This window comes from Cryptomeria japonica, chromosome 1, assembly GCF_030272615.1.
Source record: "Cryptomeria japonica chromosome 1, Sugi_1.0, whole genome shotgun sequence".
In the NCBI taxonomy this organism is placed as follows: Eukaryota; Viridiplantae; Streptophyta; class Pinopsida; order Cupressales; family Cupressaceae; genus Cryptomeria; species Cryptomeria japonica.
This window is the reverse complement of record NC_081405.1, coordinates 584,332,254-584,476,432: the sequence shown is the minus strand read 5'-3', so window position 1 is coordinate 584,476,432 and position 144,179 is coordinate 584,332,254. Positions and strand designations below refer to the sequence as shown.

General features: G+C 38.1%; 1 protein-coding gene across 6 annotated transcripts; it reads left to right on the top strand.

Annotated features, from left to right (window-relative positions):
* The first annotated feature begins 35,049 nt into the window (after window positions 1-35,049).
* Window positions 35,050-133,533, top strand: LOC131027992 (cytochrome c oxidase assembly protein COX15). Of its 6 annotated transcripts, none has more exons than XM_057958131.2 (12): window positions 35,455-35,500; window positions 35,717-35,776; window positions 35,992-36,115; window positions 36,252-36,344; window positions 36,531-36,577; window positions 36,681-36,779; window positions 55,731-56,044; window positions 61,518-61,743; window positions 61,892-62,137; window positions 62,248-62,358; window positions 77,180-77,311; window positions 132,663-133,533. In XM_057958131.2, the coding sequence occupies exons 6-12, from the start codon at window positions 36,684-36,686 to the stop codon at window positions 132,852-132,854; spliced, it is 1,317 nt and encodes a 438-aa protein (XP_057814114.1). In that variant the 5' UTR covers window positions 35,455-35,500; window positions 35,717-35,776; window positions 35,992-36,115; window positions 36,252-36,344; window positions 36,531-36,577; window positions 36,681-36,683; the 3' UTR covers window positions 132,855-133,533. The 6 variants fall into 6 exon arrangements, with proteins under 6 accessions (XP_057814096.2, XP_057814099.2, XP_057814088.2 ...); XM_057958122.2 differs by having other exon boundaries at window positions 36,252-36,382; XM_057958113.2 differs by lacking the exons at window positions 35,992-36,115; window positions 36,252-36,344; window positions 36,531-36,577; window positions 36,681-36,779 and having other exon boundaries at window positions 35,050-35,500; window positions 77,227-77,311.
* The last annotated feature ends 10,646 nt before the right edge of the window (window positions 133,534-144,179 follow it).

Genomic DNA, 144,179 nt, shown 5'->3' with positions numbered 1-144,179 from the left:
AGCTACAAGAAAGGCAACAAAGATGATAAAGGCATTATCGGAGAAATTCAAAGAAGATTCTTCCTCCACACCTGTCAAAGGTACTATAGTCATTACCGAAGAGGAATCTGAAGCCCAAGAGGTAGCTATAACACTGAGCACCGAATTGCCTAAGAGAAAAGTGTTGAAAAGAAAGAAACGGGATACATCAAAGGCCTCACTGACTCCTCTAGCAAAGCGACCTAACACTAGAGCATCTGCAGCTTCACCAAGTAAGAAAACAAAGTGTTATTGTTCCCAATGTAACAAAAACTTACAAGAAATCTACTCGGAGACTCATTTTGGCAAAAGAGTCTAGTGACACTGAATCTGAGGATGCAAGCAAATTTCAGATTGTCAAGAGCAAGAAGGTAAATGTACATAGTGTTGAAAATTTTTGTACTAATCTGAAGGAATATGGTGGATTTGGAGGATTCAAATATGTTAAGTATGAATCCAGAAATGATGATGAAAAGAGACAAATAGAAGAAGTTGTCATCTGCACACTTCTAAAATTTCAACTGGTCCCATTAGAAGTCTCTAATTCTCTTCCAAAAGAATTATATGCACATATTGATAACAGGTGGAAATATGCTCTGGACTCGGAGAAACGGATCAGAGAAAGAAGTTTGGTACATCTCTTTCCTGACATGTCGATAGCTAAAATAAAAGAACATCTGACAACCTACCACACAAAGTTCCTTGTCAAATAAAAAGCCTTGAAATTGATGAATGGGTTGTATATTGAAGTGGAAAATGAGACAAAAGAAAAGTGGAGGGAAATCTTTAGAAACAAGGATGCCGGTGAGCAACCTGAAGTTTAAATAGTTGATGTCACCGAGCAAGATCCTGATGTCACCGAGCAAGACCCTACTGACACCATTCAAATAGATGAAGATATCATGGATACAGAGGCACCTGAACAGGAAATGATAGAAGGCAATGCATATGCAAAACTTGTATCCAGTGAATCAGTCTTGGAACAAGTTCAGCCTTATCCACCGGTTAATCAACCCATCTCTACCAAAGCCCCTCAGGATACGGATAAAGGCACCGAAGGTCAAAAGTCTACAACAGGAGAAGGTACTACTCAAGAATAGACTTCTCAAGCACCTTCTAGCACTGAAAATGTTGCAACTGAGACATCGAGTACCGAGACACCAAAGGACACTATAGAGGCTAAAGAAACCGACCAAAGTGTTGCCTCTACCGAGCAACCTACCGAGGGTCATCAAGCCTCACAAGCCATTGTCTTAGTTCAATCGGTGAAAGGTAAAGAAAAGAAGATGAAAAAGCATAGTTTCAAAGTAGATTTGTCAAAACCAATAGCGTTGACCAATGTTGATATATCCAAATTAAAGGGGCAAGCACTCATTGATTTCGGTGAACTATGCAAAGCAAAGGCCGAACAAGAAAAGCAAATGGCTATTCAAAAGAAAAATAAAGTACTTCAGAAGGTGAAAGCACTCTTAACAGATATGCTACCTAAAGCTACAATAACCAAAGATGCAACCATCCACATTCAACTGGATGAACTCCTAACCAAGATAGAGACATCTCGAGTAGATGCATCCGAATATTTGAGCAAGCTAAAAGACAAGGAGCTCACTAAAAAAATGATAGAAGAGGTACAGAAAGCTATAGCTATTGGCAAAGTTAAACTTGTCAAATTTATTGCTGAGTTGTCCCCTCAACTCAAGCACATTCTATATTTATTTCAAAAACTCTGTACATTTTCTTTATTCATTAAAGACATCAAAAATAAAACAGAAGCAATTGAGAAAGAGATCACCAATCTCTCAAATACTTTGACCACAGAGCCCAATTTAGTTCAGAATTTCTATACAAAGTTACAACAGCTCATGGCTCAACAATTGGACCTAAGAAATGATGAACACAAGATCAGGATGGACATAATGACACTGCAGACATTATTCCTTCCTCATCTTTCATCCATCCAAGAACAGATCAATCGAGCCACATACTTATCTACTACACAAGAGGGAAGCACTTTAGATGGCTTAATATCATTATTGGCTAATATTGAAGCGCATAATTCTTTAATGGATAGTGTAAAGGATGCCCTCTCTGTCACTCTCACCAAAGCAAGGACAAAGTACAAATCCATTTTTGACCAGTTGCCACCACCGAATGGTAACTAAATTTTGATGTTTGTCAAAAAGGGGGAGTGATATAGTATTCAAAGCATCAAAGTATAGTATCAAACAAAAGGAGTGTAGTATATAGGGGGAGTATATCGAACAGAGTAAGCAAAGTATCCAAGAGCAGTGAACCGAGTAGTGAACAAAACAGTAAGCAAAGAACAAGAGCAGATCACCGAGCATGCAAATCAGAGTTTTGTATCATATATTGATAAGGGGAGTATATCTGGATTTACTATTTCATTGACTATCGTATATACTGTCAGTATAGTCAAATTTTGCAAAGTATATAGATTATTGAGTTATAACTTTGAAAGTAGTTTTTGTCAAACATCTCAACTAATGTCAAAAGGGGAGATTGTTACTACTTATCAAGTTGCCATTAGTTTTCTGTTCAAAGTTATTCTATATACTCTAGTCGGTTATTTCTACCAAAATATTCAGTCGATATGCACAGTCCAGTCGGTTATAGAAGAAAGTAGTCACAGAGCCCAGTATGCACCGAGATGTCTACCGAGTATCATTCCATGTCTACCGAACAACAAAGATGACACACTGAGTTGATATACACCGAGTGAAACGTGTTACCAGATGCATTGAACCTGGACATACATATGAAAACGTGTTACAAGATCAAGGAACATAGAACCGTTATCACAATGCAAATTGCACTTAAAGATTGTGTATGATTCGAGGTCATCTAACCAATGAAATATTTTGCATGGTTATTCATTCGATAAAACATGTTTGTAAGAACGAAGCAATGAATGGATCACCGACATAAGAGATCTATTTATACAACATGGATTAAGATCACACACATACATGTAGCATGACAGAAAGGAAGATATAGAAATATATGAAGCAAGACATGTGAAAGCACTAAGTGTTATGACTGTTACAGAGACACGAAGGTCACCGAGAAGGATTTCAGAGAACAATCAAAGAACAGAGTAAACAGAAGGGTTTACCGAGTTACTATATGGGTTACCGAGGTATGCTATAAGCAAGGTAATCTTATTCTGAGCACATAGAATTTGCTATAACATTCTAGATGTAAAGTTGCAGATATTTGTAATGATTTTATTGTAATATTTTGAAGTTGTAAGAGAAACCTTTAACAGGGTAAAAGACTCTAATCAAGTCTATAAATTGTAAAGCCTCTAACCAGGTGCAGCATTTAGATTAAGTGTTGTAAAATACTTTAGCAAGGTAGATCTAACAGATCTTGATACTCCTAACAAGGTAAGCTATCAGAAATAGCTAAACATGTAGCTCTAACCGAGTAACCTTTATTATTGTAGTAGTGAAGTTGTGGGTGCCATCCCCACTGTAGTTTTTCTCTCTAACCAAGAGTTTTTGTGTAACCAAAATATATGTGTTATGGAGTGAATCATGTATGATTGTTATCTATTTGTTTCAGCATTATATTATGTTACTGCATTGTTCAATTTATGCTTAACAGTAAAGTTATTGTTGAAGAAAAGTTTTAAAGTATTGATTCACCCCTCCCCTCTCAGTACATTAACTTTCCAAGAGGGGGGGGGGGGGTGAATCAATGTTCTATCAGAGGGGAGAAATTTAACCTTATTAATACAACAACTCAGTAATTGATAAACATATAAGCATATAATAATAAGCAACAATGCAACCACAAAGATGAATACCATAACACCACAAATTTATACATGGAAAACCTCAAAGAGGAAAAACCACAATGGGATTGGAGACCCACAATATCTATCCACTGATCAGATGAATAAATATTACAATAAGGGGCCTATACATGCAGGAAGGCCAACAACCTATAACACACTGCTCATCACAAAAGGAGTCTCACTGACTATAGAAAACATCAAACAACAATCCGAAATGAAGATTGAACTGCAAGTATAGCATCTCCCATGCCTGAGTATAGTTCCGGTTAAGCTCAATACTGGAGGCCTTAAACCTCTTCCACAAACCCAATTCAATCACCTATGATCGATCAAATCCTCTGCTCAATGAATATTACATTATTCACTTGCATACCATAATCTATAATGAGATCATACACATATATATATATATACAATCTTGGGACCTAAACAATTAGGTCGGCCACCTAAAAGATAATACAATAAATTCTTAACTTAAACATGTAATCTAATGATCAACCAAGTCGGGCTAAGATTGAAACAACATAATCCAATCAATGAATCCAACCAGTAATGCATCAACCCATACATTACATAAATCGGTCCATAACCTAGCAGAATATCCACTGGACCTATAATAGTTCGCCATAAGCCAAATGAAACACCATGAACAACTAGAACACTAACATGATAACCATCAGCATCTGGATAACCTTCTAGAAGCTGCACCAACACCACTTACGCATAATATCAAAATATCTTCAACAAAGCTCTGTCAGTAAAACCCTTACCAGTAACCAAAAAGCTTACTAGAACAAGTGATAGTTTCTAAATCATCTAATCCCAAACCAACTGAATGTGATACGCATCAGGAACACATGAATAACCAATCCAAACCAATTCCACAGACCAAAGCATACCGGATCAACATGATCTTACCAACCAGAAACCAATCATCCTATCAGGACCAATCGGATACCAGTAAACAACTAGAGTAGTCGGTGTTGCCATCAATGACAAACATCAATGCAACACATAATCAATTCCTCAAAATTGCCAAAAAATAATGATTGAATAATCTTCCATTGTTGATATTGTCATGAAGCTTGAGTAGAATGTTAGTGGTAGTTTTGACCTTGTGGTTGATATTTACATTGTGGCCACATTCCTTGTGAAGATGTTTACCTAAGGAGGCATAATTTGACCAAGTAGGTGGAGATTGATTATACCACAAACGATTGTTTGTATTTAAATGAATTTGAAAAAGGAGCATTATAAGATAATATATCCTAAGGAGTACCTTTCCTTTAATTTCATGGTTTGTATTGGGCCAAGTAGAATACTTGGCCATATTCATTTTCCAATGCCTTGAATTTTGGTCATTCATATTTATCTGCAATGCTTGCCACAAACTTGCACTTGTAGTATCTTTTCTTCTACTGACAATAGGGACAATATTCTATAACATGACTTTGCATCTTCTTGCTTATTTTTGGCATGTAATGTATCAAGTTAAGTTGCCTTATGATTAATAATATCGTGCTTCATATCCTTCAACCATTTATTGAGCTCCATCCTTGAAACTCCTACAATTTGCTTTAGTAGTCATTGCTCTCAAGATACAAGTCTTTTTTGTTATATCTCTTGGATATTTTTTGCGAAGTTGGCAAACATCTTTGATGAGTTGAAATAATAGCTCTTTTTGTGTCCATGTCTATTATGTTTTTCATGATTTAAGTTGTGTATTCAGACAATGTGAAGGTCATAAGGTATATTAGAGTTTTGATTGTGTGCATATTGAATATTAACCGAATTTGTTGAACCTTGTATTGTTTTGGCTACAAATACATTCTTGCATCTATGCGAATAACTATGATAATTTCATGTATGGATGCATAAATGCTATGGTTGATAGAAAATGGATATGTATGTGCTTGTATGCTCTAACCCTTGATGCAGGAATAAATGAGTAGCTGCAGAAGTGGTTAAGCTATACCAGCTGGAGGATCGCGCCATGCAAGTCGTTAGAGATATTTCAAGGCGATTGAGATCATTAAATGCAATAAGGGAGATGGTGTTCAAGTGGAGTGGCTGAAGAATAGTGAGGTAGTTCCAGATTTATTTATGACTGTATTCAGCAGGTGACAATCTAGTGAAAACCGTCATGCTATATTCTTGGTTGTGTAATGATGAAAGTCCCACGATCTTTGTGGTTGACTTCTTCCTTGTTGTAATAAAAGTTTCTGCCTATTCTCATGGGCATGGTCTAGGTAGTTAAGATTTTGTTATAATCTTCTTATAAATAGAGTTTTGAACCTCTTCACAGGGATTAGATAGAGTTTTCAGAGATAAGTAGTATTCTCCCTATTTTATGTATCGTAACAACTTTTGGAGATAATGAATAAAGTTATGTTATTCTGAGCATATAAAAGCATTTTGAAATCTTGGTATGCTCATCCAAGGGGGCCCACTTGGTGAGTAATCATGTGTAACTATTGAATTAAGTTTTTATTTGTTGTATTAGTTATTCTAGCAATTGACTTTTCCTACAGCCACTAGAACCAGATCTTGTGACTGTTCCTGTAGCCAAAGCAGACAATGTAGTTCTTGTTTGCTAGCTTTGAATGTAGATAATAGCTATTCATTTAAATCATCTTTCAGTGTTAAGATTTCCTATAGCCATTTAGTTGTTGCATCTTTGTATGTTTGTTTCAGTAACTTCATTTGCTGCAGTATGATAGAATGGATTTCACTGGAACTTAGTGCACAAACAATGCTGGCCCATTTCAAGTAATACATCCTTGGGTTGACAAGTAAATGAACCTCAGCCATAGGAATGATAGCTATTCAAAATGGATGTCCAATCCTTGAGTTAAGGTTTCAAGTATAGTTATTATCCTAATTGGCAAGGCAGACATTTTTGGCGTCGTTGTTGGGGATGGTGCCAAACTAAGAACCTGTCATAGTCATGAGTTTTCGGTTAGACTTCTGTTTTGATAGTTAAGATAATTTGTTTAGTATTTTTCTAAATCTGCATGCATAGAAGAAGAAGAGATGTTTGTGGTAGATTTCTTCCTAATCACATTGATCATAGAGGACTCAATCCACATGAAGAACCAAATGTAAATCCTTTTGCTGCACTTTATCAAGCCCTAGTTTATTCGGAATATCCTGCATTTGAACTACCAGAATACGACCTTCATTTTCTTTTTGGACCACCTGAAGAGGAGATCATTACCCTTTAGTTGTTCACCAAGGGCCAATGGTGGGATGAGGAGGTGGAGCTAATCCACCAGGGGGTAGAGGTAATCCCCCACCTCCAGGTGGCGGCAATCCACCTGTTAACCCAACATTTGAATTTCCCATTTCTAATCTGCATGATAATGCTAACCTCAAGAACATTCCAACTTCTTCTTTGCCTAAATTTTATGGGCTAGTTATAGAAGACCTAGACACTTTCTTGTTTGAATTTGATGTCCTATGTTGGAGCTATGATTACACTACAGATTCCCATCGACTTAAAATATTCCCTGCTACTTTGAAAGAGTCCACCCTGAGATGGTTTATGAGTTTAGGGAATAGCTTAATCAATACATGGGATGAGATGAAATGATTGTTTCTTAAGAAATATAAATATTATTGTAGGGGAACTAACTGCCATGGAGATGATATCTTCAGAATGACACAAAAGGAGGATGAGAGTCTAGAAGACTACCTTGAGACATTTATGTTTTGTGTTAAGAAGTCTAAACACGGTACTCTAAATGAAGAATCTCTCAAGCTGATATTTCTGAGAGGAGTCAATGAAGAATGCACGGATGCCCTAGACCTTATGGGAGGTGGAGATATAACTCAATCATCATGGAATGACATTGGCCAAATTTGTCAAAAGTATTACAGGGCCACCAATAAGAAGAATAGGCGTTGAACCTGGAATATCTTCATCAACATCAAGTAGTGGAGTTTCTCGAATGGAATTAAGCCATCTTCTAAAGGATTTTAAGGAGGATATCATAAATAATATGGGCACTCAGTTGGACACACTTCAAGCCAAGAAGAAGCATGAAGAAGCTGAAGTAATGCTTGCAGAGTTTTGTCCACACTATAGGCAAAAGAAGAAGGACTGCATATGTAAGTTAGTTGCTAATCTTGACAATCACCATGTTCTTGAGTTTAAGCCAGTACATGGAGATGATGAGAAACTCTTCTATGTTGCTCAAAGAAGTCCATGGGCCCCGAGACAAGGTATGCCTCCCAATCCACTATCTTTTGTTGGTTATAATGGATTCTTCTTATGCACAAAATAATTAGTGGCAACCTCCATATGTTCAAAATTTTGGAAATTTTCCACCTCAATCCTGGTATAATCCCCAAGGTTCATGGTTAAATTATTCCAATCCTTCATCACAATGGAAACCTCCATAGGGAAATTGGTCTCAACCTCAAGGGTCATGGCAGCCTCCACAAGGAAATTAGCAATCAAATTCTCAATGGAGAGGGGGTCAGCAGTGGTCAAATCAAGCTTTTGCTTGTTTATAGTCACCTCAATCACCACAATAGCCTACTATAATGCCACCCCATACTCCTAATGCCACTACACCTAAAGCTACTCAGTTGTCATCTCAGCCCATACCAAATCCAAATAGTAAGCCCCAACCACAACAACGAGTCTATTTTGTTGATCCTAACCAGTACCCTGCATATTCCCTGAACATAAGTGATATTCATCATAGGTCAAGGACAATGTTGCCTAGTCTATCTTCTCCAATAATTATTGAAGTACCATTAGAGAAAATTATATTAGATAACCCTCTAGATCAGCCAGCTCAGTCTACCCAAGCCCAACAGTCTAGAACTTCACCTCCAGTGAATAGAATACCTCCATTTCCCCAGAGGTTACAAGCTAAGGAGACTGAGCAAAGTGAGGACATAAATTTTGATCTCATCGATCAGCTAAACCACATATGTATAAGATTCCATTGTTTCAGGCTATCAAGGATGTCCCCATCTATAGCAAATTCATTAAGGAAGCATGTTTGAAGAAACCTGGTCGTAAAAAGAAGGACCCACAAATAGTCCATGTGATGGGACAACTAGTTTATATTATGTTGGGTAAGGTTACAATACCTAAGTACTCTGATCCAAGTAGCCCTAGTGTAGGAATAGTCATTAATGGTACTCAGATTAAGAATGATTTAATAGATCTAGGAGCCACCATTAATGTCATGACTAAGGACATCATGCAACAACTTAACATAACTAGTCTTCGACCTACTCCCACAGTCCTGTAGCTTGTTGATAGCTCCACTGTCTAACCCGATGGTATAATAGAAGATGTTGTAGTTACTTTGGATTCTTGGGATTATCCAACAAATTTCATGATATTATCTCCTAAGGCCACATTGGGAGGATATCCAGTCATTCTAGGACGACATTGGCTTGCTACAACTGATGCGTATATTGGATGCCAGTCAGGGGACATGACTATTTTTGATGGGAATTCTACTAAAACTCTTGCTTTGTATTCACCTGTGCAACCTCAAATTGATCAAGAGCACGTTGTTTGGCCTGATGTGGGAGAAGAATTAGAAGAAGAGATCAAATCTGTTTGTCATCTCATGATGATTAATAGACAACCATTCATACAATTTCAAGATGAATATTGTGTGCTTTCTAATATTATGGAAAAGCAATATGGCTTGGAGCAGCAATCACAAGAGCTAACGTCATGTGTCACATCATCAAAACTTCATGTAGCCACAAACATATTGCATACTTTGTTACCGCGAGAAGTCCACACTTCTTATCTCACTGAAGCAGCTCAGATCGAACCTAACCACCAACGTAGAAGTTGCCCCATGCAAGTATTTAAACATTAATAATCAACTTCCAAAGGCATATAAGCTAGCCTTGGTTGATCTACTTCAGTGTCATAAGAAGGCTTTTGCATGGGACTATAGGGACATGAGGGGTTTAGATCCTAAAGTGTGTACCCATAGGATATATATCAAGGAAGAATGTAGACCAATTAGATAGTCACAAAGTAGGATTAATCCAACCTTAAGAGAAATAGTTAAGGAGGAATTGCAAAAATTATCGAATGCTAGATTTATCTACCCTATATCAGATTGTCAGTGGGTGTCACGTCTAGTTATAGCTCCTAAGAAGGGAGGTAAATGGTGTGTTTGTGTGGATTACAGGGAACTTAACTCAACAACCAAGAAGGATCATTTTCCATTACCCTTTGTAGATTAAGTGTTACATTCCTTGGCAAGGAAGCAATACTTTTTGTTCTTGGATGGATTCAGTGGTTACAATCAAATTATAATAGCTCCAAAAGATTAGGAAAAGACCACATTTACGTGCCCTTAAGGGACATATGCTTACTCTGTTCTTCCTTTTGGGTTATGCAATGCTCTAACTACTTTCCAAAGAGTTGTCATTAACATATTTTTAGACATCTCAAATGACTGCATGGAAATATACATGGATGATTTTACTACTTATGGTTCAGAATTTGATGAACCATTGGAGAACTTGAAGAAAGTACTGCAGAGATGTGAAGATTACAGTATGTCCCTGAATAGTGAAAAATGTTTCGTGATGATGCAGGAAGGAATAGTCTTGGGACATCATATTTCTAAAGTTGGCATCCAAGTTGATCCAACAAAGATAGAGGTTATTCTTAACCTTCCAGTCCCAACCAAGCAAACGGATGTAATAAGTTTTCTTGGACGTGTTGGATATTATAGAAGATTTATTAAAGACCAGTAAAATAGTAGGGCCTTTGTATTATCTCTTGTCTAAAGATGTTGAATTTGATTGGACCCCAGCATGCGATGAAGCTTTCCTAAATCTTAAAGAAACATTGACCCAAGCACCAGTCCTTAAGGACCCAAATTGGTCATTGCCCTTCCATATTTACATAGATACATCTGACTATGCTATAGGTGCAATTCTGGGACAGAAAGAAGGTTATTTAGAAAGTGCAATATATTTTATCAGCAAAAACTTGCAAGGACCTGAGCTTAATTATACTGTCACAAAAAAGGAGATGTTGGCAGTCATATATGCACTTAACAAGTTCATGCATTATATTACAGAATATCAAATTTGTGTTCATACAGATCATACAGCAGTAAGATATCTTATGAATAAGTCTTCAATTACAGGAAGATTGGCTCGATGGTTGTTATTGATGCAGGAATTTGATATTATAGTTGTTGACAAGCCAGGGAAAGCTAATGTAGTTGCAAATTACCTTTCTAGGCTCCAACTACAAGACACTCTTGCAACAATAGATGACACTGTGTTTTGCTTTTAGTTATTTTGCTTCCTTGCTTCTCCTTTTAATAGATTATTCAGCTTGCAGAAGATCGTTAGGCTCCTGTGATGTTGTGTTTCTCAACTCTCACATGGTATCAGAGCTTCAGATCTGCAACTATTTGTTCTTGTTTTGAGAATTTTTGCATTGGAAGCAGATCTGAGATTTCAGAAAGTTTTTCTTTTGTACTTAGGGATAGGCCTTTTTTCTTTTTCTTTTTTCCTTTTTTTTTTCTTTTTTTTTTCCTAAGCACTTTGGGCCTAAACGGACCTCACCATTGTGCTCAAAAGGCCCAAAAACCCCTATAGTCATATAAAAATTGACCATTTTTGGCTCCTGAGCTTCTAGGAGTTTTTTTTCTCCAGTACCAGGGCGTACGACCCCGGCACGTAGTTCGAGAAAAAAATTTCAAAAAAATATTTTTTTGCCTTTTTACGACATGAAGGTCGATTTTTTGATTTTTTGAAAAAAAAATTAAAAAACATCAAAAATAAAAAAAAAATATTGCAAAAAGGCAAAACGAAAAAAGTTTTTTGGAAAAATTAAAAAAAAAACTTTGTTTTGGGGGGTTCCCCACGGTACCCAGGGTACCGAGGGTCCCCCTGCCAACCTGCAGGCCCTTGCCGCTACTGTCAGAGTGGGACCCACAAGCGTTCTCCGGCCCCCGCCTTCCCGACGGCCCTTCTTCTCGGCCCTCGCCTGCAACCCCTTCCAGCGCTGCCAGCGCCGCAACACCCCGCGGCCTCGCCCCCGCAACGCCTTCCCGACCCCTGCCGCCGCAACGCCCCACCCGCCGGCCCCCGCAACCCTGGCTGCCGTAGTGCCTCGCTGGTCGACCGCCGCCAACCCGTCTATCAGCCACCGCCGCAATGCCCTCCTGCCCTCGCCGCCGGAGCATCGCCCACTGGCCACCTCCACCAGGCTCCTGCCACTGGACCTCCTCCCTCTTGTCTTTTTAAGAGGGGGTTCATTTTTTGGCCATAACTTGGGCATACAGAGTCATTTTTTTGAAAATGAATAAGCATCGAAAATCTAGTTCCAAGCCGAACCTTGTGATATTAGAATTTTTTTCCAATTTTGTTGTTTGACTATGTTTTTCTCCAATCAAAGTGGGGTCTTCTTTTTGCACTCTGGGAGCCATAGAATGAGCATCCGAACTCAGTTTTTTGAAAACTTTATATTGTTGGAAAGCTTGTCCTATGTAATTTCCAGCTATATGAGTTTTCTTTCCAGCTTCTACTCGAGGAATATTTTCTTCAGTTTTTTTCTTTCTCAGCACTCTGTGGATAACTTGTTTGTTTCAAGTCCTGGGATCTCTTCTTTGAGTAGGATGTATCTATTTTTGTTCTCCTTTTTATTTCAGTCTTCTTATCATTGTAGCTTCTTTTATGAAATGCACTGAGATAAAGTGCCATCATGCATTGTATACTTGGGATCTTGCACATCTTGTGCCTTATTGTACATGCACTACTTATAAAGTGTCATGAGGGGGTTGATGTTTGCCTTGTTTGCCATCCACCTTTGTTAAGTGAGTGTTCATTCCACGACACTATGTACTTTCTCTGTGCCTTTGATGTTCCTAGTTCTTTGTCGTGCAGTTCTTGTTGGTCGTTCTTTTCAGTGTACCTGTCATTATCCCTCTTCAACATTATGGGGAGGTTTGTCTTGTTGGTTCTAATGCTTCCTTGGTTTGATTGATCAACTCTTCAGGCTTTGGTTTCTCATGCCATCTGTATCTTTGAGTTCAGTTGTTTGTCTTTATTTGCCTTCTGATTCAAGTAGTGTCATTTGAGGGCACTCATACAGATTATAGTCTTCTCTACCTGGTCATGTTCTATTTTAGTGGAGTTTCTTCAGATCAGCAATTATTCTTCGACAGTGTTTGCAGGTTCTTCATGCTTCAGTGATTCTTCTGATCTTCTCTTTTTCCTATCTTTTTGGAACATTCTTGTTTGGAGGCTTCTTTAGTCCTTCTTCTTGCTTTTCCATCTTTGTTTGGAGTAGAGTTTTTTCCCACGTGGTTTTCTCTATTTCTCCAGTTCATAGAGATTTGGTTGTATTTGGGTACCCGATCAGGCCTTGTTGTTAGGACCGATCTTTCTTGCTTTCAGTAGTTGTTCTAGGTTTTAGCTTCTCCCTAAGTCTAGCTTAAGGGGGGGTGTTAGAGTATTCAAGTATTTAATTGATTAATTAAACAATATTTGTTTAATTATTTAAGTTCCCTTTATCTCTTTTACACTTAAGCTAACTTTAGGTGCATAATAATTAATTCTTTTATTAATTATTATGTGCAAGCCCAGGTTTTCCTTTTTAGGGTTTCTTGACCTATTAGAGGTTGGATTCTTTTCATTGTATTGTAAGGATTATCACATTACACATTTTGTGAATATTGAGCTCTCATCTTTTTGAGCATATTTTCTGTGTATTTATTTTATATGCTATTTGCTTCCTTGCTTCTCCTTGTAATAGGTTATTCAACTTGCAGAGATCATTTGGGCTCCTATGGTGTTGTGTTTCTCAACTCTCACAAGTCCTGCAACAATAGATGACTCTTTTCTTGATGAACACTTATTCTTAATAAATGTCCAGACCCCCTGGTATACTGATATAGCAAATTATTTAGATGCTAATAAGTTTCCTTCTCACTTTTCTCCCAAGGAAAGAAGGTTGTTAGTTGATAAAAATTTCAATTTATCTTGGATTTTTGATTGCCTATTCTACACAGGACCTAATCAAATCCTAACAAGGTGTGTCCGAGAGGATGAAACTTATGATATTCTTCATGCATTTCATGATGAGCCATGTGGAGGATATTTTGCTGCTAAGAGAACAATAATCAAAAAATTTAATGTAGGGTATTGTTGGACAACCTTACATAAAGATGCAACTAAATACACTAGAAAATATGATAGATGTCAAAGAATGGGGAGGCCTACCAGATCTGATGAAATGCCATTGTATCCCCAACTATTGGTTACACCATTTGACAAATGGGGATTGGATTTTGTAGGGCCAATCGACCCCCCTTCCAATGGGAAATCCTACATTCTTGTATGCACTGATTATGTCACAAAATGGGTAGAAGCAAAATCAATGAAGCATGCTAGAGATAATAAGGTAGCTAAGTTTCTCTATGAAGAAATATTTACAAGATATGGAGATCCTAGAGAAATTTTTACAGATCAAGGAGCACAATTTACTCCCACATTAATCACCGCCTTGGTTAATGAATATAATATCAGGCATAGGAAGTCCACTCCATACCATCCTCAAGCAAATGGTTAAGTAGAGGTGACTAATAGAGAACTAGAGGCTATTCTCACAAAGACAGTAGCTCTCCATAGGAAATACTGGTCAAGCAGATTGCCAGAAGTCATTTGGGCATACAGAACTACATGGAAAATAACTACTAGTTTTACACCTTTTGAAATGGTGTATGGAAAGATAGCCATGATGCCCATTGAGTTTGAACACAAAACTCTTAGGATAGCTCTGCGGGTGAATATGAATCTATCTGAAGCACAAAGAGCTCAAATCATGCAACTCAATGCCCTCAATGAAATAAGGAAACTGTCTCTTCAACACACAGAGGTTGTTCAGAACCAATGTATTCGATGGCATGATAAGTACATTAAAGAAAGGAAATTCAAATATAGAGATCGGGCACTTTTATATGATTCAAGGTATAAAGATACAATGGGGAAGTTGCAGACTCGTTGGTTGAGTCCATATGAAATTGTTGAAGTTTTTCAAAATGGAGAAGTTTAGTTAGCAACTATAGACTCTGTTAAATATAAACATCTGGTGAATGGTCACAGATTGCATCTTTATCACAAACTTACCACAAAAGAAGACTTCCTACAATAGTTTGACATCCAGTGACAAGCCACAGTTCCTACAACTTCTGCAGGGGGACTTGTCATCCCAAAGTCCTAAGTCACTCTTTGCATGCAACCATAATAAATATTTCCACATTCTATGGGAATACCATTCTTCATTAATAAATTTTCTCACTTTACATCATCCCATCTCATCTCTTTTTCTGCCACATCACCCACTTCACTTCACCCCACCTAATGTTATGATTTAATGACCGTTTTGTTGCAGCATTAATTCGCACGATTGTAGGTACATATGTTATCTATTTTTCTTTAATCATGCATTTATTTATCCATTATAACGATTATCATGTGTGATTCGCATAATCAGTTTTCATTAAACTTGGTTCTTTTCCACATGTGTGGACAAATGTGTGACCTTCGGTTGGGGGGTGTGTTTTATGATTAAATCTTAAGGTTTTCCGTACTTATGTGTCCTGTCCATGACATTTTAGAGTGTGTCCATGTCACTTAAGGTTCATGTTAAGTGTTTTTAATTTTTTTTTAAAACTATTTTAGAATGAAATCAAGATTGATGTGACAACCTGTAGCAAGTGTGAGTATACTTCTCTTGCCGCAATTTTTTTTGCAAGGTATTGTGAGATAACGAGATAAATGATACCCCGCAATAAAGTTTTTAAAGGATACGGTTCATGATTTTTAAGTTTCACAAAGAATTTCAGCACTCTACATTTGTTATAGCTATTTAATAGGAACTTTATTTTGCCCAAGTAGCCATGGGAGGTGTGCCTATCTACCATGAGCCTACAACGCATGATGCCTTCCTACAGGATAACCAGTGTGAACCCTACTTTCAAAATTATGGGTGGATTGATTATATCCTAAAATTCATGGATTTTAATGAAGAAATTGCACAAGAATTCATGCAAACATTCAACAATGGTGAAGGTATAGTTAAGGGTTTATGAGTTGTAGCTACATAAGAAAGGATATAAGAGGTTACAGGGTTGCCAAGGGATGGGGAATTATTTCTTGAATCCAAGGATGCAAGGAGTGCACAGATGAAATTCACTCATCCAAATGATAGACCTCTTATTGTGGATAAGCAAAGGTCAAAGAGGATGTCTCTTCCAAGAGAATGGTCGCAAGTAGCATATCATATGATGAATTATTTGACATGTGACAACAAATATTCCAATCTGCACTCTGTTCATTTCAAGTTATTGAGCCATTTATGACATGGGCACAGAATGAATGTACCAAATGTCTTATATCACCTTCTTTCTATCAATGCTAAAGAGACACAGAAGGTTAGTTCATGGTCTTTGAGTCATCATGGGTTAATTAAATTGTTAGTGGAATGCTCTCTGAGGGTTGTTTCTTAGATGACATGGGGAGAATTTGAAGATATTAGAAGATTTGGGGAAGGCAATGCCCCTATTGCAGAGGAAGCTCTAGCTCAAGGAGAAACTATTGAGGGAGCCTCATCCTCTGGGGCTTTCATGGCTATTGAACCTCTTGTTGCTGAAGATGTTCCACCTAACATAGAAGAAACCATGAATGAGCCAAGTGACGAGCCTTCTTCCACTCCAATTCAGACTAGGGTCACACTTCGTAAAAAGAAGCGCAAAGCGAGAGAAGCTATATAGGAAGAAATTATTGAGCGACCACAAGAGGCGCAGGCTTCTCCTGCACCAAGAAGAGAAAAACAAAGAGAGATGGTTCTCCTATAGAAAAACCTCCTACAGCCACACAAGAACTATCACTGAGGAGAAGTCATAGGGTTTGACAAAGGTTGCCAGCGCAGAAAAGTGCAAAGGAGGTTGTTTCTATTGAGCCACCTAAGCAAGAACATGATGGTCCCTAAGAAACTCTACGAAAGAGGAGTCGGGGTTTTGAAGGATTGACAAACCTAATAGAATTACAGAACAATTAATAGAGTCAAGCGATAAGTAATTGAAACCCCAGGGCTCCACTAAGGGTTTATGCTTTGTATTTGAAAGAACAAAACCTGTGTTTTAAATTAACCCACATTGTTAGGGAGACCCACATGAATTTTATCATGCTTACCAAAGTTCTCCTATAGTCATTAATAATTTACTGTGTGAATTGTATTTGCACAATTATGTTGTCTCCTTTGATACCGAATGGAACCCCCTATTATATATTGGAGATATTCATTTAAAAGCATTAATGTCATGGATACAAAATGAAATCAGCATGGGAGAACAGTCTAGGACACACAGGGACACTAAGCTTGATTGTCCACTACCACTTAGGGCCAAAGCTAAGAATCCATGGCTCTTGTATTATGATTAGCAAAAATTATTGTATAAACCTGATGTTAAGAGTCGAATTGTGCCACTCAAGGAGGAGGTGTTCCAAGAGTATGAGAAGCTAATTGAGACTGAGGGCCATCTTGTAGCTGGACATTTGGCTCAGCGATGGACTAACCTTCCTAAAAAAATTAAACAGGGTGAGCCCAATTACTTGTCGAATTATCATGCAACAATACAGAGAGGGCCCAAGTATATCCATTTGGACAGAACAAAGGAAAATAATTGGTTACCCTTGATATTTCAGCCATGCATTCTCATGTGGCCACTCATAGGATGTAGGGTTTTTGATAAGCCTTATGAAGCATCAGTAGAAGAAGTTGGGTGGACTAGATTAGAAAAGATGAAAGGGTTCTATTGGAACTTAGCTACAAAAGGCACAGGACAAGGTACCATTGGTGATTTTAGAGTTAGTGCCCGTGTAAGGAATTTTCCTCCTGTTGGAGGACTAGCAAGAAGTTAGGTTGGGGGGCAAAATGATGAGTTGAAATAATAGCTCTTTTTGTGTCTATGTTTGTTATGCTTTTCATGATTTAAGTTGTGTAATAAGACAATGTGAAGGCCATTGAGAGCATAACAAACATTGATGCAAGAATAAATAAGTAGCATAACAAACATTGATGTATGATGAGTTGAAATAATAGCTCTAACCCTTGATGCAAGAATAAATAAGTAGCTACAGAAGCGGTCAAGCTATACCAGTTGGAGGATTGCGCCATGCAAGATGTTAGAGATATTTCAAGGCGATTGAGAGCATTAAAGACAATAAGGGAGATGGTGTTTGAGTGGAGCGGCTGAAGAATAGTGAGGTAGTTCCAGATTTATTTATGACTGTCTTCAGTAGGCGACAATCTAGTGAAAACCATCATGCTATATTCTTGGTCGTGTAATGATGAAAGTCCCATGATCTTTGTGGTTGACTTCTTCCTTGTTGTAATAAAAGTTTCCGCCTATTCTCATGGGCGTGGTCTAGATAGTTAAGAGTTTGTTATAATATTCTTATAAATAAAGTTTTGAACCTCTTTGCAGGGGTTAGATAGAGTTTTCGGAGCTAAGTAATATTCTCCCTGTTTTATGTATCGTAACAGCTTTTGGAGATAATGAATAAAGTTATGTTATTTTGAGCATATAGAAGCATTTTGAAATCTTGGTATGCTCATCCAAGGGGGCACACTTGTTGAGTAATCATGTGTAACTATTGAATTAAGTTTTATTTTGTTGTAGTAGTTGTTCTAGCAATTGATTGTTCCTACAGCCACTGGAACCAGATCCTATGACTGTTCCTATAGCCAAAGCAAATAGTGTAGTTCCTATTTGTTAGCTTTGAACGTATATAATAGTTATTCATTTAAATCATCTTTCAATGTTAAGATTTCCTGTAGCCATTTAGTTGTTGCATCTTTGTATGTTTGTTTCACTAACTTCATTTGTTGCAGTAGGATAGAATGACTTTCACTGGAACTTAGTGCACAAACAATGTTGGCCCATTTCAAGCAATACGTCCTTGGGTTGACAACTAAATGAACCTCAACCATAGGAATGATAGCTATTCAGAATGGATTTCCAATCCCTTAGTTAAGGCTTCAAGTCTAGTTATTATCTGTAATGCTGAAAAAGGTGAATGAATGAGAGATCTAGAGAAAAGCTTTTCTTCCCTTCGAGGAGAGATTAAAGTTTCACTTCGGATTTCCCTTCAAACACTTTTCATGCATTACATTAGAAGAGGGGGGAAAATGCACTAGATTCAATCTCCAGAGAAGGAGATTGAATTCTGAGTGATATAAGAATGGTAAGTTAATCTCATCTTCTAGAATGAGATTTGAATTGATTGAATTGTTTACTTATAACCAAGTGAAAAAGTGACAAAGATCTGATTATAACTCAAGATAGAAGCATTAGATGAAGCTGTGCACCTGGATCTAGCAGTAAAATGTCAATTCGAAGTCGCCCTGCGAATTTGAGAAAAAGTTGCTTAGACCGTGGTGGGAATGTACACGGTCCTCCGAAAAGTCCTTGAAACGAAAAGGGTTTTTCCGCCTCTACAAATGGATTCTAAATCCGAAAGTACAACCGTGCACCTGCAACCTACACACTAAAAAGAGAGGAAAAAGGGTTGGGATTGGGGGTTTGCCTTCAGGTCAAACCCCAGTTTTGAAATTAACCAAATGATGAAAGAAGGTACTTGCAAGTAAATGTAAATGAAAGACTGAAATGTAAGTCACCTCAAGGGAGGTTGTAGATATAATGTAGGTAGATTTTCTTGGAATTGAATGTTGGAATGAATCTCCTCTTCAATGGTTGAATCCTTAACTTGAATGCAACACCTAGCCTTGAAAGGAGACATGAGAATGCTCAATGCTGGAAAGGAATGCTTGAATGCGCTTGAATGCCTGATCTCATGTAAACTTCCCACTCATCCCACTTTTTGCAAATGAGAGGACAAATGTGACTTATATACTCGTCAATTAGGGTTAATTGATTGATTTTTCATCGCAGGCCGACACTGGGGGAGTTTTCTCGCTCAATGTGCAACCTCCAAAGCACAATTTGAAGGGTCCTGCCCCAAAATAGGGCAGAGGATAGGGGCGCCACACCCCTATCCTGCCCTTTTTTCTAGGACAGGATGCAATTCGAGCAGTGTAGAGGGCAAGAGAGATGCGATTTTCTTGTCGAGCAAGTCTTCGGTCTTCGACCAGGCCTAGGGATTCGAATCATGTGCGTGAGGACCCTAATGTGGTCAACAATTGCAAGGGTCACAATTTTATGACACTACATTATCCTAATTGGCAGGGCAGACAATCTTCTCAGAGAACCCAAGAAATGTCTCTAGATCTAATGAGATCCAAGGCATCTAGACACTCTTCATTAACTCTCCTTAGGAAGATTAGCTTCAAAAAGTCCCCTGTCAATTGATTTTTCTTGGATTTATGTAAATAGAACATAGTCCTCTAGAGGTTTATCTTATTTTTGGCTCATACTAAAGTTGTCATCTCCACTCATGTCCCCTTCTCTGCAATAGTCCTTATAATTCTTCAGAAACTTCTCCTTTGTAGTATGCCAACTGTAGATAACATCCTTTGAACCACCATAATGTTGAATCTTGTAAGGTAGCAAGAAATAACTTCAATCTAAGTGTATTTGGGGTATAGTAATAACTTCTACAAAGGACATCAAACTCAAATGAGAATGTGTTAGGGTCCTTAATCACAAGCCCATGAAAATTTGGAAGGGTTGAGGGAGGTATGTCTTCATTGCAACATTCCTCTCTTGGTTAATAATGGGAAATTGAAATGTAGTAGTTTCATTATCCTGGTATACATTTCTTAAGTCTCCCAATGTAGAGATTGAGAGGGAGAAATAGTGAATTTACAAGAGAGAGAGAGAGAGAGAGAGAGAGAGAGAGAGAGAGAGAGAGAGAGAGAGAGAGAGAGAGAGAGAGAGAGAGAGAGAGAGAGAGAGAGAGAGAGAGAGAGAGAGAGAGAGAATCTTTGTTAACATCAAAATAAATAGGACTAGATTACATCAATTTCAAACTAAATCTAATAAAACTCAATCAATTTAATCTATATTTTTGTCAGTTGCTCATTTTTATTTTCAATTAATCAAATCTTAGTTTATATAAATCTAACATTTAATTAATAAACTAATCGTGAAAGGTGTCTTTTCTTGCCTAATTTAGCAATTATGTAAAATCCTATTTTATTCATGTGTATGATTAAGTTCTATTAGAATATTGATCATGCAAGGTGAGATACATGTAAATCTCAAATGTTGTAATTGTAGACACCTAAAAGTTGCACAACAAATTAAGTGATTTTTATTCATTTAATTATGTTTAATTCTTAATTTAATTAATAGCCCTATTCTTCTAAATTGCCCATTAATATTTCCCTTCTAACCATTTTTAATTAAATTCACATTTAATTAAAATTCCCCTTCTATCCATTTTTAATTAAATTCACATTTAATTAAATCCCCCTAGCCCATTTAATTAAATTTACATTTAATTAAAACCACCCAATACAAAATAAAAAAATCACATTTAAATAAATCAATATTTATTTAAATCCTACAAATGCAAGTTGAAACCAAAATTAAAATAAATTAATTTTATTTTAATTAAATTATTTTTCCCCCACCCACTTGCAAAATCCTACATCTCCCACTTGCCTCCTAAACCTCTTCTAGAGCCTTCTAGATTCTTCTAATCCTATCTTAATTAATCTAATCCATCTCTTAAACATTTGCACATTCCTTCAGAGAAGTCACTTCTCAAAAATGTCTCAAAGTCTTTGAAATGCATTAAAGGTTTTATGTCCTCAACAAGTTAACCTTTAAAGTCTTCCAGCCTATTAATGGTTAACTCAACCCTTCCCACATGGTTTGAGACTTTCTCTCTAACTTAACCCTCATCTAGCCCAAAGGTCTCATCAAGCAGTTATTGCTTTGACCCTAGTTATCCTATTAACCCTTGCACAAGAGTTTACCCCTTGGATAAAAGCTTTATCCAATGGATAACCCTAACCTAACCTTAACCCTTACCTCCTAAGGTAACCTCCATGTCTTCTCAGGCATTTAATGCCTCTTACATCTCCTCTCAAGCAACCTCTTATTGAAAATTGTCACCATTTCATTGGTGAAATTGTAAACATGAATTGATAACTTTCAATACTGACCCTTGTTGAGATTATTCAATCTCAACCCTCCATTGCCTTATTTTCTCTATAAATAGAGCTCTCATTCTTCATTTTCATATATCCAAGTCTTTGTGCATCAAACTTATAGTCTCGTTTCATCAAGCATTATTAACCTCTCTTTAATAATAGTAATAAGATCATTTAATTTAGCAATATCATGATAGCTTCATTTTATATGCTAGTATTAATATCATCTTAAACATCATTTTCATGCTAGTTAGCTTCATATCAATATCTTGCATCTTACCATCATCTAGTTTCATATCCAAATTATCACTAAGATCTTAGTTGTATTTACATTTTGATCTTAGAATCATCATTTAAATCTCGTTCTCTAGGTTGTCATCTTGAGGATCAAGTGCTCTTCCAAGTGAGGGCCACCTTGAATCTTATAGATCTTAAGAGATAGAGGAGCATGGAATGATTTTAAGGAGTTTAGATTTATTCAAATTGTTTTGTTTTTGATTTATAACTCTAATGCAATGTTTCATGTGTGTGTTTGAAGTGTTCTTCCATATTGTAGGCTGATACCACATTTTTAGGCATACAGTAACACGTGTAGCATTTTGTATTGCCAATTTGGATATCAAATGTTACACTAATTATTTTATTATATTTTGGCACGGTTCATCTTAATCAAGTAGAACAATGAAGGAGAGTGGTTTATATCTAAGAAATAGTTGACTTGCTTAATTTAAAACTAATTAAAATAACGATGAGAGATGAAGGGGGAGCTTAGGTAATCCAACAAACTTGTCTTCACATGTAGGTGGCCACCACTATATAGGTTTCCATTTGCCTTGGAATTCTTCGAAGATTCTCAATTAGATGTATTCTCAAATTAAATAGTGATCCCTTGGTGGACATATGAACCATTTTCAAGAGAATTAAAAGACTCATGGCCAAGTCTATAATTTGATGATCCATGGGTTGTTTTTAAATTTTTTGATTATATCAAATATAATTTTTTTTAATCAATAATATGTTAGATTTGATGACAGTCCCACATACACTGGGGGGGGGTTGAATCAATGTCTAACCGGTTTGTTGAATATTTAAACTTATTTATAACTTTGCAACCCAAAACAATGTACCGGTAAAAAAGAATAAATGCAGTAAACAGAAATAATAGAGACAACATAGAAGCACACCATAACACAATATATTTTAACAAGGAAACCCTGTGTGGGAAAAATCTCTGTGGGATTTGTGACCCACAATATTTACTCACTGGCCAATGAATAAATACTACTTACAATAAAGGGGCCTACACATGCAGGGAGGCCAACAACCTAGAGCTCACTACTCAATGAAGAGTCTCACTGACTACAAAATGGATAATTAAATCCAATACAATGTACTGCTCAAAACAACATCTCTAATGCCAGTTTCAGTACCGGTTTAAGCACAGATATATACCATAACCAAAAACCTTCGCTGCTACTAAACAACTATCTTCTACCATACATTCCTATCTTTCATTTTCTTTTTCTATCTCTCAAAATGATCTATAAGATCTCATACATATATGAGTCTTTACAATATACCATGTCGGCTTACAAAAGATAATTATATTACAATAAACAAAAGTTCATCCCATGTCGGTTGGAGTGCCGGTATGCTTTGTTGTCGATGTAATCTGAATGCCGATGTAAGCGCCTGTCGGTGTTAGTGTCTGCTGGTGTATGATATATGTGATGACAGACATGTAGAAACCTATTGCCGATTGGTTGCCATCAATGACAACATCAACTATTCTCATTAGAGTGTAGAATGCCAACAATCTCCCCCTTTGGCATTAATGGCAACACTCATGAGGAAAATCCAAAACTATTATCCCAAAACTGAAATCCAAAAAGGTGTGCTCCCCCTGAGCAAGTGATCTCCTATGTACATGCATTTTTCTCTCCACTAATCCCCCTTTGACATCAATGACAAATGATGTCATAAATAATCAAAAGAGTACAAAAAATGCTACCTCAAGTTTTGTAACCGGTTGGTTACTATCTGAAAAATGTCCGCCAAAACTAGATTCAAACTTTGCATAAACTTGTTGATGTTAGTTAGAGTTGCCTCAGTTTGCTGGATCATACCAGTGAGATAGTGCATTTGCTGCTTCGATGATCGCTCTCCTTGTACTGTTGCCTTAGATAATTAAACTCTCCGAGTAATAAGATTGTCCAATTTTGAACCAAGTTTACTTTTGAGTTCCCAGGCATTGGACCTTATCCTTGCCTTCTCTTTCTCAAGTTTCTCCAACTTCTCCTCAAAAACTGCCATTTCCTGCTAAGAAACTGATATAAGTCTAGATGAACCTATTATATTATCCACAATGTCATCAATTTCCTTTTGAGTCTTTTTAATCTCCTCATCAATGTCCTTTGTCAAACAGTGAGGTTTACATGCTTATCTATATATTTCCTTATACTCCAAAATTGTAGAATTAAGTACTAGTAAAAGTGTGTTCAAGTGATCGATACATTTCTTTATGGTGTTCTCAAAGAATGTATTTTTATCTTTGTCAACTCTCTCCTTAATGATATCCTCATTCACCTTATCTATGGTTATTACATTATCAGCAATGAATTTGGACAATGTGTCCAATTTACCTAAAGAATCATTAATGTGATCTATCTTACAATTAGGGGCAATTATCTTCAAAATAGGTAAGGTGTTATCAATTGCCTTAATGCTAAGGCATTGAAATCAGTTATCCTTTTAATAGAATCCAATAGAACCTTTGTGATGTTAGTGGATCTAAATTCACTTGTAGATGTGCTCAGTTTTGCTGTAGGTTTCTTCTCAACAGATGTTTGACCAATTACTTTCACTACATCCTCTTTATTTCCATCAGATGCATCCAATTTACTTATATTTTATTCTGGTGGATTTGTCTATGTATGTACCTCTACCTTTAATGGTTTCTTAGTTTGATTAAGCTCCTCTGCAACTGTCGGTTTCCCAGACTCAACATGAACCTCTGCCTCAGATTGTTTCCCTGTCTATACCACTATCGGTTTCTCAGATTTTGGTGTCCCTGTGCTAGTTGTCTTGTCCTCTATTGGTTTCCCAGTCTCCAGTTGCTCTGCTTGAACTGGTATCTCAGTTTCCTGAGAGTCAACAATTTGTGCCCGATTCTCTGAGATCTTGCTATCTTTGGGATCATTTGCCTTTACTTCCGCAGTCTCTTTGTCCACCACAATGTTTATATTTTGTGTATCCACATTCATGGTAAAGAGTATTTCTGACTCCGGGTTAGTATCATCAAGATTTATACCTTCAGTATCCATATCTGGTGGATTAGCTGTATGAACCGGTGATGTTGACGTTAAAGGAGGGGTGTCCTGAGCCGGTGGAGGGATGTTATTTGTTACTTTTATAGAAGGTACACCACCTATTTTACCTTTTCCCTTGTCTTTTTGATATACCTTGAATGTCTTCTCCACTTTCGGTCAGTTTCTTTCCTCTTGCTTTTCCTTCTCAACAAAAAAATATGTCCCATTTATCTGCAGTCTCATCTGCAATTTCCTTAACCCTTCCAACCATCAGGCTTACTTGTCGGTGTCCACTAACAAATATTGACCGGTTAGCTTCAGATATAAGCTCATCTATTTCTTCTCTAGAATTTACCAGGATGTACAACCAAGAGTGCTTCAACTTTCAACTTCTTGTCCCATTCCATCACAGATAGCCTTTTAGCTTCTAATCTCAAGTATAAATCGTTGGGTAAATCATCAATCACTTTTATCAAAACTTTCTTGTATATATCCAAATATAGGATAATGCTTTCTTCAATGATTTGTTTGTTAGAATCCTTAAAAGAATTATACCATTTGTTTACATTTACAAGATTACCTTCCTGTGTAATCTCATTCAGTAGATCATCCAGTGTAGGGGTAACCGGTGTTTGTTTCCTCTTTGGTGTAAGCTTCTTCTGCGGTTCCCTAACTGCCTGTTGCTTTTTTCCTTAGTGTCCTTGTTTTCTTAGGTGAAGGAGATGGTACCGGTGGAGTTTTCCTTTTCCTTTCCACTCTCTTGAACTCAGCAGCCTTGCCACTGTCAGTATCAGAAGACGTTACAACCGGTGAAACATGTGCTTCTGGTTGCAGTCCTTTAAGCTCACTAGCTGATATACCACTGATGTTCATGACATTTTCCTTTTCACTGGCCTTCTTAGAGGAATCTCTAATAAATTTGTCTCTTTTCTTCCTTTCTTTCTGCATAGATACATTACTTGCAATGGTTTCTGCATTACCAAATATTCCTTCGGATGGCTCCCTAAGTGCATCAAGTAGAGATTTTGCATATGTTTCCACAACAGGTAGGTCTACCTCACAACCCATATCAGTAACCCAAACAGTTCTAGGGCTTACTACTTCCATCCAAGTCTCATCTCGCTTAATGACAAAACAGATTTGCTTGTCATACTTATCAACTATGCTCTGCGGTAATCTCTTTCTTGCTCTCATCTTAGTTTAAAATATTTTGAAGTAATCTGCAATGTTCTTATCATAGTCAGTGCCCATACCGGTGAAAGCTTCCTGTATTTGTTTTCCTACCGGGATGTCATAACCAAAATCCTTGTGACCTATGTCAGGTATCTCTTTGGTAAAGTATAGCATCAAGCTTACTAGAAGGTTCCCAAAACGGAAAGTACCTTTCTTATCTCCCTTAATCTTCTTCAAATTGTCAATTAGTTCATCCTTAAGCCATTCACAAACATCTACCTTAGTATCATTGTTCACCATCTCATATGCACCGTGAATACAAAGGCTAGAAACTAAATTTAGTCTATTGGCATGTGTTGCTTTATATCCAAGTACCATACTAATATATCTCACATTTGTATCCTTGACATCATTGACTCTAAGTGACCTGTTATCAGATGTGGCTCTAGTTAACTCCATAACTCACTTGTTAGGTATTTTCTTGGTTTTATCAGGCCTACTACCGGTTGAAGGTAAATTAGTGGCTGCCTTAATTGCTTCCTTGGTTATCATGCAAACAAATTCTAACCATATGAACTCTCCATGGACTCTTCTTAATACAAGTCTTACAACTTCCTTTGGAAATTCGGGAATGTTCTGAATTTCTACAAAACCTAAGTCTTCCACAATCTTATATTCAGGTTTAATTGCACCTTGCTCATTGGTAATAACCTCATTAAATATTTTCTTCAAATCCCCAATCCCTAGGTTTTTCTATGTTGCAATGTATGTAGATTCTAGGGTCTTCAGCAAATGCTACACCCTTCAAAATTTTTGAAAAAGCTCCAATAGAATCATCCTGCTTTGCAATCTCGGGGATAATCTTAAGCACACGTCTAGGGCGTTTGATGTTTTCAACAATGATAGGTTTTGCAATAAACTCAGGAATAGAAGATGAGGTTGCCATTTTTGAAAAAATACCTCTTAACTGAAGTTCTCTGAATGCCTTAAAATCTCTTCGCAGCTTTGCCTTAGGATGCCCTTGCTCAGTTTCGCGCTCTCTAAAAGTTTGAATGCTTGGTGAGTCGAAATGAGGGATTTTTGGTGCTTTATAGCCAAAAAGGTTCTTTAGAATCACATTAAATGCTCACTGGTTAAGTGAAAACTTAACACATCTGTCGGTAAAGAAGAAATGTATCTTCTCACCATCAACTGAGGGTAGAATGCATGATTTTCAACTTGCTGCAATACCCCCTAAGGATTATTCCTCAATTGGATGAAGAATCTCCTACCGATGGAGGGTTACTCTGTTCTACCAGTGCAGAGATAGATTCATCAACTTTTTTTATCACTCTTCTTAATCCATTGTTTTGAAAATTCTTTCTTTACTTCATCTACCTTTTCTTTGCCCTTCAAACTAGATCCTTTCTTATTTGCTGGTATAGTCTTGCTTCTGCAAAATTTTGCAATATGTCCAATCTTGTTACATGCATAACAAGTTGCATTATTCCTTTGAATAGCCTTTCCATATCCTTGACCGATTTGTGATCTGCATTGATTAGATAAATGCCCAAATCTACCACAAACATAGGATTTCACATTCATTCTGCAATTTTCTGAATTATGACTGACTTTGTTGCATTTGGAATATTGACCGGTGGGTGAGTTTGTATTCTGATTATTTCTAAATCTACACTGATTTGATCTATGACCATATTTGTTGCAATTGAAACATTTCTCATTAAATTTATAAGCATTTGGTTGTCTTACCAGTTTGTTTTGATCTTGATTATTTGCAGTACCAAAACTTTCTCCATGTTCAAATCGAAGTCCATTTGTATCTCCATCAGGTTTTTGTCTTTTCAACATGTCATCAAGCCTTTCTGAACTTTTCTTGAATTTGTCTTTGTGTTCATTTGCAGTAACCAACTCATTTTCCATAATTTCAACTTGTCTTGTAAGCTCCTCCTTATCATGTTGCATGTGAATCAAATATATCTTTAGCATATCATTTTCATGACCAAGTCTCAGATTTTCATTTCCTGCATCATTAAGTCTCCTAGTCAAGTCTTCTTCATTCTCCTTCCTATCTTCAATATCCTTACATAACCTCATAGGCATATCTTGCATTTCATTCTTCATATTAGTGTTCTCTTGTCTTAACTTATTTGCAATGTCTCTAAGAGTTTCCTTTTCATCATCATCATTTTGCATCTTCTCATGAAGTTCCTTTCTCTTATTTTGTGCTATAACCAGATTTTCTTGAAGTCCTTTAATGAATTCCTTAGCAGTCCTCAGATCATCTTCAAGTTTGATATTCTTCAACTTTTCTACATCCAAATCTCCAAGAGCTCCTTCCAATTGTTTTCTTAAGTTCTCCATCTGTACCGGTTTTAGAATATTCCTCAAGCTGTTAGTCTTTTGCAAATAGAGGACTGGGCTCTGATACCAATTGTTAGATTCGATGACAGTCCCACAGACACAGAGAGAGGGGGGTGAATCAGTGTTTGACCGTTTTGTTGAATATTTAAACTTATTTATAACTTTGCAACCCAAAATAGTGTACCGGTAAATAAGAATAAATGCAGTAAATAGAAATAACAGAGACAACATAGAAACACACCATAACACAAGATATTTTAACGAGGAAACCTGGTGTGGGAAAAACCTCAGTGGGCTTTGTGACCCACAATATTTACTCACTGGCCAATGAATAAATACTACTTACAATAAAGGGGCCTGCACATGCAGGGAGGCTAACAGCCTAGAGCACACTGCTCAATGAAGAGTCTCATTGATTGCAAAATGGATAATTAAATCCAATACAATGTACTGATCAAAACATCATCTCTAATGCCAAGTTCAGTATTGGTTTAAGCACAGATAGATACCATAACCAAAAACCTTCGCTGCTACTAAACAACTATCTTCTACCATACATTCCTATCTTTCATTTTCTTTTTCTAAATCTCAAAATGATCTATAAGATCTCATACATATATGAGTCTTTACAATATACCATGTCGACTTACAAAAGATAATTATATTACAATAAACAAAAGTTCATCCCATGCCGACTAGAGTGCCAGTATGCTTTGTTGCCAATGTAATCTAAATGTCGGTGTAAGCGCCTGCCGGTGCCGGTGTCTGCTGGTGTATGATATATGTGATGTTGGGCATGTAGAAACCTATTGCCGGTTGGTTGCCAGTTGGTTGCCATCAATGACAACATCAACTATTCTCATTAGAGTGTAGAATGCCAACATAATACACAATAGATGTTATTAAATGGGTACACATATAGCTTGTCATGACCATAACATAGATAGTGCATCTGCATACAATTCAGATGCCAAACTACTACCTACTATATTTTGATGCCATTATCAGAAACACAATCTACTCTATTATTGAAGATAGCAAACAACTCACCTCACATAACAAAGTGCAAAATATGCTATGCTAACAAAGACCTTAATCTTTAGGCCAACCCCATTGGTTGTGTTGTAGACAAATTATTCCTCTTCTTGGAGGATCTCAAAGTCATTTGATGTTGTATGTTGTGTTTCCTACTCTTCACTTCTATCCACCCTAGACCATTTGGATTGTCACACTCACCCACTTCATTTAACTCTTCCTCTATCACCTTAGAAGCCTCTACCTACACAGGACAACCTTCTTGCACTCAACTCTTCAGGACATAAGCCCTCTTCACAATTAGGAAATCTCGCATAATGGGCTGTCCTAAAAGTATGTCCGATGAAGGAAAAGGTTGTGCACAAGGAGGAGAGGAGTCCATATTGTCTTTTAGAGAATGTTGAGAGTGATCAGATTCCTTGAGGGTGTTATGAGGAATAACATAGTGTTGATCTTCAACTCCAATTCACCATGTACCCTAGGTCCCCAACACATCCCAAAATCGTACTACTTTTGACATTGTGAAGAAGAATGTTTTGTCAAATTTTTTTTCTAGCATCTGAATGCTATCTTTTCATAATCAATGGGTTGCTTCCAACTTCTATTTCCCACCTTTAGTAATATATCAGTAGGACGGTCATTGGATAAATCCATTTCAATGTATATTCAAGCATACATATAAATTTGGTAGTTGATTGTCTCTTTAAAAATACAACGATACCTTCCTAGGCCATTCTCAATTGCCCTCAAACAATAATGTTCCCAAAATCGTATGGGAAGATACAACAACCTCACCCATAGAAAAGAAATGGTGAAAAAATGTGTGTGGGTCAAAATTAGGGAACCAGGGTTTCATGTACAAGAAATCTCCTTGAAAGTTCTAAGGACCACTTTCCATCACCAATCCTTATCTTCCCGAGCATCAAAGTCTAGGATGAAGAACTCCTTGGCATAGGGATACATATTGATCTCCCCTTCCATATATGTTTTCCATTTCTTTGTGACCCATGCATGCAAATCACATAACTTCGGCCATGTCTTAGTAAATTGACAAATCAAGACATGATCCACTAGAAACTCCCCCCAATCCATGGCCAAAACATCCAAGAAAAATTTGGGAGTAGTTGAGGAATGATAGATAGGAAGTTGTGAGTTCTACTTGGCGGTAGCCCTAGAGTTAGGGTTTGCATTTGAAAAGCCCCCAAAACCCACACTTGGTGGATTGCTCCTAGTCCTTAGAGCCTCTTTGAAATTCTTTATCAGGTGTTGACTAGGGTTTGACACAAAATAATGTGGGTGAAGAAAATCTCTGTGGGCTATCTAAGTTTTTCCCTTCCCAGAATTTGCAACATGCATAAATTGATCCCTCAAAGTTGCTTTGCGGCTATGCCCCAAATTGCTAGGCATTTCTCCTATGGTGAGAAAAGAGTAAGTTAGGGAGAAGCGTAAGGCAGAGGCAAAGATCTCCATTGCATAAATTTTTGATATTAGTATTTTTAAAATTTACATATTGCAATATTACACCTTAAACAAGAAAATATCACAAGTTACAATTAGAGATTATATTGTACATTTTTTAAATTTACTAAATTCTATAATTTTGATTTGTCATATTTACATGTATAGTTTTGTGTGCAAGTTTTCTAATTTATAATGTATATAATTTTATTGCATTTATGAGAGAAACATGTACTAATTTACAATATTTTAAAGATAAGATTATAATGCTTTTTTCCTTTTTAGAATATTTAAAGTTTACAATATTTTAAAGATAAGATTATAATATTTTATTTTATTTTTTAGAATATTTTAAAGATTAGATCTTTGAATATTTTTATTTAAATATAAGATTATAATTAGTTGATAGTCTCTTTATGGTGGGATTTTCCCCCCAAATTTAAGAGTTTTCATGCTGGCAAACTCTGCTCAGGCCACCAGGTATTAGCAAATTTATTAAACAGGCTCATTCTCTAGCCATGCCCATGGAATTCATTAATTGCTGAAATATGGGTGCATTTATTTCATTGGCTCCCACCCCCTATAAAATCCAACACCTCTAATATGAGAGACCTTCTACACTATTCTAGGAACTTTGAAACATAACAGTTACTTGGGTAGGGTTTCATAACATTTTTCCTCCAAACCTTAGCCATTTTGCCTCAATGACATCATTGATAACATAACTCAATTTGTCCAAAATATTGAGGTAAGTAACCTACCATGGTTTGAGTGTTTTTTTTTTTCACATTTCATCGCTTAAAATGTAACTTTGATTTGTTATTTGGAATGAAGGACAACAAATTTTTTGATGGCAGACGAACACAAAAAGGGCATGCTCATCTTGGGTCAAAAGTAAAGGACTTCAAGCAATCTCAGAAACACAAAAATCTGAGTGTAAAGGGCCTATCCTTGTCTACCTTTACCAATGCCAAGTCCAAGATGACCTACAATCCAGTTGAATTGAGCACATGCTCTAACTTCTACATTCCTTCTTTTTTATTCTTAAAAAAAAAATCACGAGTTTTAATTTTCTACACTCAAGAGAAAGATTCGCTAGATTAATTCCACAATTTTCTTCAGAAAATTGAAATATTGTTTATTGATCACTTAATGTGAGTTTTAAGGCAATGCAATTGGAGTGACAACTTTATTAAAAACCTATCATGCTTTGAGTAGTTTTTTTATGTGGCGAGTCTGTACACGGTTGGATCATTTTTTTTTGTTCCATTCGAAAACATTTTTGTTTTTATCCATTTAATAAATGGCATTAGTTCTGTGGTTTTATCTATGGCTATATTTTTAGATCTACATTTCATTTATTATAAATAGATTGAAGCAACATTTGTAGGGAAATTGGTCTTGGGACTATGAACTAGAAATTGATCTTACACACAATTTAGGCTATTCGTCACATAAAAACCAATGACCTTGAATTATTTCCATAGAACAAAGCTTTTTCATATTCATTTGATGATCCTCTTGCAACAGAGCAAAATGTTTAATAATATCTTCCTATCTCTACAATTTCCTTTCCCCACACTTATGTTAAAGTTGTGCAACTTTCAAGTCCCTCAATGTTGGCAACTCCTTGTAATATGAAGGAAAATCGTCTGTATCATCTCATTTATAGATAATTGAAAACCTTATTGCTAGAAAGTCTTTAATTTATTTCAATCACCATAAAGTCCTCTCCATATGCAATTTTGAGTGACACAGAAATTCAAGAACTTAAACAAAAGTGGTTGTAAAATCAAAAGACTCCATTGCTTTTGTAAAAATAAAAACAAAATACTTTTAACAAGAATAGGTGGGATTTTTTGCTTCTAGGGTTTTTCATTCCCCTTGTCCAAATCTAGGTAAAAGACAATCTTATCTACCCTAAATTGATGACAACACACGTCCCACCATTTTATGGCAATATTAATTACTTTGGTAGGTGAATGTGTGATAAATGTATGGAAGTGGATGTTGGCATGGTACCAAAAATATTATGGAAGTACATCGTGTGGCCTTTTTTTTATTTAGATCAAGTAATTTCCACCGTTAATGATATTAGCATTATTGTTTATTATGGAAATACATTGGTTTTTAATATTCATTTTGGTTAAGATTACCTAAGTGTTCATTGAATTTCACTGAATTTTTTTAATTAATTAAATGTTTACTTTTTTTTTAATCGATCTTTTAAGAATTTAAGACAATTGTAAATTAAATTGGTTTTATTATTTGATAGGCTATATTGGTAGTAGCTTTTATCTTAGATTTGGAGTTTTTCTTGAAATTAAAAAATGAAGTGGTTCATTATCATTAAATAATTTATGAAATTTTATGCTTCCTATTTTGTTCTTGAGTCTCTTGATTGCATGTTCATTTCTTTCCTCAACACAATGCATATTACATTTGACAATCATAAGCAAAAGTCATCCACAAACTTTGTCCTACATTTTCATGTAAACCACATAAAATGTTAAAAAGTGACTCAAGCACAAACACTCAATTTGATATGGCACACAAATATTGAAAAATCAAAATAATATTTGAATAATGTTGATTAGATGAATCATCACATTAACATGTACATCTTTTAATATATATTGATTAGTTCCTTCTTTCATACTCCCTAAGCTAAGCCCTAAACTTTTGGTGGTCTTGGATTGGATGGTTTCTTTACTATTTGCAACACTAACAAAATAATTGAACAATTTGTGGAATCTATTTGGTATGAGATTGTGGTTTTGAATTTGATCGTATGAATTTTTGAATTTTTTATATTAGATTTTATAATTTATTATTATAAATTAAAAAAAAAGATTTAAGTGATAGAAAATAGAATGTGGAAGAAGATAAATAATAGATCATGAAATTTGAACTAAAATATTGATGAATTTTCTAAGTGCTAATAACTAAATCTATTTATTTCAAGAAACTATATGATTTATAGACATTTAAGAAAAGAACTTGGAAATTTCACTAGTTTGAAAAATTTGTAAGATTATAACTTGATCTTTCCATAGTGCTCTATTTCTCTGCTTGAATTTCATAGATTTTTTTATTTTATTTTTATATAGATAAAATAATCGAGGTGAAAAAATTGTCACACATTTGTTAATCTTTCAAATTAATGATTTTCATGTGTCGTAAAATAATTTTGTATTATAAATTCAGTTACAAAATATATCATTAACGCACGACTCAATCCAATCAACCTTTTAGTTAATTATCTTCTCGCATTGTAAAAAATAATTTATGTTGTAAAATTTATCATAACATACTTGTTTAAATTAAGTTTCATTTGTTCATATTCGGTTTTTCTCACATCCCATCATAATTAGTCTTAAGAAAAGCAATTTACATTTTCATGCAATTTTTTCCCTTCCTTGAATATATTACCAAAGTATTTTAACCACTGCACCTCATTGAGATACAAGTGCTAGTAATTTTAATAGTTTTTAATATCAATTTAAACTTTTTTTTTTGATATAATTCATGATTTATAAATTAAGAAAATCTGCTGATTAAATTTACATAGAAAATACCTTTGACATGATAAATAATAATAATAATTAAAAAAAAAATAATCATAAAACTACTAACTCCACACACCACACAATCTGATTTAAAAATAAAATAAAATAATTACTAACAAATTAAACTCAACAACCAAATAAACTCAACAGCCGCACGAAATTATGAAATACCTCCTAATTCATGGTGGCCAAAATTTCACCACGGACTTCCGAGACGTGGTCGTGTAGGCTTTTGAATACTCTCGAAATGTAGCTCCCCTCAGGAGCTTCCTTGGCATAAAAGTTTCTTGAATTAGCAGAAGGTATTTTATTCGGAACTCTGCGTGTCTGGTTGCAGGGTAAAAACAAATTGGAGACGCTGCCCTTTTTCACTTAAACCCCGCCTAACACCAAAAAAATAAAATAAAAAATCCTTGGTTAACGTAGGCTTGAATTCTCAACAACAATGTGGCAGCGGAGATTAGTGCATCTGTTACTTGACAGAACTAAAACCCAAAACCTCTGTAGTCACGGTACGAATCGTAATGTGTTGGATCAATACAGATCACTCGTTAGACAGTATGGCACCAAACGCAGCAATGAATCCGTTGCACACTACAGAATTTCTCGTTCGAAGGTGAGTCATTGTCATTGTTTCGTTCTTTGTTTAGATTGCACGCACAGGAGATTTGAAATATTAACATGAATTCATCTGCCTATCTGACTCAGTTTATCATTTAGTTTTTATAGAACGAAATATGATCTATTATCAGACAATTTTGAACTGGATGTTGTTAATGTATTACTGCTCTGTTTGAGTTTCATATGTTCTTTTCCTTTTGTTGTTGAGCAGGGTACTTCTGAAAGGCTTCAATCCACGTACTATCGGTTCTGCCACAATATATACAGGAAGGTATTTGCCAATAAACTGTAAAACTCATATTTTTTGTCAGAAACCTCTGAAGCTCATACTCTTTGTCTTTTTAAAATGTTATATTCAAACTTAGACTGGTAATGAATTGCCTTTTGCGGCAGTGCAGGTTAAATTTGTTGGCATAATCGACCTAATGTTTGTGTTTGTCATTTATGTATCTGTATTATACTCATATATATGCGCAATCCCTGCAGGACCCATTTTTTGGGGGCTATACTCTTCAGATATGTAAACCTCGGTAAAAGGGGACTCCCCAACCTTGCTAAATTGTTCATTTGAATCGGGTGCCACCTCATTGCAAGTGGGATCTGAACCTGGGTAAGGTTCTTACGTGTGTTCCCATTACCATTCTTCCTTGGGGTAAAACTGAGAGCAAACATTTAGGTAGAACCTGTAGAGAACATGGTTGCACACTTGGTTGCTTCATATAGTCATCGCTATTCTCTACTTGCAGGTGCTCTCATGGTGATACACATGATTGGAAGTAGTGCCATGCATTTCTAGAAGTGCAGTCTCTACATCCAGCTGTTTCCATAGCTTCCACAAGGTACCTAAGAGAGCCCGTCAGAATGGAACCTTGGCTTGGTATAAAATTATATTTTACCTAGTGCCTGCCTTAAGTTGCGTTCCAATTTGTTTTAGAAAATAGTAAAGAACTATATTAGATTTTGAGCATTATTGATAGGAGATACAATTCTAAAGGCTTTGGGCTTGAAATTTTCCCCCCTTTCAGATTTCCAGACATAAATAGCAGCTTTAACACATTAAAACCATCAGAACGTAAGTTTCCTTGTAAGATGATTACCGAATTTTCTTCTCATGGCAATTGACAATGAGGTGCTTATAACCTGCTACCATTTTTTGTTGCCTCAATCCTTAACAGAATATGTATGGGACTCACCCAACGGACGGCAGCAAATTCAGTAATAGTATGCAAGAATATCACCAACAAGGTGATTTTAGATTTACCGCTGTGCTTGAGGTGGGAAGCTCTCTCATATTATGGAGTTTCTGTTATTTGTGTATTTTTTTTTTTTCAATAAAAGTGGATTATTCCATGAAACTTTTTTATGGAGTTTCTGTTATTTGTGTATTTTTAATTACAACGCACAAAGGGATTATTTGTCTATTTTTAATTACAAGCACAAAGGGGTGGAAAAGAGAGATTACCTAAGTGAACTAAATGTGTAGAGAATCTACCTGAATAACTTTTAGGTAAAAGGAACATATTGCACATCCAAAAGCCTCTCAAATGGTAATGGAAACGTGTGTATGATTGGCAGAATGGAACACTAAAGCCTCATAGAAACACAAAGTTCTCATAGATCAAATTCAGCAACGTCTGGGCGATACAAGATTCACCTTTCAAATCCTAGCATCACAAAATATTGAAGAGAGAGTTAGCATGACATGCAACAAAAATGATTTCCAAAGCTTGAGTAAAGTCCTTTTGACAAGCTGAAAATCAGATTCTGTTTAAAAGAAATTATCGCACCCATTCATGTGTAACATTGGATTCCAGCATGCTAGAAACTGCTTTTCATTGACATTGATTCAAATATTTAATATTGCAAACAAATTTGCATCGTCCTAAGAGCAAAACGAATATATTTTTTTTTGACAGAAACTTCAAAAACCAAGCAGCTCTTGAAGAGCCCCCTCAACTTCCAAAATCTGCTTCTTATCTCTAAAAATCTATTAACATCTTATTACATCTTTCTTCTACTCATTACTCCGAGAGGCATAACTACAGTGGCAGCAAGGAGTGAGATGTGAGCGTGTTGACAAAAACTATTTAAGAACTGACATACAAAAATAATAAAAACGAAAACTAAAATCATCCAACTACTTTTATGTAAATATAGTAGCTATAAAAATAACTCTTATTTTGATATAGACATTCCATAAAAGTAAAATATAAATATAAATATCAATTCAATGACATAACTGGTGATTTAATTTTTTAAGATAAATATTAAAAATGATATTCAAAAATAAAATAATTTATGAAGTATAATTTTTTATATCCATCAAATTACACAATAATAATTTCTAAGTATTTTTTTTTTATAATTGTTAAAATAACTCTTCTTGTAAAAAAAAGTAAATAAAAAAAGAATAATATAAATAAATAAAAATGCAATAAGAACTGGTGCCTCCATAATGATATCTCTCGGCATATATTACATAGATTTTCCAAAGATAGGTATGCTAGTTTATTACAATGCAAGATGAAATTGTCTGCGTGATAACATTCCTCCTTTTCTACCAATCACAATATAAGATACATTTTGCATTTTCTTGGTCCAGATATGTCTTTTCACACTTAAATGATTTATTCAATTCTAAAAATGAATTAAGTAAATTATACTATGTTGCTGAATGGAAATTGGGTATGAGTATTAGGTATTTGGGTATGATATGCTGTTATGACAAATGTTTTTTGGGCTGGGTATGTCCATACCAAAAAACATATAAAAATCATAAATATATATGTATCTTCAGCCTAAAAATAGGAATTAATTTCAGGACACAACATATGATGGATAGGCTAAACAAAATACCATAAGCATTACAAGTACTATACACAAATTTGATACCGATTAGTCAAACTTAAATGTCATGATAAATATTCGTTATTCAATTTTAAAATAATAGAATCAGTAATCAATGTCACATGGGTTTTCATAAAGAACAATAATATTGTTGATTTTTTTAATTACAATTATTAGAGGATCTATGCAAGGGGCTTGTGCCCAACACAACACTACAAACACTACCACAACAGAACAAAATAAGGGGTTTGTGCCCAACAACAAACATTACAAACGCTACCACAACAGAACAAAATAACCATCCATACCTAAGAGATAAGCACAATACATTTTGCCTCTCTTACTCCATAACTGAGTCATGATATGTCCTCGCTGAATTTTAACTATCATCTTTCTTGGTTTAACTTCTTTCCAGCCATAGGATGCCTCATCTGCTTCATAATCTGTATAAGAAAAATCCGATAACGGTTGATTTATAGCTACTAGCATCAATTCCTAAATGGGAGCCTATCCCCCATTCTTTCTCATTCAAAAGCAAAGGGGACCAACGTGACTAAAGGCTGAAGCATAGGAGGTTACTCAATGAAAGAGAATTATTTCTTTGGCTTTTCCTTATAATCTATACATTAATTAAAAATTTCTGCTTCTCTTTTTGATATGAAAGTTTGTTGACCTTCTTTTGTTGAGGATGTGAAAAGCTCACAATGTTAAAGTGTTGGTATTTTGGTATGGTTTTGTCATTGATGTCAACACCTACTAAAACACTAGCACTTTGGAGATCTAGAAGCATTCACCGGCAAGCAAGTAACTATTGCACAGTTACTGGTATATGGTTCACCGGCAGGATATAATGATCACCAGCACTCGGAATTATGTGGAAGACACTTGGTAATGTCGAAGACATCTTGTCCTGGAGTTTTGTTCATTGGTATATTCATATTTGCATATTTGCTTTTACCGGCAAATAGGTCCAGGGTTACCTAGGGTTACACCGACAGGTTTATCTTTTCCAGATCAGCATGGCACGCTAAGGAAATGATTAATTATTGTTGTAAATGCATTAAGCCGACATCTTCAATCGGTTATTGCATTGGACATTATATTGTTTGTAAAATGTTTTTATTGAAATATCTTGTAGAGCCAACCTACTAAAATTGGTCTTAGGTTATGGTATAAATGTAAGATTTTAATTGTAAGATCGAATGTGGAATGCAAAAAAGAATTGTGTGAAGGTATATGCGAGATTAAGCAGAGCTATACACGAAGACATCATTTTTAGGTGAAGTTAGGTTTTTGTGAAAGCATATCAGCATTACACCGATACTGAATCCAGCATATGAAGATGCTATTTTGTGCAGTACATTCTTATTGGATTTAACCATCCAACCGTAGTCAGTGTGACTCCCATTTTGTGACTGAGCAATGAGCTCTAGGCTGTTGGCCTTTCTGCATGTGTAGACCCCATTTATGTACACTTACTATCTGCAGTAGTATCATTTGATTGTGGGTAAGGTTTCCCACCGTGGTTTTTCCCTTTACAGGGTTTCCACGTACAAATATTGGTGTCATATGTTGTGGATGACTTTGTGTTTATGTTTCATGCATTAATCTTTACCGGTATAGCTAATAATTGTTAACACTGTATACCGACATACTTAACTGGTTTACTGGTATTAAGCATTAAGGTGGTTAAGTTATCTTTTGGTTTAAAACTAGTTGACAACTGATTCACCCCCCCCTCTCAGTTGTCTCCGGGACCTAACACAAAGAATTTAGGAGGTGACGGTGACCGTGGGGAAACTTTGTGAAGATTAGCTATGGTTGAGTCTCCATGGAACTGTTGATATTGGTTGTGTATATATATACATATATATCCCAAACCCAGGATTGGATGTATTTCATGAGTTATATCTATATTGTTGTCTAAACTCATTGCGGATTTCAAAAAAATAGAATGAAGATTATATCTCTAACTATGTTTTGCCCTTATTTCATTCTGGATTTATTAATTTAGGGCAAAGTATAAGGTGATCCCAAAAGGGAACATTACACCTATGTACCTTTTTGGAGCATCATTTACTTTTCTCAACATCTATTGCCAATAAGGTGATTGACCAATATTGGTGGACAAACCATTTGAGTGGAGGCATCTTACATGGTTCAATCGATGATCTCATCAATACCATTTTGAAATACCCTTTATAATGGCCCCTACCTTTAATTAACACTAGTGGGCTTGTCGTCATTCATGGCCAAAAACAGGCAGCTCTCTACTACAACATCAGGGACAATGGTATGAGATGGGGAAGCAAGGGGACTCTATGATCACCTTCCTCTTTTCAATGAGATGGGGAAGCAAGGGGACTCTATGATCCCCTTCCTCTTTTCAAAGGACACCTTGTTCTGTGGAGAACTACTACATCTCCTTCCTCTTGCTCTTTGACTTATTCAGCCATTTTATGAATTGGCACAAGCATAATATTCCTCCATAGGCAAGCTTTGATTCTCATGCCACAAATGGTACACAAACAAGCTTTCACTGGATTGTATGAGCCTGTATACCTTTGACAACATTAGTTGTATATTGAAACATATGTCCCATCAAATTGAATTGCATCCTATTTGTACATGCCTCTGCAAAGCTGAACTTGGGGCAATTTTGAAATGGGGCTGGCTAATGAAGTTAGAACTAGCTGCCATTGTGATCCCTAAGGCAACAAACTCTAAAAACAAACATTGGACAACACATTCTAGAATCCAAGCAAATGAAAACTAAAAATTGAAACTTGATAACCAAAAAATATATATCTTAAAAGGCTAAATTATCTAATGATAATTTTTTTAAATTGGAAGTCGTTTAATAAATTAACTATAATAGTTTGTAGGCTATGTACATGCATCATTTATTTTGAAAAATCATTTGATTTATTTCAAAATTTGTCGAAGTGTAGAGACCGAATGACTAAGACCCAACTGTTTTTAGACGATGACAACCCAGTTTTACCTAGAATCCCAAATTCAACAGATAGTAGTCTCTTACTCCTTTAGTTCGTAAGCAAGCAAGAATCTAGAAGTTGGACTTCTAAATCCACTAAAGATATTGATACTACTACAAGCTAAGTTAAATTTGAATCGACCAAGGATTGTTACACAAGATTCATTCAACTTATGCAAAAAAAGCTACCCAAAAGCCAAGTCTGTGCCAATAGTGAAAAGTAGAGCATACATACTACAAAAAGGGCTGCAAAATGAAAGGTAATCCTTAGTGCTTTTAGGGCAGGTCCCCATGCAGCTGCTTAGGTTATTTAGGCTAGCAGCAACTGTTCAACTTTTTAAGGAATTATTTGTGGAGCTGGTGACCTCATGAATGTTTAATTTTTTTCCTCGTTTTTAAATAGTCATCTTAAATTTTTATGAATAGTATTAATAACAATTTGTACAGTTAAAATTTAGGAAAAAAAGTTAGAGGCAAATGTTAAAAAAGATGGAAGAATTTTGTGGAGCCACGTGGTATTTTGGCAATTTGTAGTTGTTGCCTATTTCCAGCCCCTCCTCTTTATTCATAGCTTATTTTCAATTCCTGAACAATAGCTGCTCCATTAAAATAGGGAAAGATTCCAAATAATACTTTTCCCATGATTAAAAATTTGCATGGGAACACTTCAATTGCTTGAATTTTAAGCAACCACATGGGGACATGGGATTATTGTGGCTTTTCTCACTTTGGTGACCATGAATCTTATTATGGCATTGTTTGTTTGTCAAACAAACCATAGTGCTTATTCTCCCATATCACTTGTCAAACAAAATGCAATTGAAAATAACTATTGCTTTTGGGGTTCAAGGCATGATTTGGATGATCAAAAGTCAAGCAAAATGCATTGGAATTGTTGTCCATTGCTGGAATCGCCTCATTGTAGTTGGAATCCCTTAGGCCCTTAGGTATGCTCAAGAATGATTCCAAACAAATCTGTGCACAAAAGTTGTTCCTTGGATGAGTGCATATGTGAATTAAACCCAATTGTGATTTTGAAACAAATTGTACTTGTGTTAGCTGAACCTAACTCGACACTACTATGCATGAATCATTAGGCACATGCACTGTTCAAGTTGATTGAATATGTGGTAGACTATTGTTGTTTGTGAGGCAACAATATGTGTAATGACGGGGAATGAAATGGACCAATCTCTTCATGAGGAAGGAGTGCTCTTTGGACGATGAGATATTTGGTTTAGGGATGGTGATGGAATATAGGTATTTTTTGTTGTTTGTGAGGCATTGAGTTCTTGGAGTTTGTTGAGCAATTTGAGGAGAGCATCTAGGTGGTAGTCTCTGTTGGCATTATGTGAACCGGTATGTGGACATAATGATATTGTATGTTGTCATTGATGTCAATATGCTGAAGAAGTGAGAACCGGCATATATGAGAGAACTGGTAGAACACTGTGAACCAGCACTAGTGCCAAAGTGAAGCGGTGTGCTTGTTCAAGGTGAACCGGCATATGGTTATGGGAACCGGCACATGGAAGCGTTGTATGACTACCGGTTGGTAGTCTCAACTTCAGGGTTTCCGGTTTAAGTGCTTCAAGCCTGCGTGGCTCAACCGGTGACATTGTGTGATGAGTTAGCATTGTAATGAAGAACAGATCATGTTGCCACGTCAGCCTTGTGCGCGTGGAGGATCTTACATGAAGGAGATTGTTCCTATCTACCTCGAGAATGTGCGAAGTCTGTAAAACGGTGATAACGTGTGATGGGTTATCAGCCGCCATGAAATCGGTGAAAATGGACGATGGAGAATATCTTGAGATTGGATCAAGACTGTTGCAATTAATGGAGTGTTCTCAACGGTCAGGATTGAACCGTTTGAATTCCTTAACCTAACAGGTTTAGGGTTTAGGGTTTATGCAACCGACCTATCTATTTTCCTATAAGGTCGATGTTGTGTCTCTTTCTGAGGTTGTTGGCAAAAGTTGTGTGTGTGTATCCAAGAGAAGGGATACGTGATTCTTGCCAGACCAAAAGAAGAGAAGTGATACCTGCAGAGTGTAAGTGCAGAAGGTGAAGAGGAGCTTAAGCGGATCTGCATTGGCATTGAGTGCTGTTACCAGATCATTGTAATACCTGTTGATCTCTAACCACCTCAACAGTTGGAAAATCCCTTAACAGGGTAGCCTTAACCGACTTGCTGTAAATCCTTTAACAGGGTAATTCAAAGCTATTGAGTTCAAAATCCTTTAGCTATTGAGTTCTTGAAATCCTCTAACGAGGTAACTTTTAACAGGGTTTAACCCTTAACCGGGTGTTGTAGCAATCCCTTAACCAGGTGATCTCTAACAGGATCGGTTCCTAGCAGAACCTTTTGTAATGTCTCTAACCGGACAAGGCTCCTAACAGAGCGAACTTCTAAAGAGTTCAAAAACAGCTTGTGGGTATTCATTCCCACCGTGGTTTTTCCCAGTTGGGTTTCCACGTGAAAAATATGCGTGTCATGTGTGATGCTTTTATCTTGTGATGCTTTGCTATTGTCTGTCAAGCATATAATGGTTCTGTGTTTTATGCTTGTCAATAAAACATGTTGAACTAGCTGTTATTATGATCTGATGGTAGATTACCTGTTTATGCATAAGGGAGAAAAGGTAAGGTAGTCTTGTGTTGAGTGAAAAGCTAAGTGAGTAACCGGTTAATGTTTGTCTCAGTCAGTCTTAGCTTTACCGGTTGCACTCTGTTTCAAACCGGTGTCACTGTTTGCCAGTCATTTGAAGTGTCTGCTGTCAGACCGGTTTAGGACTATATTTTTGTCTGTACTGATTCACCTCCCCCTCTCAGTACCGGGTTAGTACTATCAGTTCATCATTGAGTTATCAGTCTCTAGCTCAAAGGTCTTGTTTAAATGGGCTATCTCAATTTTCTTGTAGTAAGGTGCTTTCATGTTAGATTTGTTCTAGAGCTTGAGCTTGTTATTCTTGGACGATTATGAGAGTCAAAGAATGGTTGAGATCCATTCATGGGACATGTGTTGCCACAGTTTGGATAAGTCCCACTTGTAGTGCTACACCTAGTGGCTACATATCACAGGTCAATTCAAGAGTACACAAAGATACAATAGGGGGTCAACTTGGTGGTATCCTACTGCTCTAGGTGTTTTTATTGTGAGGATGACATGGAGAGGAGGACAATCATCACCATAGGAATCACTTCAAAGAGGACAACCACCTCACTAGGCACATTTGTTGGCGATTATGAGTGGTCGATATGAGGTGATTTAGCTGAGGAAAATGAGGATTATACCTCCGGTGACAAGGCAAAGAAGAGCATTGCACGATAGGGGGAGGAAGAGCATAGAGGAGAGAAGGATAGCTCACCAAGACAATCCTATACAATAGGATTCCCCTTGATAGATAGAGGTCTTCACCTAGTGGACTAAGGAGTAGATGAGAGTGGGTGATCCATCTTGATAGTTAGGGATCCTCATGAGTGCTTTTACGTTAGTGATGATTTCCATTTGCTTATGATACTTAGCATGCTTATTGATTATGCTCTTGATGTGGTAGTTACATTGTGATTTTCTCTATGCTTTAGTGATGTAGGGATAGTGGAGGAGTGACGTGATATGATTCTCACTTCATTGATGGACACTTCTTACAATGTTATAGGGAGGAGATATGAACATCTTCGTAGATGCTTATTTTCCTATGTTTGTAGGCCATCAGATGGAGTGTTTGCTCCTACTCACCATGCTAGCAAGGAGATCCTAGCCATATAGAGGGAGAACATTAATCTTTGCATAGAGGTGAGAGTTTTGAAAGAGACGATAGGATTAAGAGTCAGTCCTCATTGCACACACTCCCAATCATGAGCTTGGACACTTGACTACCCTCAAACACATGAGCATAGAGAGAGGAATCCGGCTTGGTTAGAGACAACAAAGAGTGGGAAGAGGCAAAGGAGTAGGATCCACAAGCAATGAAGGTCACAAGGATGACTTGGGTGTTCAGTCACTTGCTTTGTTTTGTTCCAATAGATTTTGACTTGCCCCTATGCATGAGGAGATTTTGTATTGAGATGTGTAGATGCTTATTCATTTTTCTGATTCTTGATGTCTCCTTTGATGGAGCTCTTGTACTTAGGAATTGATTACTATGCATGTCTAGGTTCTTTTTGTTTTATATTGGCTTATATTTTGTCACGGCCAACCTTATATGCATTGCTTTCTCCTTGTGCATGTGGATGATTTGGAGTTTGGCTTGCAGATGTATAAACATATATGTAATTTCTCTTTTTCTATCTTCTAGTTTTATGATGTATGCACGATGGATATACATCAATTTACAACATGTGGATGATGGATGAGTATGTTTATTGATTTTAGAGATATATAGATTCACTTTGCAATGATTTATTTGTTAGCTAGTATAGATATGCTATAGACACTATGATTGCTCTGTATTGATTCTTGACTTAGTGGATTGCAGGTTAACTAATATATGTAGCTTTCTCACTAGATTTCTAAGATGTAGGATTCTAAGGGAACTAAGTGGGAATAGGGAAAATAAAAATTACAAAGGGCTAAAAATTGATCCCAATCTAAAATAACTATTAAAGTAACGCTAGACCTCATTAGGGAGCTATTCTTATAAATACTTCCTAGAGGGGTGGTGATGTTAGTACAGGTATTTGTTGTTTTTTGTGAGGCATTAACTTCCAGGTAGAGTTCATTGAGGTTTTGTTGAACAAATTTGAGGAAAGAATCTATATGGGTAGCCTTTGGCTCGAAGACTTCACTTGAACAGGCTATTTCGGTTATTTGAATTAAGGCATTTTTATGTTGAATTTGTTCTAGAGTTTGAGCTTGTTCTTCTTTAGTCACTATGAGAGCTAGTGAGTTAGCTCTCAACTCCCTCGAAGTAATTTCCACCCAATTCTCACTAACTCTTGGACACATAGATGTGATATGCCAAGCATGATCAAGGAGGAGTAAATATGACAAGGAGTTCCTTTGAAGCCTTGGCCTATCTATTTTCAGTTAACTTTAATTTGTAGATGAATGTCAAGTTGTGTGCATTTTTGTTGGTGTTTGATTGTTGAATGTGTGAATGTCTAAAACTAGGTTTGGAGCTCACTTTGCTCAAATGGAAAGGTTTTCATGTTTTCTTTGTTGTTTTTGTGAAGTCTTGATGTTTGTGGTGACTTTTTGAAATTAATCTGGATGCTGAAATGAATGTTGAATAATAATGTAGATGGACTTATCTTTTTGTTTTTTTCAAATATGTTTGCTAAAATAAATGGAATCTAATAATAAACACCACTGAAATGAGCTATGTTTTTGGGCATTTGCTTGTTTTTATGTGTTTGCCTGCATGTAAAAGAAAAAAACTATCCTATGTTAAGAAGAAAAATCTGAATGCTAAAATCAGCAAAACAAACTTCTTTTCCCTTCTTGTATTTAGTGTAATTTGAACATTAAACACATGAGAAACAAATGAAATCAATTAACAAAGAAAGTGCTTATTCTACTTGTTGCTTGCCGCTTGACTTTGTTTGATTGTTTGCTCGTTAACTTCATTTGTTCCTTTGACAAAACATCAGTCAGTTTACTGTTCTTATTTGATTGTTTGAGCTGATTTGGAAAGAATAACATTGCTGTTCTATAAGTAATTCTTACAATAAGTAAGACTAATTTAATCTAACAAATTAAAACTACTCTATCCTAGATTTGAATTTATTTGCAGAGTGCAGCAAAATGAGAGCAATGGAATTACTACACTAAACTAACAACACTTAATCTAATCTATAATAACAAACTAATTGAAATTCCACACCTAGGACAAAAGGCGATCCAAGATGTAGAACAAATTATCAATGGAAAATTTGTCCTCAGAGACCCTGCTGTTTGGTATCCTCTTCCTTCTCCACTTTGAACTCTCCCTCTGATGAAAGGAAAATAGAAAATTGAAGGCAAGGATTGAGGAAAAATAAAACAAATGGATGTTGCTGTTTTGGACCCATATTGGAGTTTTGAAGTTGATAATGATGGTGATCTTGTGGAGCCTAGAGGCTGAGTGTAATTTGCAAGAGCATGGGAATTTTGGTGCAATTTTTCAATGAACTCAGACTTATTGCTGCCTCTTGTTAATTCTTGTAGCGTCGGTCGTACAATTTCATAATTACGATGCATGATAAATTGATTACATGTTAACATATATAATAATAGATAAACTATTAGTATATACGTTAACAATAAATGATAAATAAAATCAAATTCGAATTATGATATTTGCCACCGATCACACCATTTCATGTTAACGAAGGCTGTGATTAAGCGATTCATGGCAAATCGCATTCCTTACGATCAGTCAAGCAAGCGATGATCTTAGTGTTTGTTAAAGTGCTGTGCTATCATGAGTGGTACGTAGGGAAGAGATGTGTCTTCCCACATGGGAAGACATATCTCTTCCCTACGTACCCTCTCATTCACATATATATAACATTCATATGATGAGGAGGAAAACAATACAGCAATCGATAAGTGTTGTGCATCCTTCCATTAACACTACAACAGTTTAAATTTAATTTCAGATTATATCTTCATCTCTTCTATCCTCTTGATCACAAAATTTGAATAAACTTAACATGGTATCAGAGCCAGGTCCAGGCTAGGAGCCCCAAGCACACGAGAGGTGTGGCTTAAGGGGGGGTGTTGGTGTTGAAAACAAGCCACACCCAGATCGACGATGGACTGGTCCAAGGGGGGCCAATAGCTCAGTGGTGTTTGCCCTCTCGGGTGAATAACTTTGTCCCCGATGGCACCCCGATCATACAACCTCCCCGTACGGTCAACAACAACACTGACACCTCCAATCGTACAACCACTTGCCCGTGCCGTCAACACCCCTCCATCGTACGACTGTGTTTGTTTGTGCGGTGACTTTATGTCCGTGGCGCCTTTATTCCTTGCGGCGGCGGCGGTATCCACCGCACGGTGGTCCACCGTCGGTTGTCCCACCGTCGGTGTTGCCACCGCACGGTGGTTCCACCGTACGGTGATTCCACCGTGGTTTTCTTTTCTTTTTTAAAATTTTTTTTTTACAGTACGGTCAACTATCGTACGGACCCGTACGATTGTACGTTTTTTTAAAGTGTCCAGATTCGGCTCGGGTTTCGTGCCTCTGGGATCGCCCTTTCTCGGTTTGCCTCAGCTGAGAGTCTCCCGCTTTGGTCCTGTGCGTCTCGAGTCGCCTGCTCGGCCTCTCAAGTCCCCTTCCATCCTATCGGGTTCCCCTCCGGACTCTTTGGTGTCCTTCCGGCCTCTCAGGTCCCCTGCGCGCTTCTTGTGGTAGGGTTTCAATTTGAACCCGTTGGTGGCAAGTCTATTTTCAATGGCCATCCGAAGACCTGGAACCACAAATTCTACAAGGACCACGGTCTCCTTCCTGTACATAAGAAGAAGAAGAATAATAAAGATTTTGAAGGCTGCGGCCTTCCACACAAGGTTCCAATTGTTGCCGACACAAATGATCTTGGGATTATCTACGTCACCGAGGTTTGGGGCGTCTCCCTTCCAATATTCTCTGTATTCTGGCAGGTACACCTCCTCGGTTACTTGCTCTGGTTCATCTACTTCGAGCCTGTAGCTCTGGAACATTTCATAATCCTCCATCTGCTAGTGGAAGAGCCTGTTCAATGACCTTGTCTTATCCTCGGAGCACTCTCCTAGTTTGAGAATCCCTTCGTCGTTGGGCTCCCTGCAGCCCCATCCTTCGTCCCTCAAGTCGCCTTTTCCTTCACCCTCCGATTCCGAAGACGATGCCAGTTCCTCGTCGACAACCTGGGTACTCAGATCAATGGTGTACTTCCGCCCCCCTTTCTCTATAGAAAGGGTGTTCTTTTTCCAGTCGTGGTTCACCTTTGCTGTAACTAGCCACCCTCTGCCTAAGATGGTGTGGTACCCCTTCTTCTTGAGTGGAATTACCACAAAATCTAGTATGAAGGGTTGCGTGCTGATGGTGACCGGCTGGGCCATTAGGGTGCCGAGTGGCTTGATGCCGTGCTGGTCTGCACCTACCAAGTTGAACGTGGGTGGCCATAGTGTTGGCTTCCCCAGCTTCTTCCACGTATCCTCTGGCAGTACATTCACCCCCGAACCTCCGTCCACGATGGTGTCTTTGAGGATAGCCCTGAGAATTCCCATCTCTACTACAACAGGATGCCGACCACTATTTAAGGCCAACAACATTGGGTCAGCCGAGGGGCTAACCAGAACTTCCGCTCGTGTGGCACGCAAAGGTGCCTGCACAGTGGTTTGTATGGAACTAAAAATGGCAGTTCTTAACTATGGCATTGTTTCTAGAAGGTCCTTTACCCTTATAGGTACTTCCATCTACAGTACTTGCCCAATGATGTTATTTTCAGCTTCCGTACGGGATGATGTACTCACCACCTCGTTGTTCCGCCGTTCGGCCGTCATCTCACGTTCAATATTGGCCTTTGCCTCCCGTAATCTCTCCTTCTCCATACGGGGGTCAGGATAAGTGGCCTTTTTCGTCTGAGCGCGGGTGATCGCCAGTACTTCTTTCTCACCAGTCTTCTCCGCCGTCTCAATGTTGAGGAGATTAACCCTTGCCTTTGGGCAATTTGCGTCCTCATGGTCACCTGGCCCACACCATCAACAGAGGTGCTGAGGGGTGGCTTCCTTTGTGCAATCACGGGCGAAGTGCCCCCACTGATTACAGGCCCTACATTGGATCATTGGCCGACCCTTGGCGTCATACTGGATACGGCTTCTGTTATTGTTATTGTTGTTATTCCTTCCGCCGCCGCGTCTGTTGTCCCGGTAACCTCCAGATGATGTCGTTGTGTTGGTTTGCTGGGCCGTACCCACTGGTGCGGATGTTGTGGCTTGCTCAGTGAACAACACTTGGCTCATTTGCGTACTTCAGGTTTTCATGTTGTATGGGCATTCCTTGATGGAGTGTCCCATCACTTGGCAAATCTCACAAAAGGCCTTCTTCGAGCAGGTGCCTTTTGTGTGGCCTTCTTCCTTACAATCAGTGCACCGCACGTCTTCGTTTTTGCTTGTGCTTCCTTTCATGTTCTTAAATTCCTTCAACATATGGTGCATATCCTTTTGAAGAGCTCGCACCTTCTTACTTGATGATTCGTCGTTGCTACTTTCTCTCGAGGACTCCTCTTCTCCAGAGGACTTGTCCTTTTTCTTCCGCGATGTTTTGTCTTCACTTTCCAAATCCATCGCGCGGTTGTATGCGTCATCGTATGAAGTGGGTGGTACAATTTTCATCTTCCTCCGTAGGGATGACCACAACCCCTCCACGAACCGTCTCTTCTTTAGTCCGTCAGCCGGCTGGTTCTCCATCTTCCCTAGTAACTCCTTTAACCGTCGGCTGTATGTTCGCACTGTTTCGTGCTTTCCCTGCTTTGTGCTTAATACCTCCGCCACAATCTCATTATCATCTCGAAGGAGTCGAAACTCCTTCTCAAAAGCTTTCTGTAGGTCGTCCCATGTTCCCACCTTTGTTTTATCCACATCAGAGTACTAATCAATGGCTACTCCTCTCAGGGTGGCAGGGAACTGCACCACCCAATCCGCTTTGTCAACTACCCCGTTGGCTGACCATATTGTCTCACATGTACGACAGTGCCGTACGGGGTCATCGTTGCCATCTCCATTGAATTTAGGCAACTTCTGTTGGCCCGCCATCGAGGGGGGTCGTCTTCCTGGAGGTGGCTGTGGCTGCGTCTGTGCGCCGCTCCCTCCGGCGCCAGTGGTGTGTCCTGCGTGGGTGACTGGAGGTACGGTGCTTTGCCTGCTGTGTGTGGCACCTGCAACCGTACGGTTGTCCTCCCCTCCGTTGTCGCCCACACCCACTCTTGGCTCCCTCTCGTGATCCTCACTTCATGGCGTAAAGGATAAGTTTCTAAACTGATCCCGAGTCTCTTCGACTAGATTCCGTCATAACCTTGTTTCCTCTAGAAACTCTTCGTGGCTCCACACCCTACAGTGTTCTGGCGACGCGTAGAAATTTCCCTCGGCTTCTACACCCTCCGTGACACCTCCTTGGTTCCCTTCGGGCCACCCTTCGGCAAGTTGTCCTTCGGTAAGTTGCCTCAGCCTCCGTCTACGTTCTACTTGCTGTTCTAGAATCAAGGCCCTCTGCGCGGCCTCCCACTCGTCCGTTTCTGCTTTCTTATTTCGATCTTTATTTAATATATTGGGCATAAATCACTTCCGTACATAGCAAGCACACACCATGTACACAAAAAAAAAAACTTTTATTATTTTTCCTTTCGGCCACAATTTATCTCAACATTGTGCCGGGATTATTACAGGGTTCAATTTCCCCTTCGCCTCTTGCCATCACGCTTTGCGTCCCACGACGATTGTTCTGTTTGCGCGTCTTGGGCCTCTGGGTTAATCTCACCAATGGGTAGGCCCATCGTGTCCATGCGCCATCCGCGTCTTCCGTTCCCGAGTACGTCTAGGCAACAGCGCCAAATGTTTGCCCTCTCGGGTGAATAACTTAAAGCACACAGATAAAACACGTAATGCAGAATAATAATACCATAGATATTAGATGCAATATAAGAGATGTTATTCCATTCATAATTGTTTTCCCAAGTTACATTCGGAAGTATATAAAGATACCGAGGGGGTGCGAGCGCCAACCGTCGCACCGCAACTGCCACCCCTCGGTTGCCAACTAACCAATACAATTACAACTTAATTAACTAGTTTTATTTCCGTGTACAATATTGCCGCCAACAAGTGGTAGAGCACTCCAGCAGCGTATGGAAGGTCCTAGGTTCGAGTCCTAGCTGGTCCATGTTTCAACATGGTATCAGAGCTAAGTTAAGGAAGATCAAATTAAATTCTGTAACGATCATATAGACTTTCACCCGGCTCTTAGTAGATCACATTCCTATAATCCTAATGGCAACCGGAGTTAGGTTTGAAGATCGACTAGATGGAGCATCCAATTTTGTATCTTGGAAATTCAGGATCATGCTTGTTTTGAAAGAAAATAAAATTGACTCCCATGTCAAAAGTGAAATTCTTGAACCCTCTGATGATACAGAGAAAATTCAGTGGAGCAAGGACAGTGAGAAGGCTCTTAAGATAATTGTGGATTCAGTAAGAGATCACATTGTGCCAGTTATTTCTAAATATGAGACGGCTTTTCAGATGTACAAAGCCCTAGCTGACATTTATGAAATCAACAACACTAGCAGGGCTCTCACCTTGAAGAATCAACTACACCATATAAAGATGAATAAAGGAGAGACAGTTACATCCTATTTCTTGAGGATCACTGAGCTTAGGGATCAACTATCCACTATTGGACATCTAGTAGACAACAAAGAACTTGCTATGATGGCCCTAAATGGACTTCCTACCTCATGGGAATCGTTCATTCAAGGAATCAGTGCTCGTTCTAAATCTCCTAAGTTTGATAGATTGAAAACCGATTGCATTCAAGAGGAATCTCGGCTTGTCACAACAGTTCTGATCTGATCTAGTTGATGGTGATCCCACTAGATGCTTTTGATTCCTTTCCTTTAAATCTCTCATGTGAGGGAGGGGTCACACCTCTTCATCATGTATGCCCTTTGGCAAGAGACACGCCCTTTCACCATTAGCACCCTTTGAAAGAGTGCAACTCTTCATTATTTCTGCCCTTTGAAAGGGACATAACCTTTCACAATCAGATCTGCACTTCTAATTTCCAAATTATCCTCCCTTCAAATGAGTTCTCTTCTCCCTTTTATACCACATATTTGGGGGAGTCACAACTTATCATTTCATGCTTTTTGACCATTCATTAACTTAATTAAACTTAATTATATTTAGTTATATTCTTTTATATTTTAATTTTAATTTTATTTTTATTCCTTTGTATTTTTAATTTAATTATTATTATTTATAATTACATTCTATTATCAGAGTGGGGACATTACATCAATATGTATACACTATACAGCTCAGATATGCGTTGAATACTGTACCCACATGTGCCCAAAACATACTTTATAATTATTAAATTAACTTGTAATTATTTATGTAGCAATTATGTGTCTATGTGACTGTTATTGTAATGAAAATCTTTTCTAATGTGTTAAATACGTGTATGTGGTTTTCCTGAATATCGTATACAGCTGTATCCATATTAGGGGTCTTCAAAAGTGGCCTATCATATCCGATACTGTATCTGTATTTGCATCTGTATCTGTGTCCATGCAACTTTGAGATACAAGTAACATGTAGGTTCACATACCCAATGAGATTTGAATCTTATGACCTTTCTGTCAATGTATCAATTTAGCTTTGAATAAGGTTATTGCTTACAGTAGGCTGGAAATCAGTTTCTAGGATTCCAAAATAATTTCCAACTTGGGAAACATTTGGAAACTCCTGGATAGGGGCTATACAGTTGTGGAAAATTTTCACGAAGATCTGAAAACATTTGCAAGAGCTTGTAACTGTTCTCCAGTAATTTTCAACACCAGAACTCAGTTTTCTGAAAGTTTCCAATACTGTTTCCAAGAACTTCCCAAAATTTCCATCATATGGGATACTTGATAGATTTTGTGGGAAGCAAGAACCGAACCAGGATCTGATGTCAGTCATAGATCACATGCACCTCCAAGCAATAGTTGATTGAAGATCAAAATAACTGAATGAAAAGAAATCTGAAATGAGAGAAAAATAGAGACAAAGAAAGTGAATTTTGAGAAGACTTCCAATACTCTCACCATTAAACTAGTGAAGGTGAGAGTATAGTGCTTATTATATAGTAAAATAATAATATATACATCCAAGAGGTGTATTAACTTCCACTCCCCATAAAAAGTGGGAGGTTTTACCTACTTGGTAAATGCCAATACATGTGGTATAAACTCCTTGCATGAAAAAAAAAAGAGTTATAAAGGTGGCACATAAAGCCAAAAGAGGGCGAGAAATCCAACTACCCCATAACCCACTTAGGAAATGACAAAATAGTGGTGATGAGAGGTGGCAAAAGCAGCCAAAAGAGGGTGTGTAATTCAACTACTCATGAGTAAGTGGGAGTTACACATGCAGCTGAAATATTTTGCCCCGTGTCCTCATATTAACCACTGCTAATAACCTAAGCAAGCTTAAATAAAATGTGTAGGAAAAATAAATACCCCCTAACATAATGAAAAATAAAAAACCTACACTAACAATACTGTTTCTTGTCAATTTCCTACTTCATTTCATTCCCTTAAGGAGTCTATGAAGAATGTTCGCCCATTTCTTGATCTATTGATCCTTGCTTCTAATACTTATTTCTTGAAGATTGTAAATACCTGTTTCTGGTTCCTCAGGTCATGGACAACACAATTAGTTAGGTCATGTATCCTGCAATATCACCAGAACTTGACCTAGTCTAGGCCATTACAAGAGTTTTCAAAGTTAGTGTCATATTCATTATTGAGATGGCTGGGAAAGAAGAGATCAAATGAACCATTCTATCAGATCAGTGGCAACTGATTTCTCTTCTGGAATACAGGGGTTCAATTGAACTATTAATGACGTTTAACATTCCTTTCTTCTACCAGTTAAAATGTATAAAGAAACATAACAAGCATGCTTTAATTATCTGTTAATTCATTTGTTTCTTCTAGATGTTGTCTATAAATGAGGGGCCATGAAAGAGATTTTTATTGAAGGTGATATAAAAGAAAATTATAATGAATAGATATGAGATAATCTGGTGAATATAATTTCTGACGAATGACTGGTCAGTGTCTAAGGTTGGAATATTTCAGAAAATACTACAATATATTTTGTTTCCATATCACACACAAAATTTGCTAGTATGTTTAAAATTGTCATCGAAAAGTCTGTTTGATTTGATTTGGATTGTATTTACTATTTACCAAAGGCTTGGGAGTCCTGGACGGCACCACAAATATGTTATACTTCATAAGAATTGCTAAGAACTCTGCTAGTATCTTCAAAGAGGTCATGAAAAACTTTATTAGTTGACTGGATTGATTGTTTCTTAACTCAGCTTTGGAAATAAAAACTTCATGGGAAAGAAATGACGGTAATTGACACATAAATATCATGCAATTGCTTTCATCATCTTCATTTCCAAAAGATAGTAAACTAACCCCTCTGGCACAAGTAGAGACATTCAATTAGGTTTGTGCTCTCTTTATCTCTTTTCATGATTGTATGGTTATCTTTTCTAGTACAATAAATTATATAATGAGAGAGTGCATGATATTCCTTTAAAAAACAATTTTTTGTGCGTTCTATGTAACTAGAGACATTTCAATGTTTCATTAATTATGCTTAAGATTAATCAGTTTAAGTGCTATACCTGTTTTTCAGTCCTATAATTGGTCATCATCACGACATATGTCAACCACCACAGCTTTGTCATCAGCAAAGAAGTTTGAGGCTGCAAGAGTAGGGGCATCCTATCTGGTCACTGATGGAGATGGAGCCCCGTTGAAGGTAGCAGCATGGCTGTTTGGTTGTGCTGCATGGGTATTCAGCATGGTAATACTTGGTGGGATGACTCGCCTTACAAGGTCTGGTCTTTCAATGACTGAGTGGAAATTCACAGGTAGTCTACCCCCTATGACAGAAGATGAATGGCAGCTTGAATTTGAAAAATACAAGCAGTCACCAGAATACAAACGGTTAGTGTTACTTTGTTTTGGGCCTTGGCCACCTTAATTAATCTTCATAATTTATTAAGCTGTTTTTCATATTCATTGTTTTTTGGAGTATTTACCTTGAAATACCAGTTAAATTTGCATTACTTGCATTGGTCTGATGTATAAGGTTTTGTCATGCAATATTTTTATCATGTCAGAGAAAGTTTTGACATTTTGCTACTGATCCTTCTTGTTGCTCCTTTCTATGGACATTGAGGGAACCAACACAAGTGGAAGGATTTCAATAGGGGCATCTTTGGTTGGCATCAAAATGTGCTTTATAATGGCTTTCAGTGTGTCTGGTTTTCCTTGCACAATACTGGCATCCCTGTCAGAGGAAAATTGTAAATTTTAGCAAAATAAATCAAGTAATAATCTTGATCATATTGTGTTCACAATTCCTCCTGAAGTCAGAAACTATTAAATATGCTCTGCTAAACACAGCACTGGCAACTTAGAATTTATTGGAACAATCCAGTCAAGATGCAAGAATGATCATGTGAATAAATTGAAAGATCACAAAAGAGCTCTGATGTACTTATAAATTATAAGAGATTCAATATACAGACAAGTGCCCATTCTATGGAAAATAGATTAGAAGCAACAATCCAGAGTGAAGATTAGCAGTGCTAATGGATTGAAATCTACAAAGAGAAAAAGGAAATGACTGCAGAAAAGAGAGAGGTGCAAGATAATATGCCAGTCTCTCCACTAAAAGCATCTTGTCATCCTGGCTTCAGTTCTACGCAAGGATATGGTTAAAAATAGTAAATGCATGCTGAAGGAAGGGCAATGGAGGAAGATGTTCGAGTACATAGCTTTGGAGGAGAATTTAATTGGATCTCTGAACATGTGATTGTTGAGGAATGAGCTGAAGATTTATAGGCCACTGCTTGTTTAGGGGAACTCACCAGAGCCATACCGAGAGCAAGTGTTAATAGAACAAGTTAATTGTCACTTACGGACTTGAGCCTGGCCAATATATCCATGACCAAAATGAAGCTTGGGCGAAGTTAAGTAAAGGTACAGACCGACTGATTTGAAAAGTGAGATTGAGATACACACAAGTCATGTTGTTTGTGAGTCATGTACATTGTCATGAGATATGAGATAGCTGGTTTGTTGATAATGGGTATTGGATAAGTACTGGAGCCCTGGTTTTTTATTTTGGTCAAGTGACTCAGTATTGTATTGGTAAACCAAGTCTCTTATTTTCAGTTCTCACATAGAAATGGCCAGTCATAATGGATGGTCCTCTGGTCACTATTTAGATGGATGGTCCTTTGGCATCATAATATTTAATTCAACAGGGAAGGATCTTCTTGCCAGGCTAAGGGCACACTAGCTTTTAAATGGCATCACAGTATTCAACGGGCTCACCAATGCAACCCATAGGTACAAAGTTTTTATTGGGACTTCCAAGCCAAACCAAATATTGAGTAGTCCATACTTCAACTGGATTAAACACTCTGTTATTCAAATTCTTTTGTTTAGAAATAGAGACAAGATGTTTTAATTTCTTGCTTAGAAATAGATACAAGTTTTAGTCCCTTTTTAAATATTTGATGTGCAACTTGACATACCTATTAGTTGATAGTTGAATTACTACTCTAGTTAGGGCTCAACTACCATCGAGCCTCTTTATTGAGGCTTATCCTATGTAATTAGTCAACATAAACAAGGAACCCAATTTATTCCTTCATTGAACTAGTTTGTTAAGGCTTACTTACAAGGCAAGATAGAAACTTACATTTTCAACACAAAATAGTATTTGCTTGTAAGATGCCGACTAGGAATCTTACCCAAACTGACGATTTTGGTTTGATTCCAAATCTTTGGCCAGTGAATGTGTGTTTTGGTTTTTGGTGAATTTTGATTTTTTTTTGAGTGTTTTAAGTTTTTGCTTGTGTAGTGGATAATGCAAAATGATAGAGAAATGCAAAGAACAAACTAATAACTGATTGGAACCAAAACTCATAATTCTGATTTAATTTGCAGCTAATAATGAATCCAAAGAATGAACAAATTTCAGTATTCAGAGCCAAACTGGCATACTAGGTGTCCAACACTAGCATGGTAGGAGTGAATTTATTGCTTGAGCTGATGAATTGACCAATACAAGTGCTTCCTATTGCCACCAATGGCATCAATGAGTTTTATTTGCCTTATTAATAATTACCAAAAACAAATTTTGAAAGTATGGTGCAAATCCTCTAAGGTCACCAGGCAAGGTTCCCCAAATTTTGACAATTTCCCCAATGAAATGCTCGTATAGCAGCCTTATGCATTAATCCCTCTGAATAACTTGATGATCTGCTATTGTTTATTACTAACAAGTAACAATGAATTTTGTAACAAGTCCAATCGCTAAAACCTTTCAATTTATTCGTAAGATGCCACAGGTTCCCTTCCTAGGGTACGACATGCTGAACCAAAGGTACGGCTGCAATAATGAGTGGCGTGGCTGCTGTAAGTGGCCTCCAATTGGCCCAGAATTTCTGTCCACACACTCTCCTTGCTGTGTTTGCTGATAAACTTCACAATTTGGTCCTTGGATGACCTGAATTAACCTTTCTCTTGGAGCCACTTTGCTGGAATGAGTCAAAACTGATTGGGGCTACGTCCAATCTGTTCAGATATAGGAATTTTCGTTCCCAAATCCCTGTGAATACCTGCAGATCTGAAAGTACAGACTTGCTCCAATATTGAGTTTGTGAAAAATGAAAAAGCGTCCCCAAATTAGAAGCCAAAACTCATTTTAATCTTCCCAAGTCTTAATGCCACTTTGAGGTTAGGGATTCTTCTTTCAAAAGAATATTCTCCTCCCATATGCTACGGAATATTCTCTTTTGCTTGGGCATACCTCATGAGGTTATAATAATTATTAAAGTGGGGTCATTTTATTTTAAGTTGCAATTGCCTAGTTAGGCATGCAAGTTGGGGGTCACTTTATGATTTTAAGTTACACTTTATAAACATCTTTTATAAAGTCACTTTTATTGTAATATTGTCCCTTAAGGTGAAAGTAACTTTATAATATAATGACATAAAGTAACTTAAAGTGTAACCCCAAAGCCAAAATTGGCTAAGTTTGAAGCCTTTTGCGACCAAAATCATCTCCTGTCCACTAAATTCACCTGCGGAGATGGCTAACAGATGAATCTCTGACTCTTGAGTGATCAGCTAGGAAAGTGGGGACATTACATTACTAATATGGTTGACCCATTGAAATTTGACAAGGTGGTCAAATTCTGAGAACAAAAGTGCCCTCCCCGGTTTGTACTGGAAATGTGCAGTGCAAATTGGAGACTATGATTGCAACCTAGAATCATCTCCACCTCAATCATGACAATTTTGGCAGCACACCATTGAAGCATCACTTTATCCCTAAAAAACCATCACTTTATCACTTTGGAGAGCTTCTCAATAAAAGAGAAGGCATATTTGTTTAGAAGGGCAGAGGAAGATAGAGAAAAAGAACTTTTGGTTGTTCAACTTTTAAGTAATTACATTTCTCCTTTTTGTCTCAGCTTGCTTTTACTTACAGATTGAGGAGGGTGTGGAGATCTTCTTAGGATGCAGCAGAAAAGGCCCCACTTATCTACATAATGAGGAAAAATCCATAGCTTGTTATGGTAGTGGTAGATTATATGTTTCATTTCAATTTCTTTAATTTTATGTTTTATTGATAGTCTAGATCCTGATCACTCTGGTGGAAGGGTGTATACAACACAGCAGATTGTTGCAAAATATCATGATATCTTGTGATATGTTAGATCTTGGACCAGAGACTGATATTTTCATTTTTTTCCAATATTTCAGCAGACATTTTCTGATTTTTTCTGAGCTTTTCTGATTTTATCCAAGATTTTTCGAGTTTTTCCAAAATTTCACCTTGTAAGGAAGCAAACTGCAATATTTTTCTCATTTAGAATGCAAATTGCTCTTAATTTTTTACGCAACAAAACAAACAGGAATTTTGGGTTTTCTGGGCATGGTTTTGAATCTTTTGATGTACATTGATAATTTTTGATATTTAGGATGGCAAGGTATTTGATTAAGAACTGCTGAATCTAATTAGGCTGAGCAGAATGTTGTAGCTTCAACATCAGGAACTATAATGTATTCCTTTATGAGATTGTTTCACATGCTTTGTAAACTTTGCATCTTGTGTTGTGGTGATATTAAGGGCACTTCTGTTTATTAATTGCTTTCTTAGAATTCATGATTGGGAGGACACAGGCCATTACTTTGACTACCTTAAACTTCTGAGTGCAAATTCTGATGTACTCTGTGGAAGTAAGATTTTGTGTGCTGTCAACACCCCTGCATATCCTTGGGAAGGTGTTACGATGATGGTAGTATAGGATGTTCTGAGCACTATATAAACCATATCTCTGTTGTAAGCAATGGTTTAGGATATAGAGATGGGGGTGTGTTTGGACTTTATGAGAAACATGATGGTTTTCTATTTCTCCTATCTACTGATTTACAACATTGAACCGTAGCATGAGGATTAACATCAACAGATCCCTTTGTACTGGCTTTACACCAGATTGGGAGGATGAAGACCCTTGTTTGTACTATTTAGCAGTGAATAGTGGTATGGCTCAGTGCATGGCTGAACTATGTGATCATAAGGAATTCAGTTTATATTGCATATGATCACATCCAGCTTGAGTAAGACAACATAATATATTTACCTTGTTCATAAAAACACTTGATAGTCTAGCACTACTTCATTATGTATAACCCATTGCAAAAACATCAGGAACTGCAGCCCCATAGCTGATCATACTTAATAGTAGCTAGCCTCATTGGCACCACCCACTTTGTGTTACTTTGTAACTTCACTTTTGTGATTTGTAGTGCGTGACCTGAACTGTTAAATTAAAAAATTTGAATATCCTTTTTTAATGAATGTCTAGAATTCAGATCGAAAGTCACTCACTCATTGATATTCAGAAAGTGTGTTTGCCTATCAATTGATAGAAAGCAGGATTAACCATTGCAACAATGGGAATTTACAACCTTGCAACTGTTGTGGATATTTCAACAATTAAGGAGAACACCAAATAAAATATAGAGCCTTGAGAAGATTCTTTGTTATAAAATATAAAATTTTGATTCTGTACTTGATTTTTTTTGTTTTGAGTTTGACCGAGTATTATGGAATAAACTTTCTTTTTTTTAATTACAAATTAATTGCAGCATTGTGTTAACATTTATGAATGATTATGCATTGTTGGTTTAAGACTACCCTTTTCATTTTTAATGCTGAAGTCTTTATGGTGTGTTCTGATTTGGCATACAATGCTACACAGATCTTTATAAATGCTACATCTATGATCTATTGCTTATATGTTTGCGACTGCTTGGAGTTTATTCATTGGATTGGTCTCTATGATAGGAGCTGTTTTGGCATTTAATTATTGAATTGTAATAATTTCTGCAGTGTAAACAAGGGAATCGGCCTTGAAGATTTCAAGTTTATATACTGGATGGAATATGCACATCGCATGTGGGGAAGGGGGCTAGGCATTGTCTTTGCTGGTCCATTTTCATACTTTGTTTGGAAAGGATACATAACTAGACAGCTTGGATTGAGACTTTCAGCTATTTTTGCTATGGGTGCTGGTCAGGGATTGATAGGCTGGTGGATGGTAAAGAGTGGCCTCCAGGTAGAGTGCAGTCTATAACCTCTGTGACTTTGGCTTTTGTTTATACAATAAATGGAGACATCAGTATCTGTCTATGCTTATTTTCCAGGCCACAGAATGTTGGCCTTAAGCCCTCTAAACTGATTTTCTGCCAAAGTTTCTTTTTTAGGAACCAGAAGCAGAGTATGCAGAACCTAGAGTGAGTCCTTATCGTTTGGCAACTCATCTCACTTCTGCATTTGTAATTTACTGTGGTCTTCTTTGGATGGCTCTTTCTGTTGCCATGCCAGAACCCCCAACATATTCTGTAGCTTGGGTTAAAGGAGCAGCAAAGGTCAGGAGGCTAGCCCTCCCAGTGAGTGCTGTTGTTGCCATAACAGCTATTTCAGGGGCATTTGTTGCAGGAAACGATGCAGTGAGAAACCTGAACTTTGAGAAATCTTGGTTTTTTAGTAGAATAAAAGTTTGTTATTTAGATCTTTTTGTACCTTATTTTGTCTTATGCTCTATCTTACCATGATACAGGGACGCGCATTCAACACATTTCCCAAAATGGGTGATAAATGGATCCCAGATGGCCTTTTTGAGTTGAAACCATTTATGCGAAATTTCTTTGAGAACACAGCAACTGTGCAGGTAATGTATTGAAGATTGAAAGTGATGCATACTGTAGTTCGTAAACTCAGTATACTTTCTTCTAAAGCTATAATGCATCACTAGTGTATTAACAGGTGCATGGGAATCGGTCAAGAAATTATAATACATCTACTGAATATATTTTTTCTTTCTAGGAATTTTACTTCCTTTCTTTTTAACATTAATAATTACTACTAATCTTAGTCTGTTTTTTTATTTTTTCTTTGGACATATTTTTTCGGATGTATTATGGGACTCCAACCCTCAGGTAAACAAAAAGCAAGAGAACTACAAAGCAAACCAGAAGGCCTGTGTGAACAGCTCTAGAATGAGCAGAGCAGGTTATAAAATAAAGGAAAGCTATCAAACAAATATTGAAACAGCTATATAATCCAAAACCAGAAAAAGAGCCTTAAGCTATCAAAAACTAGCTACCCAACATGAGAATTGCAACCAACAGAGCTATAATAGGGTTTTGTGAACCCCTGACAGGCATCACCTATTGAATAACGTTCTTATGCCCAATTTTACATTACCAAGCCAGAGACTGCCACCAGTTTTGCCTTCACAAACTCTAGGTTAGCTGAATTCTCCAATTTTTCAAACTGAATTCCTTTAATTAATTCCGCCCTTTTAGCTGAATGAATTAGTTTATCCCCCTCTAGAGATGGTATAGTGTATCCATTAGATGCCTCCAACAAGCCATGGTTAAGGGAAACCAGCATATGCTTCATAAGCAGCCTCAAATCTTGATAGAAATCCTCCAAGTTCTTCACTTCCAACATGACATCTTGCAGCTTCATGTGCCAACCCTGAAGGTCTTGAATCTTTGAGTTCTTTGGTGGGTGCCCAGCTTCCGTAGGATCTGGCATTGCAACCAAATCTCCATCTAGAAGTACCATAAAAGAAGACAATGTATCACACATTTCTACCACATGCACTGTATCTGCTAATGGGGAGCTAACTCATTTGCTAACCATGGTAGCAAACCCTCGACCAATCAAAACACCCATACGAATCTCGAAGCAGAAGCAACCAAACTAAAGTAGACAAAACCTAGAAGCAATAACGATCACAATGTGAACATACACATTCTCATTCTAGCAGATAAGAAAACTCTCATGGGTGAGGCAAGAATGCAGGGACAAATATTTGTTTAATCTATCATCTCCTGTGCATGAAGCCCCATTGCAGAGAAAACACCATCTAAAATCTTAGCACTACCAAAAAGTGATCAACTGCCATAAATTGGTAAATAACTAGAAGCAAAAGCACGACTATCAACTCAGCAAATAGAGAAGGATCTAGTATGAGCCACTAAAACTTATGAATATTTCTATTAGACATGACATCCATGTACTAATCATGGTGGATGATCAACGTCAATAATGTTGAGTAGATTATCTCAATCATGAATATTAGAACCAAAGAAACGGGACTCGGACTCGGCTCGGACTCGGCAAGGCCGATTCGGACTTGGACTCGGGACTCAGCGTCAGACTCAGCTGGACTCGGGAAAGTGAAAAACTCAAGAAATTTAGAGATTTTTAAAGATTTAAAACTTGTTTCAGACACCCTTTATTGAATACACCTTAAAGACACAATAACATCATGAAAATCGGCTCATTTGATTACATACACAAGTATACATCAAGCATAAACGCAAATTGTAGCTGAAGAAAATAACAAACATAGATATATAAATATTGTCAAATGTATACAATATTACAAAACTCATGGAATAAAAAATACATGTCATTATATGATCATCATCAAATGTTTCATACAAATACCAAAGGTAAATACAACTACAAGCCTATGGCTCAGAGTGTTGTTTTGTAACTAGTTTGGAAAATATTTATAGTGGATTCGAATTGCCAAAGGCAACATTCGAATCCATTAGGATTAAATAGGGTTGGGCCCTATCTCAATCTAACATGTAAAACAAATAGGGCTGGGCCCTATTCCAATGTTGTCCGAATCCCAAAAGGGGGCTGGGCCCTGCTTCATTAAGGAGGCGTGTAAATAGGGCTGGGCCCTATCTCTATGTGCACAAACTCGAATAGGGCTGGGCCCTTTATCTCCTACACACCAAGCAACATGAAACATGTTCATCATATTATAGGGCCGACCCTATATCACTTCATGTAACGTGTGGCCCTAAATAGGTGCGCTCCCCTTGCAATATAACTTAATCATTATTAGTACGCCAAAATAGGGCAAGACATAAGGTAACGTGTAAGCCCTATAATTGTAATTAAGTCTTGGCACAAAACTTAAGGTGAAGCCGACTTGAATTGGTCTCCACGCCAAATATAAATAGAGATTAATGTGTATGCATTCATCACTCAGTTTTTCATCATCAATGTGAAGTTAGCTCTGCAAGATCTGCCCACTCATTCTGGAGGTTAGCAAATCCTCATTGAAGGCAAGCGAAAAACTTCTGATCAAGGAATCAGCGAATTATTTCTGCCATCAGCATTTGCCATACATTAGGTCTGCAATCTTCAGTGAAGAACTACGAAGAGCTGGAAGCTGTATGCTGATGATATTCTTATATAAGAAAGAGATAAGTTTGCTATCTTTTGCTGTTACATTGTGCCCTAGCTGGGTTACGACTGTAACTCTAATTCTGCCCTAGGTTAACAGTTATATCAGATAAGTAATCTGATCTTTATTGCCATTGTATTCTACAATTAATAAAAGGATCTAGATCTGATTTGTTGCTGGGTTTTTCCTCCAAGAGGGAGGTTTTCCCAGGGTAGTCTTGTGTTGTGTGATCCTCTATTTGTATGCTTTACTGTGCAACTTTAGTTTTCTGTTTATTGTGGATAATTTGATCATGAAAACTAACATGGTATCAGAGCCTAGGTTTGCATGTGTAGTGATCAGATTTACAGCCTGGACTTCTGTGTGACAGCAAGGGTTTTTAGATGATTACATGCATAGTCAAGGTCCTTCATCTACATCAATGGATTCCTCATCCTCTTAGTATCTTAGAATCTTCAAAGGTGATGAATCTCAACTTATTTCAAGGGAGATAGGTAAGTGAAGTTGTAGGTGATTTGAAGCTACCTTAAAACTTACCTTATTTTGATACTTGCTGTCATCCTTATATATTTCTGCTATCATATACTTGCTATCACTTATATATTCAATGTATTCATGGCTGAATAGTGATAGTGTATATATATGGATATGTATTAACTATTAGGATCTGAGTATAGGTAAATGTCTTCTATCTATATGTTTGAATCTGTGTGTTGAGGGTTTGTAAGGGTTGGTGTTTTGTTTTACTATATCATGTCTCTAAGGTAACCTAATGTCTACTCTTGAAGATAATGTTTTTAGGTTATGTCTCTCTTAAGAAAGCATTCCTGCATGACCTGAGAAGCCATACCTCAATCAGATCTTGTCATCAAACTAATTATGAAAGTCTACCTTTCATCTTTTTTTTTTTAAGATGCTATGGGTCCACTTCGTAAGTAAGAATGAATCATCAGGTCTGTGAATTCCTTATTTAGATAGGGTTTTAGAGGGAATCTTGATATCTTTTAATATCTCATTTCATTCTTGGGTTCTAATCATTATGGTTTAATAGAGGAATTGATAATATATATCTAATGTATATAACTTGTCTATTGCAAAATGTTTATTTATGATGATACTAACCATGATACACTGGGTGTATCATCCACCCTTTGCGGAGTGCAAGGTGGGACCACCCTCTGCGGAGTGCAAGGTGGCGGTGCTCGCTCACCCTCTGCGGAGTGCAAGGTGAGTCCACCCTTTGCAGAGTGCAAGGTGGCAGTTCTTTCCACCCTCTGTGGAGTGCAAGGTGGCGGTTATTTCCCACCCTCTGCGGAGTGCAAGGTGGCAGTTCTTTCCACCCTCTGCGGAGTGCAAGGTGGCGGTTATGTCTCACCCTCTGCGGAGTGCAAGGTGAGTTTACCCTCTGCGGTGTGCAAGGTGACAGGTTGTTCTTCTCTGTGAAGAAGCTTATGTATCCTCTGCGGTTGTGCATGATTTATGTTATATGGTTATATATATCTTTGAGTATTAATTATTGCAGGTGTGCATATGGAAAGGTCTTTGTCATCCTTTGCGGATGTGCATGATGAAAGATCATGGTGTTACATGAAGGTCCCCAGGAAAGTGTAAAGTTATTAAGCGTTGGCTCCATCCTTTGCAAGCATTGCAAGAGAAGATCATGTAAAGGTTCATTGTAATCGCATATTGATTGTACTATTAGGGCTGGGCCCTAATCTTAAACATTGTAATTATTCATGTCATGGCAATGTCCATGAAAATCAGATTATGTAATTATTTTCCTCCCTAGTTAAGAGGGAGTGTTGTTTTGTAACTAGTTTGGAAAATATTTATAGTGGATTCGAATTGCCAAAGGCAACATTCGAATCCATTAGGATTAAATAGGGTTGGGCCCTATCTCAATCTAACATGTAAAACAAATAGGGCTGGGCCCTATTCCAATGTTGTCCAAATCCCAAAAGGGGGCTGGGCCCTGCTTCATTAAGGAGGCGTGTAAATAGGGCTGGGCCCTATCTCTATGTGCACAAACTCGAATAGGGCTGGGCCCTTTATCTCCTACACACCAAGCAACATGAAACATGTTCATCATATTATAGGGCCGACCCTATATCACTTCATGTAACGTGTGGCCCTAAATAGGTGCGCTCCCCTTGCAATATAACTTAATCATTATTAGTACGCCAAAATAGGACAAGACATAAGGTAACATGTAAGCCCTATAATTGTAATTAAGTCTTGGCACAAAACTTAAGGTGAAGCCGACTTGAATTGGTCTCCACGCCAAATATAAATAGAGATTAATGTGTATGCATTCATCACTCAGTTTTTCATCATCAATATGAAGTTAGCTCTGCAAGATCTGCCCACTCATTCTGGAGGTTAGCGAATCCTCATTGAAGGCAAGCGAACCACTTTTGATCAAGGAATCAGCGAATTACTTCTGCCATCAGCATTTGCCATACATTAGGTCTGCAATCTTCAGTGAAGAACTACGAAGAGCTGGAAGCTGTATGCTGATGATATTCTTATATAAGAAAGAGATAAGTCTGCTATCTTCTGCTGTTACATTGTGCCCTAGCTGGGTTACGACTGTAACTCTAATTCTGCCCTAGGTTAACAGTTATATCAGATAAGTAATCTGATCTTTATTGCCATTGTATTCTACAATTAATAAAAGGATCTAGATCTGATTTGTTGCTGGGTTTTTCCTCCAAGAGGGAGGTTTTCCCAGGGTAGTCTTGTGTTGTGTGATCCTCTATTTGTATGCTTTACTGTGCAACTTTAGTTTTCTGTTTATTGTGGATAATCTGATCATGAAAACTAACACAGAGGAGCCTGCACGGCAGCACGCTCAGCCCCGACCCCTTGCGAAGGCGTCTAAGGTAGGTCTTGGATGATTGGACAGCCATGGCCGCTCCCCATGACACCATGCCATGCTCACCAACATCAGGAACATCCGTGTCACTATCTGCCTCTTAATCTCCAGTCTGTGCTTGTGCTCTCCGCTCCTCCTCTGCCATGGCTACAGTCTCAGCCTCTATATCTACCTGGTCAGTGTCAGACTCGGAGGTTAAATTTTCCCTACTTCTATCGACGCAGTTTCCCCCCATAATTTTCGACGGGGGTTTGGGGGCATTGCCCCTTGCGGGGTCAAGGGGCAGCGCCCCTTGCGTGCTCCCTGTCGCGATACAGGGCGGGGTTGAGGGGTAGCGCCCCGCGAGGCCAAAAAAAACTTATTATTTAATAAAGGCGTCGGGTGTTATTTTTCTATTGGCTGACATGTTGGAACCCTAATTTTTCTCATTCTCAGGCGGAGGTTGTAGTGAACAAAGACGAGACCATTCATTTTAAAAAAACTTTTTAAAATGTTTTTTTTTTGTCATTTTACTTAAGCTAGGTAGTAGCCGAGTTTGGGGCTCAAGACTCGCCGAGTTTGAGCCAAACTCGCCAACTCGGCGAGTCTGGCGATTTTACTCTCCAGACTCGAACGAGTCCGAGTCCGAGCCCCTAGGACTCACCGAGCATGACTTGTACTCGGACTCGCCGAGTCCGGGCGAGTTTGGGCGAGTCCCGTTTCTCTAATTAGAACATATTAATTTGGAGAAATCAGAAAATTCAATTCCTTGATTTGCTAATAAATCAGTTGTCTTATTTTGCTCTTTGAAAAAATGGGAGATACAAGAAAAAACACTTGCTCCAACTTAACAATTTGTCCAGAATAGACATGAGTTACCAATTTGGGAAGTTGACTTATTTAAGTGCATTAATGATGATGAAGGAATCACTTTCCATGACAAGATCTCGACAACCTTTTGAGTACACCAAAATAAAGCTAGAAAGAACCACTTCTCACTTCATTGTTTGTTTTTCAATCTAATGAGAACAGACGTCCTTTAATGAATGAGCTTGATGAGTATCGAAGGATGTATCTTGCCCCTGCATAGTCCAAATTTCTGCAAGATGCACCATCAAAGTTCAATTTCCAATCTTGAGAGGTGGACACTAGTTTTCTTATCTTGCTAGATTCTTAAGAGCTATTAACCCATTGTCGAGACTAATCTTAGTTTGTTAGTTTGTAGAAATAGTTTTCAATTGGTCTAGCTGGATTTGCATTTAAGGCATGGTATAAGAATCATAGTAGGTACATTTTACTAATCATTCATTTTATTAGGCTGCATTGCATTTAAAGGAACATGTTGGCCAAACAGATGCTTTTAACTTTTTACTTATATTGTGGTGCATGTATTGTTAAAATTTGGATCAGATTTGATGTGCGAATAGTTTTAGATTTATTTCTATTACTTGATTCACAACTAAGCTATATGACTATGAACTCTATGTGCAGGTTGCTGCATGTATGAAGAGAACACAACTTAATTCATAAAGTATTTTCTGGACTGCAAATGAAGGAGATCAATGTCTTATTGGCTTGCACTTTCGATTTCAGTACTTACCTTTTAGAATCGAACTCTATCATGATATATATATCATGGTATAGGCATGTCAATGAATAGACATGCCTCTACGTACGTGGAGACATGTCGATGAATAGACATGCCTCCACGTACGTGGAGACATGTCTCTTCATTGAGATGCCTCTCTGCATACCGATTCATATAACCGTTAGCAAGATAACGATTCACATAATCGTTTGTTATTTATTAACAGCAGGTAACGATTCTCATAATCGTTGGTTATTATTATTATCAGCAGGTAACGATTCACATAATCGTTTTGATATGAAGATCGACCATAGTCGATTCAAACAGCGATTAATAATATTGAACTGTTTAATGTGGATGATCGATTTATATTGATCATTCCATTTGATCAATATAATTGATACTTATGATCATTTAGTAATTCGGTGCTTATATTCAATTTGGTATAAACAATGTGATTAATATAATCGATATTACTTATTGATTCAACATGAATTTAATCTCAATGGTTTATCAACATCATGATTAATGATTTAATATTTCAATCATAAATTACGTATATATAAATATTCTTATATATAATAATAATAAGAACACTTATTATTATTACATATATTAATATGTATATATACGTATTAACAAATCATTAATCATGCTGATGATATAATCAACATTACTTATACATATGATTTGATGAGATTACTCTGACCGAAGCTATAAATCATCAACACGACATAGGTCACTTAAGAATTTTTGGCTGTCCTGTTTACATTCACATCCCTAAGGAGAAAAGATCTAAATTAGAACCCTTTGGGAAAAAGGGAATCTTTGTTGGGTATAGTGAAACTTCTAAAGCCTATAGGGTCTATATTCCAAGTCAAAAACAAATTGAACTAAGCAGGGATGTAATATTTGAAGAGGATGTTGCATTCAACAGATCTTAGGATGTTAATGAAACAGATGATGAATCCCCTCAATACAGTGAAAAAGATCACTCATCCGGGATTCAGAGTGAGACTCACGAATCAATTGAAGGAAACAATCACATTGAACCTATGGACTATATGGATGAACCTAGAGACACTAATGTGACTAAGAAAAGACCACAATGGGCCAGGAAGATGATTGAGGAGGCTGAAAATTATGCAGCTCCAAAAGGAACTTTCAGGGAAAGTAAAAGACCTAATAGATTCTCCAGCTATATTGCACTAATGAGTGAAATCATAAATTCTGAACCTTCTACTGTTGAGGAAGCCTTCCAACATCAAGCTTGGAAAGAAGCCATGGCAGAAGAGTATAAGTCTATTCTCAAGAATGATGTCTGGGACATTGTGCCTAGGCCTAAGGACAAATCAGTAGTGTCTTCTAAGTGGCTTTTCAAAATCAAACACATTGCAGATGGAAGTATTGAAAAATACAAAGCAAGGTTTGTCGCCAGAGGTTTCTCGTAGAAAGAGGGAATTGATTATGAAGAGACATTTGCTCCTGTTGCCCGATACACTTCTGTTAGAGCTGTGATTGCTATTGTTGCATCAAAGGGATGGAAAATTCATCAAATGGATGTAAAAACTGCATTCCTAAACGGTGTAATAGAGGAGGAAGTCTATCTGGAACAACTTGAAGGATTTATAGTGCATGGACAACATTCTCATGTTTGCAAATTGAAGAAAGCCTTATATGGGCTCAAACAAGCTCCTCGGGCCTGGTATGAAAGGATAGATCACAATCTATTAGGACTTGGCTTCTCAAAGAATGATGCAGATCCGAACCTTTACTTCAAGATAATAAATGGAGATATGTTAATTTTTATCCTTTATGTTGATGACTTGTAAGCCTATGTCCACTCCCATGGAGACAAACTTACACAAGTTAAGAGAGGCAACTACAAGTTTTGAATCAGCAGATTCCACCCTCTACCGGAAGATGATTGGATCATTGATGTATTTGGTCAATACTAGACCAAATATTTGTTATGCTGTGAATGCACTCAGTCAGTTCATGTGTGAACCGAAGCAGTTACATACAGCTGCAGCAAAACACATCTTGAGATATCTTCGTGGAACAATTGGATATGGCTTAAAGTATAAAGATGTAGATCTAAACTTATATGGATATACAGACTCAGATTGGGCTGGAAGTGTGGTGGATCGTAAAAGCACATCAGGGTGTTGCTTCAGTTTAGGATCAGCTATGATATCCTGATTTAGCAAAAAGCAATCTTCAATTGCTCAGAGCTCCACAAAAGCAGAGTACATTGCGGCATCTATGGGAACACGAGAAGCAGTATGGTTGAGAAAACTCCTTGTAGGATTGTTTGAACAATCCTTAGATCCTACCATCATTCACTGTGACAACCAGAGTTGTATAAAGCTTTTAGTAAATCCAGTATTTCATGACAGATCCAAACATATTGAAATACCTTATCACTATGTTAGAGACATGGTGGAGAGAAAGGTAATTCAGTTGAGGTATATTAGTATTGAAGATCAAACAACAGACATTCTCACCAAGCCTCTCGCCAAAACAAAGGTAGAACACTTCAGAGGTAAGCTTGGTATGATTGAAATGTAAATTATGAGTTTGAGTCTCAGCATTATTATTGTACTAATATATACTAAAGATGTTTACTATAAACTCCTTTTTGTCATTACATGACTTTATGGGCACCTGTGTGCATCATTAAGAAGTGACGACTTTTGAATGATAATCACTTGTACTTCTAGTAGTTATTGGAAGGTGACGACCTTACAATAACTCTACAGTCTATCATGATAGATGTCATATGGTTGATATCTGTGAACATGTTATGATAGTTCATATCTCCTAAAACAATTTCAACTGTATATCATAAGGTTAGATTGTTAAGATATGTCATGGTGGATATTAAGTGCTTAATATCTGTGGGTATGCCATGATTTTCTATATCCCTATGGTAGGCATCATATGGTTGATGCTAGTGCACATAATATAATGGATATGGTGAGCTTTTGGTGAGTATCATAAGTGTTGATATTTGTAGACCATTGCTCCTGATATCATATAATGATATCTACAACACTATGTGTAGTTGTACTATGAGTACCTTGTGATCCTCTTCCCTAGCTAAGAGGGAGTGTTGATGATTTATAGCTTCGGTCGGAGTAATCTCATCAAATCATATGTATAAGTAATTAGGCAAGTAGGGCAGATTAAGAGCAGGTGAAGAACAGGTAGAGCAGAAACATATGGGAAGAGAATTAGGATCAGAGCAGACGCAAAAGACACATTAAATTATTGCAGAGAAGCAATTATTCCTAAACCTGCATACAACGATCCATATACAGGTTAACTGGGCAGCGATCAATGATAATCAAACAATTGGAATAAACGAAGATCAAGCATTCATTTTGAAGAGCATCCCTAGAATTGATATATGCACCAATCATTCAATCAGACAGGTTATTAAGAACAACAACACCAGCAAAGGATTAGACCTGTAATAGATCAGATCCAAACTCTTCAAGTCAAAACAACTAATAGCATAATAACTGTTGTTGTGGATTTAATCTAGGCTCATCGGGTTTAAAGGAGATATTTTACTTGTTAAAGTGATGACCCTAACCCTAATTGTGATGTTAGGGCAAATTCTAGGGTAATTTCAATAAGGGGCTTACATTACAAAAAAACTAAATTTAAATAAGAATATTATATTTCAAAATTTGAAATCTGTAATGGTTTTTTCAGCATATGCATGGTATATGGCATTCTAAACTTAATAATGTTTAGTCTGCATGTGTGTGTGTTTTGTATAGACTGTACCCACATACTTGTATCCATACCTGATTCGACAACTTTGAGTTTTTGTGTTCAAAAACTCCATCTCAGCTGGAGCCTCAAGCCATACTTTGCATTTTTATCTTTTTCTTTTACCAAGTAGTTATATGATCATTATGTGATTGGGTCTTTGCAAATGGTGCTAATAGGCTAATAGCTATGGTTATTGTATCGGTTTCTTTGTATACATGGCCTTTGCACTGCCGTGGTCAACTGTTAATTTGAACTCTTGAAGATATTTCACATTGCTCTGTAATTGGGACATAATTAGATGACTAAAATGCTGTAAATATAGAATGTTTTACTTGAGCCAGGTGTTGATGAATGAGTTCAGTTCCGTTTGGGTTTTTTGCTCTTACCTACCCTCTTAAATCTAGTATGTTCCTAACCATGGCAGAGTAGATTATCTTTTTTGTTAACTATCTTTATAATTGGGTCTAAACTATGATTTTGTCAATCGCTTTTCAGTTGTGAATACAATAATTAGGATTTTGTAAGCAGGTTTAATTGGGATAGAAAATGGCCAAAAAGTGGTTTTTTTCTTCTTCTGAAAATCAGAGTTTGTTGTACTTGGGGTAAAGATTTGAAGCACTTATAGATAGAATATTAATGTGGTGTAAAATATGAAATGTTAAATTTTCTTTTAGTTGCCGAATATGTACTTTATTTCAATACTCAGATGGTAAAAGCTGGTTAAATACATGATGTACAAAACTGACTTTTAAAAACAAATGTTTTGGAGGCCAAAATGCGTTTATGGCCCACCTAAAGAATAGAAAATGAAAGAATTTTTCAGAATCCTTTGTTGGAAAGATGCATAGATATTGAAGTTTGTTTTGGATATTTTTTTTATATTTTCTTATCAAATATAGTTATTTATTAATTATTTAGTAGGATTAATGTATAAATCTGAAACCCCTTGTGTACAACTTACATAATTTGACCCAAAATCATTGTAACAAGTTTTTTTTTTGTTTAGTGTGTAGAGAATGACGACTAGATTGGTCATATATAATTTTTTTTTTCAAAACTAAAAGTAATTAAAAAAAAAAGAAACATATGTTATTTTCAAGTTTTTGAGACTTTGTGTTTAGAAATTAATAAATAAATAGAAAATAAATTTAATATTAAAAAAAATTACTTATTTGAAAATTAGACATTTTCATCTATAATAGGTTTTAATGTCATAAAAAATTATTGAAAATAAAGTCATAGCGATATTATGGAAATAAGTTTTAGTAATAGGTACCACCCATAGAAGCAATAGTCTGCAAAAAATCACAATTATACCCGATTAATCCTGAACCCTGGAGCTAGCCGATTTATTCCTCGAAAAAATCTCGATTCATGAAAAAATCGTTGACCAAATCTTCAATGATTTTTTGCATTTAAATCACATTAAAATCATGTTAAAAACAGCAAAAAATGGTCAAAAAAGTGAAAAAAATCATTGTAAAAACTAGCAAAATCCTAGAAAAACTCGTGAAATTACTGACTTCACTAATCTTTGATCTCAGACTTAGACGACTATTTGGTGTATTTGGTGACTGCCCTTTCAAAAAGTTAAATGAAAATTTGCCTATGTAATCAGCAATATGAATATAAACAACCAAAATTGATTTTGTACAATTCATGGGTTGAACTCTATTTTATTTACTCTCTATATCTCTATGCTATGGAAATGCCCTTAAGTTTATAAAAAAAGTAGTGTGTCGATTTTTCTACAATTTTTTAAAATTCAATTTTTTACCCATTTTTTCAAAAAATCTTATACTAGTGGTTTGTTGATTTTTTCCCCAAACAATTTTTGTTGCTATGATATAAAGCATAGTTTAAAAACTTGGACTCGGCAAGCCCAAATTTTTTAAAAAACTCCGGGCTCGCAAAAACTTGGGGAAAAACTCGGCAACTTTATTGAACATTTGAAAATACATTTAAAAAAAAATAATTATTCAAAAATACACATGTATACTATATTGGTTAACTTTATTTCAATACAGACTTGTTATTGTGCTTTGGGCCTCTAGCTATAGCCAATTGACTTTGATAACATGCTGATTTATGAAAGTGCTATAGCGCATGGTTAAAGTCAATTGACTTTGACTCCCTGCTGGAGTGTTTTTTCACATTAACAATGAATCTGGTTTATAAAAATAGCTATTCTCTTTTGTTCAGCATTTATTTTACTTTTATTTATTTATCAAGCAATTGTAAAAAGTTTAAACAATTCCTAGCTATATTATTAATTTCCTTAGATATCTAAATGTTGCATTATTAGGAATCAGGATTATCTTAAATTTTAATATTTCTATAACATATATATTTAATTTAATGTACGTGTTTTTTTAATTATTATATTATTTAATATATATTTAATTTTAATAGAAATTGATTATAACTTGAAGACTTTGTGCATCTGGTTTTTGTTCCCATTTTCGTGCCCTATTTGCATTGGTGGTGTCACAATAACCTTTCATGTCGCGGCTTGCAAAAGAGAAAATATGAAATAAGAATAAGGTTTTTGCAACTAAAAACTTTATTAATTTTTAGCACCGATTTTTTTCGTGAGTCTACAATTTTCGGTGGGTTTTTAGGGTTTTCCTTGCTGTGCATTTTTTTAAAAAGTCGGTGCCGAGTTTATCCGCGAGTGACTCGCGGTCACGAGTCTTTAAAAAAATCGCAAAGTTTTTCATCTTGTGGAATATGATTTGATAATCTTTCTAAAAAAATGAATTAACCCTACAAAACTCCTTGCCTCAATCACAATGAAATTCTTGGATCATTTCAAAATTGCTTCCACTTTTACTATTTGTCTGTTAACTTTTGATCTCAGTTATTTCATAGACTAGCTAATATTTGATCTCAGACTTGGACAACTATTTGGTGTATTTGGCGACTTCCCTGCTAAAAAGTTAAACTGAATATTTGCCTATGTAATCAGCAATATGAATATAAACAACAAAAAAATATTTTCTACAATTCATGGGTTAAACTCTATTTTATTTGCTCTTTATATCTCTATGCTATGGAAATGTCCTTAAGTGTTTGTAAAAAATAGTTTTTCTCTTTTTCTACTATTTTTTATGTTTTTTAAAATCCGATTTTTTGCCAATTTTTTCCCCAAACAATATTTGCTACTATGGCTACCACCAGTCCAAGGGGTTGAGCTTAATTGGTTAAATTATTGAGTTCTCATTGTGGAGACTCAAGTTCAATTCCCAAAAGGACATCTAATATGGAATTCTAAGTTGTGACTCTTGGTCTTCCAGAGTTGGCTTCTAATGTGGAAGTGGCTTAAAAATAAGTGGATTTCTAAGTTGTGACTCATGGTCTTCCATAAGCAATTTCTAGTGTGGTTGCTCAAAAGGAGCTGATTTTAGTCTCACTGTTGTGCTTGCAAGAGCTGTTCTTGTTCTCATTTTGATGCTTGCATGAGCAGAATATTTGTAAACGATTAGCTATATTAAAAAATAGGCACCATCATGACATTTTACTTGCAAGTTCAAGGCTTAGGGTTGGATTTCCAAGCTTTAAAAAAATGCGAAGTTGGGGGGGAATTTTTTAATTTAAATGCGATATATATTCAATCTAAACATATATCTGCTATGTTTATTCAATTTTTATGAAATGAATATCCATTTCACCAGTGTCTTTTCACATTGTGTTTTCCCTGCTTTTTTCACTTACTCCTAAAGCTGGTAAAAGTTGTAAAATAATGTTTCATTAACCTTATTTTCATTGTATTTTCTTTGAACCTTATACATCATTTTCACTTTGACCATTCAATCTCCTTAAACAATCTTAACCACTTCGTAAGGTCCAGTTATAATGCTCTGTGGTTTGACCAGTTTATGCTATTTTTTGGTTGCACGTTATCTCCAGTCAGGAAGTATTGTCTTCTCACATTTAAAGTTGATATTATTGGATTAGTACAATTGTTCTATGTTTTCTGTTTATTTCAGTTAGAAATCTAAATATATTTTAATATTGATAGTTTTAATATGTTCTTTGAGCAGCTTGATCATCGTCTTCTGGCTATGACAACATTTATTGCTATTGGCAGCATGTGGTTTGCCACAAGACGTGTCCAGATGCATCCTGCAGTAAAGCATTTGGTAAACTCTACTCTTGGAATGGCATTCTTACAGGTATGTACTGATGGTGTGAAGAATAAAATTGCATGTATCTTCAGCAGCATATTAATCTATATCTACCTTTTGAAAAAAGAAATTGAATCGAAGAATAAGGCATCATCCTGTTACCCTTTTTCTGTATTGCCTGGTCTTAAAGCTACTTTAAGGTTTCCTTTCTCCTCAATCTTACCAGACAAAACAATTAATTGAAATGTCTGCAAGAATTGGTTCATTGTAAATGGTACAATGGTTATTGCTGTAAAATAGTAAATCATAAGATTATCTGTATCTTGAATCACTCTGTTTTTCATGAAGCAAGGGTATGAAAGTAGTAACCTCTTTGGGCTTGACTTAACTTTTCATTATAGATGTACATGTAAGATGCCTTAAGCTCTCAATTCATGTATTATATCTTGAACTTGTTTTGTAGTCTCTTTCACCTCTTTAGCTACTTTCATTTGAAGACATTTGTTATTAATATTTATTATTATTTTTTATCATTCCAGCTTTCTACGTTGCAAACATTGCTACATTATGATTTGGCATCAAATGTACCAATAAATTTTTGAAAAGAAAATCAAATAATTCAGGACTGGCAGTGACAGAAAGCAGTGCGGGGTGCAAGTTTCAGGTGTTTTGAGCATGTCTCGGGTCTCCAATCAGGCTTAGGGATTCATCTGCCAATGCAAAGACCCAAATGCGGTCGAAAATTGCAAGGTCACAATTTTATGATGCTACAATCCTTTGCTTGTGAAGTGTCTTGGCCCTCTTCCTATGACTGGTTTCTCATGTTGAGTCCTTTTACTTCCTATGTGAAGATGCCAATTTTTTGCACACTTGATGAGTTACTAGGCGATTGCACCTCTTCTAATCTTTGTTTCTTCTACTGTGGCTCTTCTCTTTGGACTTCCTGCCTTTTACTTGGCTGTGAATTCCAAGCGATGCTTTTCTTTTTACCACGTTCTACCCTTCCCTGTGGAATTGTCTCTTCTTTGATGGATGATGACCCCTTAGTGGCTTCCTCCTGTGATTTCAAGTCTCCCATTAGATTTTGAGTCAGATGGGTGTTCTTTGCTTTCAACATGCTGATGTGACACTCAACCCAGAGTCTTGTAAATTTTGTAACTAGCCAGTTTAGGATATCTAGATCAACAACTTCTGGTTCTAACCAATTATGTGCTTGGATTGGCTTATCCTTCTCCTTCTCATAATCAAGGTGAACATTGTTCACATCCTCCTCTACTTGATCTGGCACTTGGATGATTTCGCATATCCTTATCAATCTGAGAGGCAATCTGGAAAACATTTTTTTCCCGACCTTGTGATCATCCTTGGCGTTAGCCCAATAATCTTCCAGCTGTATCTTATGCCTGTGCCTTATGCCAACCATCTTTCTTATTTTGTCATACAAATCAAAATTTGATCTTGTAGTGCGGGCTATGAGGTGGTAGAATTGCAATTCCTCTGTTGACTTCTCTGCTACTGCTAATAATGGGCACAATTCATCATAATCTCCCATGATGATCGAGAACTCAAGTCCATCTTTCTTTATCTTTTTTTGAATCTTGTCATAGGCAGTTAGTTGTCTTATTACCTCAAGTAGTACCATCTTATCTATTGGGTATCTTGGGAGCCTATAGGGATAGAAGAGAATCCCTGGACTTGGATGTAGGTGAATCTTGGGAACTGGATGAACCAAGCTTCGTATTTCTTTACCAATTTCCTCACTTCCTGCAATAGCCTCATATGAACACCTCCTTGTAAGGACCTGACAATGTGCATGGTGAAGGCGTCATTTACTTTATTGAAATAAGTAGTGCTGTAAAGGTGCAACTAAGGATAGAACTCGTGCACTTTCAACTGTCCTGGATCACATCCCATGGGTCCTTTGTTTGACAATCCACTGAATTTGGCCATTCTTGCCAGCATATAGACAATGTATGAGCTCATGTAGAAGGATTGGGAATGCATCTGATTCTTCAATTGTTCGTCTAGGCTGTTGCTAATTATCCTTGCCCAATCCACCATCTTTATTGCATCCTTCACTTCCTCAATGAAGTAAAACATCCATGGCTCGAAGATGAATGCTTGTGGACATCCCATGATCCGACTCGTCATCAGCACGAGATCACTATACTCTTGCTTGAAGTCCATGCTGGTGAGTTGCTTGGGCATTTTGGAATGGTGAGGCTTTGGCGTTTCCATGCATTTTTGTTGATGATACCAGTGCATCCATCTATTTCGGAGTCATAGAGCATGGTCGCCCTTTCCTTTGTCTTGAACACCATGGATTGAAACGTGGGTATTCCAAAGGCCTCAACAATTGCCTCAGCTCTGAGATTAGTCAAGAGTTTGCCATATGGAGCCACAATTGCTCTTCTCTTGGAGTTGTAGTACTTTGCACATTCGATGATCAACTCTAGGCACTAGATGGAAGGAGGGAAACCGGTTGCCACCACAATTCCACTTTTGACTATCTTCTTGGCTACAACTGACGAAGGATGTCCATCGTGACCAAATATTCTTTTCCTGAATTCTTCCAACTTGAACATTCCTAAGTTGGTGTTATTGACTTCCCTCCACTTTGAAATGATTTTTGACACAAGGTGGAATCCTTTTGTTCATTTTTTATCTGTGTTTGCCTGGAAGTGCTCGCCACCTTGCTTGACTCTTCCATTTAATTTCCTGCAAAATAAAATAACTAACATTAAATTCAAGCTAAGGAATTTTTAAAATCCACCAAGGGAAGAATTCCACGTTGCATATTCTAGATTTTGAATAAATAAAAACCTCTGAATATTAGAACTCTTAGATGAAGAAAAACCATGTCTTGGTCTTGCTTGAATTCTCCAAAATGTGTTGTGAAGAATGAAATTTCCTGTCTTGTTTAAATAGGAAATTCGTCCATCAAGTTGCCAAGTTGGCACTGAGATAAATTTAGCAACTACATTAGTTCTTTCCCAAACACATTTCATGTTTCCATTATGAGGGGGAGATGACTTGTCATTTCGATGGACCCCACTCGTCATACTTGGCTTTAAAAATAGGAACTTCCATCACGTCTTGAGTTACACCCCATTAATGAAGAATATTCCATTTTTAATGTTCAAATTTGTCTTCCACATGTTTCTTTCTATCCTAGGCACATTCTGGATAGGGAGGAAGGTTCTTTCAATGTTTGGGTGCCAATTATATTTTAGTAGAAGAATCTCCTTGCTAGGGCGCATATGAAATGACCTAAAGGATTTTTCAATGTCTTAGTAAAATTTCAAATTTCCATGACCTGAGGAATGCTTGGGCGCATATCAAGCCTTGAGGAGGATTTTCTTTACACTAAGCCATTTCTGCCATTTCCAAGACTTGGGTGTGTTGATGTGTTTTTTACGCACATGCGAACACAGAATAAAATACCCAAAAGTATCTTATCCTCTCTTGAACAAAGTTACTCAAATGCTAAAGATTGGCTTAAGGATCACTTGAGACAACTCCAAGGTTCATAAATGTCAGGTCTTGACGTGTGGATAAGCTCTGTTGGTTGATGTGATTGCTGGTATCACAAGGGGATTTACGTTGAATTGTTGAATGCTTGAATTGCTGGAACTCGATCATTTGATGTTGCAATCTTGTGATGCTTTTCTATCCTAAACTAACATGAATTGAAAAAGGGGGCAAAAGATAAAGGGTTGAGAGAGTCCATTCTAAGACCTAGAATGCAAGAAGATGGATGAATGATTAGATGGGAATCCTACTGAGCGAGGTCTCACCATTAACTCGAACAATTTGACACAAGCTTAGTGCAATCTTCTAAGGACATTTCAAAGATGTTCAAATCATTACCATCAAACATTGCTCACCATTCAAGTTAATGCATAAACAATGGGTGCATAACAATTTGAAGTTAAACTCATATCATTCTAGTCGACCACACAAGGCACACTTACAATCAGCAAGAGGCTAGTGGTATTGACTAAACAGATTCCACGCAAACACATTCAACAATTTCTTTCACTCAATCTAATCAACATGAAAAATAAATTTAGAAGTAAAGACCATGCAAGTTGTTGAATTAACAAACCAAATTCACCATAACTTCAATGAAATCAATTGCTCTTTACAACAAGGTTTGGCAAGAATCTTTGCCTTCTCCTAATCTAACGTCTACTCTAATTGCTATTCACTATTCTATTCACTAACTATTCACCTATTTCTCAATTAACCTTTACAAATGAGAGATTTGAGCCTTTTATAGTGCTCTCCATACAATTCAATGGCTCAGATCAATTTGAGATCAATGGTCGAGATTTTACAATGAAAACCCTAATTAGGGTTTGTTACAACAAACTCAATTCGGGCCAATGAAATAATCACAACACTTTGGCATGACCAATAGATAATAAGGGTAGGTGCCTCAAAGTTTGTGCCATCATGGGCGAGTCAGGTACATTGCATCTAGACATGCTGATGTGGAACTTCTCTGATTGGTGAGTGGTGACTGGGATGATGACTAGAATTCCACCTTTAACTTGCACTTGTAGGCTTGATAGATCATCGTGAAGGAATATTTCTTGATACTCAACATTATCTAGCTTCAACAATGATGATGATGATCTTCTAACTTTGATTAACTCTTCTGAAACTGTTTTCTTGAGGGCTTCAATCACGGAGATGCAAGGTATAGATCTTGTCTTCCTCTTAGTTTTGAAGTACTGATGTTGCCTTGGAACGAATTCTTGATGGCACAACTGCTTCTCTGCTTTGGAATTCCTTCTCTGTGACTCCTTTCATGTTGCTGATTCTTTCAATGCATTAAACCTTGAATAGCCGGATCATGTCCTTGTATAAGTGAATGCTTCTTGTGTAATTACCTTCTTGTGCTTGTCTATGAAGTTGCCTTGAGGATATCTTCCTTGTATCTTAATCTTGATGTTGAAATTTGATCCTGGAGCGACTTGTTTCAATCCTCCTCCAATGTGATTCCCCTTGATTTCTTTCTTCATCTCCTGCAAAACAAACAAATGAGCATCAAACACACATGATATATCTTCTATATAACCTCCTAGTTGGATATAATTATGTGATTTCATGTGGTTTGCAGGTTTAATAAGAGCATTTAGAGAGAATTTGCCTTCATGAAGGAGCACTTGAAGTTGAGGTCGCTCTAAGGAAGGGACACTTGAAGTTCACTCTCACCTTATGTATATGAAGTTCGCTCTCACCTTGCTGCTCATGAAGTGATCTTTGAACTTGCTTTTAACCATTCTTTGATGAAAATATGTTAGCTTTGGGAGTGGAACACATGAAGTTTCCTAAAAATCTCATCCACACGAAGTGCGCTCTAGTTGACATGTTCATGAAATTTGCTTTAAACCAAGGCACATGAAGTTCTCTCCACATCCTTTGTACATGAAGTTCACTCTCATGCTTTGATTTGTGAAGTTCGCTCTTGCATCTTAAATCTTGAAGTTCGCTCATCTCCTTCAAAACATGAAGTTCGCTCCCCTAGCTCAATTCCTGAAGTTAGCTCCTCTACCTCAATTCCTAAAGTTCACTCCCGGGGGCTTGGAAATGAAGTGGATTGAAATTGAATATTAAGTGTTTGCTCACTCACCTTGTTTCACTCTCTCCATTCAAACTTACAAGATAAGGCTCTTGGAACAACTTTGATCTTAGTCAAGGGTATTCGAAGTGAATTTCGCTCCTCATAAGAAGCACTTGAAGCTTTTGCCTTTAACCTCGAGCATTTAGAGTGTTACTAACTAGCAGTTCTTTAAACTCTTTGGTTTAGCTCATGACCGATTCACATGAAATTTGGACTTTATGAACTTACTCATGTGATTTGGATGTTATGAAGGCTAACAAACTCACTCGTTTCATGCCTCACACAAGGCTATCCACCTAAATCTCGGCTTCCTGACCTTCTATACCCTTCTAATGCAAAGGCTAATAGCTAAGGACTCAAACACTATCCTAGAAAGTAGGGAAAAGTGGGGGTCCCCATTTGCAATGGGGTGATGTGTGAATACTTCACAACAGGGTGCATTTGGGGTCCAAAGGAGGAAATTTCCAACACTTAGCCGTTCTCATGGTTTCCAAGTCGTCATGCATGCCTGGGCGCATCCTAGGCTTGGAGGAGGAATTTTTGAGAGAAGGACAATTCCTCCTCTCCATGGGATTTGCGCCTGTTGTAACCTATTTCACACATTGCCCCATTGCAAATGGGGACCCCCAGTAGTTTGCTTTTTAGGGTTTTGTCTTAGCTCTGCAATTTCATAAGCCTTTATTTTTTGAGAGTTTGAGTTAGAGTTTTTCAAGAATCATCTGAGCCAAATAGAGAAGTCATGCTCAAAATTGTGTCTAGACGTCACATAAGTGCTTAGAAGACCTAGAGGACGAAAATCACGATTGCTTAGGGTCAATTCTGACACCTTCCTATTTTTGTGGAATCCTGCTTTTTTGCTTTTTTGATTTTTGGAACTTTGGGACCAATCTGGGATGCAGCTTTTTTGGCTTGCTTTTTGCTTTTTTCTGTTTTTTTTGAAAGCAGACCTAGGATTGGGTCCCTCGAGCCATGGGATCAACATTCCTGTCTTCAAAATAAAAAATTTATGTCTCCAAGTGTAAAAAGAAGGGTAAAATCTCCAGGAAAGGGTTTTGTTCCAGATGTTCCATATAAGTAGGCATGGTTGAGCATCGAAGTCTATTAAGTGTCAGTATCAAGGATGAGTTCGAATAAAGATGGCAAAGGTAGGAGATGGCATGAGGATGGAATATTGTCCAGCCAACCTTCAAGTCCGCCCAAGGCAAAGATGGCCAGCCAAACATGAAGTCCACCATGCCAAAGGCAGGGATGGCAATGGATGTATGAAGTCTGCTCACAAGCAAAAGAGAAAAGCATGGCAACGTAGCTGCAAGGTCTGCCCTCAAGGCAATATCCAATCAAGCTTGAAGTCTGCCCTACCAAGGTAGCAAAATGGCTGTCCAAGGGTGAAGTCTGTCAAGGAAGGAGGCAAGGGGACATGGCAAGCCAATGACCAAGTCTGCCATGGAATGGCACACAAAAGATAACGTCCGCCATGCCTAAGGCTAGGTAAAGTCCGCCTAAGGGGAAGTTGGATGTGTCTAAGAGAAGGTAAAGTCCACCCAAGGAAGGATGTCCAAACTTTCTCCAAGTCCGCCTTGCACATGTCCAAACAATGTCAAAGTCCACCAAAGGGGAGATGTCCAAGGTGTTATGAAGTCCGACCTAGGCATGGATAGCAAGGTTGAATGTCCAAACACTCTCAAAGTCCGCCTAGGCACTTGAAAAAAACCGTCCAGCATGAAGTCAAGTCCGCCATGACTAGAGGAAAGATGGCAAAGAACACTCCAAGTCCGCCCTACACATGGCAAGACAAGCTCAAACTCCGCCCAACACTTAGAAGGAAAATGGCATGGAAGTTAGAAAGTCCGCCCAACTAAAAAGTCTGCCCAACCTTGGAACCATGTCCAAAGGCCCATGAAGTCCGCTGTGACTAGAGAAAGATGGCCAAACACTCTTGAAGCCCGCCCTAGCACTTAGAGAAGCGTCCAAACAAAGACAAAGTCCACCTAGGGGGAATGTAAAGGTGGTTAGTCCAAGGTGAAGTCCGCCAAAGTTAAAAAACAATGTTCAAATGAAGTTCGCCATACCATCAATGGCAAATAGCTTGGAAAATAAGAAGTTCGCCTAGAACAAATTGGCATGAAGATGATCAAGTTTGCCAAGGAAAAAGAAGAAATGGCTAATGAAAACAGACAAACATGGCATGAAGCACATGGAATCCACCATGGATGAAGGTTCAATCAAATTTGAAGTTGGAAAAATAAAACTCAACATTTAGAATATTTTTGTATTTTTCCAACACTTAGAAGAAATTTTCAAAAATGTCCAACACTTCCAATTTTCGAAAATCCAACACTTAGAAAAAATTTCGAATTTGAGAGAAGAATCTAGAAGGTTCTATGCCAACTCTCTCAAAGGGAAGATTAAGTTTCCATTTTGGAAGAAATAAAACAAGTCCAAGTTCGATGAACCTAATGAAAACAATAAAACAAAAAAAACAAAAAAACATGAAGTTTCTAAAAATTGAACTCCTCCAACTCTATATCAATTCGACTTGTCCTTTTAAATTCATTCTCAAGTTGAAGATTGAAGTTTGAAGGTTTTTCTCTCTCTCGGTTTTGAAAGATAGATTTTTGAAGGAGGATTTTGAAGATAAAGTGAATTTTCGAGGTGAATTTTTGAAGATAAAGTGAAATTTCTGAGTTGAAGGACATAATTTCCAGGAGAATAAAGTGCTTTTTCTGAGTTAAAGACAGAATTTTCAGAATTGAAGGCAGATTTTCAGTCAAAAATATAGTTTCGAAGGTTCAAAATCTGAGCTTGACTGATTTCTTTCATCCTTCTTCTGTCTTATTCTCTTATTCTTGCGAAATTTACTAAGTATTTAGCCAAATTCATCAATTTTCAGTTTGCTTTTTCACAAGAAATTTAGCTTTTTGACAGACTGAAAGTGAAATTTTCGAGCAAAAGGTCCAAAAATCAGAGTTAGAATCTTCACTTTTCTCGAAAATAATGTTAAATTTTCATGTGTATTGCAGGTTAATGACATCTAGAGGAGGACCTTCAAGAAAGGTTTAGATGAAGTTTGCTAGTAAAGGGTTGCAGCCGGAGTCAAAGATCAATTCCAAATGGAAAAATATCATAGACACCAACCTCGGGCATGTGGACTTCAAAGATTTCAAGAGGAGAATGTATGGGCAAGATGGATTTTTGCCAACACCTATTGCTCGCCAGATGATGAGAAATGGCATCGTAAGCAGCTGGATTTCCCCTAGCCATGGAATGTGCTGAGCTTATGGTTGAATGTGGCATACACTACAGTGTCCAAGAGAGAGAAATCGTTGCACCAAATGTAAGAGTATTGGCTCACCTTGGAGAATTAGCCATTTAGGAAGCATTTGGAATACAAAATTACAACCGGACTTCCTATAAAACTAAAGAAGAAACCAGGAGACTCTATGAAGACTAGCTTGAGCTCTGTGTGACACATGTCAATAAGTCATGGCTAGAGAAGCCAAGGCCCAACCTCAAGAAAGTGCCAAAGAAATTGCTTCACACGGACTTCGAGGAGGAATATGGTGATATCATTTAACTGCTTAATAGAGTAATGGGCAGCTCGCAAGGTGCGCCATTTGAAACATGGATGTATTATTTTATTGACGAGATCACCTCTAGAGTCAAAATGCTCAATTGGTCCAGAATAATCAGTGATAACCGAATGAGCAATTGAAAAATTTGGAAAGGACGAAGTCCTTTTACATGAGCTCTTACATTGTCTATCTATTGGCAAGAAACTACAGATGCACTGGATTGATTTGTAAAGGCATAGTAGGCAATGGTGAAAATGAATTTAAGTCCTATGATTGCTATCCACAACTGTAGCTTATCGAGAAAGCCCACTTCAAGTAGGTAAATGATGCATTCTTGATGTATATCACCAGAACATTGCAAGGAGGCACCCATCAGAGGCTTACTTCAGAAGCCAAGAGCTTGATAAGCAAGTATGGATCCTGGTTTATCCAGTTTCCAAGATTCACATACATAAGAGTCCAGGGATTTACCGGATGTCCTTATCGACTTCCAATCTATCCCACTAATAGAATGATCTTACGAGAAGTTCCGAGGCAATTGGAAATATATCAAGGCTTCCAAAGAACCAAGCAAAAAGCAGCCATTTCCTTTCCATTTTTCATCGGAAATATGCTGGAGTCTTATCCAACAACACAGGCAGCTGAAGGTGCCAAGTTGGAGATGCAGTGGTATCCATGCACACTTTACCGATCCAGGGCTGATTTTGATTCACACAATCATATTGGATCGGTGAATGGAGAAAAATACAGACATAGGGTTGAATTGGAAGATTTTTGGGCGAATGTTGCAAACGAGTATGACATTAGGAAAAGACTATGGTCTAGACTGCTAGTAAGCTTGATCAGAATAATCGAGCTTTTCCATGTGCCTAATTAGTTAGAGGATGATGGAGAATATGTTCAGACGCGCTTTGATGAGGATTGGCCTCTTCCTCCTGTATGATGGTCAGAACCAGAGCTCGCAAATCTAGCCACCTTGATGCGGCTAGTTGTTAAGTATTCACAATGGTGGGTTGATCAACAAGTCCAAGTGCTAAGGCGAAGAAATTTGACTCTTATAAGTTATAACTTGATGGGCAAAATCGAGGTCATATTCTTTGAATGCAGAAGCATCCCAAAATGCCGAGCCAATTGAAAGTATCAACTCTTGGAAAAGGAAAGAAGCAGTTGAAAGCTCTTCGACGACAAAAGGAAAGAAGGTTGAGCAACTTGTTTAAAAGAAGCAAAGATCAGAGCCATCCCATTTTGCAGCATCCAGGAATGTGAACGATACATTGACTATTGAGGATGAGCCATTAGTAGAATTGAAGATTCCGTCTCCGATCCATGAGGGAAATGTGATGTCAATCCAGCAGGAGGAAGAAGAACCACCATCTCCTACAGATATGGAAATATTGAAATCAGATTATGAAATGGATATTCTGGGCAATGAATTTCAGGAGGGAATGATTTCCGCTCTTCGAGGAGGTCAGGATGTTCCATGTGAAGAGAGTAATTAGGAAGAGGAAGGCATTGAACAACCTATGATTCCTGATTGGTTGAAGGAAAGGTTGAAGATAAAGGTACCTATGGAAGTAGTTCAGGAAGATGACACGACCGATTTCTTGGCTAGGTTAGAAAAGGTTGCTACAAAGAAGCAAGCCAAAAAGTTTTCCACAATCCAAAGAGATGAAACAGGTTGCCGAACAGTCCAGATTGTTGTACCTAAAGTGGACAAGTCAAAAGAAGATATTACTCATTAGGAGTATGAAATTACCACTTTCGACTTGGGACTTGTTGATGCGTTGCTCAAGCACATGCGAACACAGAATAAAATACCAAGGTATCTTATCCTCTCTTGAACAAAATTTCTTGGATGCTGAAGATTTAGCTTAAGGATCACCCAAAAAGACTCCAAGGTTCATATATGTAGGATCACTACGTGTGGATAAGCTTAGTTGGTCATTGTGATTGCTGTTTCATCAAGGGGCATTTATGGTTTGAGAAGATTTCATGAAGTGACTGGCAGATGGCATGCAATGGGATTTTCTTCCTAAAACTACTAAATGATTACCCAAAAGAAACGGCAAAAGATGAGGGTTTAGAGAAATTCTAGGCTATTCTAAAAATGAATGAACGAAGAAATTGACACAAGTGAAACTCAACTAGTTATAGCTTTGCTATACACAAACAACTTCACTAGAAGTAGTGCAATCTTCTAAGGATGTTTGAAGATTTTCAAATCACTACACCATCAATTGAATGCATATCAATGACTAACCAATAATCGAACTTGAACACTTTCAAAGGTTCTAGTTGACCACACAAGGCTCGCTTACAATCAGCAAGAAAGCTAGTGGTATGGATAACGAGCTTTACAATATATCAAATGCAACATTCCATCATCTAATGTAAACACTAAAACTAACATAAAAGATTGACATGAGATGACGAAAGAACCATGCAATAAGCTTCAAGGATTGAGCAAAACACCATAACTTCAATGTTTCATTGATCCAAAAGCCAAACAACAACAATTCTTTGAGTTTTTCTCTTGCCAATATTCTAGCACTATTACTCTCTCTTCTACTCTATTGCTATTACTATTATTATCACTGCTTATTCTATTATCAACCATTACAAATGAAATGAGTGGAGCTTATATAGGACTCCCAAATACAATGAAGGGCCGAGATCGAAGAAGATTAAGGGCCGAGATCTTGCCACGTAAACCCTAATTAGGGTTTAATACAAATGAAAACCCTATCAAGATAATCATCACCATGAATGAACCAATAAGAAGACAACATGTGCTGTCACGAAAATCGAGGAAGCATCCTCCAATAGGAAATGAAATGCCAAGTGGACTCATAACAAACTTTCTTCTAGAATTTTGTTTCCTTTCTCCTTCTCCTTTCTGGCATATGCAATGAATCTGGACATCATGCTTTCAACTTCAGAAATTGGAATCTCAGGTAGATTCTTCATACGTTCTTCCAAGTGGATTACTTCATCAAAAGCTGCAAAAAGTGTGACCTCCCATCCATGCTCAAGCTCTTTTGTCTTATCAATAAGAAACATAGTGGTATGCATAAGATCTAACTATTTCTCTGTGATCGGTCCACCTTCTCCCTAAAAGATAACTTTTATCTTGCCCTATAGTTCATGAATGTCCACATCTGTTTCGATTTTTGCCCTTTTGTCAAGAACGATGCATATCACCTCAATTATCTTGTCATGAATAGGATGAACGGTGTCTTCGACTTGACTACATTTGTTACTCACATATTCAAAAAGGAGTTTCTTCATTTGAAGCAAGGCCGACCACTGTAACAGATTAGGAGTTGATTCTTTTCTGATTACCCCTTCTTGTGTCAGCATCTATCTAGGTGCTTTCCTTATTGCTTGCAATACTGGAATGGTGACGTCCTTAGTATGAGTGAAGGCATCAATTGCCACCATGAGGTTATGAACTATTTCAAAGACTTGAATGGCTCTACCAAGTATTTTCATCATGTTTCTTACAAATTCATTAGCCATTGTGAAGGATTTGCTGATCCATGTTGTTGATGTGTTTTTTATGACAGCGTCGAACACAGAATAAAGTTACCAATGGTCACTTCACTCTCTCTTGATCAAAGTTTAACCGTATGCTAAGATTGCATAAAGTTCAAACGGCTAACTCCAAGGTTCCTTCGTGCAACGGACGTGACTCAGTTGGCTGATGTGATTGCTGGTAATCCAAGGGGCCTTACATTTCGATCGTTCTTTCACTTCTTTGTTGTGGCTGGAACTCCGTCATCAGATGTGGCAATTCTGCGATGCTTCTGCTTCAAATGGACTGAACTGGAATGGACTGAAATTAAAGGGGAAAGGGTTAGAGGATATAAATCTACTCCTAAGGGTAGTGATATCAATGGATAGTACTCTGGTGGACAAATTCCAAATAAACCAAGCTCTGCTTCACCAAGTTTAACTACAACTCCACAAGAACTGGTGCAATCTTCTGGGGATGCTAGAGGATTTTCAAATCAAGAAAGTACATTTGAATACCCAAAACCGACGCAATCCAAACAACTATCCAGAATCGAACTTAGCACAAATTTAGGGGGCTCAAACTAACTTTACACTGCAACTTACAATCAGCAAGATGCAAAAAGTATGAACCATGGAAATTCATCAAACACCATTACATTTTCCATTGAAATCAAAGCACTATACTACTTCTATATTAAGTGAGGAAGGTGAACCCATGCAAGCTTTGAAAAATAACTTAAGTGGACACCATCAAAGAACAATGTTTCACTGTTATTATCTAAAAACTTATCGCAACAATTTCATACAAGTCTCCCTCCTGTTTACAAATGAGGGGGATCACCCCTTTATATAGGCCTCAGGCCATGATTACATGCAAAACCCTAATTAGGGTTTTCCCTAAAAGATTCCCCACTCAAGACACAACAAGGTGGGATTCAACATTAATGCCCACTAAGCCCATATACAACAAATTCAAACAATCCGAAAATGGCATCCATTCGTGCATTAAATGCGCCCCATTACATCAAATTTGCCCAAAATACCATGAATATTCCCCATGTAGACATAAATACCCATCATTCTCCATGTGACGATTACATGCGACAGGAATCTGTCATAAAACCATTAATATGGCGGTTGCATGCGAAAGATGCTCCATTAATTCTTCATGCATTGACCTCGCTGCCACTTGGCGAGAAACCTTTGGAGAGAGAAAACTTCAGGAGAGAAAAATTTGGTCCATGAAGAAATTTCTTGAAGTTTTGACCTTTTCACACCTTGGAGGAGATTTTCAACACTTTTCAACCACCTATTTTTTAGGAACTTTCCTAAAATTTAGGGCCCGGGTCTAGGAGAGAGAGAATCCTCTCACGATTCCAAATCTGTAAAAATATCCGGATGCTGATAAGGTTTGGTGTCTAAAGATGGAAATTTCAAAAAATTTCCCGAGGGGATTTCTATTTTCCATTCCTCATCGACCCTTGGATTTTCATGCCTTAGACAAATTTTTCAGTTTTCCAACTTAGGCGTGAAATTCACTCTTCATGGTGGAATTCATCATTTCATCCTTGCCTAGCCATTTCAATACCTTTCCTTGACCAAGGAGTTGATTCTTCCCTGCCATGGAATTTCAAACTTTCTCAATTTTTCATGCTTTATGTGTTTTGGCGCCCTCCTTCACTGCTAGTTGCTATTCTTCATTGAGGGAGGAATTCATGATTTTTAACATTTTCCTTCATCCCCTCCATTTGGCGCCCTACTATTCCCTAGGGCGGAATTTTGGCTTGAGGAAGGAATTTATGATTTTTTGGCTTCTCCATGACTACTCTTCCCCAACGCCCTTCTACCTTGCCTAGGTGCATTTTCACCTTGGTCATGGAATTCATGATTTTTCCATCTCTCCTTGGATAGTTTATTTTAGCGCCCTCTCTTGGTCTAGGGCGGATTTTTGCCCGAGGGAAGGAATTCACACTTTTTTCCGCTCTCCTTGTTGACCATGTTTTGGCGCCCTTTGACTTTCTAGGGCGGATTTTTGCATAGGTGGAGGAATTCATAGTTTTTTTCATCCTACCCTGATTACTCCACTTTGGCACCTTCATCCTTGCCTGGGTGGATTTCCATGCTTGTGGAGGAATTTGATGTTTTCTACCAATTCAGGACATATATATGAAATATAACATTTAATTATAAGTGGCATTTCAATATGTCTTTTTCCTTTCTTATACTTTAAGTTATATTTCATATATATTGGCAGGATGTTTGAGAGTGGTTTCAGATCTCTAGGAATTAATATTGCAAATTCTAGGTTTTAGATCTTTTAAATTTTTTTGACTTAGTCAAATTTCAAGCCATTTCCGGATCAGGATGACATTTGTGGATTGATGTGAATTTCCAGACTTGGATGATTTTGCATGCTTTCCACTTTGGAATATGAGTTCCATACTTAACCATTTTTTTGATCCAACTTGTTTGCCTTCTGATTCTTCCAGATTTAGAAATGATCTTCAGGAACGTTTAGTCTTCAGCGTCTTCAGGAATGAACCCGCCAAATTAGATTTTCCCAAATAGTAAGTGTTTCAAAATGTTAGGGTTTGGACAAAACAGGTTAGGAAAGCACTTACTAAAAAAAGAAACTTACTAAAAATAGAAATTACAAAAAATAGTATGTTTGATTTTTGGCAAAATGAAGACATTCCGAGACTCGACGAAATCCCTAAAAAATAGGAACTTTCTAAAAATAGAAAGTTTCTCTATTTTGGCTCAAATTTTACTGGGAGGTTCCTTGAAGGATCTTGATTCCAGTTATATGTTCAGCTTTTCCAAAACCCTAACAAAAACCCCAAAAATCTAGGACTAAAGACAGAAACCCTAAAATTGACAGAATGAGCCCTAGACTTAACCAAATTCGCTCAAACAAAAAGTAGACTTGATCAATTTGACCCCCGAAAACTCACAAAGTAGAGAGCTTGACGAGACTGCCGCGAAAAGACCCAAAAAACAAAGCCAAAAGAGTGGAAGGGCCTAAAAAGTAGGGGGTCCCCATTTGCAATGGGGCGATGTGTGAAAACGTCACAACACATGCCTCTAGAAGTTGTGTTGAGTTCTTCATTTTCTCCATGTGATCAACTGATTCTGCGGGAAGCAAGGGAGGTGGTGTGGCTGCCGGACTTTGATGTGTCAATGGTTTCTGAAACTGTTGAACATAATTCCTCCATGCATTCACCTCCTTTTCTAACCTTTTGTTCTTCTCTATTTCGGCCTTTAGCTTCTCATTGACTGCCTTGACTGAGTCAGTTGGTTCCTCCATGGCTTGCTCAGAAGTGAGTGGACCTAAGTCAGATGTCTCCAAATCATATTCTTCTGCCATAATCTCATCTTCATATTTATCTATTGCTGGAGTGGCGATCTGTATCTTTCTGGAGCCTACATCATCTCTTATTATTTTAGACATCTTTGGAGCTTTCCTTCTCTCAATGACTTCTTGAGGTCCATTTAGAAGACTTTCTAAATCAAATGCTTCTTCTTCTTCTTCTTTTTCTATTACTTCTTTGGTAAGCCTCTCTTTGAGCCATTCGGGAATAGAAGGTCTTCCTTCTCTTACTTGCACTTCTTCGAGCAATAGTTCATTCCTAGGAGGGGAAGTTGCTTCATTATTGTCTCCTTGTTCTTCATCTTCACAAATCTGGATATGAAGGGCTGGATTTGATGATTCTTGTGGCATCTTTCCTTGATCCTGCGTATCATTCTTGTCATTTTGTATTGTTGGTTCCATTGATTCATCTACTTCGTGGACCATGCCTTCATCTACCTTTTGATCTTTGCCTTGATTTTCCTTCTCATGTCTAGAAGAGGCACTAGGAGGCTGATCAGAATTTGTCTTTTGCTTCTTCTTGGAAGTGTTGTGACATTTTCACACATCGCCCCATTGCAAATGGGGACCCCCTTCTTTTTAGGCCCTCCCGGTCTTTTGGCTTGCGTTTTTGTGGTCTTTTCGCAGCAGTTTCGTCAATCTCTCTGCTTTGCAAGTGTTTGGGGGTCATATTGATTAAATCTGCATTTTGTTTGAGCGAATTCGATTAAGTCTAGGACTCGTTTTGTGAATTTTAGGGTTTTTGCCTTCTGTCCTAGATTTTAGAGGTTCCTGTTAGGGTTTCGGGAAAACTAAGCATATGACTGGAATCAGGGCCCTAAAAGGGACCTCCTAGTGAAATTTGAGCCCAAACGGAGCAACTTTCTATTTTTAGTAAGTTTGTTTTTTTAGTAAGTGCTTTTCTGACCTATTTTGCCCAAACCTTGACATTTTGAAACACTTACTATTTGGGAGAATCTATTTTTGGCAGGATCTTCATAGGAAAACACTGAAAGCTGAATATCTCCGAAGACGTTGAAGACTAAACGTTCCTGAAAACCATTTCTAAATCCGGAAAAGTCAGAAGGCAGACAAGTTGGATAAAAAATGGTTAAGTTTGGAACTCCTATTCCATAAGAGGAAAGCATGCAAAATCATCCAAGTCCAAAAATTCACATCAATCCACCAATGTCATCCTGATCCGAAAATGGCCTGAAATTTGACTAAGTCTGGAAATTTGGAAGATCTTCCAAAATCCAGAATTTGCATTATGATTCCTATGGACCTGAAACCACTCTCAAACATCCTGACAATATATATGAAATATAACTTAAAGTATAAGAAAGGAAAAAGACATATTGAAGATGCCACTTATATTTAAATGTTATATTTCATATATATATCCTGACGAAGAGCCTGAAATGGTGGAAAAATCCACCTCTCCATGGACATGGCCAAAATGCGCCCAAGTCAGGGCTGGTGCGCTAAAACCAAGAATGAATTCACAAGTGGAAAAATCCACCTCTCCATGGACATGGCCAAAATGTGCCCAAGTCAAGGCTGGGGTGCTAAAACCAAGAATGAATTCACAAGTGGAAAAATCCACCTCTCCATGGACATGGCCAAAATGCGCCCAAGTCAGGGCTGGGGCGCTAAAACCAAGAATGAATTCACAAGTGGAAAAATCCACCTCTCCATGGACATGGCCAAAATGCGCCCAAGTCAGGGTTGGGGCGCTAAAACCAAGAATGAATTCACAAGTGGAAAAATCCACCTCTCCATGGACATGTTGAAAATGCGCCCAGATTTGGGTTGGAGCGTTGAAACCAGGAAGGCATTCACAAGTGGAAAAATCCATGAATCCATGGACATGATGAAAATTCCACCCAAGCTAAAAAATTGAAATTTTGCATAAGGCATGGAATCCAAGGAGTCAAGGAGGAATAAAAAAAAAAAATTCCCCTCTGGCAAATTTTTGAATTTGCTATTTTTAGACACCGAATCTCGACAGAGTGTGGAAAATTTTATAGATTCGGAATCGTGGTAGAATTCTCCATCCAATGAACTGACTCCTAAATTTTAGGAGGATCCCTAAAAATAGGGATGTTGAAAAGGAGACATGGACAATTCACAAAGTAACGGAAATTCCTTCCTTCAGGACATAATTCCAGGAAAGGTGAAAAATTGACTAAGTGTTGGAAATTCTTTCCTTCATGACAGGGTTCCTAAAAAAGGTGAAAATTTGGCTAAGTGTTGGAAATTCCTTCCTTCGGGACAAAATTCCAAGCAAGGAAGAAATACACCCAAGGATGAATTGAACATAAAATTTCTAAGGCAAGGAAGGAATCAGGGATGAACTGAATAAGAAATTTCCCCTCTAGGGAAAAATTTGAAACATCCATTCTCGGGTATCAAATTACAGATTTGGATTCGTAGGAGAATTTTCTCTCTCCTGGACCGTGGAACCCTAATTTGGAAATTTTCCTAAAAAATAGGTGTAGATGGAGGAAATGGATTGAACACAAGATTCAATCTTCCAGCATCCAACAATGAAGTTTTTCTTGCAAAACACACACATGCATGTTACATAATCCACTCCATTGCACTCCTTAAACCAAGATCTTATATAGATAATATTGCTCTCAGAAGCACACACAAGAAGCTATGGTTTTTTGGAGATTCAAGATGATTGATGCAAAGGAAGCTAAAGAAAATGAAGTGTCAAGATGTTGAAGAATACAAACTGACATAAGTTCGACGCATAAAGACGAGATGCCCAAATAAGAGAGGGGGCTTTGTTTAAATAGATTTTCTCCAGGCGAGTTCATGTTGTGGGATGAATATGGGATAATGCAAAATGAGTGGTATAGAGAAGATGAGTGGTAAATGGGAAATGGTAAGTGGGAAATGGTAAGTGGTAGGAGGGGATATTTAAGGGTTTTATTAAATAAATAGATAAATGTATATAAGGTGAATGCATGAAGGCGTATAAATGAATATGATAAATGTTTTATTTAATAAATTGAATGGATAAATGGTAAGATATTAATAATAATAATATAATAAAAGATGGGAATTATGAATAATGAATTATTGAGAAATAATAGTGTAATAATGACTCACCCGATGTTCAGAGAAATTTGAAATTAAATGCAGACAAATTAATGGAAATTTGTATGTGTCTACAATAGGAAATATGCAGAATTGATAAAAAACCTTCTTCAAGCAAGGAAAGTTGAGGAGACTTCAAGAAAATTCTTCCTGAATCGAATTTTCCCTCTCCAACAATTCCAGATGTGCAGGAGCAGATATATGACGGCAGAGTCCATTTGCATTGCGAGGATCTGTTGAACGCATGGCAGTATGGTGGCACATTCATTGCCGAAATATTTGACCAAATGGCAACCTGGTCATTGCATGTTGAATTTATGGCAGAGTCCTTTTGCATGCAGCCGCTGCATGTGGAAATGATGGAGCATTTATGACATAATGGGGTGATTTTTGCATGGATGAATATTCAATGCATGTTGGGCGAATTTGAAGGAGGTGGTGCATTTAATGTGCAGTGGATGCTATTTTGGGTACTTTTGAATTAATTGTATATGGGCATGATGGGTTATTAATTGGAGATTCCCACCTTGTTGCATCATGTGTGGAGAATCTTTTAGGGAAAACCCTAATTAGGGTTTGCATGTAATCATGGCCCGAGGCCTATATAAAGGGGTGACCCCCCTCATTTGTAAAAGAGGGAGCTTTGTATGAAATTGTTGCGATAAGTTTTTGAGAAAATAATAGTGAAACATTGTTCTCTGATGGTGTCCGCTTGAGTTATTTTTTCAAAACTTGCATGGTTTCACCTTCCTCACTTAGATTAGAAGTAGTAAAGTGCTTTGATTTCAATGGAGAATGTAATGGTGTCTGATGAACTTCCATGGTTCATGCTTTTTGTATCTTGCTGATTGTAAGTTGCAGTGTAAAGTTAGCCTGAGCCACTAAACTTGTGCTATGTTCAGTTGTGGACAGTTGTTTGGATTGCGCCGTTTTGGGTATTCAAATGCACTTTCTCGATTTGAAAATCCTTCAGTATCCTCAGAAGATTGCACCGGTTCTTGCAGAGTTGTAGTTGAACTTGGCGAAGTAGAGCTTGGTTTATTTGAAATTTGTCCACCAGAGCACTATTCATTGTTATCACTGCCCTTAGGAGTAGATTTAGATCCTTTTGAACCCTTTCCCTTTTCTTTCAGTTCATTTTAGTCCGTTTGAAGTAGTAGCATCGCAGAATTGCCATATCCGATGATGGAGTTCCAGCCACAACAAAGAAGTGAAAGAATGATGCAAACGTAAGGCCCCCTTGGATTACGAGCAAACACATCAGCCAACTTAGTCACGTCCACACATTGAAGGAACCTTGGAGTCGATTGTTTGAACTTCTTGCAATCTTAGCATACAATCGTACTTTGATCAAGAGAGAGTGAAGTGGCCGTTTGGCAACTTTATTCTGTGTTAGACACTGTCATAAAAAACACGTCAATAGGAAGTCTCCTTCTTTCCTTGTTCATTCTTTCTCTTTGATCCTTTGGAGTGGGAAGTGTGCTCACTAACACTCGCCCTTTCCTCTTCTTCTGTCCTTGTTTCCAAATTGAATGTCATTGTCACATCTTGCTCTTTCAATTTCTGATGTTGAATATCTACCCATCTTCTTGTGCAAGTTAAAACTTGATTCATTAATTCTCTCAAATCTGTAACTTCCTTTTCATTCCAATCAATCTATACTTCTTTATCTTCCTTCTCATAGGTAGATTGAATATACCGGCCACTATCATGTGCTTGATCGGCCACTCTATAGATTTTGCATTTCCTGATGAGATCAAGAGGCAGCCGGGAGTGCATCTTCTTCTTTATCTGGAAGTCATTTTGTGCATTCATCCAAAAATCTTCTACTTGGAACACATGCCTATGCTTCCTTCCAGCCATTTCTTTCACATTGCCATAGGGATCAAAGTTATCTCTAGAAGCAAATGGTGTAAACAAATAGAGAGATAACTCTGGCTTGACACTTTCAGCAATTTGAAGGGAAGGACAAACTTTGATTGAATTCCCAAGTGAAATGGAATTAGAGATGACAGCTCCATGTTTGTATCTCAAGGATTTGGTACATGCTAACAATTGTCTTGCCACTTCGAGAAGTACCATCCTGTCTATGGGATAATGTGGCAACATATAAGGAGGAGAAGGACATCCTTAGATCCTTATATATGTGAATTTGGAAAACTGAATAAACCATGCACCATATTGTTTGACTAGTTCTTGTGCCTCTGAAGACAATCTTTGATGGATCCCACCTTGTAGAGTCCTGGTGATGTGCATCGTGAAATTATCATTGACCAATCTATAGTGTTGTTTAGGTGGGTGGTGCAATATTTCATAAGAATCACAAACCCCAATCTCTCCGGGCCCTCTTCCAACTCTGCCTCTATGTGGTAGCCCAGCATATTCATAGCTCCTTGCTAGAGAATAAATGATATATGAGCTCATGTGGAATGACTTGGTAGGAATCAATCTTCTCAATTGTACATCTAGGCAATTACTAATGATTCTTGCCCAATTAATCATTCCTTTCCCTTGAATAATTATTTGAATGAAAAATAACATCCACTTGTCAAAACCAATGGCTTGAGGAGCACATACAATTCGGCCAAGCAAGGTGATTAAATCCCTAAACTTTTCTTGAAAGTCAATTCGATGTGGCCCATTAGGTATCTTGTTCAGGCGAGGTCTACTCTTTTGCAACCAATCTCTATTGATGATTGATAGGCATGCATCAGGATCATCTTCATAAATTGATTTGGCTCCTTCTAGGCTTCTATAGATCATGTCTCTCTGTTCTGGTAGATGGAAGGCTTCACTTATGGCTCTTTCTGATAGGTAGGCAAGAACAGTTCCATCCTCGGCTACAATCGTCCTTGAGTGTAAATCATAGTGCTTGGCGCATTCGATCATCAACTCATGACATCTAACTGCAGGAGGGAAGCCGGCTGCCTTGATGATGCCGCTCTCTATTATCCTCTTGGCTATAGGTGATGGTTTGCCAATGTATGATGCCTCACGAAACTTCTTCACATTGAAATTGCCAAGGTTTGTATCTCCAATGTTGCTCCACCGGGATGTGATCTTGGTCTCCAAGGCATCACTCTTCTGGTCTTCTTTGATGAGGGCCTACTTTGAGGACGATCCACTTGTCTTAGGCGCTGCCATTGTTTACCTATGAGAGATGCTTAAATTAGGGTCTTGGTGAATTATCAATACATTGAAACCTATGAACTGAACCTTGCATCTAAAATATAAAATCAATTACTACATGCATTAAGAGGATCTAATTGATTTTAACAAAATCATTACCAGTCCTAAATCAGACCTGCTCTTGACTGTATATCAGTCTAAATGATGAACTTACCTCTGATTTGAGAACTTTAACCTCAGAATATGATTAATGGTGTGACTGCTAATACTTAAAAATTCGCTGTCTCCTTAGTCTCTTGCTGCTCAAATGATGAATTTTGCCTTCCAATCTGCTAGACTTCGACTTTGTTGTTGTTGCTTCTTTGGTAAATTCGCCTTGCTAATGATTGAATTCGCCGACTGTTGGAGAAGTTCGCTCAAGCTGTTTACAAAATTCGCTGATGGAAAAGATGATGTTTTGATTTGATGTTAGAATGATCTTATGAACTCCTTTATATATGCGGTCTAGGGTAGTGACATGTCTTTTAGGATACAAGGCTGACTTGATATAGTGAAAATAAAAATGTAAATTACCCTTCCTAATGCTGGCCGACTTGGTTAAGCTTATTCTCCGTTCCATCAATTCAAATTCGAATTAGTCTTGGTGCCTAAATGTTTACTTTGTGGAATTTCGCTTTATGTCTTATGCAAGGTACGTGTAATTTGCTTGATGTATTGACTTTGCTGTATGTCCTTGCTAGGGACAGGACCTATAATGATCAAGTTTGCTCTCTGTCCTTCCCAAGGAGAGGATCTATATGGAGTTCACTCATCGTCGTTCGAGAGGACAAGACTCATATCAAAATTTCGCCTTTTGTCCTTTGAGAGCACAAGACATAAATGGAATTTTCGCTCTCTATCCTTGCTAGGGACAGGACCTATATTAAAATTCGCTGGCTGACCCTGGCAAGGTACGCTCTCATTAATTTGCTTCATGTTATTTGGGTGATCAAGGTTAAAACAAGCAGTTCGCTCCATGTCCTTTTCAAGGACAGGCTCTATAATGATCAAATTCGCTCTATGACCGGCCTAAGGACAAGACTTACAATGCAGTTTGCTCTGTGTCCTTGGTGAGGACAGGACCTATATTGTAAATTTCGCTCTCTGACCTCCCTAAGGACAAGCTCCAAATGAAGTTCGCTCTTTGATCCTTCTAAGGACAAGGCATGATTGTAAACAAAGTTCGCTCCAAAACACATTCTAGTTTGCTCAACCATCAACAAGGAGAAGGCATGCAAATCACTCTAGACCCTCAGCAAGGACAAGACTGCAAACAATTTCGCCCAATGTCCTTTGGAAGGACATGCTTCAAAAGTGGACTTCGTTCTATGTCCTTGATAAGGACAAGCTTCAAAACATAATTCGCTCTATGTCCTTGATGGAATTTCGCTCAATGTCCTTAGTAAGGACAAGACTTGTAGTGCAGTTCGCTCACCGTCCTTTCCAAGGACAAGGTCAAGATAGGTAAGATTCGCTCTATGACCTCCCTAAGGACATGACCTATAATGATCAGATTTAGCAATTCACTTTATGACTTTTACAAGGACATGAAACTCATCACTTCCTCTTATGTCATCTTAAGTTTGAGCCTTAAGTTTTTCAACCTCTCCATGTGAAAGCATCATCAATTCGGCCCTCTAAGAACACCTATATTGGAAATTCGCTCTGTAACCTTTGGAAGGACGAGACCTAAATAAAAAAATTTCGCTCTAGGGTCTAAGCAAGGTACGGATCAAGGTATTTAGGCGAATTTCTGTCCAATGACAACTTTTAATGAAAGCTTGATCCTCTAATTGGGGCAAGGTAGGCGGCTTCATGATTGACTCTTGACTTGATTCTTTCACCTAGCTCTGCTTGAGTTGCTCAATCTTTAATCTTGATGCTTGAGAATCTATTCTAGTCCACTCATTAGAAAAGAGCATTGAGAGAGACTAATCCTAGAGAGGGCAAGACCTAAAAAGAAAGAGGGGTCCCCATCTTGATGGGGCGATGTGTGATGTGGTCACAACAGGACCAACTACAAAGGGTCAAGAGGTGGAAGACTTAGACAAATCAGTCGCTTCCATGAAGGCAAGACTAGACAAAGAGGTAGGAAAGAAGAGAGAATACAAGAATGAAGTTGAGCGCCTGAAGGAATACATTCAACACTTGACCAAGCCGCTTAACCAAGCCAATCCAGCAGCTCCACTTTTGAATTCCTCGTAGGAAGCAATTGAAAATTTTGAAGAAGAAAAGGTGACGACAAGAGAGACTAAAGAGTGGATGGTAAGAAAAAGAGCAGCAGCAGCCACATTCGTGGACAAATTGATACTGACATACGGACAAATCTCCTCTTTACTCTCCAGAATTGTGAGCATGGCAAAAGCATGGGCTGACCTTCAGGATGTTCAGGACAAAATTATCCTGTGCCTCAAAATTTTGAAAGGCGTTCCTAAACAAGAATTGATTGAGGGAAAGGTAATTGCAACAGGAGTTGCATATGATTTTAACACATGGCATTGGGCATTGGTTGCACGAAGCTAAGTCCTAGAAAAATTAAAGGCCGAGGGTATCAGAGTTGGTGAACAGATAAGAGAAATTCAGGATAAGATTTTCCTTGTAGCTGCTGATTTGCTTGAAAAATGGAAGTGGTATAGAACTTATGAACCCTCATCCTTTTTATCCTTTTTTTGAAGTCCAAAATGGAAAAAAAAAAACCAAAAAAAAAACGAAGAGAGAGAGCAGTTATTGTCAACATTTCTCTAAGTCCTAACTTGTGAATGATATCAGTTGAGAGTAAGTCCCCCTTGTATTTCAGCATACATATCCAAGGAAGCTATCCAACATAAAGTCGCCTGTTTGAACATATAAACCTTTGAGTCGCCGTGTGGTCTTTCTTTGCAATCTTGGCATACTTAGTGATTTTGTTCAAGAGAGGGTAGAGTGTCCTTGACATTTTATTCTAATGTTCGGTGAATGATAAAACATACATGAACAACGCCCAAGGAGGTCTTCCTGGTTCACCTGTGGCCCAAAGAAGGATTTTTGAACAAATGCACAATTCCTCCTTGCCTTGGGATTTGTGCCCAAGGAGGGAGTCAGAGCGCACTTGAGAAGTAGAGAAGGATTTTTGAACAAGAGAAAAATTTCTACTTTGCACCTAAGGAGTCAGTCTAGGTGCATCTAGAGCCTGGAGAAGGATTCTTGCACAAAAGGATAATTCCTCCTTGTCTTGGGATTTGCGCCCAAGAATAGATTTTTTCGTGCTCAGTGCTTCCAAGGAGGATTTCCAGATAACTAAAATTTGATCACTTGCTTGTTCATTTGCTTTTCCTGATTTAGAATTAGATGCTCAGGATCATTCTGCAGTTAGTGTTTTGCCTGTTGCCAAGGATAGACCATCTAAAAATAGACTTACTAAATTAGTAAGTTCTTCCAAACACAAAATTAGGGCAAACGGGGACATAGTGAAACTTACTAAAAATAGTAAGTTTGTCCAAACTCAAAATTAGGCCAATCGGGGCCACAGTGAAACTTACTAAAAATATTAAGTTCTTGAAAAATACTCAAATTTTCACTAGTAGCTTCCTTGAAGGATTCTCTTTCTACACTTTTTAGCCAAAATTTCACTATGCTCAAGGTTACTAACTTCTTTTCTAAGTTTGTAGTATAGAAACCCTAAAATAGACAATGATTGCTTCCAGACTTGGCCAAAATTTACCAAAAGGCTTGGGGCTTGATGGAATTGAGGAAATTGCTGCTAGACTACCCAAAAACTCACAACCAAAAGACCAAGTGGACAAAAATGTAGGGGGTCTTCTTGTGACGTATTCACACATCGCCCCATTGGACCCCTACTTTTTTGTTTTCTGGGGTTTGCTTTCTAGGTTTTTAGGGTTTGTCTGTTAGCCTTTGCATGCTGAGTGTTGCCAGAGGGATCACTAGGATGGTAGGCTCTGCTTGAGCCAGGGTGAGTCCACGGGGCCCCATAATTAGGGTTTCTTTGAGAGTCTTCCTTAGGGCCTGGTTTTGCTCTTATTGCTAATTGTGTCTTGCTTGGTGAGTGAATATCATCCTTGAAAGTCTGAGCTAGGTCAAGGTTGTGAGTGATGAAGTCTGGAATGTCATCCTAATCTTCAAATGCCCTGAAATTTGGCTAAGTCTGGAATGTCTTCCTGATCCTGAAATTTGACTAACTCTGGAAAACTGAAGAATCCTCCAAAAACTAGATTTTGCATTATAACTCCTGGAGGTCCGAAACAACTCTCAAACATCTTGACAGTATATATGGAATATAACTTAAAGTATAAGTTTCTTATACTTAAATGTTATATTCCATACATGAATCCTGACGGAGAGACCAAAATGTCAAATTTCGCTCTTGACCCTTCCAAAGGGTCCAGAGCGAAATTCTCCATAAGACATTCTACTTTGACCAAAACCTAGAACTAACGCATTCCCAGGCATTATTGAGGGCAAAGCACTTGTTTGGATGAAGAAATGTGAGAAATGAAGTCAAGATTTGAGCCTAAATGTGAATTTCGCTCCTAACCCTTCCAAAGGGTCTAGAGCGAAATTCTCCCTAGACACCTTGTTTGCACTAAAAGTCTTGTTCCTTGGTCATGGTAGGGGTAAATTGGTATGTTCTAGCTCAGGGAAGTGATTGAAGGCATTGGAAAATGTGGATTTTGAGCTAAAACTAGAATTTCGCTCCTGACCCTTCCAAAGGGTCCAGAGCGAAATTCTTAGAAGAGACATTTTTTCCTCTTTGTTTGCACGCAAACCTTGTTCCTTGGGCGCAGTTGGAAGCAGAATGATGTGTCTTTGCCTTTTGAGGTGATAGAATGAAGGATTTTTGACCAAAACAAGAATTTCGCTCCTGACCCTTCCAAAGGGTCCAGAGCGAAATTCATTTTTCTCCACTTTGCTCTTTGATATGACCAAGTTTGTTGACTTCTAGGGCGTGATGGGAAGGTTATGATGCACATTTGTCTTTGAGAGGAGATTTGAGGCGATGAAATGGGAAAAATCAACCTAGAATGGAAATTTCGCTCCTGACCCTTACAAAGCGTCCAGAGCGAAATCTTCCATTTGACCTTCTATCTTGCCTAAAATGATGAATAGAGTTTGAAAGGACCTTGAAATGGATCAAGTTTGAGAGAGAATTGGATAAATCAAGATTTTCGCTCCTGACCCTTCCAAAGGGTCCAGAGCGAAAATCCTCATAACCCTCATTTCCTTCCTAATTTTGGCTAAGTGTTGGTCTCTAAGGCATGTTGGAAGGTGGATTGATGTGTTTTTGCCTTTGGGGATGTTTGAAAGCATTGAAGAGTGAGGATTTTGTCCAGGAATGGAAATTTTGCTTCTGACCCTTCCAAAGGGTCCATAGCGAAATTTCCCATAAACCTCATTTCCTTCTTTGTTTGGACCTACATTCTAGTATTGAAGTGATGAGATGTGAGAATGTGAAGGATTTTAGCCTAGAAGGTGAATTTCGCTCCTGACCCTTCCAAAGGGTCCAGAGCGAAATTCCTTACAAACCTATTCTTTTAACCTTGCATGGGTTTAAAACTTTGTTCCTTGGATGAGAAATGATGAAATTTATCTTGTAAGGAAGAATGAGATTGAAAAGATGAAGAATCAAGTCAAGAATGAGAAATTCGCTCCTGACCCTTCCAAAGGGTCCAGAGCGAATTTTCTCAAAACCCCTCTTTTCTCTCAACTTTGTGCTAGATCAAGTGTGGGCTAAGGTAAATTCAAGAAGGAGAAGTCCTTGGGTGCGACTTTGACTTGCCAATGATTATCAAATTTGAAGGAATTGAGCCAAATCATGAATTTCGCTCCTGACCCTTCCAAAGGGTCCAGAGCGAAATTCCTAAAATCACTTATTTTCCTTGCAAAATCAAGTCAAACTTTGTGTTTTTATAGCTTGGATGAGTGTGAAGAAGTGTTTTCTTGCCTTTTGAGGTTGATTCAAGTTGAAAGGATGGAGGAAGAAGCCTAAAACAAGATTTTCGCTCCTGACCCTTCCAAAGGGTCCAGAGCGAAAACCCTAAAAACCATCTTTTTCTCCAAAATTTGAGTGAAGTCAGGCCTAGACCTGCGTGAGAGAAGCCATTTGGATTGCCTTGGAAAGACTTTTGATCACCAAAAATGCAAATTTTGAGTTTAAACATGAATTTCGCTCCTAACCCTTCCAAAGGGTCCAGAGCGAAATTCTGGATAGGTCCTGTCCCTGGATAGGTTTTTGAGCGAATTTTCCTTTTTAAGCCTTGTGAGGATCAAACAAATGTTGCCAAGTTGAGAAGTGGATTCAAAATGAGGGAGTCTAGATGAGTTGAAGTGAAGAAAATGAAATTGAGTGTGGATAAGCAAGCAAAAGGTGAATTTCGCTCTTGACCCTTCCAAAGGGTCCAGAGCGAAATTCTTCAAATCCACTATTTCCTCCTTGTGTCAAGTCAGGATTTTGATTCCTAGAGTGTGGTTGAGATTGGAGTGAGGTTATTTAAGCCTTGCAAGATGAGTTGAAGTGAAGGAGATTGAAAATTAAGCCTAAAAGGTGAATTTCGCTCCTGACCCTTCCAAAGGGTCCAGAGTGAAATTCACAAAATGTCATGTTTTCCTCCAGGATGGTGTTGAGCCAAGACAGTGATCAAGGTGGATTTGCCTTAGAGATTGCCTTAGAAGAGATTGTGAGTGAAAGAAGGGTGAATTTTGACCTAAAAAGTGAATTTCGCTCTTGACCCTTCCAAAGGGTTCAGAGCGAAATTCTTATAATCACCTAATTTGCCCTTGGTGGAAGCTAAAAAGTTGAATCCCTAGGCCTTTGTTGAACTAAAGCTAGCATATGCTCACCTTTAAGAGCAATTCGAAGTAAAGAATTGAGACAATTGAGACATAATCATGGAAATCGCTCTTGACCCTTCCAAAGGGTCCAGGGCGAAATCCTTTGAAACTCCTATTTTTTTCACCTTGTTTGAGCCAAGCAAAGGGCTAGTTGTGCGATTATGATGAAATGAGGTCTAAATTGGCCAGGAATGCAAATTTCGCTCTTGACCCTTCCAAAGGATCCAGGGCGAAATTCTTATAGGGCCTGTCCCTGGGAAGGATTTTGAGCGAACTTTATTTTGAAGTCTTCTTGTTGATGATTTAAGGTGGAAAATGCTTTGTTGAAATGAACATGTCATATGTACTTAATCACCTTTTGTTTTATTTTGCAGATGGAGAAAATCAAGGCAAGGACGACCACTTCCAATCCAACATCATCAAGGACGACCAATTCCAGTCCATCATCGTTAAGGACGGTCCACAGGCAAAAGGGAAGACTCAAGGTGTTCAAAGAATTGCCAGCTACCTCCAGAACCTTCACTTTGCCACACTAAGGAACCACAAGATGACAATGAAAGGCGTTGCCAGCATTTCAAGGAGAGGTACTCCATTCATCAAACACATCAAAGACAGAGGAGAATCAACCAAGGTCGGTACCAAGGTATGTTGAAGAAGCAGATAGTTTCAGAAGAGTTAATTAAAGTTAGCTTCTCAACTTCATCAAATTGAACATCAACCAAGTTACAAGTGTTAGACAAGGTGGCATCCCAGTCATCATTCTTCTAGTTGGATTGGTCCACCTCAGCATGACCAAAATCAATGTACCTAATTTACTGGAGGCGGCACAAACTTCGATGTACCTACCCCTGCTTCTTATTGGTCCTCACTCTTGGAATGTAATTTTCTAATTGGCTAAGGAAGTTTGTTGTAATAAACCCTAATTAGGGTTTCTATCTTGTAATCCTAGCCATTGATTCTAAATCAATCAGAGCCGTCTATTTGTAAAGGGTTTCTCTATATAAGCCCTGGCTCCTCATTTGTAAAGGTTAATAGTTGATAGTGGATAATAGTGGGTTAATAGTTAATAGTTGGTTGATAGAGAATAGATAATAGTGAATAGTCAGAGAATAGGAAATAGTTAGAGTAGAGTAGAAAGAGAAGGCAAAGATTGTTGCCAAGATGTTGTTGTAAAGGACTTGTAAACTTCATTGAAGAAATGGTGAATTCTATGGGTCGATTCAACAATTTGCATGGTCTCTATACTTCTCAAATTTGATTTCATGTTATTAGATGAGTGGAAGAAATGTGTATGATTGATGGTGAAATATGTATATCCATACTACTAGTAGTTTGTTGATTGCAGACTTGCCTTATGTAGTCAACTGGAATCATTTAGCTTAAGCTTAACTTTAATTGTCGCTTCTTCATTGATATGCATCAGCCTGATGGTGTCCATGCTTGTAGCGGTGATCTGAACATCATAAAGCTTTCCTCAGAAGATCGCACTAACCTTGTGGAGATGGTCCTGGGATGTCAAAGCAAGACTTAGTTAGAATTTCATCAAAGGTCATTCATTGCTCTTACATCCTTAGTATTAGAAATAGATCCTGTTTCAACCTTTCTCCTTTTCCCTTTTTTTTCAAAATCAACGGCCAGTAAAATCTCACGTTCCAGCAATATCCAAAGAAAATCAGACGTTCAGGTAGTCAAACGTAAGTCCCCTTGTGATTCCAGCAAAATCACATCATACCACGAGAAGCTTATCTAGACATAGAGAACCTACATACAAGAACCTTGGAGTTGCCTCGATTGATCCTTCGGCGAAATCTTCAGCAATCGGGAAACTTTGTTCAAGAGAGGATAAGGTACCTTTAGGTATTTTATTCTGTGTTCGCATGTGTACAAAAGACACATCAACAGGTCCCCATTTGGAATGGGGTGATGTGTGATTAGGTCACAACACCTTCCATTGTTAAAAAGTGATGTGCCGTATCCTAGTGTACAAAGGGTCTAGTAGGAGAAGAGCATTAATCACCTGGATTGTAGAGAATTTCATAGCAGGTGAAGCATAACCCAAGGATTGCATATTTTTCAAAAACTGATTAGCATCTACAAGGGATATTTTTAGCATCACTTTAGCTCACTTCAAATAGGACTTGGTGCCATTATAACAAGGTTGTGTGACTGTGTTCTTGACTTTTTTAGGTTTTATGTACATAGAATTGCATTCGTCCATGTTGGAAGCTAGAGGAAAGGACACAATTAACAACCACATACATATATGAACAACCTAAAAGTGGGAGATGTCAGCAAGCTGCAACACCAAGCACAAAACTCTTAGGGGCCCAAAGAAAGTATCATGTGTGAATAGAAGAGCTAACATAGAGAGACTTCTCACATAAGCTAGGTCAAGCCAACTCTCGAGCTTCTTCATAGACAATGCTCATATTCTTCAATTGAGTCACCTAGAGAAAATTGCCTTTTGTCAAGTTCCTATAGAGGCAAGATAAAATTCACCGATAGATATCTTAAATGTAGGAACTAAAAAGATGCCATAACACCACCTAACTCTTGGATGATTGAGAGAAGGAAGTAATCAAGGGTGTAGATACAAGGCTTTAGCATCCAACTGTAGAAACAAAGAATAGCTTAGCAAGACTATCATTGTAGAATCAAGAAAAACATGAATCGATAAGAAAAAGTCAAATGAGCCGTTCAATGTGGTGGATTGAATGCAAATCTTGGTAGAATGTGGTTGAAGGCTTGTATGCCACCCCATATGCTTTAAGTGAATATTAGGCCTATGCGAAGAGATGTTAGATTGAAAGAGGGGAAGCTTTATGAGGTCACCACCCTCATCATTATTCCTAGTTTTCATAACCATATTTCCCTTATGGGAGAATTGTCAAATCACTGTCAATCTTAATAAATGAAAAGAAAGTAAAAAGAGAAACGAGACCTTTCACAATGCTTTCGGTCTTTAGGAGCTTGAGGTTCAATGGCATAATCATCTCTTCTCTTCATTGACTATCATTTGCAGCCATGCTCTAAGCCTTTCCAAACCTTGAGTTGGGAATTCCAATTTGATTTGGACATTCATGGATTGGGAGAAAGGATGCTTGGCCTACAACCATGGTTCTTAATCCTTAGGGCATATTCCACTTTGCATTCTTCAAAGGTGTGAAGGACCCGTTAACTTCTCATCACTATTCTCCTAAGCTACCAATTATCAATGTTATGTGAGGAATTTAGATCAGCTGTTGAAATCCTCAGGTTATTCTCCATAATGATGCACATGACATTTTTCCTTTACATTGTGAAACCATGCCTAATTGCTAAGGCTTCCACATAGTTGTTGGTTGGGACTCCAAAACCACCACAGAGCTGAAAATCATAGTCACCTTGTAATCCTACCCAAGATCACTTGTTCTCAACAGTCTAGGATTGCCATGTGAGGCATAGCCCAAAGTTAATTTAACCCAAGCATCTAGTGGGGATCCCAAACAAGTTGTTTTGAATCTTTATTAACAACCCCGTTATTGGGAGGAAGCATGCTTTGCTGATAAATCTAGTAATCGGTCCTTATCCCACGAGGCATATTTAAGTTTATATTATTTGAAGAAATGAAGGAGCTGCATTATCTCTACCCCTATCTAATAAGCTATCAACTATCCTTCTTATGCAAGGAATTCAAAATAGCTGCCAAGATCCTTGATTTTGCCCCCACAATGTTCTTCTGCATGTCTTTTCTCTAGAATTCATTTGATGCTAAGGGTTTTGTATGGTTGTTGGTTGGAATTTCCAGGCCCTAATTGAAGCACAAAATCTGAAAATCAGTTCCCACCTTTGATGTTGCTTGAGACTGCCTGATCTTAACAATCTAGCATTGGCATGCAACACACCATTCAAATTTATTTTAACCTGGTTATCTAGTAGGGTGTCCCAAACTAGCTGAATTGAATCCTTATAAACAACTTCATCATTTGGGGAAGGGGGAGGCAGCAGTACAACACTTAATTATTCTACCAGTGTTCTAATATTTTTGAATATTCTAGTTAAGGAATCTACATTTTTGGTGCCGTTGCCTATAAGGCCCAAGTTGGGTAAGGTGATTTATGTCGTGGAAGATTGTTTGACAAAGAATCGAAGTTTGATCATGATTTTGTATGGATAAAGAGTTTAAGTGTATCTTTTTACACCATAGGACTAAAGAACACAAGAAACTTTTATAGATAGAAACGAAAGAGAAGAATTTTTTAATGAACATAGAACAAATATGACATTGGAAACTCTAGGGAAAAGAAATATCAATAGGTATATGTGCACAACTAGAAAGAATAGGAAGCCTACAAAGGGAGTTTGTATTCTCTTAAGTAGATTTTGTAATAAGTGTTATAATGTTTGTTGAGCTTGAATTTGATGGTGTTTTAGCAAGCAAGAGTGAAGAGTAACCATGTCCAAGGCTTTCTAGGAGTAGAGTGAGTTTGCAAGGGTTGGATAGCTTTGAGAAGAAGTGGGTGATGACATATTGGTATCGCTTAGGAGGGAATTGAACAAACGAGCATGAAACATTGTATTAGGATCATTGAGATGCTAGGAGTGCTTGGGTCACTGCCATACAAAGTTGAAATGATAAAAGCGAATTTATTAATATTGCTAGCTGCTAAGAGTTTGGTAATTGGAATCTTGTGTGAGGGCCACCAATGCTGATGGAGAATTGCTTTCAGGGCATGTAGTTTGTTGCTTTCCAAAAAATAAGAGTATTGGAGGTTAGCAATGGAAATATATATGCATTTTTAGAATTTTTAGTTGATTTTCCATTCAAGTTTAGTAGCACAAGAAGAAATGATTACTCTAGCAAAGAGTAAGACCTAAGAGAGACAATACATTCATAATGAGTTCAATCAACCTAGAGTATGAGCACATGAGTGAGAAATAAGAAATATAGTATATCTGGCTTGGGAGAAATCTATAAGCAAGATGAATCTTTTCCAAAATCCTATCATGGAGTTGAAGGTGTAGTTATGAGCCAGACACCACAATTTTACTCAAATATCAATATGACATCAAAGCATGAGCTGAAGGAAAAGTTGAGATGGAGGGTGAGAAAATGATGTTTAAGAGGACTCCCAAGTGAGTGCTATAGAAGAAAACCAAGTAAGTGCCATAGAAGAGAACTAGTAAATGAGTAGCAAAGAAGAGGTTTACTCAACAAAAGCCTTAGTCAAGAAAGGAATAAGTTGAATTTTGGTATATTGAATAAAAAACACAAATTTGTATTAAAAAACAAATAGGATGGACAAACCAAAGAAAACATGTGGTTTGAGTTGATGGAGACTTTCTTGTCATTTCAATTGGTAGAGATTCATTTTTCATTTCAATGGGTGGAGATTTGAGAATCATCACAATTGGCAAATTTTGTGAAGTGCACAAATTCCAAGGCTTCCATATATGCTATCACCCTGCTGTACATGTAGGCTGGATGTATGAAAGGCTGGCTACCATACAACAATATGTTGTCAGTTTGTCGTACACTGACAATAATATAACCAACTGTACATGGTGACATGTATAGTGCACAATTAAGAGGGGGGCAGTTTTTGATATTTCAACAGGGCTCCTTGTGTTGAGTTTGAGGGTTTCAATCAAACAATTGTTTTTAAAATTATTTGTTAGATAAAAAATCAAATCTCATTGTAAATTCTTCACATGATTGAGAGTTGAAATTCAAAATCTTTTTTTTGCTAGCTCACCACGAGTTAAATTTCATTGGTGGTTCTCTATGTACCAGAGTGTTGTCAGGATGGGGATAACAAGAAACGTGGGAATGTATTTTGGTAATGGTAGGGGACGGGAGGGGATGACAATTAAATGATATAGGAAATTTAAGTTTCATCTAAGGCATTGATCATATTCATTAAAGAAGCATATTATATAACATTAGAGTTTTACTGAGAATTTATGTTAGAGTTGACACACAATGCAATAAAATTTCATTATTTTTATTGTCAATGCACATATATAACAAGTACAACAAAAGGCCCAAAGATAATAAGTACAAAATGACAGAAATGTAGAAAACTATGTAATGTCCCCATTTTAGCAGACTTGAATGATTAGCCTATTATTCTGGCCCTCGTAGGCTAATGAGGATGGTTAGAGGGTTTTCAGAGGCTTGTATCATCTCCAGTGTTCAGTGATTGGCAGTTTTGGCTTTCGCTTGAGGTCTCCAGGACTCCGTATGCATTACTTACTATTTATAGTAAGTCAGAGTTACATAGAGGGGGACCCTTACTATTTTTAGTAAGGCATGTGGTCGTATGCAGATTCCTCATCTTAGTACCCAGTTCAAACGGCATTCAGAAATATTGAGTTTTAATGGAGCTATTAATGTTTTACTGGCCCACATTATAATTAAATATTAAAAGGGGTCATTATAATGTTATAACTTAATGTTATATTTTGAGGGTCCTATTAACATTAAAGGGGGCCAATTATTAAATTAAAAGGGGGCGTATTTCCCAAGGTGAAATATTAAATGCCAAAGTTAAAGTTATAATATCATTTAATGGAATTTAATGTAATTAATGATTAAAAGGGGAAAATCAACCCTTTGGTGAGAGAAATATAAATGCCTTTGGAAATCGAACTAAGGCATTATTATTGCATTTGTGTTTCATGACTTTCTCTCTGCAAGCGAAAGCCAAGGTTTTCAGCGTGCAAGCAGCCATTGGAGAATGGTTAATCTTCAGTGAGCAACCATTTGAGGAAGTGAAATATCTTCTGAATTTGGTTTGTAAGAGGGCTTCACATCAGAGGTCCTAATTGTGCTTAAATTGCAAAGGATTTCTTCAGGATTACATCGATTGAAGGAGAAGGGAATACTGAATCATTAGCAGATCCAAAATAAAAGTATTGGTTGTCATTTACAGCAGCCGCAGGCCATACAACTTCTTCATAGCCCAGACATACTCTTCACCCAGCCGTATCATCTAAGGTTGGGACAATTTTGGTCAAAGAGGCTGCCAAAAAACCCAAGAAAAATCATAGTGAGGGGCCCAGCAGTGGAGAAGCTGACAGCAGCACACTTGAAGGCAAAGTCATCACTTTTGAGGAGGTTAGAATTAACTAAAGGGCTGCTTTTTGACAGAAACTTTCAGCAGCAGTAGTATTTCTCAGTTTCTGGGTATGAATGCTATGTAAAGGACTATTCTTTCAATAAATGATGAAGTGGTGTGATTGTAGATGTCATTTCTTGAAACAATCTTAGAATTTCTAGTTGAAATTAATTCAATCTGTTAAATGCATTTTGCTTTTTAAATCGAACCCTTGCAAAACTCAAAAAACCACAAAGTTACAAAAAAATCAAAACGAATACAATAGCAGCATCTGCGGTTAGAGCCAGTGGGGTTCCTACAAACCATGGCTAGTGCACCTTCTGTGCCTGATTTTTGTCTGGAAATTCTGCATCTTTTGATAATATTTTGGAATTCACTATAGTATATTAATTTCATATTATCCGTCATATATAATATATTTTGGAATTCACTACATGCATTAAAAAGGTTATAAATCTAAATAATTTAAGGATTCAAGATCTGTGAACTTCAATTCTGGTATGATTTTTTATTTTTGTTTGTTAAAATCACTTTTGATATTCTAAAACTATATTATATTCTATAGGGAGCTGAGTGAGAATAGTAACACGAATGAAAGGAAGTGCTGGAAATATTAATATTGTGGACACTTTTCAAATTTCTTGATGCAGCACATGCTTTTATATTCGTTTCTGTTAATTGGATCAGAAAACGGGAATGTGAAATGGCTGTTTAAGCCATCCTATTAGCACTGAGCAGAAATGCCAGTAACTGTATCCTGCAACATAATCTTCTCTCTTAACAAATTCCGAACTTCATTGAATTGCTGTATCACACCCTGTAATCCTTGAATCTCCTCAAGAATGCTTTCACTGATTAGTCAAGAATAGGATACTAAATCATCTCAAAGTATTTTGGATATCCATAAGGAATATTATTGAATGCCACATATCATAGGTTGAAGGAAGATTTCTAATTTGATGACAGTCTTCATCCCACCACTAATTACATTCAATCATAGTGTGATTATTATGACAATATATAATATTGAAGTGAAATGAAATGATATAGTATACTTGGCCTGGGGTCTTCTGTTGCCTAGATCTGGGTCTGAAGAGGATTGTTGAATGATCAAAGATTTAAATTTCCAGGATAGAGCAAAAGGCAAAATCTTACATTAATCAGGTCTATAGAGATGTAAATGTTTCAAGCCTTGTTGCCATAACTCTATTGTTGGTTCAATATGGTAATTAATGATGGTATGATGGTATGAGACCTTTGATGAAACAATTTATTTTCAGTTTGTCTGTTGGTTCTTTCTCTAGCTTACCAAGTAGGTCTTTGAGCCTATGATTGTATGGTTTGACATTCTCATGCTTCCCTTGTTTAGTGTTATATTCCGCAACAATTTCATTGTTGTCACTAAGGAGCTTGAATTTTTTCTCAAAGGTTGTTCTTAGCTTATACTATGTACTTCCTATGTTACCCAGGGATGCATTCCTGGCCAAAAGCAGGCTGTTTCCTGTTGGAAATGTCTGAGGGACTCGGGGATGCCTTGGAAACGTCCTCTACCATCCCCAAAAATAGAAAAATTCGGAAGTGTTTCCTGTACATGGGAAAAAAAGGTGGAAATGGCTAGGGACAGCTAGCCATCCGCAGCATGGGCAGGGGACACTTGGATGTCCACTGACTGTCCCGGGGATGGCTAGCTGTCCTCTACAACACAGGCAACTTTAGGTTTCTTAAAAAAAAGACTCAAAAATAATAAAAAATAAATCCCTAAACCTAAAAACAACAGTAAAATATTCAAAACAAAAACAAAAAATCTCATTTGTGTTGATATGCAAATTGTGATCAGCTGAAGGAAGAAGAGCACAGCTGGATGAGACAGCCTCTCATAGTGGTAGTGACTCAGACTCTGATTTTGATGCAGTGTTAGGAGAGGCTGATTAGGGACAGATGCATATTAATATTTCTATATATTTCATATTTATCATTTTGTAGTTGAAACTTGCAGCCTTTGGGAATTTTAATGTAATTTTTATACAATATGTCATGTGTTTTGTCAATGAATGCAATTAAATTGTTAAAACTTCATTTGTTTGTCATTTTCTATGAAGTGAAAATATCAGATGAACGCCAATATTTTGTGTTAAAGGTTCTATGTTGTACATTGCCTTATCAATGCTATCATATGGATATTTGAAATTTTTATATATTTTCTAAAATTTCCCTATAATTTTAAATAGCCGTCCCCTAAAAATGGCTCCCTCCTGTCTCCTTCCCCCTCCCCGGAATGCGTCTCCCTGTCCCCACTCTACCCCATTCCCGAAATGTGGGGTAACAGTGTATTTTAATCAGTTAGCTCAATATCTATGTACCAATCAATTGCCACTCCCCTTAGGGTGGCTGGAAATGATTCAACCAATGGGTCCAATACGTCTGTCCATTAGCTATCTAAATGGTTTCACATGTTTTATAATGCCTTACTTGATCTTCACATCCATCATGAGAAAATCTAGGTAGCTTTTGCTTTTAGTCAACATTGTTGGTTGTCCTTGATGTGATTGTAGCAACTGGAATCTTCTCATCAAGAAGTTTTGATTAAGCCGTTCCTTTTCTTTCTCAACATTCTTGGACACATCTGAATCCTAAGTGAACCCTTGCGGAGACCTCAGTGAGCAGTACCTAGGTGCAATGAGTGCTAAGTGGACCATTCATGCTCGTGAGACATGGCTTCGTGTGAACCACTACTTGTGAAATCTGGGTCGACAAGTTTGACTCAAAAGCTATGCAATTGAATCTTGATAAAAAACATCATAATTTGACACACCGCAAAAAAAACCACCTACTTGTCAATGGATGAGCTAAAGGGGCCCTTTAATGAATATTTCATAAGGCACAACACTCGCTCAAGGTTTTCCTACTGAGGTAGCAAGCTAAGTGGCTTTCATCTCTGGGGAAATTCAATGGTTAAGCATGCTCATGTCGGAGTAGTATTGGGATGGGTGAACTCTCAGGATTTCTGAATGCTTCACCCTTGTGAGCATCACCTAGATGCAAGCGGAGGATTCATGGTCATGAGAGATGGGTTCGTGTGAACCACTACTCATGAAATATGGGCAATGAATTTCACTAAAAAGCTACGTAGTCAAATCCTGATAAAAACATCATAATTTGACACATTGCAAAAAATACCACCTACTTGTTGATCCACACACCTCCAATATTGGCCATGAGCTCTCTTCTCTCTAATCCAATCCTTAGTGCTGGCATCTTTGGCTCACTTTCTTTGGTTAACAATTCCTCAGTATTGCAGATATTGTGTTTGTGCACTTCTCTCTTTGCTCTTGTGAAGTTCTTTTATTCCATTTTAGAATTTCTTCCCTCACTCAGAGAGGGCTCAAGTGGCTTTGTGGCTCTGTCAACTCTTCTATCAGAACCTTTGGCCTAGTTTAGTCAGAAAGATTGTCACTTTCTTATTTAGGAAGGGAAATTACTTGACAACTTCTACCGACTTTCCTTTTGTTAATTGTTTTATATTCTTCAAAGTTGGTTGGTTGTTTAGATTTCTTTTTTCATGTCGGGGACTCTAATGCACACTTCTGCATCGGCTTGTACTTTGGTTCTGACTTTCATTTTGGCACTGAAAATGTACTGATGTATTTTCACTTCTACATTGGCTTGTACTTCAGTTCTGACTTTCATTTTGGCTTTTAAACTGTACTAATATGTTTTCCTTGGCTCCCTCTCATAGTTTCCTTGGCTCTTGCTGTTCCATCAATCTAAGAGATTTTTTGATTTCTTGGTCCATCCCCTGACCACATTGTTTTCTCCCGCCTTTATTTGGACTTGATGGCGTAAATTAATTGGGTTATGGCATCAATCTTCATTATCCTCTTCTTCCTCCCAACGAGTTGGTGTAGGCAGTTGGGTAGTGTGTCTACATCTTCTATTACCACTAAGTTGTTTCAAATTGTATCCTGCTGTACTTGATTTCTTTCAGATTCTTTGCGAATGAGTTTTCGTATGGAAAGATCCCATAAATATAAAAAATTCTCGTGATATTCTTCTCTCGTTCTTGGCTTGTTTCTACTGCTCTGTTGATAGGTCTACCCTTTTATATTTGCATCTTATTAGTGTCCTCAATAAATATTATTGACTGATCACCGATTCTTTATAAATCTGACCCAACATAGTATTGGCAACAGCACCAAATATTTACTGCCAAATTGTCACACTACCAATTGTATGATATAAATAAAATTATAAAACATAACAAATTTACCGATTGATTACAGACGAGTAAGGTAGTGCTTGATACAATGAATGCAGAAAAGGAGGAGTGCACAAATCAGACTCCCTTCCCTAACTATGAGAAACTTATTTATAGTGTCTTGGTTTTTAGTTACTCCACAAACATTAGCAACCACTCACAACGATCTCATAAGTTCATAACTTTTAACAACTACCCTAAGCTGACAAGTAACTAACAAAATATTCAGCTTCATAAGAAGCTTAATTTATGATAACTGTGATCTCCACTTCCCAGGTCACCGCCCAAGAACTCTCACATTTTTACTTATGCTTGCTTTTTAGTCTACCTATGTAAGTTAATGCCATGACTTTTGCTGGACTTTTATTCCTTATTTTAAGATTTTCAATTCTTCACCTCCCACATACATTTTATATTGGTCACAAAATATGCACACTTTTGGGCTAGTGCTTTTTCTCTGCCAAGGCCCCACAATCTCTTTTAGCCCTAATGGCACAGGCTTTCATTCATAGAGGACTGCAACGACCCCTTCCTACACCTGCCCTAAGGCCTCAAGATGGGGTGTTGCCTGTATTGATGTATGATGAAGCACATATCTTTAATCCTTTTATCTGCCGCACATTGGCATATGAGGAAGCATACGTCTTTTATAATTTTGTTCCTTTGTCTGCTGCTCCCAGAACATAGGATTGTCATCAGCTAAGTCTAATGGAAATTTATCATGTGTAGTTGACTGGTTTCTACAGCCAGTATTTAAAACATATGGATCTAATGGGAATGCCTGTTGCTTTTGTGTAATGCCCCCTTTTTTATTGATAGAACAAGCCCCTTCCCAGTGGTATAATGGAAATCCATTGATTCCTTTTTAGTGGATCAGGACCTTAAAGAGGCCTTTTTTTTTTTTTTTGATTGATTAAAAATTTAAAAGAGGCCTTTGTTAATGAGCTTAAGGTTAGACAAATTGTTTTTCAAGATTGTGATGATGAGTTAATTTGGACTAAAAATGTGTCAGGATCTTACACAGTTAAAGATGGTTATTTGTCTTTATCCCCCCCTTCTTTGTCTCTGTTGTGGCCTTCAAAGCTTTTTTGGCATGCGTATGTTCTCCCAAAAGCTGGAGCTTTTGCATGGCTTGCAGTCCAAGATAGAGCATGGCTTGCAGTCCAAGATAGAGTTCTTACTGGGATGAGGCTTGATAGATTGGGTATTACAGTTGTCTTTCCTTGTGTGTTTTGTGGTTTCTTTATGGAATCTTCGGATCATTTATTTGTTCATTGTTCCTTTGCCTCAGAGTGTTGGTATTGGATCTTCAACAAGCTTGGTTGGTGTTCTGTTCTCTGCCCTAATTTGCTTTCCCAATTCATGTCTTGGCCATTACTATTCTCTTCCTCGTTTTATGCATGTCTCTGGGTGGTAGCTCCTTCTATTATTATCTGGAATATTTGGCTTGAGAGAAATAATAGAATCTTCAAGAAGGTTTCTTTCAATCTGGAAGATGTATTGGGTAAAAATGAATCTTCTATATCCGAAGTTGCACTCTCTTTCATTTATAAGAATTTGGATAATCTTCGTTCCTTTTCCCATTGGGATAATAGGGTGACTAGGAATTGGAAGGCCCTCCATGTTATCCCCTCTCATGGGTCAATATCTATGGGGTTATCCTCTGTTATTAAAAGAAAGAATGCTAAATGGATTCCTCCCCCCCTTTGTAAATTTAAACTTCACTACGATGGTGCTTCTAAAGGTAATCCTGGGAAATCCGGGATTGGTGCAGTTATTGTTGACCACAAATTTGTTTACCCTCTTGGGTGAATACTTAAAGCATAAAGTACGTAATGCAGAATAATGCCATAGATATCAGACAAGTATCAGATATGTTATTCCATTCATAATTCGTCTGTTGCAAGTTACATTCTGAAGTATATAAAGATACCGAGGGGGTGCGAGTGCCAACCGTCGCATCGCAACTACCACCCCTCGGCTACCAACTAACCAACCCAATTACGACTTAATTAACTAGTCTTATTCCCGTATACAATAATGCGGCTAACATCATCCCCCCCAAAAAGAAAAGTCGTCTCCAGGCGACTTACAACAAAATGGAGAATACATGGAGCTCGCAAAAACCTAGAAAAAAAAAACTAAGGAAGTGCAGAAGGCGTCCTTGATGAAGAAGGCGCCGATGGTGGTGTAGCAGTGGACGCAAAGCGCCCACGGAGCTCATACACCTGCTCCGTCCTCCTCTTGAGATCCCGTTCCGCGACCACCTGCCGCTCCATAGCAGTCTTTACCATATAGGCTGCCTCGAGCACCTCCTTATCCTTCTTGTCCACACTTTCCAGTGCACTGACCAACCGAGTCTCCAACAGCTCCCTCGAGGCCCTCTCCTCTTCCAACTGTATCAGCAAGGCAGACTTCTTTGCTACCAAAGTGTCCATCGCTGTCTGGTTCTGTGCCATGGTAGCCTCTAGCTCTCGAAACCTGGTAGCCAGCTCCTCCCGAGTTGTTACTACTGCCACCCTCAAAGCCTCAACTGTGGTTGCCGTCTGTTGTGACCTCTGAAGCTCCAGATAACCTTCACGGAAGGCCTTCTCTACCTCTCTCACCAACGAATGCATCCGGGTCTCGCCAACCCCCTCAGTGAGGCGCCAAGCCTCCAGCATCACCAGGCTCTCCGTGTTCGGCCACCTGGCACACTCAAAGCACCTCTCAAACTCAGCTCGGCATCCGGTGCGGGCAAAGGTCAACAACCCTTCCATCCGCTCAACCATGGTCGCATCGGCTTGGAGCGTGGCAGATGACACAAGCCGTTGTGCTCCTAGAGTCATCTCGGTAATGAATTGCTCCAACTCTGCACCTTGCTGACTTCCCACAGCCACCCCCACAGGCACCCCCTTTGCTTTGTACTGACTGGTGACTACCACCGCAGGGGGTGAGGCAACCCTCGGAACCACCCTGCTGCTCAGAGAACTCCCTTCCTCAAGATCAATGACATCTAAGGAATACATGGTCCGCCCTGGGGATAGAGTGGCCTCTCCCAGTGCCACGGGTGCCATCTGGTAACGGCTCAACCAGTTAGTGAGGTCATCATGAAGAGTGCCTGCTGCCGTCATTGCCTCCTACATATATCCGGGCAACCCTGGCACATCCTGTCTTGTCACATCCGGCACATCGTGCACCATGGAAGCCTCTGGCACATCGTGGGCCATGGAAGTCCCTGCACTCGCCAAGGTCTCCACCCGTAGTGGTGTCATGGCTATTGTCGCCCGAGGCTGCCCGAAGCTAGGAACTGGTACCGTGGTGACTACACTCACTGTCCCGAAGGACCGCGGCACCGCCAACTGACAAGTCTCCGGTAAGCGGGCTGGTGTAAAGTGGACCTGCACCTGTGATGCTAAAGTAGACCCTACTATACCTGCCGACTCCATTACCCCCTCTTCAGGCAACTGATCGCCTCTTCTCCCTGTCAGTCGGAAGCTTCCTCCGCTTACCTGGGAGGTGTCTGCGGATTCCTCCCTGCCACTTTCTGCATCCTCAGCCTCAGACTCTTCTGTGTCGGACTCCGTATTGGACATGGCCGCCTTCTTTCTTTTTGTGCCCAAACGTGCCTCCGTGCCATGTGCCAAGACGTCCAAGTGTGACCAATAGAATATGGGCAGCAGGTCTGGTGCAACATGCCCCTACGGCTCCAATGGCTGTGAGCCCGGTGTGATCTGCGTGCGGACTGCGTCGAGGAATAATCCGATGGCGTGATGCGGCATGTAGAACTTTTTGTATTGCAACGTCATGAACTCGTCCATCCTATCCGCCAATAGTGACGCCCAATCGTATACCACTCCATTGTGCAGCCCGTTCATCGACACTATCTGTGCAATGGCTATGTCCGACGCGCGGCTGGCACTTGTGAGGCGACTCTTCACCACCGACAACAGGCATCACCATACTCCCTTGGCGAAAAATGATTTCTTCACCCCTCGACTCTTGCCTGCACTCTTGAGGCTATCTTTTTCTCCCTGGGTAAGGTTATCGCGCAACATCAACTGCAGCAGTGTGGCACGATTTTCTGGGGATATTTTTTGTGAAGTGTCTATTTTTTTTCCTTTCACCCCTGGTATGCCAAATACCCTAGTGAACTCGCCTGCTGTGAATGACACTGTTATCCTCTGGTGTTGATAATCAAATACCGACTGGTGGCGATGTCTGTCATCGCTGCCAATCATGGCCCGCAAAACCACCTCAAAGTCCTTTATTGAAAAAACTAGCATCTGGACGACCCAGTGTACCTGTGCCTGGCGAAGGCTTTTCTTTATCAGATCATCCTGAGGTGGCTTTGCCCACCAGTTCCAACAGTCTATTCCATTCAAACCCTCGAACATAATATTATCTACCGTTATTTCATCTTTGTCTTTTGTTGCCAAGGGTTTGGGACGATGCTTCTTGCTTTTTTGACTGGTGCTCATACCGAGGCTACCTGCAATACGCACCCCAAATGGCAAAATCCTTTTGCCTGTGTCTGCACTGGTTTCTTTTTGCCCTCCTTGCAACTTGTCTTCTAACGGCTGCAACCGTTTCCGCTAATCTGCCTTGTTCCTGTTTATGTCCATTAGTCCTAGATTACTTCTTCAATTTTGCTTTTATAACCTTTTTAAAAACAAAAACCCGTCTGCCACTTTTCAAATAACCTTCCCCAACGTACGGTGCTCCCTTGTGCGGCTGCTGTGGACTTGTGCAGCTTTGTGCGGTTGCTGCGGACTTGTGCGGGCTGTGCGTATCTGTGCGGGCTTGTGCGGGCTGTGCGTGTGCGGGCTGTTTTATTTTTCGCTGTGAGGCGGGGGTTTTATTCACAGTTGGCGGTCTGTGGGTGACCACCGCATGGTGGCATCCACCGCCAGTGGCCCCACCGCACGGTGGTCCCATCGTCAGTGGTCCCATTGCACGGTGGTTCTACCTTCGGTGGTTCCACCGTATGGTGGGCCCACTTTCTCCTTTTTTTTAAATCCGTACGGTACGGTTGTCGTATGGACCGTACTTTTTTAAAAATCCCTACGGTACGGTTGTCGTACGGACGATACTCTTTTTTTTTTTTAATAGATTTAGTCTATCAAGCATCCTGACTGGATGGTCTAGGCTCCCTCCGTTCGTGGTAAACTTTTAATTTCGACCCGTTGACAATGTTTGGTATCTCTTCCCCGTCTAGCATCCACAACTTAATCGCCCCGTTGGTATTGACCTCGCATACCTTGAAGGGCCCTAGCCATTGCACTTTGAATTTCCCAGGTTTGATTTCGTTCCTTGCATTGAACTTCAACACCAATTGCCCAGGAGTAAACTTCATTTGCCGAAGATGCTTGTCGTGCCAACCCTTCCGTCTTTGCTGGGCTCTCTGTCACCCACTGAGCCATCATCCTTCGTTCATCCAATTTGTTCAAAGCGTACAGTCTCTCTCTCAGGCTTTCCATGTCGCCAAGTCGATTATCGATGGCGATCCGGAGACTCGGCACCATGAATTCAACTGGCACCACGGCTTCTTGTCCATACATTAGTTGGAAGGGAGTCTGTCCAGTAGTTACCTTGTAAGTTGTTCGGTATGCCCAAAGTACTGACGGTAGGCGCTCTTCCCAGTCATCCTTCTCCACTTCACAAGACTTATAAATCACCAACATGATTATTTTATTGGTCGCCTCGGCCTGCCCGTTCGCCCGCGGATAGTAGGGGCTTGATAAGGAGTGGAAAATTTTGAACTCCGTTGTTAGCAATCGGATTATGTGATTTACAAAATGTCCTCCTCTGTCACTCGTCAGTTGGATTGGAATCCCATACCGCGTAATGATGTGTTCATAGATGACTTTGCTGTATTGACCGCCGAATTGTCCGGTAAGGCCCATGCCTCCACCCACTTGGTCAAGTATTCTGTTGCCATTACAATGTATCTGCATTGTCGGGCTCTACTTGGTTTTAATGGTCCGATGAAATCCATTCCCCATCTCTCAAATAGTTCCTGGGCATTCGATGGGTTGAGGGGCATAAAATCCCTTTTTAATGGCCGTCCGACCCGTTGGCATGTATCACAGCTCGTCACCCACTCTCTGGCGTCATTATGTAGTGTCGGCCACCACAGTCCTGCCAACAGAACTTTCCTCGCCGTGGTGTCGGGCCCCATGTGTCCACCTGCGGGCCCTTCATGTGCTTCCCTTAGGACGCCCTGAATTTCCTCTTCTAGGACGCATCGCCGTAGGATCTGGTCGGGTCCCATTTTATACAAGAGGCCATTAATGAGTTGGAATGTCCTGCTCCTCAGTACCAATTTCCTTCTTTCTCCTGGTGGCATCTCCCTCGGAAACCGTGATGTCGACAAGTATTCCCCCACGCTTGTGTACTAGGCGGGGAGAACCGCGATGCAAAATAAGTGAGCGTTTGGAAAATCTTCATTCACTCCTTCGGCTGGTTCTCCTGACTGGATTCTCGACAGCTGGTCAGCTATCACATGGCTCTTCCTAGGTCATACGATAATGTTAAATGTAAATTCCTGCAGCAATAGCAGCCATTGGCTGATTCGTCCTTGGATAATTGGCTTGTTTACCAGGTACATTAACACCTGGTGGTCCACATAAAATGTGAACGGGGTGGCCAGCAAGTAATGTCGAAATTTCTGGACGGAGTACACCATCCCAAGGGCTTCCCTTTCTGTGGTGCTATAATTTTTCTCTGCCTTCGACAGGAGTTTGCTTGCAAAGTAGACCGGGTGATCTAGCCCGTGGTCACCAACCTGCGCCAGTGTGGCCCCTATGGCAAAATTGGATGCGTCAACGTGTACGTGGAACTCTTTGCCCCAGTCAGGATATGTTAGGATTGTCGCACCCACCAATTGTCAGCTTGTCCAGAGGGCAGGATACTCCAGCAAAATTTTTGATAAATCACCTGTAATACCCTATGTGTCCTAGGAAGGATTTGACTCCCGTGACATCTGTCGGTGCCTCCATTTCCACTATCACCCGAATCTTGTCTGGGTTAGTCTTGAGTCCAGCCTTACACACTATGTGTCCTAACAGCTTCCCTTGAGGCACCATGAATCTACATTTTTTAGGATTGAGTGCTAGACGGGCTCGCCTACATCTCTCCATGCATTCGCCAAGTGCGGCCAGATGTGCATCTTGGTTACTGTAGATGGACCAATCGTCAAGGAACGCCTTGAAGTTCCCTACTGACATTTTGTCAAATATGTGAAGGATTATCCGTTGAAATGTCGCTGGCGCGTTGCATAATCCGAACGACATTCGATTATACGCGTACACGCCATCCTCCACTATGAAGGTGGTTTTTAATTTGTCCTCTTCGGCAATGGATATCTGGTTATACCCAGAAAATCCATCCATAAATGAATAAATTTCATGACCGGCCACTTCCTCCAAGATGCTATCCGTAAATGGTATTGGAAACGGGTCTTTTATGGTGACCGCGTTAAGGCATCTGAAATCCACACAGATTCGGATCTGGTTTGCCTCCTTTTTAAGGGATATCACTATGGGCGACACCCACTCGTTGGTCTGCACTTTAAAAATAATCCCGGCTTCGAGCATACGTTCAATTTCATCATTCACTCTCGCCGCATAGTTTTTATTCATTCTGTACGGCCTCTTCCGTACAGGTACGGCCCCAGGTACGAGTGAAATTTGGTGTACGCACAGTTCTGGCGGCACCCCTTTGAGGTCCTTGTACGTCCAAGCGAATACATCCTTGTATTCCATGAATATTTTAAACGCGGCGGCTTTCAGGACTGGATTCCAGTCGTCGCCAACCAGGATGTTCCTTGGCTCTGCTTCCGTGCCGAGGTTTGTAGGTTTTACGGACTCTTCGTACTGGATTGGTTTCGTCATGTCAAACCTGTGCGCTGGTACTTCGTTGACCGGGGCATCCCCTTCGGTGTATTCCCCGTACGCTGGCGGAAATTCGTTCTCGTCCGGTTCCTCGTCAACCTGCAACATGTTGCACCCATACAGCAGCTCGTAGTCCTCCATTTGCCAGTGGAAGAGCCCATTAAGGGAATCGGTCTCGTCTCGGAACATCCTTGGATTCCCAGGACGCCTTCCTCGTTTGGTTCCCTTCCGTACTTTCCTCCGTCAACTCTGCCCTCGCCGTCTGATTCCGGCTTTGACGCGAGTTCTTCACTCACAAGTTGTGTTTTCAGGTCGATAATAAATTTTCTCCCGGCTTTCTCCATTGACAACGTGTTACGCTTCCAATTGTGATTCACTCTGGCTGCCACCAACCACCCTCTGCCCAGAATGGCGTCGTATCCTTTCTTGGCGAGCGGAATCACCACGAAGTCGAGGACAAATGGTTGTGTCCCGATGGTCACTTGTTGCACCATGAGCGTTCCAAGGGGTTTGATACCATGTTGATCCACTCCCAGTAAGTTGAAGGTTGACGGCCATAGTGTCGGCTTGCCAAGTTGCTTCCAGGTTTCTTCCGGAAGCACATTCACTCCCAACCCGCCGTCGACAATAGTGTCAGTCAAAATGGTGCCAAGTATTCCCATTTCTACCACCGTCGGGTGCCGGCCACTGTATAGTGTCAGGACCAATGGGTCTGTAGGTGTTCTGCCGGAAACATCCGTATTTTGGGTCGCCTGACTGTGCAGAGTTACTTGCACCGTATGTAATTGCGGCATCGTTTCCAGGAGGTCCTTCATCTTCACGGGTACTTCAATCTGCAGCATTTGCTTCAGGATATTTTCCTCTGCCTCAGAGCAGAAAGTACTTACTGCTTCCTGGGTGCTCCCTTGTGCCAACATTTCCTTCGCCACTTTAGCCTTGGCCTCCAGCACCCGTTGCTTCTCCGTGCGAGGGTCCGGGTATGTGGCCTTCTTTGCCTGTGACCGTGTGATTGCCAATACCCGTTCCTCCGTCCTGTCAATGTTGAGTAGGTTCACTCCTGACTTTGGGCAAGTTCCATCATCGTGGTCTCTAGGCCCACACCATTTGCATAGTTTTTGTGGAGTTTCTTCTGAGGTGCATTCCCTGGCAAAGTGGCCCTATTGATTGCAGGCTTGGCACTGGATCATTGGCCGTCCCTTTGCATCATATTGGATCCGGCTCCTATTATTATTATTGGTCTTCCCCCCTCGCCGGTTGTTTCGGTATCCGCCAGACGATGCACTATTGTTGGCGGTTTGCGAAGTTCCGACGACCGACTGCTCTTGCGTGAAGAGAACTTGTTGGCTCCTGGTTTTCATATTGTAGGGACATTCCTTTGTAAAATGTCCTGCAATTTGACAAATGTCGCAAAAAGCCTTCTTGGGGCAGGACCCCTTGGTGTGTCCATCACTCCTACAGTCGGTACACCACACGTCGTTTTCTTTAGTCTTACTTGTACTCCCCTTCATGGCTTTGAATTCTTTTAGCATTCGTTCCATGTCCTTTTGGAGAGCGTGCACCTTTTTACTCGATTCGCCACTGCTGCTGCTTTCCCCGTCAGAGTCTTCATCATCATCAGATGAATATTTATTATTTTTCTTCTTCTTTGATGTTTTGTATTCGCTCTCTAGGTCCATCGCCCTATTATAGGCGTCGTCATATGACGTCGGGGGTACAATTTTCATCTTTTTTCGTAGGGAGGATTTCAATCCTTCAATGAACCATCGTTTCTTCAATACCTCTGCTGGTTGGCTTTCTATTTTACCCAGCAATTCCTTCAGCCTCCTGCTGTATGCCCGTACTGTCTCCTTGGTACCTTGTTTGGTACTATATATCTCCGTTACAATTTCATTGTCATCACGGAGCAACCGAAACTCCTCCGTGAATTCCTTCTGTAGATTGGCCCATGTGGCCACTTTTTGCTTGTCCACATCGGAGTACCAATCTATGGCAACTCCACGTAACGTGGCTGGGAACTGCTATACCCAGTCATCCTGGTTTGTCACTCCGTTGGCGGACCAAATGGTTTCACATGTACGGTAGTGCCGTAAGGGGTCTTCCTTGCCGTCCCCTGTGAACTTTGGCAATTTTTGTTTACTCGCCATCCCGGGTCGTCTTCCTGGGGGTGGCTGCGCCTGTGTCTATGGCCCTGCGCTGCTTCCTCTGGTGGCGCCGGTGGTGTGTCCTGCGTGGGTGACTGGAGGTACGGTGTTTTGCCTGTCGTGTGTGGCACCTACACCCGTACGGTTGCCCTCCCCTTCGCTCTCACCTGCGCCCACTCCTGGTTCTTGTTGGTGATCTTCACTCCGTGGTGTAAGGGATAAGTTTCTAAACTGATCCCGAGTCTCCTCGACTAGATTTTGCCGTAACCTTGTTTCTTCCAGAAACTCTTCGTGGCTCCGCGTCCTACGATGCTCTGGCGACATGTAGAAATTTCCGTCTGCTTCTGCACCCTCCGTGACACCTCCTTGGTTACCCTCGGGCCACCCTTCGACAGGTAGTCCTTCGGCAAGTTGCCTCAGCCTTCGTCTACGTTCTACTTGCTGTTCCAGAATCAAGGCCCTTTGCGCGGCCTCCCACTCGTCCGTTTCTGCTTTTTTATTTCTATCTTTATTCAATAGGTTGGGCATTAGTTGTCGCACATTTCCATAACTCACAATACATAAATCAAAACACGTCTTTTATTAATTCATTTCCTCCAATACAACTCGTGTCAATGACACTTTTATTTGAAAATAAAAAGTTCACGGTTCAATTCCCTCTTGGCCTGGCGCCATCACGTTCCGTTTCCTGTCGGCTGTTTTCTTCGTAGTGTTGAAGGATTTGTTGGCGTCGCTCTTCCTGGGCAATCTCCTCCAGGCGAGCCTATTGTGCTAGCGATGCCTGTGCAAGCAATTGGGGGAGGTGGTTCATCAACCGGTTTACGGCCGGGCTAACCTCCAGCGCTGTCCGCACGGCACTTGGTGGGATTTCCGTCTCCGCCGTCTCTTGTCGGACGTAGGTCTGGATGGCTACCTGGAGCAGAATTGAAAATTCTCTCGTTGCCATGTCTTTTCCTGTGTGAAGTTCTGTTCACGCGTCGTCGGACTCTGGGTTTATTTCACCAACGGGTAGGCCCATCGTGTTCGTACGCCATCCGCGTCTTCCGTTCCCGAGTACGTCCCCGGCAACGGCGCCAAATGTTTACCCTCTCGGGTGAATACTTAAAGCATAAAGTACGTAATGCAGAATAATGCCATAGATATCAGACAAGTATTAGATATGTTATTCCATTCATAATTCGTCTGTTGCAAGTTACATTCTGAAGTATATAAAGATATCGAGGGGGTGCGAGTGCCAACCGTCGCACCGCAACTACCACCCCTCGGCTGCCAACTAACCAACCCAATTACGACTTAATTAACTAGTCTTATTCCCATATACAATAATGCGGCTAACAAAATCAAACATCATTAAGGCTGCTTGTAAGTTTATTGGCATTGGATCTAATAATGTAGCTGAATTTCGTGCTTTATCTTTTGGGTTGGATCTAGCTTTATCCCTAGATATAAGGGATATCATCATTGAAGGGGACTCCATGATAACTTTTCATGCTGTTGCCAACAAGAAGTGCTCCTCATGGCAACTGCAATACCTCTTGGATCATATTCTTGAACAATTACAACTTTTTAACTCGTACACTATTTCTCATTGTTATAGAGAGATTAATTCTATTGCTGATTTCCTTGCCAACACTGCAATTGATGTTTAGTCGGATTATTTGGAGGTAGCCCCCTTTGTTATTTCGGCATCTTGTTTGAGGGTAATTTACAATTAACAGTTCGGTTGGCACCCCTCTGAGGTGGTATATTGGTTTGTCTTGCATTTGGGATGGTGCTCTTCACATACATCATGCTAAGCATGACTATGTGTATGCATTTTTCTGATGTAAGGCATTCAAATGTGCAATCTTCGGGGTGGTGCCTCCCATGTTTTTAGATGTGTGGGCTTTCTTCATTTTGGATGGACACTATAATGATTACTTTGTGCATCATTTATTCTAGAGGCTTTCATTTGTTGTTTCTTGTGTTCGGCTATCTTGGGATGGCTATTCTAAAATGTTTACTTGTAAGAATGTGTTGGACATATTTAGCTTCTCTTTGGTTGGTCGTATCCCTGTGGATTGTGTGGATTATTTATTTCTGCAGACTTTGGCTGATATCTGCTTGGTCTCATCATTTTATTTTGCAAGTGATGAGGATTATGCTTTGTCTTATTACAATTTTGATTATGGTATGCTCCCTTTTGGTGGTTTTATGCCTCTTATTGAGCTTCTTGCTAATGGATGGAATGGAGAATTGTTTTTTGTAGTCAGGTAAAGACTAATTGGTGATTGTTATGATGATTCAATTCTACAATTTGAGAGATTTATTGGCCATGTTTCTCCTCCTTATTTTGCGGCTGCTCTTGACATCTTCACTGGTATTCTCTCTCTTTTAGTGATTCGGGTGATTGTATCTTGGTCTCCTGAGGTGGCTGAACCTTTGCAGATGTTTCCTCCTTTCTCAAGCAGTTGATGAATGTACATGTGCATGGTTTTTTGGGTCATGATATTTTTAGTGTCTATGGGCTTATTGAAAAATGGTGTTTTATACCATTGTCAATCATTGTATTTAGACCTCTTCTTTTGGTCTGGTCTGGGTTGGGTGTTGGTCCGTCACTTTGGATAGGTTTTATCCAACTGATGTAATTGGGTGGTTTTTTTTCCTTTTTTGAATTTGAGCTACAACCGGAAGTTTTCTTCTTGGTTTTTTCCTACCAATATGCTCTGTTGAACCAGGTTTCTTGTAAATACTTTAAAAATTTAATAAATTTCAGTGGCTTAGCCACTTTTATCAAAAAATTAAAACAAAAAAGTGTAATTTTATCAAAAGTCAAGGGGCATGTGAAGAATCACGACTTTTGAAGAAAAAAGATAGATAGAGAAACCAAACAAGCAGAAGTAACCAGGATATTGAATATATTCTTATATATTCAATTTTATCTCTTGTAGATCATAGACTGTGTTCAAAGTTTCTAAGAGCTTGAGGACAAAACCTCTCCAGGCCTGAAAGTTAAAGGACAAGAACCCTTTTCTTTTCTTTGTAGAGTTGGTGGATGAAAACCCCCGATTCAAGTAGATTTAAAGGTTTGAAAATTAAAGAAAATTGAACGAGACATTAAAAATGTAATCAGAGCTGGAACTTGCCAGCTTGTGAAAGAGGTCACAAAAAAGTGATGATCGTTCATATTATCTGCAGCTGTTTGAATGTCTGAAGAAGTCGTGGCCAAGTAAAGGAATCGCCACCAAAGACCATATGCAGAAAAAAGAATTTGTAGATTTTGCAATTGGCAAAAAAATCTGCCCACATAAACAAGATTTAATAGTATACGCTGCCAAAAGACAATAGACTGCAAAAGTTTGAAGGCTGCTGTTGGAGGAGAGAAAGAAAGGGTTCAGGTATATATATATATATATATATATATGAAGTGCATTCTCATTTGAGTTATTTGGTGGTTCAACCCCTTGAAGTGGATTACTACTATAGTGTCATAAATTGTAACCCTTTAAAATTTTGCACTCCTTTTGCCCTTGGCTTAGTATGTTCCCTCCTAGCTCTTTTCCAAGCCTACTAAACTAAAGAAATATGATCATATGGTGATTTGGGTCTCTGTCCCGAGCCTGACATCATTGAGCAACATAGGAACATGATACAAGATAAATCAATGAAAGATAAGATGGCTTCTTGACCATTTTCTTCTCCTTCTTCCACATCCACAATTTCAACTTTATTTATTTAAATATGTACAAATCCTAATCTACTGTGCATGGAAAAAGCATTATATATATATGGGCGCATTTTAAAGAATTAAGCAAAGTAATGGACTGATTTGATTCACATAAGACTTAGGTAGTTATTTCTGAATGTTAGTATGACTACTAGCATTCAGTGGTTGGAATTTGGGTAGATATATTTTACATTGACGGTTGGTCTAACCAGCAATCTTTATTAAGTTTGCAAATTACTATGAATTTTTGATTGGGGGCATTACAATGGTATCGATATAGATATGCGAAAGATAAGTCAACCTTAAGATGCAGAATACTTATTTCATTTAAAATGACAAAAGACGTGAATATGGCAGATAGCAAGGGAAAAAATCCTTTGGGAAAAGTTCTTACGTATAAATTTGAAAAGAAAATTGATACAATGATAGATATGTTTGGTCAAATGCTCCACATGAAGCAAAATATTTTGGAGAATGTTTGATGTCTGCCAAGCCTTCTGTCCGAATTTTGAACAGCTTTAGATGCCTCATAATGGCCATATGAGATGTAATATCCAGAGTATTACTCTTGAATACTTTAAAAAATGTACATAGTGCAGGCTATGTGCCATTGGTAGAAAAGCTATGTGCCATTGGTAGAAAAACTAAGTGTGCTAGGATAAGTCATAGTATTGATGTTACTAGTATGTTTAGAAAATCTAGTTTTGATGTTACTCTTGAATATTTTTAAAAAATGTACGTAGTGCAGGCTATGTGCCATTGGTAGAAAATCTAAGTGTGCTAGGATAAGTCATAGTATTGATCGTACTAGTATGTTTAGCCCTATGATGTATCATGCCAACCAACATCTTCTGATTCACCTCTCTTTGCCCAGGTTTTGTTTTATCGGGCAAATGATGTTTGCGATGCCACCTTTCATTTTAATATAATACTTACCTTTTTCAATACTTTTTTTTAATCCCTATGCATATCTGTTTTACTGACGACAATGCAGGAATAAATCAATTGTTATTCTGCCCTAAAATAGTCTGGAATGTCGTACTCTGTAAAAGTACAGGGGTAATAAAGGTGTAAATTTTATTTTAGATTTATCATTATGAGGAAATCTATTATTAACGTTGTCTTTCTGTTTGTTTTTATACTTGTGCAGGTTACATTAGGAATATCAACCCTGCTATCTTATGTCCCACCTTCCCTTGGCACTGCACATCAAGCAGGGGCTCTAATGCTGTTTACAATGATGATACTATTAGTACATGCAACAAGGAAGCCGTCTCCAGAACTATTGAAATCTCTGCAACATGTTTCAAAACGTGTTCGTTTTATGACAAATTTCAAATAATATATAGTGGTAGACTTCATGTAGAACTTCCAGCCCACTACTGAAGACTCTGGAGATGCCGAGAACATCTGAAGCAGGCGTGGCTTATGACTGAAAGAACTACAATGTAAGGAAAACAATTGGGAGAAAGTTTTTAGTTTGATTAGGTGAAAAGCAATGTAGAGTTACATGTTAAGAGCCATACATCTGGGTGATTTATGGGTTTTACTTTTTGCTGACACGGATAACCCAGATTGGTGAGTATGGGACTTAATGCTGCTGAAGTCAACATTGCATGTAGTAACAACTGAGCTACAGCAAGGGATCTGGCATTGCAGTGTTCCCATTTTGACCAAGTAAATGCATTGTCAATGAAAGGGTGCATATTGAGTTTTTGCTTAAGACTATCTATTTGGATTACACCGTTTTAAGGCATAAAGGTTTTGAGATAATGGTGATGCAGGGCGATCAAACCAAAACATTAATATCAAGAGAGTAATATCTTGAGAGTTGAAGTAATAGATTTACTTAATAACTCGAGTTGCTGTAAAGAATATATCCAGTCAAACAATTTTACACTCTAGTGAAAATTAATATTTTTGATAGCCTGTCTGGAGAACAGGTTAGGCTTCATTATTGATATCTATTAAACATGTCAGACGGGTAATATAGATCTTTATATGGTGAATACTAGTTACAACTACAATATCACAACCTAAGTACAATACAGCATATGGTACTAAACAACTAGCCTTTATTCTAAAGTTGCAAGGGGATTATGTATATGGTTATCAGATTGCAGTCCTTAACTTGCTAGAAACACATTTAATTAGCATGGAGATATTCCTTGGAACATTTCATCTAAAGCCAATGGGGATTGATCCATCCTCAAATCAAATTAAACTTTGTCAAGTATTTGAAAGGCCGTTATGGCTCCCTAACATTTTACTTATAAAATTTGTAACAGTTGGCAATCAAAACCGAAAGACTGAAAATTCAGTTGATGCATAGAAGTTTTTAGCTTTCAACTTTTCCTTTCTGGTATCATTGCCACACCCGATGAGTCAAACTTGTAATGCTATGAAAATTATGCAAGCTCGCTTTAATGTTCAATAAGATATTTTGCTCTAATACTATTAGGTCAGTAATTTCTAGCGGCATTAGTGATGGGTTTTTGGTTTTTGATTTTGAGTTGTGAAGCTCAAGGCTCAAAGCACAAATATGTTGGTGTAATATTTTACAATCCTATTTTGCAAGCTAGGATAATATGAACATTTAATTATCTTTTTGTAGGCCACTAATAATAATGTGTACACCTTGACTTGTGGTACACAAGTGTCACCACTATCTCATCAGCCCTTGACTTTGTCTTTATTAGATTGAGTTATTTACTTGTTGATTGAAAGTAATTTAGGGTTAACTCATACATCTTGAACTTGTCATCTCATAGATTCATTCTATTTTTTTTTTTTTTTACTATTACTTTTTTTGTGAGCATTCGTAATTTTTTTTACAAAACTAACTTTAGTATGTTGTTTTTATTTTTTTCACAAGTTTACAAATTATCATCTGTTTTAAAGATCCTAACTTGGTATTAGAACTTTGGTTCAAAGTTGGAATTTATGGTTTCTTATTTTTGAGACATTAAGAGGGTGTAGAAAATCACTTTGCATGTGCATTTTTTAAAAGCTCAGTATTTTTTTCTTGAATCTTTGGATGAATCAGAGAATCAAAATGGTTAAACAGAGAAAATTAATTGAATTTTGCAATTGTGTTATATAGATTTTGAATGTTTAAAGCTTTTTTGGTAATCTTTGTAGTGTTTTCAGTTGTCCATTATGATTTGAGAGGCTCAAGAAAGTCAATATTGACTTTTGTTTAATTTGAATTAGACTCAACAAAATCAATATGCATATGAAGGTTTATTCATGACATCAAAGAAACTTTTCATTTTGTGAATATTTTGAGGTCGAACAAACTCTATTATTGCATTTGAAACACTCAAATCATATAAAGTTCATTAAATTTGGTGTTGAGGGCATTTGGGGAAAATAAATTCCTAGAAAAGTTATACAACTTGTATGTAGGTTTATGGACTGTGCAATTAAAAAAAACTAAAGCATTGCTTATAGCATTGTAGTGGTGGAAATATTTGATATTATCATCGTCATTGCCACAAGTAGCTTGCAAACCGCCATATTGCCATTAGTGGGTTTATGTATTTTTTCTATTGAAATTATAGTATATATTGGAATCTTAGGTGGCATCAAAGTATATAATATTAGTATATAGTGTTTTGGTGGATGTCAGCAATACCTCCCTCCTATTTACCCCTTCCACATTTTTTTTTTTGGTTTTGGTAGTTCATCTTCAAAGGCTTTGTTCTTAGCTATGCAAGTCTCATTTTTTTGAGTGATTTTTTTAGTATCATTTTTTCTTTTTTGCACTTTTCATTGTGGTGTAGGTATTCTTTGATTTTGATATATGAGTTTGACCAAAATTTGTAGATTCTCATAGATGACACTAGTTAGTTTTTATTTTGGGGTTTCACGAGGCTCTATTTGAGCACCTTTTCAGATTATTGTATATCTTATAGTGGTGTTGGTTTTTTGGAATTTATTCCAAAGTTATACTTTCAACATTATAGCCTATTTTTAGCATTTGTAAAGCATTGGAATCAAGCCCATTGTGCATTTCTTGCTTGTAGAATTTATGCTTGCACTAATTATAAAGTGCCAATTAATTTTTACTAGGTGGTTCACTGATTGAATTACAAGGGGTTTGTCTTTCATTATCATCTTTTTTTTTTGTTTTCTAATTCTCATTTTGATTTTTTCTACACTATGTCAAAAGCATCTCTCTCTCTCTCTCTCTCTCTCTCTCTCTCTCTCTCTCTCTCTCTCTCTCTCTCTCTCTCTCTCTCTCTCTCTCTCTCTCTCTCTCTCTCTATATATATATATATATATATATATCTGTGTGTGTGTGGGGGGGGGGGCACACACACACACACACACACACACACACACATCACATCCTATCCATCTCCCTCTATCTTCACATCTCCATATCCCTCTCCACCTCTATCGCCATCTCCATCTCCTTACCCCCTCATGTACAACACAAATATTTGCAAAATATAGACCCCTAATTTACTCTCCACACATATTCAGTGTACCCATTTCACATAAAGGTGTGATTGCCAACTATTTATTTATAGGTCTTAACATAGCATTTATGGTTTAGGTTTGTTGAATCACTCTATGGTGTAGTAAACATTTAGGAAATCTAGAGTTAGCTCTGGGGTTTCAAAAACAAATTGGTTGTAAGCTCTTTTTGTCTAGTTTACTATTTTTATAAGTTGACTACCTTCCTCTTATATCAATTTCAAATAAAACATAAGACCTAGTTTGGTTTTGGAGAATTTTGTTTGTTGTTTTAGTTTTTCTCTTCAATTTAAAAAAAAAATATTGGTTGGTACATAAGGCCAACCAAATGACTATTAAAAGGTAGAAAACATAGCCATGTTAGCAACTCAACTAGTTTTCAAAATTGTATGTTATAAAATTCTTAATCATCACAATTAAATTATAAGAGTTGATACAAAAATTGGAAAACATTAATGGGTTGGTGCCAAGATATATAAAGAGGGATTATGAAGTTTTTCGAAACACGTATTTCATAAATTGTGCTACTAGCCTTACTTTGATGTACTAGGTATTCCAAGTTTGAATACAAAATCCTTATCAATTGGATTGATCAACACTCATGAATTTTATATCCTCAGTTTACCAATTGCCACAATTTCACTATTTATGAATTGTATGGTGGTGAAATGGGGATTCACTAGTTGAGCTATGTAAACAAGGAATAAACCTATTTCACAGAATCCTTGCATTCAAAGGGAGAATGGAATCAATAGATTCACCTCCAAAGGATGAATGTTGATTGACTTCATATGGCTTCCTTTGTGAGGGTTGAATTGGATACTAAAAATATGAAAGTTGAAAGTTAGATGTAGGGCTAAAGATGGAAAATTGGCATAAACATAAACAAGTTGTTGCAAATTTGATATGAAGTTGTAAGCATAGATTTGAGATGATGAAGATGAATGGAACTTGTGATTGGAGTTTGGACTTGAAAAAACGAGACAATGGAGCTTTGAACAACTTTGTCACCAAAATGTCAGATGCTAACAAAATATTTGTTTTGGAACTAGAATATTGCTAAGATACTCCAGTAGTGTCATGAGAAGTTTGTTGGACAAAGGAGTGTGGAGTTGTTGGGAAAATAGGTGTTGTACACCTTGCATAATAATGTTTGCAATTGTAATATTTATTTATTATGCGAGTTTTCCATGGACATGTAATGTAATGTTTATTTATTTGATGTTGCACATGAACATGTAACATGTAGAGATTCCTTGGGAATATTCTCGGGACCACTTGATGAGTTGTATTGTAACATTGATATATCATATTGTATTTATTTAATATTGGGAAAATAATTTAATAAAGTACCCAATATTAGGTGTGGGGTCAAGGGGGTAGGTAGCCCATGGTATTTGCACATGGTATTGTAGCAAATGGTTTTGATGTAATACCACTTGGTGGTTTTGTGGGAGCTAGTGTTTATAAAAGCAACCACAAGGGTAGTTGTTTGAGTTAGCCAGGTTAGCCAAGTTTAACATTTGTGGAAGTTGGAAACATGGCATGGGATGTGTGGTTACATGCTTGTTGATGGCTAGGGTTTTAAAAGCTTTCTTAGTTGTATTGTAATGTTGCATTGCTGAATAATACATGACGATGGATGCTTTTGGAGGTTGGGTTTTCCTCTCATGAGGGTTTTCTTAGGATATATCTTGTGTCATCTTTGATGGGCATGCTATTTATTATTTGCATGTGGATTCTATGTGATTAGTTTGTTGAAATATCAATTGGGTAATGTGGAAATTGCCATATAATTGGCTATAGGTTTCCTTACAGGGGTGACCTTGTCCTCTACTTTTTGCACTTGCAAAAGCTAGATGTGATTATCTATCTTCTCTACCTAATTCCAGATTTATAGCTCCTGAACCTATACCATTACACTTGCAAAAGAGAGAAAGATGTTGGGAATAGGGGTTTGCCTAGGTCAAACCCTAGGTTTGGAATTAAACCTTGAAATGAATTGAAATACTAAAGTAAATGCTCAATAATATAGCTCAGATTTTTTGTAGATGATTGTAGGTCAATGATGCAATGCTCTTTGAATGTGATCACAAGTGTATGCAATAGCATGACATAACATGACAAAACATGAATGACCCAATCAAACACACATGCTTGCATGAAGATTGATGTGATTTGCTACTTCATAGTGTATAGATCTTGAAGAACACTTGAAGGATATGGTGGAATGAAATGACATCTTAATGCTCAATGAATGCTTGGTGATGATGATAGTGCTTGATAATGAATGACTGCAATAATAAATTGTGGATGTGAAAGTGAATAAGAAGATTGCTCTTATATAGGGTTCTCAAGGTATTTCCTCGATTAGGCCGACCTCCAATGGTCAAATTGAGATATCATGATTCAAAACCAACATGCATGAAACATGCACCAAGATATTCAAAATTAGGCTTTTTTTGGGAGGACAAGAGCTCTTCGGGTGCAATTGTCCAGCCAAAATAAGGTGAACATGCCAAAGGGTGCACATAGCCCAAGACAGAGGTTCAGATCACCATGTGAAGAAATGACAATAGTTTCGAGGTGAAAGACCAAAAATAGGCTTGGATGAGAGCTAAAACATGCTAGACTAATGTAGGGGCACACAAAGCAGTGTAAATTGTATAGGGTTACAATGTACAATGCTACATGAACATACTTTTATCAATATTACAACTATATCAACCTATTTGATGCTTGAATACATTGAGTTTGAATGACCCAATTTGACAAGGCTTAATTGTCATTATTAAAAGTGTGACATGGCCTCATTATCACATCACAAAAATATTTTGCTTAATGCAATTACATTTGAATTGTCATGCAACCCCCCTTATTCTAGAGCTCCAAAACCAAAACATGTTAACCATTGTCATCAAACTAGGTTTAGGTTGTGTACTAACTTAAAGAGTAACAAGATATCATTGGATCTCTCAACCAATAATTGAGATTTGTTATGCAACAACTATGATGCTTTGTGTTCTAAAAAAGAACTAGAGTGGCATGAGCTTGATGGCCCAAATGTCATCTAAATTTTTAGATCATAATTTCATAATACACATTATTCTAATATTTTGCTCATAATATTAAATAAACACACATAAATAAATATATTTTACAATATCTACTTCCTTGATTGTATGGTGATTATAATAATTGTTGTATCTATTTTTGGAGGTCGCACTAAATGCTAAGAATTCAATAATTACAAATGAATATTTCAATCTCTCTTAGTCTACATCATTAGATGGTCTTTTGATACAAATCAAATCAACATTACATAATAATGCTTAGTATTTATGTTACCTAATAATTTTTCATTTTAGTTGTGTAGTAATTGATGACTTGTTACATAATAAGTAAAGTCTTTAGTTTTTTAAAATAGTATTCAATTGTGCAACCAGTCCTATCGTTCTTGTTCATTGTTTATGTACAAAAGATCTTAGTTGTTGCTTTACAAAACTTACTTAAAGTGTAACTAGGATTAGTTTTTTGTGCAAGTGCATGCTACAAGCATGTGAAATATAGTCTTTTATTTATAAGCCAATATTATTAATAAGGCTTGGTTTTGTGTAAATCTTCTTCATGTTAAATGTTAGTTTTTTTGAAATAGTATTCAATTGTTGTGCAATAGGTCTTATCATTCTTGTTCACTATTTATGTACAAAAGATCTTAATTGTTTCTTAACAAAACTAACTTAATGTGCGACTAGGATTAGTTTTTGTGCAAGTGCATAATACAAGCATGTGAAAGATAGTCTTTTATTTGTAAGCCAATATTATTAATAATTCTTGGTTTTGTGTAAATCTTGCAAATTTGTTTATTATGGAATATTCTCTTAGCTTGCTAATCACAATGGATATTTTTTTTAATAAATGATAAATTATAGATTTTTTTATGGAGATGGGAAGTTATAAATGTAAATTATTTTTGTAGGAAATAAATTTCCTCAAAACATAGGATGTCAATTATAGTAGAGTACATCGGTATTGACATGCATTGGATATAACAAAATTATTTGGTGAGAATTCTTTGCAAATCTTAATAAAACATATTTTGATTTTGTATGTTATGATACCTTAATTAGAGGCCTTTTTATTCAGATTCTTTAGTGATGCAGGAGCATCCCCAGTTCATAGCAATCTTGCATCAACCAAAAACATTTTCCTTTCTGTGTGTCCTGGTTTTGGCTCATCGGATCCTGTGGAGTTGGATTCTACTTGAAGACTTGATCATATTTCTTGCTTTCAAACCGAATCTCATTTGGATCACTTACTAGCAAGATATCGCTACCGGTTTCCATGACAGTTTCTTGTTACCGCTTGTTCCTTTGTTACCGGTTGCCTGAGACCTATTCTGGTGATCTACCAGAACCCATTCCGAAGCTTGCGGAGCCTTGAGCATTGATCTCGATGTTTCTTGGCATGTGGCCGATCTTCTATGTTTCATCCTTTGGATTTTCTAGAGGAATTTCTTGGCGGAGGCCGACCTTGTTCATTTTGCACATTAGGTCTCGTTCTTCGGGTTTTGATCCTTTTGGGCCGACTGGATCCTTTAGATTGATATATATATATATATATATATATATATATATATATATATATTTGTAATCATGCTTTAGAATGCAATCAATTGAAGATCAATTAGAATCAATCAGAGATAGAATGTGCCTAGAAGATAGATCTTTCGATTCAAGGTCCCGGCGTGACCTATTCTACCAGGCATGTGTGCCGGTATGTTGTAACCCGGTTGTTACCGGTTGGATGTAATCAAGTTTCATGCAATAAAACTATCTATTCTGCATTGCCTCCATCATATCTGTGTGTTTCCATTGTGTTTACTCTTGCTGACCGGTTTGGACTGATCTCCTTGAGGTCCCTCCTCACTGGTGACTGCTTCAAGTGGTATCAGAGCGAAGTTTCGTTCCAGAGGTTGCGTGTCCTGAATTTTGTTGTAGGGTGACGGATTGCGGATCCTACCTGCAATTGCAGAGGACTAGCGTGAATCTATGGCGCGAAGAGGAACTAGGAATGGTGGAGAGCATGGGAATGTAGACCCTGCTGTGAAGGAGATATTGCGAGGAATAGAAGCCCAGTTAGAAGCTGTGGAGACAACCCAGAGAAGAGGCTGACATATTGAAGATGTAAGTGAAGATGAAGGAGAAGAAGCCCCGAAAAAACAAGTAAACCTATCGACAGTTGATCCAGATGAAGAAATGTTTTTAAGGGTTTTGAGGGCAAACACTAAACCTCATTTTACCCCACCGAAATATGATGGGAAGTTAGATTCAAATGAATTGATGGACTGGATCTTGGAGATGGAGAAGTATTTTGATTTTGAAAACACTGCAGAAGAGAGGAAGGTGAAATATGCCTATACCCGGTTGAAAGGTCATGCATCTCTTTGGTGGGAGCATTTGCAAGTTGATAAACAAATAAGAGGTAAAGAAAAGATTAAGGCATGAGATCAGATGATTGCTAAGTTAAAATCAAAGTTTGTCCTGGCAAATTATCAAGTGGATTTGTTTCGGGAATTGCAGAACTTGAGACAAAAGGAATCTAGTGTGAAGGAATACACCGAAGAATTTTACAAGTTGAACATCAGATCCGGACATGTTGATGATGAAGTTGAACAAAATGCAAGATATTTGAACGGATTGCAGATGTCTATACAAGATGAACTCAATATGATAAAATTGGAGAGTGTTGAAGAGGCTTACCAGTATGCACTAAAGACTGAAGAGAAATTGAACAAAATACATGAGCATAGACAAAGAGGTAGAGGTGGAAGGTTTACCAGAGGAAGATTTCAAGGACGAAGAGGATGTACTGGAGGAAGAGGAACCAATACAGATCAAAACAAGGACAAAGAAGTGAGCAAAGAAGGTAATTCATACCGGAAAGATGATAGAAATTTCTATCGGAGGAGAGAACCGGATGGTTACCGGAATGAGATCTTTGGAAGACAAGACAAGAGGAAATTTAGAGGAACTTGCTTTAAGTGTGGAGGAGGACACTGTGCATTTGAATGTAAGAAGACAAAGGCTACCGAAAGAGCAGCAGTGGTGGAAGAAAACCCCATTGGATTAGACAATAAATCGGAAGATGGAGAACTCTTGATGATGAGGAGAACTTTGTGTCATACCAGAGGAGATGAAGAACCCCTGCAGAGGAAGAAGCTGTTCAAGACTAGATGTAAGGTATCTGGTAAGTGTTGTAAAGTTATTATTGATAGTGGTAGTTCAAATAATCTTGTTTTAGAAGAGATGGTGAAAAAGTTGAAATTGGAGAGATTGAAACACCCCAAGCCTTATCAAATAGCTTGGATTCAGGATGAACATAAGTTGTTAGTAAGTGAACAATGTTTGGTAAAATTAAAAATTGGGAATTATCAAGATGAAGTTTTGTGTGATACTATGCCTATGGATATTTGTCATCTTTTGTTAGGAATACCTTGGCAGTTTGATAGACAAGCAATACATGATGGGAGGAAGAATACATACACTATTGTGGCCAATGGGATGAAGCAAACCTTGTTACCTTTGGAGGAACCTTTGAAGGGTGAAGTCTGTACAAATGCCAAAATCTGTTTAGTAGATGGAAGGAAATTCATGGATGGACTGAGACATGAGAATGTGTGTTTTGCCTTAATTCCTAAGAAGACTGAGAGACCGAAACCAGAAGGAGAACACCCGACAGAGATAAGAGATTTGCTGACAGAATATGAGGATATCATTTCAGATAATGTACTTGATGGATTGCCACATGTTAGAAGTATTAGTCATTCCATGGACTTGGTTCTCGGAGCTAGTTTTCCTAACAAAGCAGCACACCGGTTGACACTGATAGAGAATGAAGAACTGAATAGACAAGTGCAGGAGCTGTTGAAAATAGGCTTGATCAGGGAGAGTCTGAGCCCTTGTGCAGTACCGACAGTATTAGAACCTAAGAAGAATGAAGAATGGAGGATGTGTACCAATTCAAGAGCAATAAAGAAGATCACGGTGAAATACTGGTTTCCTTTGCCTAGGATGGATGACATAATGGACTGTTTGAGTGGAGCAAAATACTTTACAAAGATAGATTTGAAGAGTGGATATCATCAGATCAGGATCAAAGAAGGTGATGAGTGGAAGACAACATTTAAGACAAATGAAGGACTATATGAATGGTTGGTGATGCCTTTTGGATTGACTAATGCACTGAGCACTTTCATGAGGCTGATGAATGAGGTATTGAAGAAATTCTTGGGTAAGTTTGTTATTGTGTATTTGGATGACATTTTGATTTTCAGTAGAACAAAAGAGGAGCATTTGTTGCAGTTAAGACAAGTTTTATAGAGGTTGAGAGAAGAAAAGTGGTTGATCAATATCAAGAACTGCACTTTCATGAAGGATGAGTTAGTCTATTTAGGATTTGTGATATCTGAGGATGGTTTGAAGATGGACCTTGAGAAAGTGAAAGCCATTGTTGAGTGACCTACACTAGGAAGCATTGGAGAGGTAAGATCATTTCATGGATTGACTAGTTTTTACCAGAAGTTTATCAAAAATTTCAGTTCAGTTTGTAACCCTATGACTGAGACCATGAGGGGAGATCGAAAGGAATTCAAGTGGACCATCGGAGCAAACAAAAATTTTGAATTGTTGAAGTAGAAAGTGACTGAGCAGCCTGTGTTAGCTTTACCAGAGTTCAATAAGGTATTCCGAGTGGATTGTGATGCAAGTGGAACAACAATAGGAGCAGTTTTGAGTCAAGAAGGGAGAGTAGTAGCATATTTCAGTGAGAAATTGAATGATGCTTGGAAGAGATATTCAGTGTATGATCAGGAATTTTATGCCATAGTTCAAGCCTTGAGGAAATGGAGACACTACTTGTGGCCTAAGGAGTTTGTGTTGTATATAGGTCATCAAGATTTGCAGTATTTGAACAGTCAGAGTAAGTTGAATCAGAGACATATGAGATGGGTAGAATTCTTGCAGAGTTACACCTTTGTGTTGAAGCATATAAGTGGGAAATCTAATAAAGTTGCTGATGCATTGAGTAGAAGGAATTTGCTAACAACAATGAGTGACAGTATTAGGTTTTGAAGATTTGAAGACCTTGTCTAACGAAGACCTGAATTTTGCAGAACCTTGGA

Bases quoted from the DNA above. Each gene is read 5' to 3' on its own strand.
- LOC131027992 (XM_057958105.2), top strand. From the start codon at position 35,330: ATGTGGCAGCGGAGATTAGTGCATCTGTTACTTGACAGAACTAAAACC. The intron at 35,777-55,730 runs GTATTTGCCAAT...CCTGTTTTTCAG, and splicing joins GCCACAATATATACAGGAAG to TCCTATAATTGGTCATCATC. The intron at 77,312-132,662 runs GTATGTACTGAT...ATACTTGTGCAG, and splicing joins TTGGAATGGCATTCTTACAG to GTTACATTAGGAATATCAAC.